Raw genomic sequence first — 144,179 nt, forward strand, 5'->3', positions numbered from 1 at the left:
CTCTAGTTCCACTCCCCTCTCCCTCAATGCCTCACTAGCAAAATCTCTAGCACACTATCCAAGTGTATTTATCAAGTACATTTTTTAAATTTACCAAATAGTTATTGAATGCTTCCCACGTGCCTGGCACTGTTCTAGGTGATGAATATATATGGCCGTGAACAAAATGTACACCTATCTCCAAGCTCATAAAACTTAGATTTTAGTGTGAAAGGAAAACAAACCGAAGAAGGAGACAAAATGTATGATTAGGTGGCTGTTGATAAGTGCTATGGAGAAAAATAAAGCAAGGAAAGGGGTTACTAAATATGTATGTGGCAGAGGTTTGGGCAGATAATGACTGTGTGGAGCCAAACAGGGAGGAGACTTGACCAGGGAGACCTGTGCTTCTTTTGGTGACATAAACAAGGAGAAAGGGTATAATAAGGTGAGTTTTCATGGTCTCAAGAAAGATGGCAATGGTGAGGCTGTGAGTATCGGGTGTGAAAAGAGGAAGAGATCGGAGTCTTGCCAGCTCATGAAGAGTTTGGGAGTTCCCTTTCCACTCCTGCAAATACTAATAAGGAGGCCAGGAAACAGTTGGCTTTTCTGATTATCTTTTTGGCTTACAGAGAGAGGTATGGAGTCTAACAAGAGGGCATTTTAACAGGAGCTTGTGGGTGAATTTAAATGATTTTTTTCTGTCATACATTTTCAGGCACTTTTTAAAATTTCTTTTTTTCACTTAAATTAAAAATTCTAATAACATCTGTAGAGTTCATTAAAATGTCTCTTTTTAAGGCTATTAGCTGCTTCTCCGTGTTCTCTCTTCACCCTAGTGTGAAATTTCTGCCTTATGATTTGTTGGAGAAAAGACTTAAAAATCTGTGAATTAAAGACCTCTTTGAAGAATGCTCCTACTGTTTTGGTGTTTCTTTCATTTTTCTTTCATGCTGTAAAACTCTTTACCCCACCCAGATAATCATATGGACTATGGTACTTATGAATGCCACATTGATATGTGTTATTAACACACAGATAGTGTTAATTCAACTATCTATGGCATGTGGGTAATCTTTGTTAAGCTCCTAATAACTATAAGTGTTTCATTAAAAGAATGGATCTTCAGAACTTCCAATCTTTTTAATTAACATCTATACTGCTTAAATCTTCCTCACAATGAGAGGGATAGAGTAGGAAGGCAGGTGGCTTAAGCCCTGTCTGAGCTCTATTATTGAAGTTTCTTGAAAGTTCTGGAACTCACTTTCCTCTTCTGAAAGGTTAAGTTGGTGACTTTTACTCTGATTGGTAAATTATTATAATCAGTTTTATAGTAATTATATTTTTATTACTCTTTACAGGCATTGTACTAGACATATGAATTACTTTTATATTGTGGTCAAAAACACATAACATAAAAGTTACCATCTTAATGATTTTTAAGTGCACAATACAGTAGTATTAATATAAACACATTGTATAACAGAACTCTGGAACTTTTTCATCCTGCAAAATTGAAACTATATATCCATTAAGCAACTCCCATTTACCTCTTGCCCCAACCCCTGGCAACCACCATTTTACTTTATGTTTCTAAGAGTTTGACTATTTTAGATTCTGCATATATGTGGAATTATGTAGTGTTTGTCTTTTGTGACTGGCTTATTTCAGTTACCATAATTTGTTCAAGGGTGATCCATGTAGAAGCATGTGACATTATTTCCTTCTTTTTGTGAGACTGAAAATATTTCATTATATGTATATGATACATTTTCTTTATTCATCTGTTGATGAACATTTAGGTTGTTTCCATCTCTTGGCTATTGTGAATAGTGCTGCCATGAACACCAATGTGCAAGTATCTCTTGGAGATCCTTTTTCAAATATTTTAGATACCCAGAAGTGATATTGCTGGATCACATATTATTTCTAACTTTTAAAATAACCTCCACAGTTTCGTATAGTAGCTACACCATTTTATATTCCCACCAACAGTGTACAAGTGTTCTAATTTCTCCACATTCTCACTACCACTTGTTATTTTTTGTTTTAGTGATGGCAGCCATTCTAACAGGTGTGAAGCAATATCTCATCGTGGTTTTAATTTGCATTTCCCTAATTATTACTGATGTTGGGTATCTTTCAACACACTTATTGACCATTTTTATATTTTATTTGGAGAAGTGCTTGCCCAATTCCTTTTTTTTTAAACTGGATTGTTTCTATTTTTGTTAAGATACAGGAGTCCTTTATATATTCTGGATAATACCCCCCCATCAGACTTATGGTTTGCAAGTATTTCCTCCCATGCTTTTTCACTCAGTTGTTTGCTTCCTTTGCTGTGCAGAAGTTGTTCCATTTGCTGTAGTCCCATTTGTCTATTTTCACTTTTGTTGTCTGTGCTGTTGGTGTCATAGCCAAGAAATCATTGCCAAATTCAGTAGCTCAAACTTTTCCTCCATGTTCTCTTCTAGAAGTCTTATAGCTTCAGTTCTCATTTTCAGATCTTTAATCCACTTTGAATTCATTTTTGTATATAGTGTAAGATAAGGGTCCAGTTTCATTTATCTGCCTGTAAACATCCAGTCATTCCAGCACCATTTGTTGAAGAGACTACCCTTTCCCCATTGTGTAGCCTTGACACTTTTATTGAGGATCATTTGATCGTGTACATGAGGATTTATTTCAGGGCTCTCTACGCTGTTCCATTGGCCTTTATGTGTCTTAATGTCATTATCATGCTGCTTTAAATATTGCAGATTTTAAATGTTTTGAAATCAGAAAGTGTGAGGCATCCAGGTTTTTCTATCTCAAGATTGTTTTGACTATTTGGGGCCTTTAGTAATCCCAGATTAATTTTTGAAATTTTTTGCAATTTCTGCAAAAAATAAAAAAAAAAACGCTGTTGAGATTTTAATAGGGATTGTATTGAATCTATAGATCACTTTGGGTAGTATAAATATTTTAACAACATGAATTCTTTCCAAGCAGGAACACAAAATATCTTGCCATTTATTTGTCTTTTTCCAACTTATCAATATTTCAGTTTTGGATGTAAATTTTTCAGTTTGGTTAAGATTATTTTTAGGTATTTTAATTTTTTGATGCTATTTTAAATGTAATTTTTTAAAAAATTTCCTTTTAGATTGTTCATTGTTAGTTTATAGAACTTTAACTGTTTTTTTTGTCTTAAATTTTAATCCTGCAACTTTGCTAAATTTATTACTTCTGACAGGTTTTGTGTGAAATGTGTGTAATACCTTTAGGGTTTTCTACATACAAGATCATGTTGTCTACAAACGAAGAACATTTTGCTTCTTCTTTTCCTATTGGGTGCTATTATTTCTTTTTCTTGCCATACTGTTCTGAATAGGATTTTGAGTATTATGTTGAGTAGAAGTGGTGAGAACAGGGATCCTTACTTTGTTCCTGCTTTTGAGAAAATGGTTTTAGCTTTTTGCCATTTTGAGTATGATGCTAGCGGTGGGCCTTTTACCTATGGCATCTATTAAGTTGAAGTAAAATATTTCTATTCTTAGTTTGTTGTTTTTATCATAAAAGAATATTAAATTTTGTCACGATTTTCTGTATTAATCTGTTAATGTAATGTATTACATTGATGAATTTTCATGTTCAAACTAAATCCCACTTAGTCATAATATATAATCCTTTCAATATATTGTTGGATTTCATTTGCTAATGTTTTGTTGAAGATTTTTATGTCAACATTCATCAGGGATATTGGCCTGCAGTAGTTTTCTTTCTCATATCTTTTTCCGACTTTGGCATCAGGGTGGTGCTGCTCTTATAGAATGAGTTTGAAAATGTTCCCTCCTTTTCAATATTTTGGAAGAGTTTAAGAAGAATTGGTGGTAGTTCTTTTTTTGTTGTTATTTAGTTTTTATTTCATAATCATAAACTTAACTCAACTCTGCAATCCAGCTAGGCATGGAAGGGAACAAGGAAAACATGGAACCCAAAGGGAACTGCAGCGAGAGCACAAACGTTCTAGGATATTGAGAGCAAATGGGGTGGAGGGGTGCTCTCCTGAGCTACAGAAGGAATGGTCTGTTGGTTAAGATAAAACACAAGTCAAACTTATTAGAGTTGTCTGCAGTCAGCAATGCTGATCTTCTTGCTGGTCTTGCCACTCCTGGACAAAAGCGCTCCATGGCCTCCACAATATTCATGCCTACTTTCACCTTGCTGAAGACCACATGCTTGCCATCCAACCACTCAGTCTTGGCAGTGCAGATGAAAAAACTGGGAACCGTTTGTGTTGGGTTCAGCATTTGCCATGGACAAGATGCCAGGACCTGTATGCTTTAGGATGAAGTTCTCATCATCAAATTTCTCCCCATAGATTGACTTGCTGCCAGTGCCATTATGATGTGTGAAGTCACCACCCTGACACATAAAACCTGGAATAATTTTGTGAAAGCAGGAACCCTTATAACCAAATCCTTTCTCTCCAGTGCTCAGAGCATGAAAGTTTCCTGCTGTCTTTGGAAACTTGTCTGCAAACAGCTCCAAGGACACGCGGTCCAAGGGCCCGCCATCCACGGCGATGTCGAAGAACACGGTGGGGTTGACGATGGCTGACAGTACAGGGCACCCGATAGCAGAGGCGTCTGCAAAGCTGGTGGTAGTTCTTTAAAAGTCTAATAGGATTCTCCAGTGATGTCATTCAGTCATGGGCATTTACTTTGTTTTTCTGGATTCTTGATGTGTGTTTTTTTGGTTTTAAATTTCAACTTTTATTTTAGACACAGGGGTACATTGGCAGGTTTGTTACATAGAAATTTTGCATGATGCTGAGATTAGGGGTCTGATTCCCGTCACCCAGATAGTGAGCATAGTACCTAATAGGTGTGTTTTTTTTTTTTAAACACACGACCCTTTCTCCCTCCAACCTATAGTAGCCTGCTTTCTCTATTATTCCTATATCATGTTTATGTATGCTCAATGATTAGCTCAATTGTAAGTGAAAACATGTGGTATTTGTGGTATTTGGTTTTCTGTTTCTGTGTTACTTTGCTTAGAATTATAGCCTCCAGCTGCATCCATGTTTGTGCAAAGGACATGATTTCATTCTTCTTCTTTTTTTTTTTTTTTTTTTTTTTTGAGATGGAGTCTTGCTCTGTCACCCAGGCTGGAGTGCAGTGATGTGATCTCAGCTCACTGCAACCTCTGCCTCCTGGGTTTAGGCGATTCTCCTGCCTCAGCCTCCTGAGTAGCTGGGATTACAGGCACGCGCCACTACGCCAGGCTAATTTTTGTATTTTTAGTAGAACCGGAGTTTTACCATGTTGCAGGCTGGTCTCGGACTCCTGACCTCGTAATCCACCCACCTTGGACTCCCAAGGTGCTAGGATTACAGACGTGAGCCACTGCGCCCAACTAATTTTTGTATTTTTAGTAGAGACAGGGTTTCACCATGTTGGTCAGGCTGGCCTTGAACTCCTGACCTCGTAATCTGCCCGCCTTGGCCTCCCAAAGTGCTGGAACTACAGGTGTGAGCCAGCATGCCCCACGTGATTTCGTTCTTTTTTATAACTGTGTAGTATTCCATGGTGTATATGTACCACATTTTCTTTATTTAATCTACCATTGACGGGCACTTTGGTAGATTCCATATATTTGCTACTGTGGATAGCACAGCAATGAACATAAGAGCATTTATGTGTCCTTTGGCAGAATAATTTATTTTGCTTTGAGTATATACCCAGTAATGAGATTACTGGGATGAATGGTAGCTCTGTTTTAAGTTCTTTGAGAAATCTTAAGACTGCTTTCTACAGTGATTTAACGAATTTACATTCCTACCAACAGTGTGTAAGTGTTCCCTTTTCTCCACAGCCTTTCCAGCATCTGTTGTTTTTCTTGACTTTTTAATAAAAGCCATTTTGACTGGTGTGAGATGGTATCTCCTTGTGGTTTTGATTTGCATCTCCGTGATGATTAGTGATGCTGAGCACTTTTTCATGTTTGTTGGCTGCCACTTTTATGTCTTCTTTTGAGAAGTGTTCATCTCCTTTGCCATTTTTGATGGGGTTGTTTCATTCTTGTTGATTTAAGTTCCTTATAGATGCTGTATATTAGGCCTTTGTCAGATCTATAGTTTATGAATATCTTCTCCCATTTTGTGGTTATCTGCTTACTCTGTTGATAGTTTCTTTTGCTGAGCAGAAATTCTTTAGTATAATTAGGTCCCACTTGTCTATTTTTGTTGCAATTGCTTTTGGGGACTTAGCCAAAAATTATTTCTCAAGGCTGATGTGGAGAAGAACAATTCCTTGGTTGTCCTCTAGGATTTTTATAGTTTGAGGTCTTACATTTAAATCCTGATCTATTTTGAGTTAATTTTTTAATATAGTGAAAGGTAGGGATCCAGCTTCAATCTTCTTCATATGGCTAGCCAGTTATCCCAGCAACATTTATTGAATAGGAAGTGCTTTCCCCATTGCTTGCTTTTGTCAGCCTTGTAAAAGATCAGATGATTGTAGGTGTGTGGCTTTATTTCTGAGTTTTCTATTCTGTTCCAATGGTCCATGTGTCTATTTTTGTACAAGTACCATGCTGTTTTGATTACTGTAGCCTTATCGTATGGCTTGAAGTTGGGTAGCATGATTCCACCAGCTTTGTTCTTTTGGCTTAGGATTGCTTTGGCCATTTGGTCTCTTTTTTTCGGTTTTATATGAATTTTAGAATCGTTTTTTCTAATTCCGTGAAGAATGACATTGGGAGTTTGATAGGTATAGCACTGAATCTGTAAATTGCTTTGGGAAGTATGGCCATTTTTACAATCTTGATTCTTCCAATTCATCAGTATGTAATGTTTTTCCATTTATCTGTGTCATCTCTGAAATTTTTCAACAATAATGTTGTGTAGTTCTCCTTGTAAAGATCTGCTTGGTTAGTTGTACTCCTAGGTATTTCATTTTCCTTGTGGCTGTTGTAAGTGGGATTGTGTTCTTGATTTCACTCTCAGCCTGAATCTTGTTTGTGTATAGAAATGCTATTAATTTTTATACATTGATTTTGTATCCTGAAACTTTACTAAAGTCATTTATTAGTTTTAGAAGCCTTTTGGCAGAGTGATTAGGATTTCCTAAGTATAGAATCATTTCATCCTCGAAGAGAGATAGTTTGACTTCTTCTTTATCTATTTAGATGCCTTTTATTTATTTAACTTGCCTAATGGCTTTGGCTAGGACTTCCAGTACTCTGTTGAACGTAAAAGGTGTCAAAATTATTCCAAGCACATTTTTTGGACCACAGTGCAATACAAATAGAAATCAATACCAAGATCTCTCAAAATTACACAACTGCAAGGAAATTAAACAACTTATCCCTGAATAACTCTTGGGTTAACATCAAAGTTAAGGAATAAATTTTAAAATTCTGAAAATAGGGACACAACTTGCCAAAATCTCTGAGATGCAGCTAGTGTTAAGAGGCAAGTTTATGGTGCTAAATTCCTTCATCAAGAAATAAGATCTCAAATTAACAGTTTAACTTCACACCTATAGAAACTAGAAAAATGAAGAACAAATCAACCCAAAGCTTCCAGAAGAAAATAAATAACAAGAATTAGAGAAGAACTGAATGAAATTGAGATGCAAAAATCCATACAAAAGATCAATGAAACCAAGAGTTGGTTCTTTGAAAGAATAAGCAAAATTGATAGACTTCTGGCAACATTAACAAAGAAAAAAAAGGAGAAGAACCAAATAAGCACAATCAGAAATGACAAAAGCGGTATTCCAACTGATCTCACAGAAATACAAAAGGTCCTTAGAGACTACTATGAACAACTCTTTGCACACAATTAGAAAATCTAGAAGAAATGTATAAATTCCTAGAATCACACAGTCTCCCAAGATTGAATCAGAAAGAGATTGAAATCCTGAAGAGGCCAATACCAACTTCTGAAACAGAATCAGTAATAAAGAACCTAGCAACCAAGAAAAGCCCTGGACCAGGTGGATTCAGAGCTGAATTCTACCAGACATTAGTACAAGAAGAGCTTGTGCTAATCCTATTGAAATTACTCCAAAAAACTAAGGAGGAGATACTCCTCCCCAACTCATTCTATGAGATCAGCATCATCCTGATACCAAAACATGGCAGAGACAAAAACATGAAAAAAAAACTTCAGGCCAATATCCTTGATGAACACTGATGCAAAAATTCTCAGCAATTTACTTGCAAACCGAATCCAGCAGCACCTTGAATTTATCATCCCACTCTGTTCTGACCTGTAATGATTCTGCTGAGAGATCCAATGATAATCTTATAGAGTCTTTCTTGTACATGATGAGCAAATATTTTCTTGCTGCTCTCAATATTCTCTTATTGTTTATAACTTTTGACAGTTTATGATATGTCTCAGTATGGGCCTTTGGGGATTTATCCTAATTGAATTCCTTTGATCCTCTTGAATTTGGATGTTCATTTACTTCTTTTGATTTAAGAAGTTTTCTTCCATTATTTCTTCAAACAAGGTCTCTACTTCATTCTCTTCTTCTTCAGTTCCCAAAGTGTGTGTTAGTCTGCTTAATTATCTCCTTTAGGTTTCTTCACTTTTCTTCATTTAGTCCTTTAGAATTTCTTCATTTTTATTTTCTCTTTTTATTTCTGACTAATTTCAAATGGCCCATTTTCAAGTTTGCTAATTCTTTCTTCTGCTTGATCAAACCTGCTGTTGATCCCTTCTAGTGAATTTCTAAATTCAGTTATAGTATTTTTTAGCTTCATAATTTCTATTTGGGTTCTTTTTTATAGTTTCTCTTTGTTTATATCTATTTTGTTCATGCATCATTTTCCTGATTTTGTTTAGTTGTCTCTCTGTGCTGTCTTGCAGCATACCGAGCTTCTTTAAGATAAATATTTCAAATTCTTTGTTAGGTAATTTATAAATCTTTAGGTCATTATTGTCAGCTTCTGGCGGTTTATATTGACTCTCATTGACTCTTATTGAGTCATGTTTCTCAGTTTGTGTGCCTTGTTATTTTTTGTTAATTTTTGCATTTGACAAGAACAGCCAACTCTCCCAGTCTATTTGTTCATTCTCATGCTCCAACTAAAGACATACCCAAGACTAGGTAATTTATAAAGGAAAGAGGCTTAACTGACTCACAGTTCAGCATGGCTGGGGAGGCCTCAGGAAATTTAAAATCATGGTGGAAGGGGAAGCAACCACATCCTTCTTCACATGGTGGCAGCAAAGAGAAATGCAGAGTGAAGGTGGAAAAAAGCCCCTTATAAAATTATCAGGTTTCATGAGAACTCTACTCACTGTCATGAGAACAGAACGGAGGTAACTGCCCCCATGATCCAATTACCTCCCACCAGATCCCTCCCATGACAGGCGGGGATTATGCGAACTACAATTCAAGATGAGATTTGGGAGGGTGCGCAGCCAAACCATGTCACCCTGTATTTATAGAATGGCTTTATACAGGGAAAGGCCTCCATCAATCAGCAAACTGGAAATTCAGAGGGCCTCCAAAAACTTTAATGAGGATAAATTTTCTTGATGCTTGTGCATGTAATTTCCTAATTAAAGAGGTTTACTGTGTTTCATTTTTTGTTTTTCGGGAGCCTGCAGTCTTTTGTTCTCTCTAGTGTCTGTCTGAAGTACTGCAGGTTCTCTGGATCTGCAAGAAGCCACTGAGTTCTCTTTTTTTGTTTGCAATCCCAGGCATCCAGGAGAGGCTTATTCCGTTAGTGCTCCAGATGAGACAGAAAGCACTTCCTCAGGCAGCCTCCCCCAAAGCCAGAATATAGCACTCATGTTCCACTCTTCTCTTTCCCTCCTAAGAAGAACCCGCAGCTGAGTGCTTTCTCTGGATTATGGTGAGTGGTGCCAGCTTCTGAGATATTATAAGTTCTATGGCACTGTCGCAAGCCACTGAGCAGTCTTGTTCTCAGCGGCCCCCACATCCAAACTATGCCCATTTCCCACGGCAGAGTTCTGAGTCAGGCAAGACAGAAATCAGTCCTTTGGGCAGCCCAACAAAGAGCCAGAACATGATATGTACATTCCACTCTTTTCTTACCCTCCTCAAACATAAGTTAAGAGTTGGGCTTTTCCTTCAGAACACAAGCTATGTCAGCTTTGAGGAGGGACTGATGTGGTTGAAATTAAACAGCTTTTCTTACCCATTTTAATGCAGCCATTCTTGGCTTGGAGCTTTCCTTGTGTACTGAGACTTTCTAACTGGCTTCTGGGGTTCTCATAAAGGTTTCGGACTTTATATATTTGTTGTCAGTGTTTTTGTGAGGAACAGAGTCTGAGGCTTCCTATTCTGTCATCTTGCTGCCATCACTCTCCTATGTGGCATCTTTTGATCCTTGATTGATAATGGAGTAGGCAGAGGATGATGATGATGATGATGATGATGATTTCATAGGTGAGAAAACTGAGAGTCCCAGAAACTAATGACTTGTCCAAAGTTACTCAGCAAAGAAGTGATTGTTTTGCTCACAAATGCATCCCAAGGACCTGAAGTGCCAGGTATCAAATAAATATTATAGGGGTGTGTGTGTGTGTGTGTGTGTGTGTGTGTGTGTGTGTGTGTATACAGACAAACAAAATCAAACCCAGAATATTTGCATTTAAAATCTGTACTCCTATCCCCCTGAGTCTTTAGAAAAATGATAGTTCCTGCATAAACAATATTCAAGCTCTAATCTTTCCATACACAAGCCATTTGTTAACTGTTTTCATTCACAATTCGGTCTTAATTTGCTTACTTAGCAATAACAGTGAATAATATATACAGGGTCTCTGACTTTACTATCCAGCAGAGTGTCACTTGGGACTATGTTACAGATTTTAATTTTTTAAATTGGTTGGCTTTAATATTCCTTAGCTTGCCCTAGGCTAGTAGGTTCTCCACCAGACAATTTTGCCAAGAAAGGGATTTGGGCAATGTCTAGAAACATTTTTGGTTGTCACAACTGGAGGTGCTATTACCATCTAGTTAGTAGAGGATAGAGATGCTGCTGTGCATCCCGCAATGCATAGAACAGTCTGCGCAACAAAGGATATCCAGCCTGAAATTTCATTTACACAGAGGTTGAGAAACCCTGCCCTAGACAAACTAAAAATGATGCAGAAGAGGTTCACCTTCTTTATCTATCTTTCAGCATCACCTTTATCTCTCCACCATCACTCTTATGTAGGCACAGATACACATGGTTCCAGGACCTTCATGCTCAGCTCTCCTCTGAGATGCCTTTATCTAACCACAACTGATTATCTGGATCTTTGTGACCCATTCCAATTATTTTTTCCTTTTTGATCCTACTCTCAGAGAGCTTTGTAAAATGACCGACTAACACCATATACTAATAACCTGTAACTTGGTTTCTAGTTTACAATGAGTCATAATGGCCAAATACCCATTGAATAAATAGGAGTAGAAAATATTAGAATAACGTGTTTTCTATAATTCCTCCTCTATTTCAGGGTATAACATTCTATTTTCACTGGCCAAATGAAAGCCATATCCCAGCCTTATCACCTAAAATAAATGCATCCCATGGGACCCTCCAGGGTAGCAGGTGCATGGATGGGTATAATTCAGACAGAAGATAAGGAAAGAAGTTTAATCTCCACAAATTGCCAAGAATGTTTCCCTTATAATTAGGAAAGTGCATTCTGAAACTCTGCATAATTTAAAATACACTTTATGGGCTAATGGAAAAGGACTGAGAACAGACATAAATCTTTCCTATTAATAATCAATGCTATCAAAATGCCATGGCAAAAACATTCCTCTGATAGAAACAAAGACAGATAGTTTTTAGGATTTTATCTAGAGAATGTCAGGCATATAAGAATGCCTTCTTATTTATTTGTTTATCAGTTTGGATGTTTCTCTCCAACTACTTCCATAAAAGACTCCATCCAGATTCAAAGTGAAATTCTACCTTTATACTAAATAATATAGAGAGTAAAACTAAATCAAAGAGATGAAGGAAAAAAGAAATAGCTGGTACTGGGCAATTAAAAGGGCTATACTCCTCCCAAAACCCTTATCAAGTGATAATCACAATTAGTTATTTATATGATCATCTCAACAGACTTGCTACTCCTTGAAAACACCTTTTATCTTTTTCATCTTTGTATTTCTTTTGCCCAGCACAGCGGCCAGCATATAGTAGGGACTCAATAAATGTTTGTTGCATCCACGAATAAGTACATGAGCTTATTAATTTTAATTGAGACCTAATCTCCAACTTTACTGGAAGCCTGAGATTGAAAACAGAAAGACAAAAACACACAAGAAATGATGTGTTGTGATGAAAGAAAAAATGACTTGGTAAATATATGGTATAGCTTATATTAAATCTGAGGGAAAATCAATCTATAATAAGCCATTATTTCATTACTTGAATGAGTTAATGAGTGAATGAACAAATACAGTAAAAAGGGAGTGAGTCTACAGCCACTGAAGTCCTTCTAAGCAATCCAAAATTTAGTGCCTACAATGAAATGCTGAGATTGATTCTGGGATTGTAAAGCTGAGGAAAAACTCCATCACTTACAATAATTTCAGGGATGGTTCTCAATCTTTAACTGCACATTTAAATTACCTGAAGACATTTTTAGATACTTTGTCCAGCTATTCTTTTCCCCAGAGCCATTAAATCAGAACCTCTGGGGTTAGGACCCATCCAAGCATGAGTAGCTTTTAAAACTTCCCAAGTGGTTCCAATTACAGTCAAGGTTGAGAACCACTGGCTTCTAGTGGAGTGGAGAAAAGTAATCAAACAAAGTTCACCGAACAAATGTCTGTAGGTTACCTAGAGTAAAGGAATGAATGGGAATTAACTTCAATTCAGCATCTACTGCATACTAAGTAAGGTGTTATTGTTTAAATTTGTTGTCTCATTTTATTCTCATGACATCACTGTGAGGTAAAGATTGTTATCCACAGTTGAAAGAAGAGGAAATTAAGTCATGGATGACAGAAACACAGTCCCTACTATGAAGGAGTTTTTAAAAACATGAAAGGAAAAGCATAGAAAAACATATAAATGTATATATATTATACACACACACACACACACACACACACATATGAAAAAAAGAGAAAATGAACTCAGGAGATCTGGGTTCATCTCTAAACACCATACTGTCACTAACTATATCATTTGGACCACTCATTTAACCTGTTGGAATTACCAGAATGAGAACAATAGGGTTAAATATAAAATTTTATAATTTCAGCAAAGGTACAGCTGACACAAAAGTAATTATAGCACGGTAATTAAAATTAAAGAGACATGACATGTGTCACAGAGGGAGGGGTAGCCAACAGTCTGGCCTTTAAGGGTATTAGAATCTGACTGATGCTGCTATAGCTTGCAGGAAGCCCTTGACTTAGCAGATCCAAAAATCTACTGGACGTTGATTTGTTTCTAAGGGACTAACACATGATAACCCAATTTCAAATCATTAACGTGTAAACCATGCTTTCAAAGCATTTCTGTACAAAGAAAGAATTATTTCTGTTAACTTTGTTTAAGCCCAAGATAGCTTTGGTGTATAAATTAGGTCTAGGGGAAGAAATGGTGATAAGGAATTTTCTTCCTGGTCCCCATGACATTAGCATTTACTTCTTTTCCCCTTCAGGTGCAGTGCAGATTATCAAGAAGTGAGCAAGTAAACACTACATTTTTTTCTCTTTGAGGTTTTTTTTACTACATTTCACCAATACTATACACTTATATTAATATTGTCTTTCTATAATACAATTACTATTTCAGCTTCTCATTAGTCAGCTTCAGCTATTTCACTCTAAAGTATTAGTTTACACTTCATTGTGTTACACCTCCAGTGATAGAACTGAGAACATGAGGAAATGGTCCTTGTCCAGGCTCTGCCTCCGATTGCCATGCTGCCTTGGACAAATAATTTAATCTTTCTGAGCGGGGGGTACACTTTTTTGCAAAAGAAAGAGAAAAATGTTACTACATGCCTTTTTCATATATTTATTTTCATGAAAAATCATACAGTAATTTACCCATCATATAGTGGAGATTGAGTACTTTATTAATACACTTTTCCTTATTCTTTCACTTGATTCTCTTGACTGGCCTTGATTTTCTCACACACTATCTCCACCACTGATTGACAGCAACAAATCACTAATCTCACTGCTAAACTTAAGCTCTCCTTTATTGCACTTCTAGGGGTTAATTTTCTCTTGACATTCTGAAGGCATTTTGCTGTTTGCCTGAGGTTCTAATGATACTTCTATGTAGAGCTTTATACTTTACCATTATTTTTAAGGCCTCTTATGAACTTGATAATGTCTCCAGGAAAGGGACAGAATATGTTGTTTTTCCCACTTAACGGAAGACAGAGGAGTGACACAACAGGTAGGTAATGGACTCACACTCATTTCTTGATTCTAAGTATTCTCTCCACTGAGTATGCTCTGAGTTCTTTGACTCTATCCTAGTTTACCAATCATTTTGAATCACTGGGCAGTTATTTCGTTCCTGAGGTTTTACTTTTCTCCTTTTAAAAGAAAGCTAAGATGGCCTTAGGTCTTTCAGGGCAGTGCGTAAAGAATAGGGCAGAGAAATTGAGAAAGTCTAAAATAACATATAGAATATCAACTGAAATTAATTACAGAGATTTTAAATTAGTCCCATAGAAGAAAAGTTTAAGTGGCTAGGTGTCTTTTAATTTAGAAAAATAAAAAAGAAGCCCAAGCAGCAACCTCATTAACTTACTTTCTCTACATCAAAGATTAGGACAAGGGACATTGATCTATTGTTCTCAGAACTAAATATTCCAGGATAGAGATGCAACCATAGAAATTTAAGCCAGACCTTCCTGACTTAGAGAATGATTAAACATGGCAACAAACTCAAAAGGGAAGCTTCTTATGTAGTCACTATTCCTGATGATGTTAAAAGCAACATTCTCATGGATGAGAAAAAAGGTGACATGAGTGATTCACAGGCATAAAATACCATCACTTTGGGGACATATCAGCATTTTGGAGTAGCAGAAGTGGGAGATGATAGTTTTTCAAGCATATTTAATATTATAATATGCATTTATAAAATTCAAAGGGCTTTATTATTTTCATAAGGTAAGCTAAAAAAGTGAAGTGTAAGAAAGTCTTACACTCAAGCCAGGAAGGTTCTTAAAGGAATCAGAGTAAGAGTTATGGGAATATTTTATGTTTATCAAATGAGGGCAGGAGTGAAGAGGTGTTGGGAACAGGCCCCCAAATCTACTGGCTCCAACACTGGCCATAAACAAAATCTCTGCAGTACTGTGACATATTCATGATGGCTATGACGCCCATGCTGGAACTTTATGGGTTTACCGGAATGAGGGCAAGGAACACCTGGCCCATCCAGGGCGGAAAACCGCTTAAAGGCATTCCTAAACCACAAACAATAGCATGAGCCATCTGTGCCTTAAGGACATGTTCCTGCTGCAAATAACTAGCCAGACCCATCCCTTTGTTTCCCGTTTTAGTTAATCTGTAATCTATAGATACAATGCTTATCACTGGCTTGCTGTCAACAAATATGTGGGTAAATCTCTGTTTGGGGCTCTCAGCTCTGAAGGCTGTGAGTCCCCTGATTTCCCACCCTACACTCTATATTTCTCCGTATGTGGGTCTTTAATTCCTCTAGTGCCACTGGGGAATTAATTCCTCTCCACAACTGAGCTGGTCTAGGCCAAAAGGTTGTTTAAAAAAAAAAAAAAAAAACCTTTGATACACAGTTACATCATGTTGCAATGACTGAGCTACTATCAGCTTGGAGGCAGAAGACCAGACAAGAGGTCCAGAGTTCCATGTCAGGGGTCCTGCTACAAGCATGAACAAACACCTGTCTCCTATCGTTCAGTTATCCAACATTTAATGAATGCTGAACATATGCCAGACCCAGAGTCAGGTATTTTTTAAAAAAGTAAGATCTCGGCGGGCCACGGTGTCTCACACCTGTAATCCCAGCACTTTGGGAGGCCGAGGTGGGCAGATCACGAGGTCAGGAAATCGAGACCATGGTGAAACCCTGTCTCTACTAAAAATACAAAAAATTAGCTGGGGGCGGTGGCGGGTGCCTGTAGTCCCAGCTACTCGGGAGGCTGAGGCAGGAGAATGGCATGAAGGTGGAGTTTGCAGTGAGCCAAGATCATGCCACTGCACTCCAGCCTGGGCGATAGAACGAGACTCCATCTCAAAAAAAAAAAAAAAAAAAAAAAAAAAAGATCTCTGACCTAAAAGAAAGAAGCAGCAGCAGCAACTTAGAATCTAATGTTAAAGGCAGACAATGTATTTATTATATGTAACAATAAGGGATGGAGAATACTAAGTGCAATAGGCTCCAGAGACCCAAGAAACAATAAGGAAAAGCGAAGCTTAACTTTTCTTCAGTATAGCAATAAAGAACGTAGGTTTGAAAGGAAGTAAAAGTAATCCCAAGAAAAACCCCAATACCGGGGGGAGGAGCCAAGATGGCCGAATAGGAACAGCTCCGGTCTACAGCTCCCAGCGTGAGCGACGCAGAAGACGGGTGATTTCTGCATTTCCATCTGAGGTACCGGGTTCATCTCACTAGGGAGTGCCAGACAGTGGGCGCAGGCCAGTGGGTGCGCGCACCGTGCGCGAGCCGAAGCAGGGCGAGGCATTGCCTCACCTGGGAAGCGCAACGGGTCAGGGAGTTCCCTTTCCGAGTCAAAGAAAGGGGTGACGGACGCACCTGGAAAACTCGGGTCACTCCCACCCGAATATTGCGCGTTTCAGACCGGCTTAAAAAACGGCGCACCACGAGACTATATCCCACACCTGGCTCGGAGGGTCCTACGCCCTCGGAATCTCGCTGATTGCTAGCACAGCAGTCTGAGATCAAACTGCAAGGCGGCAGCGAGGCTGGGGGAGGGGCGCCCGCCATTGCCCAGGCTTGCTTAGGTAAACAAAGCAGCCAGGAAGCTCGAACTGGGTGGAGCCCACCACAGCTCAAGGAGGCCTGCCTGCCTCTGTAGGCTCCACCTCTGGGGGCAGGGCACAGACAAACAAAAAGACAGCAGTAACCTCTGCAGACTTAAATGTCCCTGTCTGACAGCTTTGAAGAGAGCAGTGGTTCTCCCAGCACGCAGCTGGAGATCTGAGAACGGGCAGACTGCCTCCTCAAGTGGGTCCCTAACCCCTGACCCCCGAGCAGCCTAACTGGGAGGCACCCCCCAGCAGGGGCACACTGACACCTCACACGGCAGGGTATTCCAACAGACCTGCAGCTGAGGGTCCTGTCTGTTAGAAGGAAAACTAACAAACAGAAAGGACATCCACACCGAAAACCCATCTGTACATCACCATCATCAAAGACCAAAAGTAGATAAAACCACAAAGATGGGGAGAAAACAGAACAGAAAAACAGGAAACTCTAAAATGCAGAGCGCCTCTCCTCCTCCAAAGGAACGCAGTTCCTCACCAGCAACGGAACAAAGCTGGATGGAGAATGATTTTGACGAGCTGAGAGAAGAAGGCTTCAGATGATCAAATTACTCTGAGCTATGGGAGGACATTCAAACCAAAGGCAAAGAAGTTGAAAACTTTGAAAAAAATTTAGAAGAATGTATAACTAGAATAACCAATACAGAGAAGTGCTTAAAGGAGCTGATGGAGCTGAAAACCAAGGCTCGAGAACTACGTGAAGAATGCAGAAGCCTCAGGAGCCGATGCGATCAACTGGAAGAAAGGGTATCAGCAATGGAAGATGAAATGAATGAAACGAAGTGAGAAGGGAAGTCTAGAGAAAAAAGAATAAAAAGAAATGAGCAAAGCCTCCAAGAAATATGGGACTATGTGAAAAGACCAAATCTACGTCTGATTGGTGTACCTGAAAGTGATGCGGAGAATGAAACCAAGTTGGAAAACACTCTGCAGGATATTATCCAGGAGAACTTCCCCAATCTAGCAAGGCAGGCCAACGTTCAGATTCAGGAAATACAGAGAACGCCACAAAGATACTCCTCGAGAAGAGCAACTCCAAGACACATAATTGTCAGATTCACCAAAGTTGAAATGAAGGAAAAAATGTTAAGGGCAGCCAGACAGAAAGGTCGGGTTACCCTCAAAGGGAAGCCCATCAGACTAACAGCGGATCTCTCGGCAGAAACCCTACAAGCCAGAAGAGAGTGGGGGCCAATATTCAACATTCTTAAAGAAAAGAATTTTCAACCCAGAATTTCATATCCAGCCAAACTAAGCTTCATAAGTGAAGGAGAAATAAAATACTTTACAGACAAGCAAATGCTGACCGATTTTGTCACCACCAGGCCTGCCCTAAAAGAGCTCCTGAAGGAAGCGCTAAATATGGAAAGGAACAACCGGTACCAGCCGCTGCAAAATCATGCCAAAATGTAAAGACCATCAAGACTAGGAAGAAACTGCATCAACCAACGAGCAAAATCACCAGCTAACATCATAATGACAGGATCAAATTCACACATAACAATATTAACTTTAAATGTAAATGGACTAAATTCTCCAATTAAAAGACACAGACTGGCAAGTTGGATAAAGAGTCAAGACCCATCAGTGTGCTGTATTCAGGAAACCCATCTCACGTGCAGAGACACACATAGGCTCAAAATAAAAGGATGGAGGAAGATCTACCAAGCAAATGGAAAACAAAAAAAGGCAGGGGTTGCAATCCTAGTCTCTGATAAAACAGACTTTAAACCAACAAAGATCAAAAGAGACAAAGAAGGCCATTACATAATGGTAAAGGGATCAATTCAACAAGAGGAGCTAACTATCCTAAATATTTATGCACCCAATACAGGAGCACCCAGATTCATAAAGCAAGTCCTGAGTGACCTACAAAGAGACTTAGACTCCCACACATTAATAATGGGAGACTTTAACACCCCACTGTCAACATTAGACAGATCAACGAGACAGAAAGTCAACAAGGATACCCAGGAATTGAACTCAGCTCTGCACCAAGCGGACCTAATAGACATCTACAGAACCCTCCACCCCAAATCAACAGAATATACATTTTTTTCAGCACCACACCACACCTATTCCAAAATTGACCACATAGTTGGAAGTAAAGCTCTCCTCAGCAAATGTAAAAGAACAGAAATTATAACAAACTATCTCTCAGACCACAGTGCAATCAAACTGGAACTGAGGATTAAGAATCTCACTCAAAGCCGCTCAACTACATGGAAACTGAACAACCTGCTCCTGAATGACTGCTGGGTACATAACGAAATGAAGGCAGAAATAAAGATGTTCTTTGAAACCAACGAGAACAAAGACACAACATACCAGAATCTCTGGGACGCATTCAAAGCAGTGTGCAGAGGGAAATTTATAGCACTAAATGCCCACAAGAGAAAGCAGGAAATATCCAAAATTGACACCCTAACATCACAATTAAAAGAACTAGAAAAGCAAGAGCAAACACATTCAAAAGCTAGCAGAAGGCAAGAAATAACTAAAATCAGAGCAGAACTGAAGGAAATAGAGACACAAAAAACCCTTCAAAAAATTAATGAATCCAGGAGCTGGTTTTTTGAAAGGATCAACAAAATTGATAGACCGCTAGCAAGACTAATAAAGAAAAAAAGAGAGAAGAATCAAATAGACGCAATAAAAAATGATAAAGGGGATATCACCACCGATCCCACAGAAATACAAACTACCATCAGAGAATACTACAAACACCTCTATGCAAATAAACTAGAAAATCTAGAAGAAATGGATACATTCCTCGACACATACACTCTCCCAAGACTAAACCAGGAAGAAGTTGAATCTCTGAATAGACCAATAACAGGAGCTGAAATTGTGGCAATAATCAATAGTTTACCAACCAAAAAGAGTCCAGGACCAGATGGATTCACAGCCGAATTCTACCAGAGGTACAAGGAGGAACTGGTACCATTCCTTCTGAAACTATTCCAATCAATAGAAAAAGAGGGAATCCTCCCTAACTCATTTTATGAGGCCAGCATCATTCTGATACCAAAGCCTGGCAGAGACACAACCAAAAGAGAGAATTTTAGACCAATATCCTTGATGAACATTGATGCAAAAATCCTCAATAAAATACTGGCAAAACGAATCCAGCAGCACATCAAAAAGCTTATCCACCGTGATCAAGTGGGCTTCATCCCTGGGATGCAAGGCTGGTTCAACATACGCAAATCAATAAATGTAATCCAGCATATAAACAGAGCCAAAGACAAAAACCACATGATTATCTCAATAGATGCAGAAAAAGCCTTTGACAAAATTCAACAACCCTTCATGCTAAAAACTCTCAATAAATTAGGTATTGATGGGACATATTTCAAAATAATAAGAGCTATCTATGACAAACCCACAGCCAATATCATACTGAATGGGCAAAAACTGGAAGCATTCCCTTTGAAAACTGGCACAAGACAGGGATGCCCTCTCTCACCACTCCTATTCAACATAGTGTTGGAAGTTCTGGCCAGGGCAATCAGGCAGGAGAAGGAAATAAAGGGTATTCAATTAGGAAAAGAGGAAGTCAAATTGTCCCTGTTTGCAGACGACATGATTGTTTATCTAGAAAACCCCATCGTCTCAGCCCAAAATCTCCTTATGGTGATAAGCAACTTCAGCAAAGTCTCAGGATACAAAATCAATGTACAAAAATCACAAGCATTCTTATACACCAACAACAGACAAACAGAGAGCCAAATCATGAGTGAACTCCCATTCACAATTGCTTCAAAGAGAATAAAATACCTAGGAATCCAACTTACAAGGGATGTGAAGCACCTCTTCAAGGAGAACTACAAACCACTGCTCAAGGAAATAAAAGAGGATACAAACAAATGGAAGAACATTCCTTGCTCATGGGTAGGAAGAATCAATATCGTGAAAATGGCCATACTGCCCAAGGTAATTTACAGATTCAATGCCATCCCCATCAAGCTACCAATGACTTTCTTCACAGAATTGGAAAAAACTACTTCAAAGTTCATATGGAACCAAAAGAGAGCCCGCATCGCCAAGTCAATCCTAAGCCAAAAGAACAAAGCTGGAGGCATCACACTACCTGACTTCAAACTATACTACAAGGCTACAGTAACCAAAACAGCATGGTACTGGTACCAAAACAGAAATATAGATCAATGGAACAGAACAGAGCCCTCAGAAATAACGCCGCTTACCTACAACTATCTGATCTTTGACAAACCTGAGAAAAACAAGCAATGGGGAAAGGATTCCCTATTTAATAAATGGTGCTGGGAAAACTGGCTAGCCATATGTAGAAAGCTGAAACTGGATCCCTTCCTTACACCTTATACAAAAATCAATTCAAGATGGATTAAAGATTTAAACGTTAGACCTAAAACCATAAAAACCCTAGAAGAAAACCTAGGCATTACCATTCAGGACATAGGCGTGGGCAAGGACTTCATGTCCAAAACACCAAAAGCAATGGCAACAAAAGCCAAAATTGACAAATGGGATCTAATTAAACTAAAGAGCTTCTGCACAGCAAAAGAAACTACCATCAGAGTGAATAGGCAACCTACAACATGGGAGAAAATTTTCACAACCTACTCATCTGACAAAGGGCTAATATCCAGAATCTACAGTGAACTCAAACAAATTTACAAGAAAAAAACAAACAACCCCATCAAAAAGTGGGCGAAGGACATGAACAGGCACTTCTCAAAAGAAGACATTTACGCAGCCAAAAAACACATGAAAAAATGCTCATCATCACTGGCCATCAGAGAAATGCAAATCAAAACCACTATGAGATATCATCTCACACCAGTTAGAATGGCAATCATTAAAAAGTCAGGAAACAACAGGTGCTGGAGAGGATGTGAAGAAATAGGAACACTTTTACACTGTTGGTGGGACTGTAAACTAGTTCAACCATTGTGGAAGTCAGTGTGGCGATTCCTCAGGGATCTAGAACTAGAAATACCATTTGACCCAGCCATCCCATTACTGGGTATATACCCAAATGACTATAAATCATGCTGCTATAAAGACACATGCACACGTATGTTTATTGCGGCATTATTCACAATAGCAAAGACTTGGAACCAACCCAAATGTCCAACAATGATAGACTGGATTAAGAAAATGTGGCACATATACACCATGGAATACTATGCAGCCATAAAAAATGATGAGTTCATATCCTTTGTAGGGACATGGATGAAATTGGAAACCATCATTCTCAGTAAACTATCGCAAGAACAAAAAACCAAACACCGCATATTCTCACTCATAGGTGGGAATTGAACAATGAGATCACATGGACACAGGAAGGGGAATATCATACTCTGGGGACTGTGGTGGGGAGGGGGGAGGGGGGAGGGATAGCATTGGGAGATATACCTAATGCTAGATGACGAGTTGGTGGGTGCAGCGCACCAGCATGGCACATGTATACATATGTAGCTAACCTGCACAATGTGCACATGTACCCTAAAACTTAAAGTATAATAAAAAAAAAAAAAAAAAAAAAAAGAAAAACCCCAATACCAAAACTTAATTCCTTCCCTCCTGTGATATAGTACCACCAACCTCAAACACATTTATAACGAGATATACAAAAATCCACACACTACGTATTAAATAGAGCTATTATGTATTTCCCAAACGTGGAATCATGGAAACAGTTCCTTAAATCCAGGCTCTGCATATAGAAAGTAAATTTTGGCCACTAGAAATTGCTCTGGATATGCATTTTAAAAATTTCAAAATGACCCTGTTTCTTCCTCTGCAAAAAAAAAAAAAAAAAACAGATGCATGGAAACCTTCAAATTTCAAATTTATTTCCTATTGGAGTTATTCACATGCAAAAATAATCTTAAATGGTGTTTATGGCATAGGCTTTTTTCTTCTTCTTCATTGGCCCAAGTTCCAGAAACAGCTGAATAGATGTTTCTGTCAGCATTCAACAACCAAATAACTCACCTTTGGGGTGAAATCAACTATGAAAATTTAAAACCCTAAGGATAATTTTTCAGCAAGTGAAACAAGTTAGGGAGACAATGACTTCAAAAATCTCAGGTATAAGATCTCTCTTGGTAAAGAAACTACTGATCAAGCCAGATTAAGTCACTGTTTACTCCATATGCACAGTGTATATGTGATAAAAAGACATGATTCCTGCCCTCAAGTGGCTTGCTTCCTAATAATTAATTTAAGCAACAATATCAACTAATGAAGACAAATTCAGTTATGTCTTACTTTTTTATTATATATGCTTTTGAAAACTGGATGCAAATGAATGGCTTTTATTTCTAGTCATTTCTAAGTGGAAAGCAGAGTCAAGATATTATCTGTGTGTTGTGCCTAAATTGAGGATGTTTAAGGTACTATCTGTATGTTACAATTTGAAGGATAATCAAGATACCTCCTGCTTTTTGTACATAAGGTGAAGGAGATTGTGATGGTTAATTTTATGTGTCTTCTTGACTGGGCCACAGGATGCCCAGATATTTGATCAAACATTATTCTGGGTGTTTCTGGAAGGGTGTTTTGGATGAGAGTATCATTTTAATTGGTAGAACAAAGCAGTTTTCCTTCTATAATGTGAGTAGGCCCAATCCAATTAGTTGAAGACCTCAACAGAGCAAAAAGACTGACCTTCCACTGAGTAAGAGAATTCTCCAACAGACAGCCTTTGGATTTCATCTGCAATATTGGCTCTTCCTCCCTGATGGCTTTTGAGCTGGAACACTGGCTCTCCCTGGGTCCCCAGCCTGCCAAACCACCATGCAAATTGGACTTGCTACCCTCTAAAGTTGCATGAGCTAACTTGGTATTTTATATATATTATGTACTATATATATATCCTATTGGTTCTGTTTTACTCTCTTCTTTCTCCTGATGGCCCACCCCCACCCCACCATGCTTACTCATGGGCCATTTAGAGCTTGTCCTCCTGCACCACCTAACATGGAATCCTCACAATTAGTCAATCTTTGGGGTCAAACAACAAGGTCAAGATAGGTCTAATACAGTCTCAAGCACAATACACATATGGAAAAAGAACTCAACAAGCAATGAAAAGAACTGGGTTCTAGTGCCTGCTCTACTGTAATTCAGAAAGGAATAACCTTGGGAAATCTATAAACCAACTACTATGGGTTTAAGTTTTCATCTTAAAATAAGAGTATTTGAATAAATAATATATAATTTCTCTTCTGATTTTTAATTTCTATGTCAATGAGTACAGGTGTGGATTGCTGACTCACCAACTGGTGGACTATTTACTTGAGCCATTTCTCACTGGCTTGATTAGCAGATAGCAACCTTGTTCCCATTTCCCTGTCTTGACCAAAGTGAGCCCTGGTTAGAATGTAATTTCAGAGATGCCATGTCTTCATTTATGGTTTATTTCAATTGACTGAGTCACCTTAAGCTTTAAGTTCTGTCACCTTAGCTTTCAGTTAATGGTAATAAACCACTTAAAAGGTTGGCTCTTTTCCAGACTCAATGTATTCAGAATGCAAGCAACTTTGCAACCACCCCCATCTCCAACAATCCCTCTTCATACTTTACCATTTTTTCATTTTACATTCTATGGAGAAAAGAGAAAAATGTTCCCCTTGACTATTAAGGATATTTTAGAATGAGACATTGTACTGGTACTTAGGATTTGCTATGAAAGAGCTTTCTAGGATAGGGGAGATTTGAATTGTAATTTAAAGGAAACAAATTCGATGACTTAATGGGAAAAAAAGTACTCTATGCATTTGATGAAAATAAAAGGTCCATGGGCAAGAAATGAACAGAATCAAGGTATGAAAAAAATAAATGAATAAATAAATTAAATAAGTGAAAACAAAGTAAAGAAGAAAGGTAGAACAAGATGGCAAATAAATGGGATGTCAGCACCCCTTCCCCTGCTGTTTACCCCTCACCAGTGGCAGATATTGCCAATTGCTTGGGATGGTTTTCCTGTTGAGCCCAAATACTTCCTCTCAATCCAGAACCCAAAGCACCCACTAGCAGTCTACTGCAGATGGCACAGTCAGGGAAACCTATATGTCATCCTAGATATAATGGAAAGTGGCACAAATACAAATCAAATATCTATCACTCACTAGGTAGGCAGTGAGATAGATGCTGTGGAGGATTAAAAAAAGAAAAAAGGAAACTCCTTGCCCTATCTCCAAAATGCCTGTAATTTAAAAAGCAAGAACCGATAAAGAATTACTGCTTATAATAGGCAGAACGGGAAAGGTGCTTCATAAGAACAAAAAAGTAAGTAATACAGGTTCGGCTGGGTGCAGTGGCTCACGCCTGTAATCCCAGCACTTTGGGAGGCCAAAACGGGCGGATCATGAGGTCAGGAGATCGAGACCATCCTGGCTAACATGGTGAAACCCCATCTCTACTAAAAATACAAAAAATTAGCCAGGTGTGGTGGCAGGCGCCTGTAGTCCCAGCTACTCGGGAGGCTGAAGCAGGAGAATGGAGTGAACTCAGGAGGCGGAGCTTACAGTGAGTCGAGACCGCACCCCTGCACTCCAACCTGGGCAACAGAGCAAGACTCTGTCCACCCCCTCCCAAAAAAAAGTAATACAGGTTCAAGGAGCCACAGATATTGAAGCCATCCTGACAGGCTGACAAGAATTGCATACTGGGTTCTGGACAGAAATAAAGTTATAATTAAGCATTAATCAAGCTGCACTTTAGCCCACTTCCTTGTTGCTAAAAGTCAGATAGCACTACATACTGACCATTTGCATCCCCATTGTTCCTGTAGATAGAATTTCTGACATGAGGGTCATAAGACAGGATCTCTGGTATTCAAATCATAAGACGTTTAAGGATCACATGTTTTTCAGACCCTGAATTTCAGCAACCAGTTTGAAGACCCCCACAAAGAAATGGGATTAGCATAAGTATACAGTTTTTTCATCTCCCCGTCCCATGACTTCACCCTGCACTCTTCAAATGATCAACAACCCACACTTTGCCCCACTTCAAAACCCTTAATAACCCTAGCACCAAACCACTTGAGGAAATGGATTTACAGTTTCATCCCATCTGCTCATTCAGTGACCCTATGACTAAAATGCTTCTTCTGCTGAAACCCAGTGTCTTAACTTATTGGCGTGCTATATGCGCCTTGGGAAATGATCCTATTACAGTTACAATATCATTTGTTTGTGAGAAACTAGACAGGCTTCTGCAAGGAATCAGCATCTGTGATAGACTTCGGATACCAGAGAGAACTTCAAAGATTAAGATGGCTGGAGAGAACATGAGAAAGGCATGACTGGCCTGGAAGGAGAAGGTACTGATGAGCTCTGTCAGGAGCTTCCAAATGACCCAGCAAGATGCAGAGAGATATGGTGTGAGTGCTACAGAGAAGGATCCATGAAGCTATCTAGGGGCCCATCATGAGTCACCTCATTAGCATAAATTCAGGTATGGTTGAAAAAGGTGTATTATAAATAACAAAGATGCTCTTCTTATCCCTACCACTAAGGAAATTACAAGAGTTTTAGGAGCTCTATGTCACAATCCAGGGGCAGAGATGAAATATATATTTCTTACTATGTCACAAACTGTTAAAACAAAATACCATGCACTGGGTGGATTAAACAAAAGATGTTTATTTCTCACAGTACTGGAGGCTGGAAAGACTAAGATCAGGGTGTTGAACACTCACCAATGTCTGCTGAGGATACTCTTCCTGGCTTGCAGGTAATGGCCTTCCCACTGTTTACTCATATAATGGCGAGAGGAAGCTCTGGTGTCTCTTTCAGTTGTTATAAGGGCACTAATCTTATTGTGGGGGCTCTACCCTCATGACCTCACATAAACCTTATTTCATCCCAAAAACCCAGCCTCCTAATACCATCACACTGGGGGTTAGGGCTTCAGCATATAGGTTTCGGAGGAGCACATTCAGTTCACAATATGTAGGAAGACAGTCCATGTGGAAATGTCCTCCCCTTGTAGGAAGAGAGGAAAGGTGAGGCAGACAAAAGCAGCCTGTGTATCCAGGCATATGCCACCAGCCAGACCCCAAACTATATTAGGCACCAAGAGACCCAAGGAAAAATACACACTGTCTTTAATAGTAGTGGATTATTAGTATACAGCAAAAGTACTTGGCAGGGAAAGAGCAAGATACATGGGTTAATGAAGCTTTGCAGAGTTCTGAGATGCCCATGGGTGTGTAACCCTTCTCCTCCTGCTGTTGAGTCCAAAGCTCATACCATCTGCCAGAGCACAGCCACTAAGTTGAAAGACAATGTGTCTGGGCAAGGAAAGTGACTTTATTTGGGAGAGCCAGCAACTGAAAAGATGGTGGATTAGTGTCCTAAAGAACTATATTAAGCTAATATGAATTTGGGGCTGCTTTTAGGTTAGGGGAAGGGGAAAGAGGAAAGGAGATGAGGTTAAAAAGTTACTTGATGACCACAGACATCTGGGAGGCAGCAAGGATAAACTGTCTTTGGTCAGGTTAAAATCCTCTTATACATTTTTAATGTAACATTGTTAATTTTGTCTATACCCTCCTTATCTTCTTGGCGGTTAGTTTTGGGGATGGATTATTATTATCCTTGCTTTAAGGTTAAACTATAAACTAAATTCCTCCCATAGTTAGCTTGGCCTATGTGCAGAGATAAGGAAAAGTGGCTAACCTAAAAGATGTCATCGTGGAGGAGTGCTTAGGAGCATAATGGAGATTGATGTGATCAGCCTCCTTTTCACTGCTGCATTCCCACCCCCATCACTAAGTGAGTATCACTGCAAGTCTGGAACCCAGCTCCTGCTTTTTTTTCAGGTGGTGTGATTCTGTTGTCTTCCTATCTCCCCATGGACTGGAAGATACAACTGTCTTTCTAATCCCAAAAGATCGCTTCCCCTGGAGAGAAAAATTCCTCCAATGCCAGGACCAGATTTTACCAGTACCTGTAACCCCACACTAAGATTACTGCCTGGAATACAACAAATCCTCAATATGTTTCCTGGGAGTGATTCAGCTAGAAGAATCACCTTAACTATAAAGTCATTTCCATGATTATTCAATCATGTATTTATTGAATACTTACTATGAGCCAGCCTCTTTTCTAGGCACTGAAAATACACAAAGATGAATGAGGAATGATCTACAAAGCTCACAGTCTCGTGGGTCTAAGTTATGCAAAGAAGGTTATATAAAGTTAAATGAGTTGCTGTTATGGCTGGCTTCATATAAAAATCCAAGCAGAAACTTTCCAATTCATCGGTTCATCCAGCTAGGCATTCATTAACAATTCAGCCAGTAGGTATTGACTGCCACCTGACTGGGAGCTCACACAGATGAAGAAAATATGTTGCTTTTACTGGAGAAGTTCACCACCATAATCACAGGGAAGTACAGTGTACAATATGGTAGGTACTAATAAATGTTTTCATAAATATCAGTGGGCATCGAGAGTAGGAACCAGGCTATAACAGGAGTCAACAAGAGACTTGGAGAGACATAAACACAGATTTCTAAACAAAACATAATTTTCAAAAGAAGCACTTAGCCTTTTCTTTTTCAAGGTATAGAATTCTTAACTTTAGGAATTAAAAAGAAAAAAAAAGTGGTGCTACTTCTGGTTGAAGCGTATGGGAGTTTTGGGGGAATGACAAGCCAGAATCTCCCACTTGGCATCCCCTGGGTCCCTATGTATTTCCAAGATCCCTGTGCTCAATGTGGGGCTTCACGATGTGAAAATCACTACTGTCCAGGAACAAACATTAGAGGAGATGCTTCCTGGGTTCTTTCCCAAGTCCTATAGCTAACTTGCTAGGTAAAAACCCAAACATTGCTTGACCAACCTATGCTTTAGTGTACTCAACAGGAAGAGGAGGAGGCAGATAGACCCATGCTGGCTTAACTCCCAGCAATCCTGGGAGGATAAATTAGGCACCACCTGCTAAGTTCCTTGAGCATCCAAGAAAAAAAGAAGGGAGTGGTGGGGGTGGGGAGCTACTTAAGACCTTATGAATAGGGAGGCTTTGGCAATTCCCAAGTAGAGGCATGCTGAGTGAAACACGCTGTCCCAATTACCAGAGACATGCTGAGTGAAACACGCTGTCCCAATTACCAGAGGCAATGGTTCTCCTCTGGAATACAGGTTTACATTCTGAGATGTTATTTAAACATTTTGGTTCAAGGCAGAGCATTTTCAGATAAGAAGGATGATTTCAGAGTCAAGAATATAGTGATTTATTTGAAGGCAGAAAGAAAGAGTTGGAAAAAATGCCTTTTAAAAGATCAATTTATCCCCAGGAATGTACACTCAGTCCTTTCCCAAGCTGAGGAAGGCAATTTAATTGTTCATAACTTTATTGACTTGACGAGGCAAACCAGCTTTGCCAAAGACAATACTTTCATGGGCCAGAGGAGATTAGCATCACTAGGAGTGAGCTCTGCCTTTTGACCCCAGACCTTTCTTTTCGCTTGGGTGACATCCTGCCCCATGTAATAAGGCTCTCCTGCTTCTCTCTGCTTGGCACATATTCCACCCAGCAATATCATCCTCCCTCCTGACTTGGGACTTATGGTATTATTTTGGCAGTGTGACATTTAAAATCACTAAAAATAAAAATTAATAACTAAAATTATACAACTGTCTCTGGGCACAGTTTATTGGTTCACACCAAGATGTATTTTCTTGGAAACTTTAATTTTAACTTTTAATTCTCTGAAAGGGATCTTCAGAAAAATTTGGAAGTCTACAGAATTATCAAAAGATGTATCTTATCAAAAGATGTATCTCTTCAAACAAAGATCACTGAATATACTGATAGTTCTTGACCCTCCATCTCTATTCTCTCAGCTCCATTTTCCTAGCTCAGGGGTCCATATGGCACTAATCAGGCACTCCACTTGCTTTGTAAATAAAGCTTTATTGCAACACAGCTATTCTTATTTGTCTATATGTTGGCTGTGGCTGCTTTCAACACTACAATGGCAGAGATGAGTAGTTGCAACAGAGACCACCAACAGAGACTGCCTGGTCCTCAAAACCTAAAATATTTACTATCTGGCAATTTGCTAAATCCTTTATCTGAATACCTCCTGATGTCTCAATGTAGATGCCTTGTAGCCATCGTAAACTCCACGTATTCTCAATTTAAGTCACTACCTTTCTTTCAGATATGTGCTGTCCTAGAGTTCACTATATAAGATGTCATTACCATCAGCCCAGTTGTGCACATCAAAATATTGGTTCATTCTTGCTCCCTTTCCTTTCCCTCACCTTCAATAAAATCAACCACTAAGTCTTGACCAAGCCAGTCTCCAACGTGAAGCTTTCAGGTCACTTTCCTAACAGCCTGCCTGGTTGCTGTCAGTCACTTGAAAACCTTGGGCAGGCTCTCTCTCACTCCTGAGATTTCTAGAGCTCCATTTCCTGGCTTAGACCAATCTACTCTCTGTAGAACACTCTGAATCATGCTTCAGGGTCCAGAAAAAGAGGCGCTCCTTTGAGAATGCCTTGTCTCACATCTGGACTATATCTTTGATCCTCCTATTTGTGACTGTATTTTCCTCTGCTACAGCACTTATCATTACTTACTGTTAACACTTGTTAATTGCCTGTCTTCTCAGCAACATCTAAATCCCTTGAAGGCAGATACCTTATCTATCTGGTTTATCATCAGAGTTCTTGGAAAGTAAAAAGTGCTGAGTACTTATTTGTTAAATGGGTGAATGGATTCATCTTTCCTCAGGAAAGAGATGCCTGAAAGAGGCAAGGGAACACAAAGAAACAGTCACAAAGAAAACTCAGATCTCACTTCCCTCCCATCACTTTGCCTACAGAGAGTAGAACTGTACAAAGTGAGGCTGTTGTGAACATGTGTATATTCTGGCAAGGAAGCATGTTTTCCTGGTTGTGAGAAAAAGAATACTGGAGAGGTAAGCATGGAAAAGTGATGGCATTGCATTGGCCAGGGACTTGAGCAATATTACCAATGATTGATGGCACTATTATTACATTATACTTTACAGATTTCAGACTAGATCCCAATCTACAAGCCAAAAGAGGCCTTTACAATATAAGGCCAGTTAGTCTCTTCTTCCAGTTAGTCTCTTGCTCAAGTAACTCAAATTAAAAGCAATGCTCTATCTCTACTGAGACACAAAAACCCTTCAAAAAAATCAATGAATCCTGGAGCTGTTTTTTTTTTTGAAAAGATTAACAAAATAGACATTTAGCTAGACTAATAAAAAAAGAGGGAAGAATCAAATAGACACAATAAAAAATGATAAAGGGGATATCACCACTAATCCCATGGAAATGCAAACTACCATCAGAGAATACTATAAACACCTCTACGTAAATAACCTAGAAAATCTAGAAGAAATAGATGAATTCCTGGACACATACACCCTCCCAAGACTAAACCAGGAAGAAGTCAAATCCCTGAATAGACCAATAACAGGTTCTGAAACTGAGGCAGTAATTAATAGCCCACCAACCAAAAAAAGTCCAGGACCAGACGGATTCACAGCTGAATTCTACCAAAGGTACAAAGAGAAGCTGGTACCATTCCTTCTGAAACTATTCCAAACAGAAAAAGAGGAACTCCTCCCTAACTTATTTATGAGTCCAGCATTATCCTGATACCAAAACCTGGCAGAGATACAACACGAAAAAAGAAAATTTCCGGCCAATATCCCTGATGAACATCAATGTGAAAATCCTCAGGAGAATACTGGCAAACTAAATCCAGCAGCACATCAAAAAGCTTATCCACCATGGTCAAGTCGGCTTCTTCCCTGGGATGCAAGTCTGGTTCAACATATGCAAATCAATAAACATAATCCATCACATAAACAGAACCAAAGACAAAAACCACATGATTGTCTCAATAGATGCAGAAAAGGCCTTTGATAAAATTCAACATCCCTTCATGCTAAAAACTCTCAATAAACCAGGTATTGATGGAACACATCTCAAAAAGAATAACAGCTATTTATGACCAACCTACAGCCAATATCATACTGAATGGACAAAAGCTGGAAGCATTCCCTTTGAAAACTGGCACAAGACAAGGATGCCCTCTCTCACCACTCCTATTCAACATAGTATTGGAAGTTCTGGCCAGGGCAATCAGGCAAGAGAAAGAAATAAAGGGTATTCAGATAAGAAGAGAGGAAGTCAAATTGTCTCTGTTTGCAAATGACATGATTGTATATTTAGAAAACCCCATCATCTCAGCCCCAAAACTCCTTAAGCTGGCAAGCAACTTCAGCAAAGTCTCAGGATACAGAATCATTGTGCAAAAATCACAAGCATTCCTATACACCAATAATAGACAAGCAGAGAGCCCAATCATGAGTGAACTCTCATTCACAAGTACTACAAAGAGAATAAAATACCTAGGAATACAACTTACAAGTGACATAAAGGATCTCTTCAAGGAGAACTATAAACTACTGCTCAAGAAAATAAGAGAGGACACAAGCAAATGGAAAAACACTCCATGCTCATGGATAGGAAGAATCAATATTGTAAAAATGGCCATACTGCCCAAAGTAATTTATAGATTCAGTGCTATTCCCATCAAGCTACCATTGACTCTCTTCACAGCACTAGAAAAAACTACTTTAAATTTCATACAGAACCAAAAAAGCCTGTATAGCCAAGACAATCCTAAGCAAAAAGAACAAAACTGGAGGCATCACGCTGCCTGACTTCGAACTATGCTACTTTATTTATACTACTTTGATTTTCGTAACCAAAAGAGCATGGTACTGGCACCAAAACAGAGATATAGACCAATGGAGCAGAACAGAGCCCTCAGAAATAACACCACACATCTGCAACCATCTGATCTTTGACAAACCTGACAAAAACCAGCAATGGGGAAAGGATTCCCTATTTAATAAATGGTGCTGGAAAAACTGGCTAGCCATATGCAGAAAGCTGAAACTGGATCCCTTCCTTACACCTTATACAAAAATTAACTCAATATTGATTAAAGCCTTAAATGTAAAACCCTAAACCATAAAAACCCTAGAAGAAAACCTAGCCAATACCATTCAGACATAGGCATGGGCAAAGATTTCAAGACTAAAACACAAAAAGCAATTGCAACAAAAGCCAAAATTGACAAATGGCATCTAATTAAACTAAAGAGCTTCTGCACAGCAAAAGAAACTTATCATCAGAGTGAACAGGCAACCTAGAGATTGGGAGAAAATTTTTGTAATCTATCCATCTGACAAAGGTCTAACATCCAGAATCTACAAAAAACTTAATTTTATAAGAAAAAAACAAACCCCATCAAAAACTGAGCAAAGGATATGAACAGACACCGCTCAAAAGAAGATATTTATATAGACAACAAACATATGAAAAAAAGCTCATCACTGGTCATTAGAGAAATGCAAATCAAAGCCACAGTGAGATAACATTTCATGCCAGTTAGAATGTTGATCATTAAAGAGTCAAGAAACAACAAATGTTGGTGAGGCTGTGGAGAAATAGGAAAGCTTTTACACTGTTGGTGGGAGTGTAAATTAGTTCAACCATGGTGGAAGACAGTGTGGAGATTTCTCAAGGATCTAGAACCAGAAACACCATTTGACCCAGCAATCCCATTACTGGGTATATACCCAAAGGAATATAAATCATTCTACTATAAAGACATATGCACACATATGTTTATTGCAGCACTATTTACAATAGCAAAGACTTGGAACCAACCCAAATGCCCATCAATATAGACTGGATTAAAAAAAATATGGCACATATACACCATGGAATACTATGCAGCCATAAAAAAAGAAAAGAATGAGTTCATGTCCTTTGCAGAAACATGGTTGAATCTGGAAACCACTATGTTCAGCAAACTAACACAGAAACAGAAAACCAAACACCACATGTTCTCACTCATAAGAGGGAGTTGAACAATGAGAACACATGGACACGGGGAGGGGAACATCACATATCGGGGCCTGTCAGGGATGGGGGCCAAGGGGAGGGAGAGCATTAGGACAAATACCTAATGCATGTGGGACTTAAAACCTAGATGATGGGTTGATAGGTACAGAAAACCACCATGGCACATGTATACATATGTAACAAACCTGCACATTCTGCACATGTATCTCAGAACTTAAAGTAAAATAATAAAAAAAGAAAAAAAAAGCAAAGCTATATCTCAAATTGAACTTATAGGACAGGAATGGGGTGTTAGGGGCAAGGTGTGGGCCTTGGAAGTGCATCTGCTAGTTCCACTTACAGTCTCCATGATGCTTCTGAGTGTTCACGGCTTCTTATAGGATATACTGCCAGAGGTATGCATGGAAATTAAAGCAGTTTCCCAAGGCCTATGAAGAGGAGTATTTCTGAACTTTTCAAGTAAATACCCTAAGTGTACTTTGGTTTGCATTTACAGCTAGTCTTTTGGTTTGAGACAGACTGAATGAAGAGGAAAAACTAAGAAAAAATTAAACTGAACAAGATAGTGATGGCTCAAATATAATGCAAATTATCATTTGAAATAATGCAGAGGTATGTACAAACATGTTGTTTAAAGTTATGGAGATTACTTCTAGAACTAAAAATACCAACAGCTCCATGTAGCTGCCTTGTTTCACAGAGAAGCTGCAGAAGCCAATGGTAGAACAAACCCAAAATTCTCCCTCCAGGTTCTCAGCTCCTGATAAGGTATAAACAAAATTAAGACAGGAGCTTTTAGATTAGAGTACGTATATATCTCTGAAGAGTAGGCAGCTCTGAGATAGAACCAAGGATGACAAAAGGTGATCTCAGTCTACAAAACACTTTCTTCACAAACATGAAGAAGTCCTAAGATCCAGAGTTTGTGAGGGCATATAGACCCAAGTGCAGGTGAGCTGACACACTAGAGGGGAGCTTTCGGGGAAAAGGGGGAATTCAGGATAGCAAAGATTTACACTTAATGTGAATATCATGGAAGCTCCTCTAGACAGTATCATCCTAGTGAAAAAGATCTTTGAGTTTCTGCAGATTAGACTTTTTTTCCCACTCACTTCTTACATTTGGAAGTACTTGCCTTGTTGAAAAAAATAGCTCTTTTGAGATTATTGGAATGAGGCTCACCAATGATAAGCCGTGAGCCTTGATATCCTAGATGAAACAAGAATATCTTCAGGAGAATCTTATAAATATATGGACCTTCCTTCATACCCTGGATGTCGATGGCATCGCATTTGTACTGGTGAGAGCTTATCTAAGCCAAGTGGCAGGTGAACCACACTTCCCGCACTGGCTGCTCAACATAACCTACTTTCTAAACCGGGTGGAGTCCACTCAATTTTTAGCTAGCTCTATGTCTTGAATAAATTCCCCTTGGAGTGCCAGCTCCTTGTTGGCTTTGCAATGTTCTCCTACCTCATCATCATGGCCCAGGATAACACAGCACACATCTTTGATTCCCTGATTATTCTGGAAAATGTTGTTAGTGACCTGACTCAGCCTCAAATCCGGTGGGTCCTGGGAGAAATTGGGGCAAACTCTGGAGGGTCTTAGACATCATCATCATCTCTCAGGGCATCTCTCCCCAGACAAAGAGCTTAGGCAAGGGGTATGCAGCATATTTGCACTTGAATACAGCAGAAGTAAAAGGGCACTCAAACAAGATGGCAGTCTCTGACTATAAAGGAGAGGCTTCAACCACCAAAGTAACAAGGAAGCATTCCTTTAATCTATTCAAGATCAGCATATGTCAAACTGAGGCTCATACCCTATGAGTAGGTCATGAAACCAATTTGCAGGGTTACAGCCAGGATTTTGTTATCATTTATTCCTTTGGTTTTGTATTTTAAGAATGTTTCTGTTAACAAATGCTTATATTTAAATTAACTTAATTATGTTTTCACTTTTTAACAGAAATCTAAAATTAAGTATTACTTTACAATTTTTTCACTTATATATCGTGTGTATGTGTCTGTCTATCTACCCACTGGGTTGTAATACGAAGTATACTTTTATTTTATATGTGGGTCCTGGTGTTTGTGAAACACTGTATTTGTGTGGTTATGGTACTGCCTTATTTACTCACTGGGACCACGCTACAGAAAGACTCAGGCTGATATGCTCATGATCACCTGTACCAAGTTCCTGGTCAGTTCAAATGAAAGCTAATCCTAAAACTCCACTGCCATGATCAAAATGACAAAGAAAAAGGTAACAGCTAAAAGAAGATGCTGAATTGTCCCAATATCAAGGAGTAGAAAAAAGCAGAGGACCAGAGCATAGAAAGGGAAGCCTCAGAAAATCAGCCCTCTTGAGTTGCGCCAACTCTCCAGTGGCTGCAAGAAATTCATGGGGAGAATCCTGGCATACATACAGGAGGAATTGTGGAAAGTCTTACCAGGTCCTCAAGAGGATTTCTTAGTGCCCAAGTGATCACTGTAGAACTGATGAGAATATAATTTCTAGTCAATTATTCACATTCTGAAGTTTGGATCTAAGCAGAGAATAAGTAAGTAATGTGTAGTGTCAGGCACTCCCAGAACTTTAAAAATATGACCTAGGAGGGTGAAATTATAGAGGATAAATATGCCATGATTGAGGCTGGTCAACTGTAGAAATGGAAGTATCAGTAAGTGGCTACTGGGAAGATATGGCCTGATGCTGTCCCCATGCTGTGAGCCTCCCTCAAACTCTGGATTATAGAAAATGGGTGTTTGAGGATTTGAAATAAATCGAGGCTGTCTTCCGGAAACCTTCTATCATACAGGCTTTTATAATAGAATCTTCTCTGGGAAGTCCTGTCAAGATTTTTGTCCAGAAAGTTTATTAAGACTTCATAGCAGGTTTTATATCCTCACAGATATGATTTTACCCACAAATAAATACATCTCCATTCATTTAGGATAATCTGGCTCACAAGTGGCCAATGGTGAAAATTAAATGCCTAAGAAATGATCCGCAATGGCAATTATAACTGGAAAGAAAACCAGACCTTCCAGTTATCCACGCAATTCAGTGCCTGTGCAATCTGACTGGCAAGCTAGATAAACCACCAGAAGCTTTTTGGATGAGCTGATCTTGGTGCAGGAGATTAAGTTGTGGGATTTGCTAGTTTAGTTTGCTCAGAGGAGGGGTTGAGAAGAGTGACTTGAATGTTGGCCTTGAGTCTCTCTCAATAAGGAATTAACCAACCAGATTCTAGCTTGTGAAGTCTGAGGACCAGAAACATGACTGTCTCTGTCCATATGCCCATCATTTGCCATTTTCTGGCTCTGCCATCATCATTCTCTTTCTCTCTCTTCACACCACTTCTACACTAATAGAATTGTTTACAAGAAAAGGCTTCCAAAGCTGTAAATCTTTTGTACATGATTTAAAGAAGATTTCCAACAGACATCTATGATTTCATTACAAAGAACCCAATGGCATTAGGTTGAAACAAGTGTACAAAATTATATGCACACTAAGTTGTCATTGCATATTCTTCTCCCAAGAAAAATCATATCTATTTTCTACTCAAAACTATTTCATAATTTTGCTATTTAAATAATGACTTTGCAGCCAGGCATGGTGGCCCAAGCCTGTAATCCCAACACTTTGGGAGGTCAAGGTGGGAGAATCACTCGAGCCCAGGAGGTCAAGACTAGGCTGGGCAACACAGCAAGACCCCATCTCTACAAAATATTAAAATTATAAAAAGCAAACAACAAATAATGACTTTGTAACTTTTTGTAAAAAAAAGTTTTCTCTAGGAAATATGGCTGAAGGTAGGATGGAGGACTGTTATTATTTATTATAAGTCTTTCTGTACTATTTGGCATTTTATCACGTACATTTATTACTCTAACAAAATAAAATAAAAATTTCTTATTTTATCTTAATTCAACTAAGTGTAACTCTCACTTAACTAATTTTTTTCCTCAGCACTAAAGAGGCATATAAAAATATAAAAAGCTATTCATTTGAAAACTTGAACAAAACTAATATCCAGAGAATGGTCAGCAATGACAATTTACATCCATCACTAAATTACTGTATCATGGTTTTTGCATTGATTACCCTTAGGAAATGCGAGTGGACATTCCCTATTACATTTTGGTGATTCATATTTCTCATATAACCTTTTTTGAAAACTAGCTACACTTCACCAGCCCCTGACTTTCATAACCTCATTTCAAGATTTGTCCCGTGACTCCCTCCCAAATTCAGAGCCCCAGAGTCAATGTCAGTATTTTGCCTTACCATCTCATGTGTGCCACCTAGTGGTCAGAATGAGACCAGCTGACTGAAAGGTCAAAAGATGGTTATGATGTAAACTGTGGTTGCTGCCACCCAGGTGTCTTTAGTGTCTAGAAATCCGGCACTTGGTGACAATGGGGGCTTCTTGTGTGATACCAATGGCACAAAAGTGTGAATTTTAGACTAAGAGTATTGGAAAATTAACTCAGAAAAAAAGCCAATGTGCTTTAAATAATCAGCGATTGACTAGTGCCAGGAGAGCCAATAACTAGTTACTTATTTTAACAAAAATGCATTATTGAAAAAAAATCCAAATACTAAAGGTCACAATTATTAAAATTACGTAATTCGCCATAAAATTTTACTACTCAAACATAGCCACACGATTATGCTCCAAGGTAAAGCTGTGGGCATACTCTCTATAATACAGACACCTGAGGCTGGGGAAGCATAAAAAGAATTACAAAGCCAAAGTTCTTCTAAACAGTTTTTCAGAAACATTTTTAGTGATTTTTAGTCCTTACCCAGTACCAATCCATTTCAAAGTGAGTTTCCATTCATTCATTCAGCAACTATACTTTGACAGGCATTCTTCCAGGAGCTAAGATAAAGCAAGAAACAAGGCAACTAAGAGTTTTCCCTCATGAACATGATATGTTAGTGCAGAAAGACAGTTAAAAAATAAGTAGATCATAAAAATCACGAAATGACTTTAGATGGTGATAAGTGCTATTAAGACAGTATAGCTGAGTGCAATAGGATACAGAATGATGGTGGGAGTTGAGGGGATTCTTCCTTTGATCTGTGACTAGAACGTTGAAAAGGAGCCACCGTATGTCGAGACAGGGCACAGAATTCCCGGCAAAGGGGACAGCACACATGACTGCCTTAAAGTTACACTGAATGTTTTCTGATTGAAGAATTGCTAGGGGGCCATTACTTGGTTCAAAATTATCAAAAGAGAGGAGGTAAATGGTAAGAGATGAGAGTAAGGATGTAGGCAGGAACCATCATATTTAGAGCATCAAAGGCATGCTAAGGAATGCTACTTTAAATGTGAAACAAAACCAGGAAGTCAAAGGACAATTTGAGAAGGAACAATAATATAGCTTAATATATGTTTTTTGAAAAATTATTTTTGCCATCATTTAATGATCAGACTGAGGGAGCCAAAATCAGAGACCAGCACAAGTAAGAATCTTATTAAAGTTGTACAGATGAGAGATAGTTATGGCTGGAAGTGAGGCAACAGCAGAGGAGGGATTGAGAAGAGTGACATTCTGGGTGTATTTTTAAGATAGAGTCAATATGCCTTGCTGATAGGATGCAATCAGGAGAAGAAAAGAAGGCAATGTTGACATCAAGGATTTGAGCCACTAAAAGAGACCTCTGGGGATGACTATATTATTTAAGTGGGGGGGGAGGGGAAAGGAAGAGGGTACCAAGAGTCCTGTTTGACGTGCAAAGATTGAAGGACTCCTAGCCTTCCAGAGGAGATCAGATGCCACCGCATTTTTTTCACAGATTTTAGTTTCATAGTTGTGTGATCATTACATCTTGAGGTAATTACTATAATCAACAACTTCTAAAAACCTAGGATATTTCTCAGCAGCTAACTGCTGAATTTGTGTCATGACCAAAAACTGAATGTTAAAAACCAAGCTTAAACTTCCTTATATTACTGTTACCCTACTGCTTTACCTGGGAATCCTAATCACATGGAAGTGTAGAAGCATGCATTTATCTCAACAGTATTTATCGAGGAGATGTTTGTGCTGAAATCAGAAGCAAGAGCCACAGTTTAAAAAGTTGTAAAGAGAGAATCCTTCTTTATAAGGAGAGAAATAAGTTACTGCACATGTCTTTTGGGGGGAATTGACGGAGACCAATATGACTGGACCCAAAAGAGAAAGGGAAAATGTGATGGGACAGGAGGCAGGAGAAATAGGAGAGAATGGAACATAATAAAGAGTTTTGGCTTTACCCTAAAGGCAGTGGGAAACAAGAAATGGCAAGATCAAGTCCTACTTTTAAAAGATTATTGTGCTACAATATGGAGAATGAATTAGAGGCAGGGCTAGAATCAGACCTTCTGAGCCACTGTTCCCTAAAACATGATTATGTTCCTCAATTACAACACCCCCCAACCAAACATACACACACACGCAAACACACACACACACAAATACCATTCTGTGATGCAAAGTAAAAGCAATCATATAATATTTAAAACTGTATTTAATCTTTAAGTGACCCAAATGTACATGGGTGCTGATATTTAAACAGCTTGTTTCTACTTTTTTTCCCATTCCTTTTGTATGTTTATGTGGGTGTCTGTCATTCAGTGAGACAGAGAAGTGGAGGAGGACTATGTCTAGAAAAGACTCTTAGTGATGATCTGATCTTGGGCCAGTAAATGGAAGGCATCACGTACTTCTCTTACCCCCAGTAGAAACTGATTGTTAACCACAATAAGCATTCTAACCTGCTGTGACTTAGAATCATGCGTCAGATAAGATCAATTTGTCATCTCAGATCAAATAGAAACCCCTCATTTAGAAGGTAAAAAAAAAAGATCCAATTTTAAAAATCCAGCTCTACAGAAAAGGCATTGTGAATAAATGCATATCCTTAAATTACTGTTTTAATTTAAAATTTTAATGAAAACATTTAAACAAAATTCTACATGTCTGTGTTATGCTCTACCATTTTCTTAGGCCTATAATTTAAGAATATTACCTGAGTTCATATCCAGGACAGCATTGGCAAACCAATGGAGAAATAAAGATAAATCGATATTAAATAAAAAGATGTTGTTTGGGTATATAAATATCAATCAACAACTAAAACTTAACAGTTGCACGCTTCCATCTGATGGTCTTATATCTCATAGGAGTGTCCTTTGGTTCTAGAAAGAAAACAAGAGATCACCTGAACCATCGTTGGAAGATGAGGATGAGGATGAGGGTGTTGAGTCCCAGGGTGGTAAAGCTTTTGGCTCGAGGTCACGAAGCTTATTAGTGACAGAGGTTAGGTAGAAACAAGTGCCTCCTAATTCCCAGACCATTGCTCTTACCTGTGGACTACACTGACTCCACAAACACACGTACCCTGGAACCCTAACTGGACGACAGATATGAAACGCAAGAGAAGTCAACATACTGGATTGAGTGCAGTTATTACCAGTCACACTCATAATTTTTAAAATGACAATAGTGTTTTAACAAGAGAACACCTCTGATCTTCCTATTATCCTACCAGCACCCTTAGCCAACACTTGAGTGTCTAATAGCTTACTCACAGGGTAACAAGATTTTTCTTTTTATCTCCCTATCAATTTGAAAGAGGGTCGAAGAAATGTAACACAATAATGGACGAGAATAAGACTTCATTTAAGAAAATTCAATATTCATTTATCCAAACCTACAAAGAGACAAATTAGGGGAAATTATTCAAATAATGCAGACTTTCTTATAGGTTCGCTTTAAATAGCTTGCTCCATTAGAACTTTCTAAATATTTATAGTTCATTAAGCAATTGACATGAAGATTGGGGGTGGAGGAAGACAGCCTTAAAATTAGAGCATTACAATATTCATCTAACTGATGGAGAAGAATTTTTTCAAAAAAAACTTAAAATACATTGCAAAATAATGCAAAATATAATCTTAAGCATCAAAATAATCTCATATGAATTGAAAATGCTGTTTCTCAGGAGAGAATGATGGACATTTTATTGTCTGATTCTTGCATTATTTCCATCTCTAATTCAGTGAGTTAAAGGTAAACATATGCATTGAAGGAGCTCTGGGATATGTGTTCCAGGAACTTACTGAAACGGCCTTGTATTTCACTTTCGGAAGACTTTATGCTTTTGTCCTGACTGCTTCAAAATTAGAAAATAATGTTATTTTAACTACATTTATATTCGACACAGGGATGTTCTGATCCGATTATTTTTTTCTTGAGATTCCCTCTAATGTGTAACATGTATTCACTCTCAGAAACCACACTGAAACACTCATACTCCTCCAGAGTATGAGACTCAAGTCACATACTTGATCTCAAAATCATACTCCTCTGCTTTTGGCTTTGTTGATCTTACAAAGCTTTGGGGCAAAAGTCACCTAAATTGATCCAGAGTATTGACCAACTAAAAGTCATCTAAACTGATCCAAAAGTCATCTAAATTGATCCACAGTTTATAAAGTTTTCCATTGAAAAGGTGAAGGTAATAAAAACTAACTTCGACTTTTTCATGATTTTTTTTTTCTGATGAGTTTTAAGTGCTTGGAAGGAATAGTATGCAGCCACTTTAAGAAATCATATTTTAAAAAGTGGATCCCTCTCCAGTAAGGAGGGACTCTGAAGTTTAGGAATATCTGTAGCCCATGGTTCAAGGTAAATAGTTCAAAAGCACTTGGAGACAAGGAAAGGAGAAGAGACTTGGAGCTCCAAATCTGAGGGATCCTAGCCTAGCCAGTAGAAACTGTAGATGTTTGGGGACAGTTAATGCTTAAAGTACATAACAAGGTATGGCAACTGTATTAGTCCATTTTCACACTGCTGTGAAGAAATACCTGAGACTGGGTAATTCACGAAGAAAAGAGGTTTAATTGACTCACAGTTCTGCATGGCTGGGGAGACCTCAGGAAACTTACAATCATAGCAGAAGATACTTCTTCACAGGGCAGCAGGAGAGAGAATGAGTGCCAACAGGGGAAATGCCAGACACATATAAAACCACCAGATCTCATGAGAACACACTATCACAAGAATAGCATCGGGAAAACTGCTCCCATGATCCAATTATTGCCACCTGGTCTCACCCTTGACATGTGGAGATTATGGGGATTACCATTTGAGGTGAGATTTGGGTGGAGACACTGAGCCAAACTATAACAGCAACCAAATATAACACATGATCTGGGACTAAATCCTAGATAGGAGGAAAAAAGAGAAAGATAAGAGGAAAAAAGAGAAAGACAGAAGGAGAGGAGAAAGGTGAGAAATGTAAGAAAGAAGAAAAGGGAAGGAGAGAGGGAGAAAGAAAGAGGAGGGAAGGAATAAAGAGAAAATTGCTATAAATGGTATTTGGAACAATTGGTGCAATTTGAATGTAGAATGTATATTAGATTATAGCACCGTATCGATGTCAAATTCTTTGAATTTGACAACTATATCATGGAAAATAATGTTTATGTTCTTCAGAGATACATGTTGACTCATTCACAAGCGAAAGGTCATGATGTCTATAACTTACTTTCAAATAGTTAGACAACAGTAATAAAAGAATAATAATGAAATAAATATAAATGAATGTGATGAAGAAAACATAGTAAAACTGTAAACAATTGATGATTCTGGGTGGAAAGTATCCAGGGGTTCATTGCATTATTCTTGCAACTCTTCATAATCTTGAATTTGTTCAAAATAAAAAGTTAATTGAAAAAGCCTATAGCACAGAGGCACTAAGGAGTTCAGTAGCCCTTGTATTTTTAAATATGCACTGGGGCCAGAAGAAAAACCACAATACATACATACATAGATTTCTCTCTCTCCTTAAAGAGATAGTTTTTTTCTACAAAGACAGAAAAAAATAACGGTTATATAAATGCATTCAAACATAGGTCACATAGATATTGGCTAAAAATATTGAGTATTACAAGTAAAACTGTCTCAGTTCAAACTGTGGCTCTTTTTAGTTGCATAATCTCGGACAAATTATTTAACTACTCCATGCCTCAGTTTCCCCATCTGTAAAAGACAGATGAGAAACTGTCAGCGTTGTTATAAAGGTTGAATGGAATAATCCCCAGTAAGTGCTTAGAATCCACCTGGCTCATGGTAAGCATTCAATAAATGTGCAGTACTCCTACTTTAAAATGTAAAGTAGACTATGGCTAAATCCAGCTGTGGCTAAAAAAGATAAGAATAAAAGTAGAAAATCAATTCCAAGGTAAAGAAGACTAGAAGTCCCATCAAGTTGCATTAACAAAGATGTTAGACACATGCATTAAATTTGAATCTGGCAGTCGGCATTTTGAACTCCAAAGTAAAAAGAGGATGTAGACAAGTACATAAAATTAATTATCAGAAAATGGGGATTCATCCCTATTTCTCAAAGGAGGTAAAAGTTTTCCTAGTAGTAAATCTTATAAGAATTAATTTAGGAAGCAATGAATATTCTAAAGAAAAATAGTCTGTCAAGATTGCTACAAGAGATGTAGTTACAAATTTGATGTGGCTTTTAAAATAATACCATTCTCTGATAGAAACTAAGTGAACGCCATTAAAAGAAAACTCAGTTAAGATATAATTTTAAGAGCAGCTAAGGTAAAAATTGTTCAACTGTGTATTGTCCTAAGAACACCCAACTTGATCCAAGAATAGAAGCTATAGTATCTAGAGCAGTAGGTGAACAGCAGATCCTTTGAATGGTCCTTCATAAAATATTACGTCTCTTAGCAGGGCTTTGCTAAGGATCAAATAGCAGAGCAATAAAGATTTTACTCTGTCCAAGGCTGGGAATAGAGATGTTCTATGTTGCTTCTTGAAGGCCAAATCCTTTTGTTTAGAAGCAGCGCTGGGACATGCCTGACCCTAAGAGTAAGTATCTCCTTAAATGTTGTGCCCTAGGTGCCTCTGTTGCTTTGTCCTAATCCCAATCCTGTTTAGATGAAGCAAATAATAGAGAATATGTTAGTCCCACCACATTTTATATACATGACAGTTGTTAGAAAGGGACAAAATAATGTCTTCCATTGCTCCTCACCAAAAAAATACATAAATAAATAAAATAACACAAGTTCCATTCAGAGAGCTGGTGGGGAAGACTGTGGATGAAGAATATCACCTTGATCCAGTTCAATGATTGCATTGCAGTAATGCTTAGAGTAATTTCTGGGTCAAAGGTTCAATTGCTTTCTAACTACAGACCATTGTTACTCCTCTTAATAAAAGCTCAGAAAATCCAGTATTTCACTTGCGAAGAAGTTGCATCTCCATAAATGATATGGATGTCTACGTACAAACAGTATGTAGAAAAACACCTTTTAAACTTCAATACTTTTAATCTTGAGGTTACAGTTTGCCTGAGCTATTTACAAAATCAGTGCTTAAACAAAAAATAGAAATGCTTCCACCCCATAACCACGATATTCCCCAATCCAAAGCCTGAAATAGAGGCATTTTGTGGCCACCCTAATGACCACCTTGGCCTACCTATTCTAGGAGGCAACATAGACTCTATAAGCCTTATGCTCAGGGTCAGGGGAGAGAAGTGCAGGCTACTCAGACCTTTCCCCAGTTTCCCAGGGGCTTCTTCCCAAGACTCACAGACCTTCCAGTATTAAAGAAATAATTCTGATACTGTTGAACGGTAAGTAAGGCTTTATTCAAGACTATTTCACTAGGGGTATTGCAATAGGGAGAGAGATTAAACTTGATTCTCAATACAGCAAAGGCAGCTGAGAATTTATAGGCAGAGAGTCAGGATGTCATTGGGTGGGAAATAACTATGAGGAGACATCAAAGGATGGGGGATTCTTGCAAAACTGACCTCACCGGATTCTTGCTAAAGCCCCCAAAGATTTTTCCAATCAATGGTGGGAGATAAGGGACTTGACCAGATATTAAGCATGACTATATATCAAATGCACAAGATTCTCCCTAAACTGAATTAGCAGGATTCTTGCTACCACTGGGTGAGGCAGGACCGAAGCCCAGGTTGAGGCTTGTTGAGAATGAGGCTTAGAAGAGCCTAACTGAAGTTTGGACAAGGGGAAAATCTCTGTCAACAGATATGCTGAAGCAGCAGGCCGAAGCAAATTCTAGTTCTTGGTTTTGCGGTCCTAAAGGAAAAAGAGGAAATCAAGAGCCATTACAGAAAGAAATTAAGTTTTTACAACTTTGGAAGACCATGCATTTTTCCCAAAATAAAGCATTCTAATCCCTCAGCGTGTTCAATAAAGATGATATCTTTCATATCTTATATTTATTCCTGATTCCATTAAGACAGATTTCAATGGCACCAAGAAACGTATAATGGTTTACTGACCTCATGTTTGTCCTGGATGGCAATCAGAAACTATCAATTTAGAATTCCATTTTCAGCAGATTAGCTTTTTAGCTAGAAAGTATGTGTGTATGTATGTGTGTGTGTGTGTGCACGTGCATGTGTGTTTATGTGTTTGTTTGCTTTCATTTATTCAGATCATTTCTAAATATTGCCATATGGTAATTGAGTTGTAACGTTGCAGCCTCTTTAAAAGGAAGACAGAGTATGAAACGGGTCTCCAAACAATTCAGCCCAGCCAACCTGGGCCATAAAGGGGAGGGAAGAGGAGGGAAATATTCTATTTACCATCTTTCCTCTTGGAAAAATGTCGTTTCTGGGGAGGTCAGAATTCCACACTCCAGTGCCAGTCAGAATTAGAACAATCTATTCAAATGTCCTTTATGCGCCCAGAACAACTGTCAAAGCTCTGTAGAAATTGAGTGGATCAGCAAGTATTTGGAATAAAACAGCTGTGCCTGGTGGTTGCTTTACTTGGTTAACACCGTTAATGGCTCAAACACAGAAAACAGGAGAGCCTGGGAAACACCTTCCTGTCCTCATTGGCAAGGCTCCTTCAGCCCTCACCCTTGAAGCGGCTCTTTTCTCTCATGGGCTTGGCAGGGACATGAGTGTGTGTGTGTCTGTATCTGAGTGTGTTGGAGGCGCATGTTCTCCTGGAGTGGGGTAGGGGGCAGGTGGGGAACTGTGCAGGTTTTTCTGCCCTTTCTCAGTTTTTATATTATTTCCCTATTCCTTCTCCACCCTGAAAACTCAGAGAAGCATATATGATGCCTTTTGTTTAGCAGAAAACACAGCCAGTAGAAGATAATGCATATTTTTAAATCTTGCTTTCTTTCTGATACATTCTTTTTATCTCACAGTGGAGCCACCAAGTTCTCCAAAGACTGATAGACTTCAAAAGTTACCATCAGCTTAAAACAAAAAACAAAACAAAACACAGAGCAGTCTTGGTGCTTTTGAAATAGCAACCACAAGCAAGCAGCAAAGTCAATAATCCGAAAAACAACAGCTGGGGGCAAAGGAGGGGCAAAGAGGCTGGGGTAAGCCAGGACTTATGTTCAGGGAAGATTTCTGAAAGGCCCCTTTGTATATACACCAAGGATTCTGGGTGATAAAATGCTGTCTGCAATAAAAGGCATTCTCCCATGGCTTCTGCGTGCTAATGACCTCCTGATCCACATTCTCTAGGCTCAGAAGGGGGTGTGGAAATGTCTCTCCAAAACCAGCTGATCCTTCTCAGTTGCTACTGACAAATATTTTAGCTAGAAGACCAGATTAAATAGTAATTGTTAACTGGCACTGAAAGCCTTAATGTTACTTCCAGAAACAAACAGGAAAGCAGTGGTAAGACTGTTCCTTGCCTAACAAGGCAGCCAACTCCACCTCGCTGAAAACTGGGATCTCCAGAAGGACCCCTAGGACCTGGCAGCAGCCTTTAACTATTTCCTTCCCACAGCCCTTGGAAGAGGCTTCACTGATTTGAAGAGTATTTGGTAAACATGCCTCTAGTTTGTCATTCCTACAAGGGCACCGAGGACCCAGAAAACACTTATCCCCCAAGGGAAGTCATTTGGATAGGTGTCTGTCAATTTATATGGGAATACTCCACCAAAGGACATAAAAAGGCTATGAATTAATCTAGAGTGATAGAAGCAGGGATCTTTTCTTTCTCTCACCAAATATATTTTTAGCAAAAATCACCATCTCCCCACTCACAAATATATTAACCTTGTCATCTGTGGCCTCTTGCTTTCTCTTTGAAGTTAAACACGTTTAGGGAAGTGTATTTATTTGTCCCCAATTCTCTTTTTATATATTTGTTTCCCCTTCCTGCCTATTTGCCTCCCCAGCTTTCTTAGACAATGTCTTCAGAGGGTAAGAACATTGACTTTGCAGTACGCTCAAGTCAGGGGCTATGTACTTGCCAGGACCTGGCTAAGATCACTCATGAAAAAGAGTCCTACTGGATCTATTGTTTTGCTTTAGTAAATGAAAAACATGAAATGATTATAGATTTAAAGAGGTACTAACATCAGTCTAAAAAGAGGAGCATACCTTATATTCAGGATAAATAAAACTGAACGAACCATTACCCCAAATCCTGCTCCTCTACCCACAGGCTTCTCATCTCTGCAAATGGAACCATCACCTGCCCAGCTGCCCAAGTCATCGACTTGCTAGTCCTCCTCATTTTATCTTTCTCACTCACCTTCTATTCAGTAGAATAGATTCTACCTCCTAAAAGTCACAGTCGTGTTACTTCTGTGTCATCCCACATGGGTGAATTTATGCTTGCATAACAGTGCTACCATGTGTCATTGATAACTGTTCAAGTTATTGAGTATTTACTACGTGTTCAATGCTACATGGAAAGCTACAAGAAGTGGATAGTGCCTTTATCTTGTCAAATGCAATTTGTTTGCTAGGGCTACCATAACAAAGTGCCAAGCTGGGCAACTTAAATAACAGCAGCTTATTTTCTCACAATTCTGGAGGCTGGAAGTCCAAGATCAAGGTGTCAGTTGGGGTGGTTCCTCTGAGGCCAATCCCCTTGGCTTGTAGATGGCCTCTTCCTTGGGTCTTCACATGGTCATCCCTCTGAGTGTGTCTGTATCCTAATTTTCTTTTATAAGGGCACCAGTCATATTGAATCTACCATAATGACCTCATTTAAGCAGAATTACTCCTTAAAAACTCCATGTCAAATAAAGTCACATTCTGAAGTACTAGGGGTTGGAACTTTAATATATGAATTTTGGAAGGAGAGACACAAATCAGCTGGTATTAAGGCTCTTCATGTTTGTTACTTATTTTTTGTTCTCAGAAGTCTTCAAGAAAATTTCTGTGGACCAGGACAGGTGTTAGTATTGACATGAGAAAAATGAAACCCAGAAAGACTGACTGATGTCCCAACTCACTAAGTTGTTGCTAGTCCAGGCCCAGCCCTGACTTTCTCAAACAATGCCATCTCTCTCCCATTGTAGAGTAAATTTCTGCTGCCATGATTACACTATACTCTACAAAATTGCCTACGTTATCCTTTACTTTTCAAGTGCCTTCTATGTACCCCATTATTTTTCTTATTAATTCTAATTCTTGGGTGGTCCTCAGTCTTTTTCAGTTAATTTTCTTTTTTCCATTTAATGTACATGAACTCTTCCCACTTTCCCTCCTATCAAATTTCGAGTAGAGCATAAAATCAGCATCATTTTATCTGTTGTTCGGCTTCTGTGGTGTTATTGTTGGGGACAGCAGCCTATCATCATAGTGTGTTATCCACTGAGAAAGTCTACACCCTACATGCATAATAAACTTTAATCTAGCCCCCACATTAATCCTCCCAGCTCCAGGAGGAGGAAGAGGTGACATGCGTTATGATTTCCATTTCCTGATTGGAGAAACAAACACAGAAATTTTAGCTAATTTGTCTAAGGCAATGTTTCCAGCCAAGGTGTCTGTCAGTTTATTCTTGGTATTTTACAATGGCCTAGATTTCTTTATTCTATTTCCCATTTTGTACAGGAATCTGGGGGTGAAAATAGCAGGGTTCTGGAGTAAAAGGAGACTGGCATGAGATGGACAGGCAACTGGAAAATAGCTGCCAAAAAACTCACCTAATAACTAAGATCAGTATAAATTATTGTGTGCTCACTTGAGTCAGACATTGTGCTGAACTCTTTATTTTCTTATCTGCCAGCCCCTCTAATACTAAAGTATACATTGTTATAGTACCAGAATATAAGCTCCCTGTAGGCTAGGACCATCTGGTTTTATTTACCGCTTTAGAGACTCCTCTGTTCCAGGTGATTATCAACAGCTTTACCTCGAACCTATTGTACAAAATGGGGAGTGGAATAAAGACAAATGGGCCATTGTTAAATACCAAGAATAAAATTACAATGCCCCTGAATAGACTGACACTTTGGCTGGGGAATATATCCTTGTAAAAATTACCTTAGATAAATCCCTTGTACTTCACGGTGTCTGACACATTATAAATGCTCAATAAATATTTGTCAACAGTATGAACAAGTGAATGAATGCCTACTTTGTGCAGCTGCAATAGTAGTAAGACATTGCCCTGGCTAAGAAACAGTACATTGTTACAGGAGGTATAGATGATTATGGTCCATAGGTACATGGGCAAGTCAACATTTAATTTAATATGTTCTAATTTCCATCCTAATTCTTTCTCATATGAGTAAATAGCAAGATTAGAATGAAATTCAAAAAAAAGTCAGAAATGTAATTATTAGAGAAAGGTGATTATGACTGAATGTTACACTGGAAAGAAGCAACTTACTCATTAAGTCTGCTTTCTGCTCAGCCAAGAAATATTCTTTTCCAAAGTAAGAACTAATCACTGATCCTTGCACAATTAGTTCTGCACCAGGAGAATGGGGACAGTTCAAGAGCCTCAGAAACATTTGCAAAACTTTCCAGTTTAATCTATTAACACCTCAGAAAGGAACATATCATAGCAGAGTTACAAAAGTCTGGAAGTGAGGTCTCCTTTTGGGATGTGGTAGCTAGCGGATTGCTGTTTGGCAATTTAAACACAGTGAGGAGGAATAATTTAAAATATCCTGTGTGCATTGAGGAATAAACATCTCAAGATGGAGTAACTGTGTTGGAAACAAAGTCAAATGCCAAGCCAGTGTCTCTCTGTTTACTTTTCTCAACAAGATTATCTAATTCAAGGTAATATATAAAATATTTAATAATTCGTACAGCATAGGCACTGAGCTATCAAAACCGACTCTACCCATGTACAAAACAACAAAATAGTCAACACATTGACTGACTATCCAACCTGCTCCCAGCAACTCTTCTTAATTTGATTTCTGGGCTTATCTCTTATCTCCCTAGGTGACTTGGTGACATCGGACAGCCTCTCCTACTGTGGTGAGTGAAAGCCCTGGGAGTCAGAGAATTTGGGTTTTGGTCTTAGCTCTACGCGTTTTATGACCTTAGGGAAATTGTTTCATTGTTCTGTGCTCAACTTGCTTCTTTGGGAAAACAAGGAGATTAGGAGATTGGGCTGACATTTTTCAATGTGAGTGCTATGGACATTGGCAGGCAAGGAACAGTTGTTTATGATGTAAGTCTGTCCAGCACATGACAGGGTATTTAGTACCCATGGCCTCGGGACACTAAATGCCACTAGCACTCCCCAGTGATTGTGATAACCCGAAATGTTCCATGAATTTCTACTGTTGCAAAACAAATGGACTAGACAGTCTCTAAGGCCCTTTCCACTGTTAACCTTTTAATATTTCTTGCATATCCAGTAAACAGTTCTATATAAGTAATGTCTGTTTTGCACTGGGTGTTTTCTAATTCTCTACAATGACAAGCTTACTGTAATATTCCAGGTCAAACATTTCTGAACAGCTCCCTGACTTAGAAAGCCAGGAAAACTTGCCATCTAGGTAGATGGAAAAAGAATCAGCAACCCCATTAGGCCAGCAGTCCAGCAAATTAGCAATTCTCAACTTTTCAGAAGTGCATCGGCAGGATCCAGTTATGAGAAACAGACACCTGATTTAGTATTTTAAGTAGAATGAGAGTCAATATGGGGAACTAGGTCCTTTCAAAATTTTAGAGAGTTTGGAGGAACAGGTTCTAGGCTGAGCCTCCAGAAATGACTCCTAGAAAACTATTCAATGATTCATCAAGGGAGTTGTTATCCCCACCTCTAACAGGAAGGTAGGGAATAAGAAGGCTGCTTCTGGAACTGTGGTCTTCATGAACATACTCTTGCAATGGTGATCTAATATTACAATACCATGGCCTTCATTGCCACTGCCACCATACTGCCTCTTACCACCCATGATGCTCTTGAGTGGTCCCTGGAAAGGTAATATTGAAAATCCAATGTTATACCAGCAGAAAACAACCAAAACAGCAGAAATATGGTCTGTGCCTCACTTCGGCTTTATAAACCTAAAGCATATACTTGGGAGAACTAAATTTATATCCATTACAATAACTATACAGAGAGTTTCTAACCATCAAGTTTCTACAGTGCAGGAAGGGACAAGAGAAGAAGCTTGATATTAGGTATCAAGATACCACACCTACCGTGGAAGGCATGAAGCTGTCATAATCTGAAGAAAGCCATGACTCTCCACAGAAAAAAAAAAAAGTACATGCTAAATATATATAAGTTTGCATATGTTTTCATGGTATGTACAGATGTCCCAAAATCCACAGTGGACCCTAAGAACACTTACACTAGAGCAGAGTTTCTGAACCTTGATATAATTGACATTGGAGGTTATCTAATTCTTTGCTGTGGGAAGCAATTCTATGCATTGCAAGATGTTTAGCCACATCCTTACCCTCTTCCCAATACATGCCAGAAGTACCCTCCCACTTCAGTTTTTACAGCCAAAAATGTTTTGCAAACATGGCCAAGTGTCCCATTGAGGGGCGGCGGGTAAAAAAAGACCAAAACAACCAAATAAAAAGTCCTTAAGTCTGGCCGGGCTCTGTGGCTCAAGCCTGTAATCCCAGTACTTTGGGAGGCCAAGGCGGGTGGATCACCCAAGGTCAGGAGTTCAAGACCAGCCTGGCCAATATGGTGAAACCCCATCTCTACTAAAAATACAAAAAAAAATTAGCCAGGCGTGGTGATGTGCAACTGTAATCCCAGCTACTCAGGAGGCTGTGGCAGGAGAATCACTTGAACCTGGGAGGTGGAGGTTGCAGTGAGCCGAAATTGCGCCACTGCACTCCAGCCTAGGTGACAGAGCAAGACTCGGGGCGGGGGGTGGGGGTGGGGGGTGGCCAGGGGAAGCAAGCCCTTTAGTTTTATTTATCTGTAAAGGATCAATATGAACATAAAACTTTGTGAAGAGAAAGACTTGATCGACAGAGTCATGCATACAAACATCATGAACTACAATAGGTAAAACTGTTGAAGAAATATGTACATAACAAGAGCATGGACAAGAGCAGCTTCAAAAATGGATTCAGAAACGGGATTTAATATTGTAATTAAACCAACAGAACCTGGAATTTAGACTCAGAAGACCTGTGTAGTGGTTAATTTTATGTATCAACTTAACTGGGCCGTAGGATACCCAGATATTTAGCCAAACAGAATTGTGGGTTTGTCTGTCAGGATGTTTCTGAATGAGATTACCTTATGAATCAGTAGACTCAATAAAGCAGATTGCTCTTTCTAATGTGAATGGGCCTCATCCAATCAACTAAAGACCAAAAGAGAACAAAACGGTTTTGTCAGAGGAAATTCCCACTGCCTGGCTATTGTGCTAGGACATTGGTTTTTTCTGGACTTTAGAACTTGGACTAAAACATGGGCTTTTCCTGGATCTCAAGCCTGCTGGAACTTACATCATCAGCTCTCCTGGTTCTTAGGCCTTTGGATTCAGACAAGAACTAAACATTGGCTCTCCTGGGTCTTCAGCTTGCCAATTGCAGATCCTGACCCTTGTCAGTCTCTACAACCATGTGACCCAATTTCTTTTTTGTTTGTTTGTTTTTTGTTTTTAAGTTCCGGGATACATGTGCAGAACATGTAGGTTTTTTACAAAGGCATACGTGTACCTTTGTGGTTTGCTGCACCTATTAACCCATCCTCTAAGTTCTTTCCCCTTGTCCCTCCACCCTCTAACATGCCTGGGTGTGTGTTGTTCCCCTCCCTGTGTCCATGTGTTCTCATTGTTCATATCCCACTTATGAGTGAGAACATTCAGTGTTTGATTTTCTGTTCCTGTGTTACTTTGCTGAGGATGATGGCTTCCAGCTTCATCCATGTCCCTGCAAAAAACATGATCTCATTCCTTTTTATGGCTGCATAGTATTTCACGGTGTATATGTACCACATTTTCTTTATCCAGTCTATCATTAATGGGCACTTGGATTGGTTCCATGTCTTTGCTATTGTAAATAGTGCTACAATAGACATACATGTGCATGTGTCTTTATAAAGATTTATATTCCTTTGGGTATGTACCCAGTAATGGAATTGCTGGGTCAAATGGTATTTCTGGTTCTAGATCTTTGAGGAATCGCCATACTGTTTTTCACAATCATTGAACTAGTTTACATTCCCACCAATGGGGTAAAAGCGTTCCTATTTCTCCACAGCCTTGCCAACATCTATTAGTTTCTTGACTTTTTAAAAATTGCCATTCTGACTGGCGTGACATGGTATCTTATTGTGGTTTTTCTTTGCATTTCTCTAATAATCCATTATATTGAGCTTTTTTTCACATGCTTTTTGGCCGGGTTGTTTTTCTCTTGTAAATTTAAGTTCCTTGTAGACTCTGGATAGTAGACCTTTGTCAGATGGGTAGATTGCAAAATTTTCTCATTCTGTAGGTTGCCTGTTCATTCTAATGATAGTGTCTTTTGCTGTACAGAAGCTCTTTAGTTTAGTTAGATCCCATTTATCAACTTTTGCGTTTGTTGCAATTGCTTTTGGTGGTTTTATCATGAAATCTTTGCCCATGCCTCTGTCCTGAATTGTATTGTCTAGGTTTTCTTCTAGGGTTTTTATGGTTTGGGGTTTTACATTTAAGTCTTTAATCCATCTTGAGTTAATAATATTTGTATAAGGTATAAGGAAGGGGTCCAACTTCAGTTTTGTGCATATGGCTAGCCAGTTTTCCCAGCACCATTTATTAAATAGGAGATCCTTTCCCCATTGCTCATTGTTGTCAGGTTTGCCGAAGATCAGATGGTTGTAGATGTGTGGCGCTGTTTCTGAGGTCTCTGTCCTGTTCCATTGGTCTATATGTCTTTTTTGGTACCAGTATCATGCTGGGCATGCTGCTTTGCTTGCTGTAGCCTTGTAGTATAGTTTGAAGTCAGGGAGAGTGATGCCTCCAGCTTTGTTTTTTGTTTGTTTTGTCTTTTGCTTAAAATTGTCTTGGCTATACAGTGTCTTCTGTGATTCCATATGAAATTTAAAGTAGTTTTTGCTAATTCTGTGAAGAATATCAGTGGTAGTTTGATGGGAATAGCAGCGAATCTTTACACTATTTTGGGCAATATGGCCATTTTCACGATATTGATTCTTCCTATCCATGAGGATGCAATTTTTTTCCATTTGTTTGTGTTCTCTCTTATTTCCTTGAGCAGTGGTTTGTAGTCCTTCTTGAAGAGGTCCTCCAGTCCCTTGATAACTGTATTCCTAGGTATTTTATTCTTTGTAGCAATTGTGAATGGGAGTTTATTCATGATTTGGCTCTCTGCTTGTCTATTGTCAGTGTAAAGGAATGCTTGTGATTTTTGCACATTGATTCTGTATCCTGAAACTTTGCTGAAGTTGCTTATCAGCTTAAGAAGTTTTGGGGCTGAGATGTCGGGGTTTTCTAAATACAAAGTCATGTCATCTGCAAATAGAGATAATTTGACTTCCTCTCTTCCTATTTGAATACCTTTTTTTCTTTCTCTTGCCTAATTGTCCTGGCCAGAACCTCCAGGTTGAACCACTATGTTGAATAGGAGTGGTGAAAGAGGGCATCCTTGTCTTGTACTGGTTTTCAAAGGGAATGCTTCCAGCTTTTGCCCATTGTGGGTTTGTCATAAATAGCTCTTGTTATTTTGAGATATGTTCCATCAATACCTAGTTTACTGAGAGTTTTTAACATGAAAAGATTCTGAATTTTATCAAAGGCCTTTATGGCATCTATTGAGATAATCGTGTCGTTTTTGTCTTTGGTTCTGTTTATGTGATGTATTACGTTTACTGATTTGCTATGTTGAACCAGCCTTGCATCCAGGAATGAAGCCGACTTGATCATGGGAGATAAGTTTTTCGACGTGCTGCTGGATTTGGTTTGCCAGTATTTTATTGAGGATTTTCACATCAATGTCCATCAGGGATATTGGCCCAAAATTTTTTTTTTGTCTCTGCCCATTTTTGGTATTAGGATGATGATGGTTTCATAAAATGAGTTAGAAAGGAGTCCCTTATTTTCAATTGTTTCGAATAGTTTCAGGAGGAATGGTACTAGCCCCTCTTTGTATTTCTGGTAGAATTTGGCTGTGAATCTGTCTGGTCCTGGGCTTTTTTTGGTTGGTAGGCTATTAATTACTGCCTCAATTTCAGAACTTGTTATTGGTCTCTTCAGGGATTCGTCTTCTTCCTGGTTTAGTCTTGGGAGGGTGTGTGCGTCCAGGGATTTATTCATTTCTTCTAGATTTTCTAGTTTATTTGCATAGAAGTATTTATAGTGTTCTCTGATGATAGTTTGTATTTCTGTGGGGTCAGTTGTGATATCCCCTTTATCATTTTTTATTGTTTCTATTTGATTCTTTTATTAGTCTAGCTAGTGGTCCGTTTTGTTAATTTTTTTCAATAAACTAGCTCTTGGATTCATTGATTTTTTTGGAGAGTTTTTTGTGTCTCTATCTCCTTCAATTCTGTTCTTAACTGAGTTATTTCTAATCTTCTGCCAGCTTTTGCATTAGTTTGCTCTTGCCTTTCTAGCTCTTTTAATTGTGATGTTAGGGTGTCAGTTTAAGATCTCTCTAGTTTCTGATGTGGGTATTTTAGTGCTGTAAATTTCCCTCTTAACACTGCTTTAGCTCTGTCCCAGAGATTCTGGTACATTGTCTCTTTGTTCTCATTGGTTTCAAATAACTTATTGATTTCTGCCTTAATTTCATTATTTACCATGGAATCATTCAGGAGCAAGTTGTTCAATTTCCATGTAATTGTGTGGTTTGAGTTAGTTTCTTAATCCTGAGTTCTAATTTGATTGCACTGTGGTCTGAGAGACTGTTATGATTTCAGTTTTTTGCATTTGCTGAGGAGTGTTTTACTTCCAATTATGTGGTTGATTTTAGAATAAGTGCCATGTGGCACTGAGAAGAATGTATATTTTGGTGATTTGGGGTACAGAGTTCTGTAGCTGTCTACCAAGTCTACCTGATCCAAAGCTGAGTTCAAGTCCTGAATATCCTTGTTAATTTTTTGTCTCATCGATCTAATATTGACATTGGGGTGTTAAAGTCTCCCACTATTATTGTGTGGGAGTCTAAGTCTCTGTGTATGTCTCTAAGAACTTGTTTTATGAATCCGCGTGCTCCTATACTGGGTGCATATATATTTAGGATAGTTAGTTCTTGTTGAATTGATCCCTTTACCATTATGTAAGCCCTTCTTTGTCTTTTTTGATCTTTGTTCGTTTAAATTCCATTTTGTCAGAGACTAGGATTGCAACCCTGTTTTTTTTGTTTTGTTTTGTTTTTGTTTTTGTTTTTCGCTTTCTGCTGAGAGGTCCACTGTTCGTCTGATGGGCTTCCCATTGTAGGTGACTTGGCCTTTCTTTCTGACTGCCCTTAACATTTTTTCCTTCATTTCGACCTTGGAGAATCTGATGATTATGTGTCTTGTGGTTGATCCTCTCGTGAAGTATCTTAGTGGTGTTTTCTGTATTTCCTGAATTTGAATGTTGGCCTGTCTTGCTAGGTTGAGGAAGTTCTCCTGAAGTGCGTTTTCCAGCTTCTTTTCATTCTCCTCATCTCCTTCAGGTACTCCAATCAATTACAGGTTTGGTCTTTTTATGAAGTCCCGTATTTCTTGGAGGCTTTGTTCATTTCTTTTATTCTTTTTCCTCTAATCTTGTCTGTATGCCTTAATTCAGCAAGGTAGTCTTCAAATTCTAATATCCTTTCTTCTGCTTGGTGGATTTGGCTATTGATACTTGTGTATACTTCACAAAGTTCTCGTGCTGTGTTTTTCAGCTCCATCAGGTCATTTCTGTTCCTCTCTAAACTGGTTATTCTAGTTAGCAGCTCCTCTAACCTTTATCAAGGTCTTAGGTTCTTTGCATTGGGTTAGAACATGCTCCTTTAGCTCAGCAGGGTTTTTTATTACCCACCTTCTGAAGCCTACTTCTGTCAATTCATTCATCTCATCCTCCGTCCAGTTCTGTGTCCTTGCTGGAGAGGCTTTGCAATCATTTGGAGGGGAAGAGGCACTCTGGCCCTTTGGGTTTTCAGCGTTTTTTCATTGACTCGTTCTCATCTTGAGTTTGTCTCATTTCAATCATTGAAGCTGCTGACCCTTGGATGGAGTTTTGTGGGGACTTTTTTTGTTGTTGATGCTATTGTTGTCACTTTGTTTGCTTTTCTTTCAATGCGTCAGGTCCCTCTTCTGTAAGGCTGCCATGGTTTGCAGGGGGTTCCCTCCTGTGCCTGGAGATGTCACTTCAGGAGGCTGGAGAACAAGAAAGATGGGTGCCTGCTTCTTCTTTTGGGATCTCTGAATTTGAAGGGCACCAAACTGATGCCAGTAGGATCGCTCCTGTATAGGGTGTCTCACAACCCCCGTTGGAGGGTCTCACCCAGTTGGGTGGCACAGAAAAGAGGACCCATTTAACAAAGCGCTTTGATGACAACTTGGTGGAGGGGGTGTGCTTTGCTGGGGAGAAACCCACTCATCTGGGCTGCCTGGATTCCTCAGAACTACCAGGAAGAAAGGGTAAGTCTGCTGGTCCGCAGAGACTGCGGCCACCCCTCTCACTAGGGGCTCAGGCTCTGGAAGATCTGGGTTGGGTCCCTGAGCCTCTGGCTGAAGTTGTTGGAGTTCCTGCCGGGAAACCCCACCCAGTGAGAAAGGATGGATCAGGGTCAGGCCTGAAGAGGTGTTCTGCCTGCAGTCTGCCACAGCCCGGTGTGTTTGAATGGTGGGGAACACCTCTAGGGGCCAAGCCGTCCAGCCTCCCTGGCTCCAGCAGGGAAAAAGCACAGCCTGGAGCTATGGAGATGGATGCCACCCTTCCCCCACCCAGGGAGCTGTGTTAGGCAGTTAAGAGTCCCAGAGCTGGCTGCTGTCCCTCCCTCAAGGAGCTCAAAAGGCTTAGACAGCAGGCAGCCACAGCTGTGGTGCTGGTCACCCCTCCCCCCAGGAGCTCAGCAGGCTTAAGCAGGAAGCTGAAAGGCTGTTGAGAATCTGCTCAGCTCCAGGGTTGAAACCCTAGGCCCTGGTGATATGGGTTCGTGAGTGGGATCTTCTGATTCATGGGTTGCACAGTTCCATGGAAAAAGCACCATTTCCCAGGCTGGGTAGCACATTCACTCACCGCCTCCCTTGGCTGGGGAGTGGGGGCTTCCCTGCCCCGTGTGGCTCTCAGGTGGGCTGTCACACCACACTGCTCTTCCTTCCTCTCCATGGATCATGCCAGCCACCTCGCCAATTTCTTGTACTAAATCTCTTTCTATACATATACTTTCTACTGGTCCTGTTTCTCTGGAGAACCCTAATACAGTTCGATTTAAGTGTTAGTTCTATTGCCCAATCTGTGAACTTGGACAAGTCAGTTTAACTCTCTGAGCCTCTGTTTTCCCACCTATAAAATGGAGATTATGGAAACACTTATGTCACAAGATTACTGTTTGATTGAGGCAAGGTAGACTGAGTAACTCTCTTTACCTGTATTTTACAAGAACTATGTGTCTTTTAAGGCATTTCCTCCTTCCTACCACAGCCACCCTCAGTCACTGGGAACAAGTATCTACAGATGTACCTGTGCCCCTATCTCAAAAAATGGAACCAGGTGCACTCTACTCCACTTGGTGAAGGTTCTTCCTTCTGATCCATTTGAAAATCATATGAAGGTTGTTTCCGTATCATTGGCATGATTCTTTTTTTTTTTTTTTTTTTTTTTTTTTTTTTTTTTTTTTGAGACGGAGTCTCGCTCTGTCGCCCAGGCTGGAGTGCAGTGGCCCGAACTCAGCTCACTGCAAGCTCCGCCTCCTGGGTTCACGCCATTCTCCTGCCTCAGCCTCCCGAGTAGCTGGGACTACAGGCGCCCGCCATCACGCCCGGCTAATTTTTTCTATTTGTAGTAGAGACGGGGTTTCACCGTGTTAGCTAGGATGGTCTCGATCTCCTGACCTCGTGATCCGCCTGCCTCGGCCTCCCAAAGTGCTGGGATTACAGGCGTGAGCCACCGCGCCCGGCCCGGCATGATTCTTAAGGATGAATTTAGAAGAGTTAAATATTCAAACTTTAGCAAGTTTTTATCTTTTGGAATTTTTGTTTTGTTTTTTGAATTTGAAACATTAAAGAAAACAATTATTGGGGATCAAAAAAATGTTATTTCCCTGCCAAACCATATGCATTAAAATTGTTTCTATCAATGGAAACAGTCCAAGAATTTGAAAAACAAATGCCAGCGAAAACACACAAAATTAAGTTGGCAATTTCTTCTTTTTGATTTTTTTTAAAAAAGAAACCATAAACTAGAAGACATAGAGTTTTCTTTTTAAAATGAAATTCTCATCTTCCAGCAGGAGCCATTCTTTTCACAAATCAATGCTTACTGCTAAAAAGAGAAAGCTTAATGGATGAACGTTGTGGTAAAAGCGAAGGCCCCTCCGAACACATTTTAAAAGGAAATTACAATTCAGTAAATTCTCCTTCCCCTCTTGTTCTGTTTGTATTTCCATTCTGTGCTGTTGCTAATTTGAAAAGCCAGATTTTCACTCCACCCCTCATTCTGTTCAACTTTGCAACCTGGATAAGTCTTTCTCACACAAAAGACTTTATGTTGTGGGACAAGAGGTTCTGGATCCTGGATTTAAAGTCTAATTTGGAGCCTTCCTGTGTCAAATTCATTCACCTCTGCAAACACATTGTAATAAAATAGTGACGGTCTGATTAATCTACAACCGTTCAAATGTATCTGGAGAAGCAAGTGCTTTTCCCTTAGGCTCAGATTGGCATAAGGGCACAAATATTGTCCTAAAGCAGTAATAAAGATCCTTTCCTATTAAAACGAACAAGTCAACAAAAATGTCCCTGTGTCTCAATGAAAATATCCCTCTAGAAGATGTTTATCAAAAGTTATTCACAGAATTATACGGTCATCCCTCTGTATCTGCAGGGGATTTGTTCCAGGACCCACTGCCCTCATAGCAAAATCTGTAGATGTTCAAGCCTCTGATTTAAATCGTACAGTATTTGCATATAACCTATGCACATCCTCCTGTATACTTTAAACCATCTCAAGATTACTTATAATACCTAATACAATGTAAATACTATGTAAATTGTTGTAATACTATATTTATTGTTATATATACTTATGCGTATACATATGTAATATATATATTGTTTTATATTTTCAATCCATTGTTAGTTGAATCTGTGGATATGGAACCCAAAGATATGTAAGGTCATCCGTACTAACTACTATAATCAATTTCACTAATGTGAAATCATAAAATTTACTAAGATTGTTTAAAACAGTATGCTCAACCTGTGTTATCCATGGCATTATTACTTAATAAATGTGCAAATAATAATAGGTGCTGGTATTAATTACCTTTGAAAAATGCTAATCCCCTCTTAAAGTGTCATATATTACATAGTATATTAAACGAACTGAGAAATTCTTCAGTAAAGAAATTTAATCTTATTCTCCAAGATTGTTCTAGACTTACTTGACTACAGACCTCTTTTTTTCATAAAAGTATGTCTTAACAGATGTGAGATTAGAAATCTTTGCAGAGCAGTTTGAAAAATGTTGGTTGAGTATCTCAACCTACCATATCATTCACCTCACCCTGGCACACATATGTGCATGCACACACACACATACACATATCAGTATCATAATTGCTCCTTTTAGAGGCACTCACTTTTCTCTAATACAGCTCTCCAAAACTAGCTTCCTCTCACCATCAAAACATGTTTATCTTCTGTATACATTCCTAGGATCCTGCTTTCTGCTAACAGGCAACTTATCTGACCAGCTATTTGAAAACTTGAAGGTAAAAATGAGAGCTCTGGAATGAGAATACCTAGATTTAAATTAGAGTTTCATAATTTATGAACAGTATGATCTTGGGCAAGTTACTTGACCTCACTAAGCCTTAACTTTCTGCTCTATACATTAAGCATGATAATGGTGCTTATTTCATTAAGTCACTGTGATGTTTAAATGAGATGATTCCTACAGAAATGTGTCTGACACAAAGTGTTCAAAAACATTTTAAAGAAACAAATATATACATGAATTATAACAATTAATCTCATGTGGGGCATTTTTCCTTCTGCTTTAGAAATGTTTCCTTTAGATAAGGTTGTTGTGTAAATCCTTCAAGGGAAGCCTGTGAGCCTTGATAACAAGACCACACCAGACAAACTATTTGGTCCCAACTGCCCAGCTCCATCTCATGCCTCCCTCCCTCTGGCTGTCTGTGCCAGTCTCAATGAACCTCTTTCAGTTCTTGAAACAGGGCTATACTTTGTCTTTTGCACATGCTGTTCCCTCTGCCTGAAACACTCTTCCTCACTGCTGCCTTGCTTTGACGTAATCAGGCTTTTGGCTGAAATGATATTTCCTCTAAGAAGTTTTCTTGATACCACCTCCCCACTGGACTAGTATAGTTACCCCATGTGCTTCTCCTCTAATAATATTCATCACACTTGATTGTAACATTATCTGCCTCCTCAGCTTTAGGGACTGACTCTGTGTTTTTCTCTCTCTCTTCTCCTCTCCCCACAGCCCCCGCCACAATTTATCACAGAACAGAACATACTGGTGGTTTTATGAATACCTAGCTGGTACAGGAATCTTTACTCAACCCTCCAATCCCACCCTCCATTTTGCACATACCACGAATGTATGTCTTCCACATATAAGTCTTACGCAACCCTAACAGGGGAAGCCCTTATGATGTCTGAGGAAAACTTTTTTCATGTGCCAGGTAAAAGGGAGCTTAGAATCTGATATATTACAAATTAACTTAAAGAAAATAAGGAAGCATGACTTTAATACAAAGTAAATTCTGCCACAAAGGTAATAGGATTTCCATTTTGAGGATGCAGCTTAGAGAAGTAAAGCAACTTCCCATAATCGCACAACTAGTAAATGACAGAGCTGGAATCTAAATCTTGGACTTTCTAACTCTTAAGCAAGCTCCCTTCAATTTTCACAACACCATCCTGTCTGCTTTAGATACCATGCCAATCAAAAATAGGATACCCAGAAAAATGTTCTGAATATAGACATCTCAAGACATATGGGGTGCAGCAGTGCCAGCAGACCAATGCCAAGCAGCATCCATAGATAAGAGAGATTAGCACTGCATGCAAGCAGAAGTCTCCTCCAGGATGAATTCTTAGCAGGCATAGGAATTCTGTGTTCCATAGTGCCCTTTCAGCATGACAACTTGGAAGGATGGGAAAAGCCCAGACTTTGAATCAATCTTCAATTTTAATCATTGCTCTGCTACTTTAACGTTGTGTGATTGTGGCCTGGTCACTTGCCCTTTCTGAACCTCAATATTTTAATCTATAAAGTAGGCATAATTCTACCTATTTGTCAAGGATAATGTGAGAATCCAGTAACAACCTGTGTAAAACTGCCTAACACAGCTCTGGAGCCCATCGGATACTCCCTCTGTTCCCTTCTCTTTGACCAGTGGTTTCTGATAAGAGAAAGCTATCTTCTTGAGCAAACACTACCTTTCCTTATGGATAATCTCCCTGTTCACTGATGCCACCATAAGGACTAGCTCTGGGTGTTGGTATCTTGGCCCTGGGAAGAGGTGGGGAGGTTGACAGAGGAAGTCAGTGGATCCCTTTTCCAAGTTGGCTTTGGACCCATGGACCAGAGATAACAAGGAGTTCTGTGCAAAGAGAACACATTGGAAGCCCGTGTGCTCTGATGTGGGATAAAGCTGGGTCATGCTATTTGAAGTGGCCTCCAGATTGTGAAACTCAACCCTGCTCATCCTCCCCACAAACATCCTGGTGGCTGTGTGGTCGTGGACAGCTATCATTACAGCATTTATCCATCTCTGGCCTCAGTCCTCCCAAGGCCATCTGAAAACCAAACTCCTAGCAAGGATCAAATGGAAAGGACAATAAGTTTGAACCCAGAAGATGGAAATGGGAGGCTTGGTAGAAACCCAAAAAAAGGAACAACCAGGAGCTACTCTCATTTAATGCTCTTTCTACTGAAGGAGTATCTTTGTCACTGCAGTTCTCCAGGGCAATCTAATAAAGTCTCTGTAAAAGAATCTGGCTCTACGCATAGGCTGCCTATTGATTTCATCAGTAGTTCTTTAAAGGGTTCAATTAAGGGTAAGAAGGAAAGCAAAGCAAAGTTGTGTCTAAAGAGTGGGGAAACCCAGACCCAAAAAATGTGAAGCTGGAATTTTTCAGCCCTTCTAAAATGTGATAAGGATCAGAGTGTAAGAGAGGCAATCAATTATGTCATTAGGACAGGTCACAAAAGGGAGAAAGAGAAGAAACACAGAAAATTATTGACAAGTGCATGAAGACAGAGCCTAACAAAGATGGTGCTTTCTCAGTCCTCCAGGAAAATAATACATCTTTTCTCCTCAATATTCATATCTTCCTCATTTTAAAAAAATTATAGCCAGCCAATTCCTATTGACTGTCATTATTCTTTTATTTAATCAAAATGTGTGCTTGGATATTAGTTTTAGACCCTGTGCTAGACAGGTGGAAAAAAAGGTGAACAAAAATAAACACAGTCTTGCTCTCAGAAGATTCAAAATTTAATTGGAAAGATAGACATTAATCAAATAATCATTTCCATTAATGTTTGATTACAAACTGATACATAAGTGTTCAGGAGGAAGAGAACTTGGTGATATGAGAGGGAAATTGACCTACACTAGATAGGGGCACCATTGAAAGCTTCCCTAAGTAAGTTACTCATGAGTTGATGTCAAAAATATGAATAAAAAAGCAAAAGTGTACCAAAATAGGAATGAATAAGGAAGATACTGGGTGATGCACCAAATTACAGGAAGACCGGAGGGAGGAATAAACTCAGAAAATGTCAGTAATCAAGAGAAGCTGGCAGCAGAAACTCTCCTGGACTTGCTCCCAAGCACATAGCCACTCCTGCTCCACGATGTGGCTGCTGAGGCCAGTAATTAAGTCCCATTGTCCCTTTGACTTTTTGTCACTAAGTCAAGATACAAAGCCTGGAGTGGAAACTCCCAGCTGTACAAACCTAGGTCAGGTGCCCAAGAGATAGGCTTCCCTCCTTTTGAGTCACATAATAGGAGTTCCCAAAACCAGGAAGAGGAGTGGAACACTGGATGACAAAAAGAAAAAGAAAAAGAAAACCTCTATCATGGGGGAGAGGGGGAGAAAGCCATGGCAGAGAGTGAGAACTGCATGCACAGTAGCCCTTGCCTAAGTGTAGAGACACTAAGAGAGATAGAGATAGAAGAGGCTGAAATCCAGGCAGAGTCATACTGATTCAGTTCTTGCAAAGCTCATAAGATTTGGGTCTTTACCTTGAGGCAATAAGAAATCATTGATGACTTTATCAGCAGAAGAAAAGCATATTCAACTGCATTTTGGAAAGATAATTCAGAATACAGGAGAGAGAACAGACAGTGGGGGCACAAGAGCAAATGGGGAGCAGTCCACATTTGTAGATACCGTGATGTGTAGATAGTAGACACCGTGATGTGTATCCCAGGTCCCCACTTCAGGACTGAGGCACATCTCCCCAGCTACAGAACTGTTGGTTGCTGACAACTCACAGTTAAATCCCTTTTTGAGACTAGCCCTTGGCGTAAGGAAGCTGCCACAGGGAGGCTATGTCCCTCCCTGGAGACAGCTGGCATCAGATGACTAATCAGCATTGCTACAAAGGCTTTATTTGAGGTGGCTCTAAAGGGCTATCTGAGCTCCAGAGCTCCCTGTGGGATCAGCTGAGGTCTCATGGCAACTGCATCACTGTTTCAGTTCTCCTCCTGCCCAATCCTGCTACCCTCACTCCTCATCATTAGTGACTCCTGAAACAGTCCTCAGTAATCTTTCTGCATACAAATCTCCATCTCAATGTTTTTTTTCTCAGGAATCTCGATCCGAGACAGCATGACAATCAGAAGACTATAGGAGCCTAGCAATGAAAACAGGGTAGCCTCGACTATGGTAGAAGTGGATACTGGGGAGAGAAGTGTGCTGATTAAACTTTTCAAGGCCCAAGGACCTGAGAATCATATGAGAGAAGAGACCATTTGCAGAGTTAAGGAAAGAAACTCACCCCTTCCTAGATTAGACGCTTCTAACTTCCCTAGTGGTTGAATGGAAGAGAACAGTCATTCCTTCACACACTGGCCCAAACACAATTTCAAACCTTATCCCCATTCTAATAACCACTAATGCTCCTGCTGCAGTCGGCATCTGCCATAGTGTATGATGTGTTGGGAGCTGGCTGCCTCCAGAGCTGAGACTCTTAAGACTGGAGCAGCTGTTACAGGTCTGGCTCTCCTGCCTGATTCTTTGTAGCCATATCACTAAATTTCCAACAGTCAGTTCATTTTATGACCTTTTTCCCCCTTCTTTTTGTAATGCTGCTACCGCCCAGTGCAGAGGCTGCCAAGAGGGTTGATTCCAAACACAGGGCTTTTAAAAGGTGACAGATGAGATGATGTCATGGCATGGAAGGTAAAAAGCCCCCTTCTTCCTCCAGAGTGGTTTAACCAATAAAATTAATTTGCCTGTTTACAATTTAAAATAAAGACAAGATGGTTTAATTTTTCAATAAAAAGTTTTGGCAGGAAGGAAGGGAGTTATTAGCATGCTGATCAGGTTGAGGGGGAAACCAAATGTAGACAGATCATCCTGAAGCCACACTGAAGGGCCTCACCTCTCTCCTTCTGTCTGCTGGTTGCAGAGGGAGCTGCCATGATGCAGCTCTAGCTAAGGGACAAATGGGCAGGCAGCATAAGAGCTGGCAGGAGCTGGTAGAAGCTGTGGGCATTGCACAGTTGGCCCGCTTGAGCCATTAAGAGAAGTGACCAGTTCAGAACCATTCTCAAAAGACATTCCAGGGCTTAGCAATGACAATCCCCCGTCAGCCTCCCTCTCTGTAGCTGAGGCCCAGCTCTCTTTGCCATTTGTGGCAACCACCAAACAGATGAACTTTGCAAAGCCTCATGAATTCCTGGCAGCTCTTCTGCAGTGCTTCCGTCTCTTGCTCTTTCTCCCCAACTGGCTACAGATGGATCGGCATTTCCTCCATAGCTAGGATGGCAGAACCAAGTCCCAAAGGGGCAATTTCATTATCTCACCCTCTGCTTCCACCTTCCAGCCTCCCCATGACCCACCATTCAAAAGAATGACTATAGCTCTCCACTGGAGGATGACGTTGACATTGAATCTGTATTCAAAGTTGGAGAAACTTAAAAAATTCCAAAGATTTCTAAGGACTTTTGAAAGACTCTGCTTACTCCTAATAGCCCATGTTTTACCAGGGTATAATTAATACTTGCAAGATTATAAGATTCTGTTTTACAAAGTGCTCTTGCATACATTATCACATGTGATACACATATGATTATCCCATTTTCTAGGTAAGCAAACTGATGATCATGGGGAAGGTGAGGAGGGTAACAATATTTTTTTGAGACTAATTTATGCATTAGAAGCTATGTGGAAGCTCTACCCCATAACTCAGCTAAATCTTCACAATCAGCCCTGAAAGGTAGGAAATTATATCCCATTTACAAATGAGGAGATGGAGACAGAATTTACATGATCACCCAAAATCACGTAACTGGCCTTGGATTTGTAGTCAAGCCAGGTTACCTTCAAATACTTTCCCTGCACTGGCTGCAGGTTTACTTTATTTTCCTGGCAGATGGATAAATCTGTCTGGTCCATTCATTCCTCAGCTGCCCTTCCAAGCTAGAATGTCTAGCAAACTCTCTCCCCAGTGAACCTATTTTTGTGCACCTGTTAAAAAACGCAAAATGCCTTCAATACACCTCGAAAGACAAGTTACACCACAGTTCTCATCTTCATTCAGCATCCAAACAGGGAATAAATCCAATACTGCCATCACCATCATTGCCATCTCCATTACCCTAACATTATCATTATCATTATCATCATTATCTTCATCAAATCCTGTCTTTGGAGCTCCCTCAAGCACTTCGCCTTCCTTAGGGGGCATTTTTTAGAGGACAAAACAGACACAGCCCTTGCTTTTGACTTGCATTTTGCAGTAATGTTCAGTGAGAATTTAGTCTCTAGAGCTAGTGGAATTAATGAACAGTTACGATCAGTGACTAAAGAAAATTCAATGGTTGAACCAAAGTAATAGGAATCTGTTTACAAGACAACCATCATAAATAGCATAAAATGAATATGCTTCTCAAAAAAGGAATTAACATTTAACTACTGTACATTTTCTGTCTATTAACTAAACATCTCTACAAATGGCTTGTGGAATGGACAATTTATTCCCACCCTTTGGGTTTTCAACACTAATGGTGGAAGTGAGAAGAGGAAAATGCTTGATGTATCAGCAAAATAACCATTCCATCAAGGTTCAGAAGCGTTCTGTAAGGATGGGATAACAACAGAGAGCTGGATGTATCCCTTTCTCCACAGTCCCCCTCACCACCCCTACATTCACTTTGCAGAACAGAAGGACTTCCAGGAAATGTGGACAAGTGCCTGGCATTCCCAACAAGGCCAGCTGTTTCCCAACACCTAGTAGAGTTCCTGCTGCACCACACACATATAATACGTATGTGTTAAGTTAATTAATGACCAAACTCACCTCTTCTAATTGCTCTGATAAAAAGTCTCTTTGCCATTATTTCTCATTGTATATTGCAACTTTCACTTTTTTCCACCCAAAATAGAAGCAACTCTGATATATGTTATAGAGTCAATAGTAATCACTTTCCCATGTTCAATCTTATCATATCATTAGCATTCTGAAAATAGAGGCAGTTACTTCGTATTTGTTCCACCTCTTCAAACCCCCAAAGCACTTTTTTCTTTCTCTCCAATGCTGCTTGTTATCAGTTTTCTTTTCCCCAACTCACTGTGAGTTGGAAGACAGGGATCCTACCTGGTAGCATCCTCAGCTACTTGCTCAGGAGCATGTTCGTAGTGAGTGCTTAATGAAAGCTTTTTATTTCTGAATGGAATCAAACGTTGTTTTTTCTCTGGAAACCTAGACTATTTCTCTCTTTGGGGCATTTGAGATGGTCCTTCCCAGAAACAGAGAGATGGCCTCAATGACTGTGGACTGATCCTTCCCTCCAGAGGTTCCCAAGATTCTGCTCACCCCATCATTAGTGAGTCAAGGGTGAGGGAAAGCCAACTCTGCAATCCATTCGTCTGGGTTTTAAGAATATAAGTGATAACCCTGCAAGCTAAATTAATGGAGCCTATGCCTCAGTGATGACTTATATGCATCATGGGGCCGAAATACAGAAACAAGGCCATTCACGAGACTCTGTGGTTTAGTGGGGAAGAGTGAGGTCTGGAAAGCGGGGCGGGGGAGCTGATTAGCACCATTTCATTAACTTACAGAAAACCATTAGCGTTCAACTTATGGACAAAAAGTTCCCTCTTGGCTCAACTAATTCATTTTCCAGGTCAGGCTTTCCTGTGTGTGTCTGAGTGCACGTGCGCTGGGATGTGTGGGAGTCATTCTTTTTTCTGCTGCATGGTTGATGTGTGCATGTGTCTGGGACTCATTACATGACTGAAAATGTAAGCAGCTGGAAATTCATGGGACAAAAAGGCAGAGCTCATTACCAGGAACATTAGAGACATGGCCTATGGGGAGGTAAATTGTTTAATGTTAAATTCATAGAATTATTTGGCCTTTGACCCTGATGACCACCCTCTTAGACATAATTGTCTCTACTTTGGGCTTTTTACCACCCCAATGCTTGTTGGTTCTCTTCTTGTCATTCAGCTCCCTTCTTATTCAAATCATAGATCTCAAACCATCTGAAGAATATGAATGTATCCCAAATTTCTATAACACTCTTCTTGTCTAACTGCCTAATTTTATTGGATGAGCTCATTCACCCCCATTATATTCCAAGATTAGATGCAATTCCCAAATTATATCTCCAGTCCCGACCTTCTTCTAGGCTCCAGACTGATTATGTAAGCTCTCAAGTTCATTTCTTCTCTTGTTTCTATGTCAGCTGATGGCACCAGCATACACTCAAGTTTCTCAAGATGGGGCCTCAGATCTGTCTTCCATTCTTCCTGCCTCCATCTTCACTCTCAATCTGTGGTCAAGTGAAACTGATTTTCTACTATGAATTATGTTTTTGTCTAAAAAATGCTCATCATATTCCAGGTCCTGCCTTAAGAGCTTTGCAACTCTGTGAGGAAGGTACTACAACTGTGTGCATTTTAGAGAGAAAGAAATGGAGATATTGAGGGGTTAAGGAACTTGCTAAAGGTCACATAGTTTAAAAATGACAGAGCTGGGAAAACCCAGGTGGCTGGGTTCAGCATCCCCATTCTTGAATCCTGTTCTCTGCTGCCCGTATATATCCAATTCCACTGCCTGGTCAAGTCATTGTCTTTCAATTAATAGCCATCTCTTTATTTTCCTCCTGCACAGCAGATTTTTCTTTCTAAATCACCAACCTCTTTTCTATTATCTCTAATCTAATCTGACTTAAGTAGATCTGATCTCTACTAATTAAAATCCAAACCTTCCAGAACCTCTGAGGCCCTTCAGAATACATCCCTGACTCAACCCCAACCTCATGTCCTGCTACTCTTTATCCAAACACCCTGCCTCTGCCCCCTCCCTCCTCTGGCCTTCCCTTAATCTAATAATAATTACGCTAGCATCAAAGTATTGAGTGTCTAGGATGTATCAGTCTTAGTAATAGGCACTTTATATATTCTCACTCATTATCATAGCAACCCTACAACGTAAGTATTTGTCATATCCTCTTTTTGCCAATGAGGAAACTTGCACTCTGAAAAATTAAAACTAATCTAAGGCCTCTTTGGAAGCGAGTGGTTGAGTCAGGATTTGAATATAAGTTCTGAATACTTTTACACTGTTGGTGGGAGAGTAAATTAGTTCAACCATTGTGGAAGACAGTATGGAGATTCCTCAAGAATCTAGAACTAGAAATACCACTTGACCCAGCAATCTTATTACTGGGTATATACGCAAAGGAATATAAATCATTCTACTATAAAGGCACATGCACATGTTTGTTTATTGCAGCACTATGTACAATAGCAAAAACACAGAACCAACCCAAATGCCCATCAATGATAGGCTGGAAAAGGAAAATGTGGCACATATACAACGTGCAATACTATGCAGCCATAAAAAGGAATAAGATCATGTCCTTTGCAGGGACTTGGATGAAGCTGGAAGTCATTCTCCTCAGCAAACTAACACAGGAACAAAAAAACCAAACACCGCATGTCCTCACTCACAAGTGGGAGTTGAAGATTGAGAACACGTGGATACAGAGAGGGGAACAACACACACCAGGGCCTGTTGGGGGTGGGGGTGAGGTAAAGGAACTTAGAGGATGAGTCAATAGGTGCAGCAAGCCACCATGGCACATGTATACCTATGTAACAAACCTGCATCTTCTGCACGTGTTTCCCATTTTTTAAAGAAGAAAAAATAGGTTCCAAATTCACACGCTTTTTCCTATTCAATCAATAAATAGATGTAAAAGTATACCAATAAATCTTAGAGTTATTTTCTGGGTTGCAAACGTGCCGTTTGACAATATTGCTGTGCGTGTACCTGGGAAATGCTCCTCAGCATTCCTTAGGATATTTACAAAAGGTGGTGGTAGGAGTGAGGGGTGGAGAGAGGACTATTGAGTTGCAGCTGACTTGATCAGGGAGAGCCAGTGCACTTGGCCACCTGGCTGCACTCAACTCAAACAATCAGGAACTCCAATCCCAAAGAAGCATTAGGTAATCATCATCAGAAAACAAACAAACAAGAGAGTAGCCCATCATATAGCCTGAGCCTTGTAGCTTAAATGAAGGGATGGAAGGTTCATCAGACTCAAAACTTGGCAGCCAGAAACAAGTAAAAATGGTTTTGTTAGAAGTTCCCCTGAAATTCTCTTTTGGCTCCTGCTGTGCAAAGGAAGGAGAACACCTGGCTCCCACAAATTGTGCAAACTATCCCCACATCATAAAGTGAAGGGAAGTAAGACAGCAAGCCTCATAAAGTGTATGTTGGGCCGCTGAGCCTCCCGCTGCCACCCTGATCGATCAGCCAAGTTATCCACATCACCAACACTAGAGGGCACTCTGCCTTCTAGCAGACAAATGTGTGTGCCTGGGCCCTGAGGTTGGGGATTATGTTGTCCACACACAAGATCTCTACTCAGTCCCAATGCAGATCACCCCGATTTATATTTTCTAGTGGGGTACAAGGTGTTATAGCAGACGGGACTTCTTGCTAAGTACAAGAAATAAATGTTTTTCTCCCCAACTGTCATGTCAACTTTTTGCCTGAATCTCAATTCCCTATAAGGGGATGAACACAAACGAATGCACGTGGTGAAAACTCACCTCAGGCCTCCATATTTTGATCCTGAAATGGAGAGTCCTATTTTTCCCAGTCTTGAGGTCTATCCTCAGAGAAAACCTCCCTGGCCACTTATTGCCCTGGCCATAGTCCTCTAACCAGGACTGCTAATTAGAAAAAGTGACTAGAGGTTAAAAAAAAAAAGTTTCATTTCATTGAGGCTGTTATAACACAATATCATAAACTGAGTGGCTTATAAACAAAGAAATGTAATCCTCACAGATCTGGAAGCCGGGAAATCCAATATTAAGGAAGAGTCATGTATGATGAGGACCTGCTCTCTGACTCAAAGAAGGTGACTTATTGCTGCATCCTCACATGGTAGAAGAGGAAAGTGGTCTCTCTGAGTTTTGTTTTATGAAGACTCCAATGACCTCTCAAAGGTCTCACCTCCAGATACCATCACTTTGGAGAGTTAAGATTTCAACATTTGAATTTGGAAGGAACATAAACATTCAAACAATAGCAGAAGAGAATGAATGAACTTAACAGGATGCTAGCTATATGTTACACAGGTTACTTTGGTCGGGGTGATGGTTTTGAACATATATCTTCTTAATCTTTACAGTAGGTCAAAGAGGTCAACGGCACAGTTCCATTTTACAGATGATAAAACTGAGGTTCAGAGAGATTAAAGAACATGTCTGGGTACAGCATAGATATGAATAACAATGAGAATTCAAATAGAAAAATAATTCCAAAGGCCATGCTTTAGGCTAGAGGTTAGCAAACTATGGCCAATGGGTCAAATGCAGCTTACCACCTGATTTTGTATTAATGTTTTGCTACAACACTGCCATGCCAATTTGTTTATGTAATTGTCTATGCCTATTTTTATACCACAACAGTAGAGTTGCATAGTTGTGACAGAGACTCTACGGCCCCCAAAGCCTAAAATATTTACCCTGTGGCCTTTTACAGAAAGTTCGCCAAACTCTGCTTTAGGCATATGTGATTTGAGGCACAAAGAAAAGCCCTAACTTTAAATTTTTTCATAATAGTGCCTAAAATTTTACTTCTACTTCTTTGAGATCAGTATCACCCTAGGACACTATCAGATTTGAGGCATTGAAGCAGAATTATACATCTGCATCATAATTTCTGAATACCTTAAATAGTAATAGGGTTTAGAGCTTGGAAGGAATTGAGGGTTCTGGGAGATTAATTTCAAAACTTCTCATCTGTACAACTGGCAAAGAAGAGGTTCTAAATTTAAAGGACTGTATCACTAAGTACCGTGACATGTTTGGGCTCAAGCAACTTTGCTGTAGGACTGAACTTAACTGAGCGAAACACAGTGGGGCACTCCTGCCCATTTCGTAAGAGTGTCATGAATCCTGGGTTTTCCAGCAGCACTGAGAATTCAGAGGAGCTCTGGGTTCCTGGATCAATGCTATTCCAGGGTCTCCAGATCCACCAGCACTGAAAACGTGGTGGAGAACTAGTAGATTTCTTGCTCCACTCACATCTAAAGGGAGTTTCTCAGAGAAGTTGGAACAGATTCATAGCTAGAAACAGCATCTCTGTGGAATTTCCTGGAACTGAGGCTGAGCACTTCCTGCATAGCTAGTGAAGCAGCAAGAAGACAAGAGGATAATCTAAGAGTACGCTTTAGGAATTATCGGAAATACTTTGAATAGGGAAACTATGAAAACCTACACTTCTAGCTCTTTAAGATTTAGCAACTGAGGCTCAGTGCCATTGAAACTAGGTTTTTTAATTTTAATCAAACCATATTTGTACTCACAAGCTGGCAAAGCTAAAAAGCTTTAGCTTCTGTATCAGTCAACTGGAACAATGAGACTTACACCACCACCACCCCCTCCAGGAGTTAGAAAGTAAATTATTTTCAAGGCACTTAGCATTTTTCTCTGTCAGGTGGCTCTGACAGGTAGGTTAAGCATCTTTTCACTCACTATGCATCTGTAATAATAGGGACCTATAATTCTCCGTTACTCTACCATAGAAACAGCTCCAACATGTGTAAGCCAAGCTGTCCTCCGTCCTGCATCTTGTCTCTTTCTTATAGTAGTGCAACAGTTACAGCTTTTGTAGCTAATTAGATTTTAATTTTAATCCCAGCCATTATCTTTAATGGTTATGTCATGTCAGCTTGAACAATTTATTTAGCTCCTCCAAATGACTATTTCTTAATCTAAAAGATGGGCAATAAAATATCTACGTCACAATGAGATGGGGTATGTAAATTGTGTTGTATGTTGTCTTCTGGTTGCTCAATAATATGTCTTCTGCTCAAAATACCAGAATGAATCATTTTTCTTCTGATGGTGAAGGAGACATGCATCATCCGCCTCTTTCTTCAGGCATATCTGCCTTCTGACTACCTCTAACCCATTTCAGTTCTCAGGCCTGGGTCAGTGACTGGGAGGGTTCTGTGTCATCTCCCTACTGTTTCTATCTCCTTACCTGTCTGTCTCTTTCACTTCCAGGGTTTCTTCTTTTTTTTTTTTTTTTTTTTCCAGAATTTTAGGAGGGAGGATTTACTCATAAACCAGCAAGTGCACTGTCTACAAAATGACATCATGATAGATTTCATCAGTCTTAGATTTACACGAGGCAAAAAATGAAATAAAATCATCAATGTCAGGCATCAACAGTAGCCCATAGGTGATACCAAGACTCAGGATAGTCAGAAGACATGGCCCCTGTGTTCTCCCCTTTCACATGTGGTTAGTTCCTAGGTTATGCTAATGGTGGTGTAATGATGAGGATGGTGTGGCAACCATTTGTGAAGTTTCTGTTATATATCACATATTGTATTTGCCCTTTACAGAGGGAGTCTTAATCCTCTACAACTCTATATAATGGCTATGATGCTCATTTCATAAGAGGGCCCTGGGGTTGACTTGCCCAACAGCTCATAAGTAGCTGAGCCAGGATCCAAATTCAGTTCTGACTCTAAAATCCATGCTCTCTCCTCTCTGTAATACTGCCTCTTAGAGGCAGGCTTACCACATCTTTCTTCTGCTTCATTTGCCCTCCCTTCCTTCTTTATTTCTTCACTCTTATTTCTTTCCTTAAAAAACTAAAACGTTTTAAAACCTCATTTTTTCCGTTTCCCTTTCTTCCTAAGAAACACATTTGAGAAATCATCTTTAATAATATCAAATCATTTTTATTGGCGCTCTGCAAAAATGATAGTGGTGTCACACCAGGCACTCTGAAAGGCTGGTATATTATAGAGGGAAACTGCTCAAACTGCAGCTTCATGCTGTGGTGCTGTTCACAACTACTTCTTCATCTGCTACCCTGGGGCTATGAATGACAACCCGTCAAAGTTCTTAGGAAGTTAAAGCTAGGAGGGAAAAAGAGGTCTAGATTCACATTCACTTATTTAACCAATGTATATTAAACTTGAACTATCCTTGAGACTCTGTACTAGGCACCGGGGATACAACGGTAATGAAGCCTTGATATCTGCCCTCATGGCACATATAATCTAGTGTGAAAATACAAACAAGGGCCTGGGCGTGGTGGCTCATGCCTGTAATCTCAGCACTTTGGGAGGCCAAGGTGGGCGGATCACAAGGCCAAGAGATCAAGACCATCCTGGCCAACATGGTGAAATTCCGTCTCTACTAAAAATATAAAAATTAGCTGGGCATGGTGACATGTACCTGTAGTCCCAGCTACTTGGGAGGCTGAGACAGGAGAATTCCTTGAACCCTGGAGGCAAACGTTGCAGTGAGCCGAGATCACGTGCCACTGCACTCCAGCCTGGCAATAGAGCAAGACTCCATCTCAAAAAAAAAAAAAAAAAAAAAGAAAAGAAAAGAAAATACAAACCAGTTAGTTAACTGGTAATTAATTAAAATATAGTGGATTGAGGGTCAAGATAGATTCATGGAGGGTGCTATGAGAGAAAAGGAAACATCTCATACATAGAATTTGGGTCAATGTCACAATCTCTTAGGATGACATTTAAACTGAGATATGAAGGATAAGTTCACATTAGTCAGGTATACTGGATAGCTTCCTTCTAATTGCCTCATGTTCTTGTCATTTGCTGAATAACAAACTAAATCCAGAAATTGGGAGATGGAATAGGGCTCTCCACTCATGAAAATAAGCTGATAAACCAGCTTACCAAGCTGAGCTCATCATAGCCTGATGCTATTGATTGTAAGAATCTGGGGGTTCAAGGAGGCTGGAGAACACACATAGTCTCCACATACGAGGAACTGAGTTAAACTGTCTTCCAGCTTAGTCATAGAATTTCCAGTATCTCCAATACCATCATGGGCTGAAAGTCCCAGGCCACCATTATAAATCTTGGTTTTAGTCTGGTGCATAAGAAACAGAATGGACGGTAACATAAACATGATACGTGGGGAAGAGTGATGACATAGAGAAACAACAAATCAAAGCCCACATAATGTTCAATTTAAATGAATCCAAAATACAGAATTCAAAAGGAATATGAAGTTAGATAATATTAAAGGGAGAAGTCTCTCTGCCCCCCAAAAATGAACTACATAATCATGAATTTACTGTGGAAATTTATATTTTAAAGACATTTGACAAAGAATTATAATAAATATGCTTAAGATGCTCAAAGAGATAAATGAAGAAATAAAAACTTTTAACATTTACAAATTTAAGAAGTACAAGTGGATATAAAAGAAAATCAGTCAGAAATCTTAGAAATAACGCATGTACTCAATGATACTTAAAAAGTCAACAAATGCAATAAATTACAGATTGACATGGTCAAAGAATTCATGAAATAGAAAATAGCACTAAGAAATTCATCCAGAGACAGTACAAAGATATAAGGAAATAAAGTGTAAAAGAGTAATTAAAAGACAGGAAGGAGAGTTTGGGAGACTCTAACATGTATCCACCAGAGTCCTAGCAGGAAAGAAAGAATTATTTTTACACACACACAGTTTTATACATATACATACATACATAAATATATATATATATGAGAGAATTTTCCAAAATTGAAGAATCCTAAGTTCTCAGATTTAAAGTACACTTTAAGTGACAAGAAGAATAAAATAAATCTTTATCTGAGCCCATTATAGTAAAATACAGATCATCAAGAGTAAAAAGAAAACCTTAGAAGTTATTGGAGAGGTTTTAGTTGACCCTAGCATAAAAGCAGCTTCCTGAATCCTAAACTCTATACATTTGACCAAAATGTCTTGAGCTCAACAAGAAGCTCAAACAAAACCAACATAAACCACCTCTTCAAAATTACTAGAAGATAGATAACACCACAAACCTGTAAGTAGGGGAAAAAAACCACCAAATTCCAATGAAGCTCTCATGGCCACTGAAACCTTGTAGGTTTAGAGGGTGACGAGTTGCCTTTGGGATCTCCAAGAGAGGGGTGTATAAGACTTAACATAAAACCCAGGTAAAAGTAACTACCAGAAAGAGAACATGCGAAGTCTAGGACTTGGTGGTTTATACTACTGGAAACAGAGAAGAAGCACGTAAGTGAGTGAAATGAGAAGTTCTACTGATATCTCTAAAAAGCATTTTGGGCAAAGAAGATAGAAAAAGACAGCTACCTGCTCAAAGATGTGGCATTAAAGCAACATAAGAAAATGGGAAGAAAAAAGTTAAGGGTCCTGCAGAAAAAAAGGGAAATACAAGTTACATGAACTCCTACTCTAATATCTTCACCAACAAAATGATTATTCATTAAAGAAACTGCCTTAAGTATTCTAGCACAAGAAAGTCATCTTCAGTAATGAGCCCTGTCAGTGAATTGCCTCGGAATATAAAAAAAACAAGAACTCAGACAAAGTCTATATAGAGCAACTGTAAAAAAAAAACAAAAAGAAAGAATTCTAATGCATATGTTTCAGTTGATGATAAACTCCCTCAAGAAAAGCAATGATGAGATAAAAGTGGAATCCAATATTGAAAATGTAATTTCCTCAATCATTTGTAGATATTAAAATATCTAAAGTCAGTAAATTTAAAAATGAAGAATAAAAGCAAAACTGGAAAAATACAATAAATAGTATTGAACTTCAGAAAGAAATTAAAGAAAAAATCTCAAAAATGAAGAAAAAAATTACAAAGTGTCTAAGAAAAATAAAATCAAGAGTCATTGAATAAAGACGAAAGAACAAAGAATGAACATGAGAAAATGGAGTAAAAAGAGAGAGAAAATGGTTGAAAAGGAAAGCAAAGAAAATTCAACAAATGTATAATTGAAGTCACTGAAAGGACATTCTTCTCTCTATATATAAATGTGTATATATATTATATATACATATATTACATATATATGTGTATGTATATTATATACATATATAATATATATATATAGTGTGTGTGTGTGTGTGTGTGTGTGTGTGTGTGTGTGTGTGTGTAATATCAGAAACTTTTCCAGAAATAAGAGAAAAAGAAAATCTACATACAAAAAGGGTTCACCTTGTATCTGGAAAAACTGACCTGGAATGATCAACTCTGAGATGGAGTCTAATAAAACTGAAGACTTAACTAATTATGATAAAGGTAACAAATTGCACAGGTATCAAATTTCTCAAGCAGAAACCTACAAAGGAAAACAAGAGTTAATAGTAATTTCAACAAACTCAAGGAGAGAAAGCAGGAGCCAAGGATTGTATATGAAACTAAGCTCTCCTGCAAGCAGCAAACCTACAGAAAGACAACTACAAATGTGCAAGAATTCAGGAAATGCTCTTCTTAGAAATGCTCTTCTTAGAAGCATTTCCTAAAGAATCTACTAGAACACAAGCTCCATGCAATCAAGACATGACTAGGAAAATTTAGACAAGGGACTAATAATGAGAGGTTAATACATTTAATCAAAGATTCAAGACTAAAATAAGGGTGGGGCATGGATGAGAGAATAGTATGTAAACATTCTATGTTTTGATAAAGTGTAAAAATGCAACTGAATATGAGAAAGAGAAAATTAAAATGGAATCATTGATCATTTAATAGGAAGTAGGAGTCAAATGGTATCATTTAAAACCAACATACAAGATAGTGAAAAGTTAACTAGGAAAAAAAGGGCACCATAAAATGTATAGACACAAAACTAATCATTACATTAAAAATACAAACTTTTCTAAATACTAAAAGACATTTACTAAAAGAACAGAGTGCTATACAAAGACTCTGTTGCATAAAGAAATATGACAGTGTTGAGACCAAGCATATTAGTCACATCAACAAATGTAACTAGGCTTAATTTGACTTTTCTTTTCTTTTTTTCAGACCAGGTCTCACACTACCTCCCAGGCTGGAGTGCACTGGCACCATCACTACTCACTGCAGCCTTGACCTCCCAGGCTCAAGCAATCCTCCCACCTCAGCCTCCTAAGTAGCTGGGATTACACATCATCATGCCTGGCTAATTTTATTTTTGTTTTTGTAGACACAGGATTTCACTATGTTGCCCAGGCTGGTCTCAAATTCCTGGACTCAAGCTATCCTCTCGCCTCAGCCTACCAAAGTGCTGGGATTACAAGTGTGAGCCACTGCACCTGGCCTCAGTTTACCAATAAAAGAAAATGATTTCAAATTGACTCAAAAGTAAAGCCCAACTCTGTGCCATACAAGAGAACATCTAAAATAATGTAACTCTAAGAGGTTTAAAATAAATCAATAGAAAAAGAGATTCAAAGGTAACAAATAAAAAAGAGAGCAGAGTGGCAAACCTAATATCAAAGTAGAATTCAATTAAAAAAGCATAAATGAGACAAAGCATATTTTATAACTAAAAGCCAAAATTTACAATTTTATATATATACATATATATAATCACAGACATATATATATATGTATGTATATCTCACAACAACTACCTATATAAAGCAAAACTACAGGAGATGCAAAAGAGGTAGAAAAAAATGCAAAATCATCGGAGACTTTAACATGTTCTCAGTACATGTTTGAGTTTACAATATTTAGGTAGTTCTAGCAGGGTGAAAGAATGCAATCAATAGTGTAGATCTTAATAATACATATATAACAACTCACCCTGATAATAAAGAATATAACTTCTCAAGAACAGGAAGCATTCATAATAATTGATCATACATTCTTTTGCAAAGACAATGTTGGTAACTTCCATAAAGTAGAAAAATTACAAAAATACTCTCTGATCACAATGCAATATAACTAGAAATTTAAATTGACACCAAAAACCAAAATATGCTTTCACCAGAAAAAGGAAATTTCAAATGAACACTTTTTGAGTAAGTGGAAAAATACAAACAGGAATTATAGAATTTCTATAAAAATAATGCTAATAAAAATACTATATATCAGAATCAATGAGATATATTTATAAAGGATGATTAGAGTAAAATTCTTAGCTTTGAAAACTTATATCAATAACATCTAAAAATGTAAATAAATTAAATACCCAGCTGAGAAATTAGGAAAGGACAACAAAGAAAACTAAAGGAAAACACAGGAAAGAAATAATAAAGATAAAAATGAAAGTTATTGATGAGGTAGAGAGAAAAAAGCAAATTCATAAATAAAAATTCTAGTTTTTTTAATGTAAAAACAAAATAGACAAATTGCTAGCCAATTTAATGAAGAAAAGGAAAGAAAATACAGAAATATAGAATGAGAAATGACAAGGGATAAATATTAACACAGAGGAAGATTTTAAATCATGAAATTAATTTGCATATACGTATGTAAAAAATTAGAGAGCTAGATGAAATGCATAATTTTCTATTAATATTTAATTTACCAAATTTACTTGAGTAGAAATAGAAAGATTAAATGATCCATTTCTGAGGAAGAAATGGCAAAAACAATGAAGGATCCATCCAACAAAAAAGCACAAGTCCAGGTGGTTTCACAAGGGAAATGTTACTAAAACTTTAGCAGTCACCAGATAAGCCTGAAGGTACGTCAATTGTCTCAGAGAATAGAAAATGGAAGAGAACTTTCAGATCCCTTTAATAAGGCAATTATAATATTTATATCTAAACCTGATAAAAATAGCACCAAAAAAAGATAATTACAGACTAATAGAACATAGGATTATTGGTGGACAAATCCTAAATAAAATATCTTCAAGTAAACTTCAACAGCACATTATGAACACACCATGACCAAGCAGAATTTATGTTAGAAATGCAGGAATTGTGCATTATTAAGAAATTGATTAAAAGAATTCAACAGATTAATAGGTTTAAAAAGAAAAATTTTATAATTATCTTCAAATATGTTGAAAAGACATTTAACAGAGTCAAACACCAATCTTAATGAAAATAGTTAAGATTATAGGAATGGATATCATTTTCTAATCTTGATAAAATATATACAGATACGTCAGTCCTAAAGCTAACATCTTACTTAATGGAGAAACATTAGAGATGTTCTAACAAGAGTGAGGAACAAGGCTAGCATGATCCTTACCCCTATTACATTTGACAATATATATTGGGGATATTAGCCCATAAAATTAGAGAAGAGCAAAAAGTTAAAATCATAAGAATTGGAAAAGAAGTAAAACTATTGCTATTTGCAGATAAAATTATGATATGCCTCAAAACCCTTAGAGAATATAATAAACTAATTTAACAAATTTTTTTAAATCAGTAAACTAATATGCTATAAAATTAACATCTAAAAATTAATAGCCTCCATATGCACAAATAATCATCAAGCAGGTGTTACATAATGGAAAAGAAATCCTATTTATAACAGCAAATGTATAAAATGAAATAAACTTAGTAAGAAATATAGAAAACCTATATGAAGAAAACTTTTTTTTTAAAAAAGGCAAAAAGTACATTTGAACAAATGGGAAGATATTATTTATTTGGGTATAGGAAAACTGCTTTGGACTGCGTGTTTGTGTGGTGTCCCCCTCAAATTGTATGTTGACACCCTAATTACCAATGTGGAGGAGAGGCCTTTGGGAGGTGGTTAGGCTTAGAGGAGGTCAGGACTCCTCTGATGAGTAGGTCCTTACAAAAAGAGAAAGAGACTTAAGATCTCCCTCCATCCTTGCATGAGGAAAAGGCTGTGTGAGAAAATAACTAAGAAGCATGCCCTCCCTAAGAACCTGACCATGCTGGCACCCATATCTTGAACTTCCAGCCTCCAAAACATGAGGAATAAATGGTTGTTTAAGCCATTCTATGTCAGTTTGTTATAGCAGCCCAAACTAAGACAGTATCTCAGTTGAGCAATCCCAGCTGATGGTACATGGAATAGAAGCAACCCTTCCCACAAAGCCATGCCCAAATTGCAGATTTGTACTCAGATCTTGATTTCTAAATACCATTCCCCACCAGGAGAAATGGCTGATTTCTGGGCTGGGGCAAACAAAGTAAAGATGAGCCTAAAATATATTGTTATGCCAGAAAGTAAACGAACACTAAAAAATATAAAAGCAGAACTATGTTATAAGGATACATGAGTCACTTGGAAAAAGCTCCAACTGGCCAAATGTGGGGGATTTGATCATTGAAATAAATAAGGATAGCAATACATTACAACCTATTAATAAAATTGAACTCATTAATCCACACTGTAAATAAACAAGCAAGCAAATAAACAAATACATTAAGAGAAAACTCATTCCTATAATAGAATTCTGACTTATAAAAATATATGGAAAAAGTATGAATTTTGAAAACCACCTTTTTGTAATCATCATAGTAAGAACTGATCCTGGCTAGAATCATCATAGATGTTAAATCTGAGGAACAGAAGAGTTTGATGGGAAGAGAGCACATCCCAAAGTATCTGCCCACATTAAATTACTAAGTACCAAAGGAAAAATAATAACTATATGGTGGAGAAACTGAACAATGCCTAAATCAAATGATCAAAATTGACATCATCTATAAAGGAGAAACAGACATGATGTCACTTCATAATATCTTGACAATAACATAATATCATTTATCTAGTAGTGCTTTCAAAAGTTATAACCCTGATTCTAAACGTGAGGAAATGTTGGAAAAATCACATTTAGATACATATTATTAAATAAACAGCCTGTATTTTTTAATGCCAATGGTAGGAAAGACAATGAAAAGCCAAGAAACTGTCTCAGATTAAAGACTAAAAGTCATAACTAAAAGCAACACCTGATCCTAAACCGGATCGTACAAGAGAAAAACCAAAATTGCTTCCTATAAAAAAAGTAATGGGATAATCAACAAAAGTGGAATAGGATTGTAGATCAAAGTAATCGAAGTTAAATTTCCTGATTGTAATGGCAAAGGTCACTTCTGATGAGTAGAATGTAAGACCGGATCCCTATTCTCAAAGACTCTCTATTCTAATTGAGAAATGGAAACTACCACATGTAACAATCAAAGAATAATACAAAAATTGGTGGCAAATTATGACAACAGAAAGTGATCAACTGAACCAGTGATTTAAGAAGTCTTCACAGAAGATATGACATATTAACGCTACCTGGAAGGAGGGATTGGTTTGAGGTAAGCAGCGAAGAAAGGACAGGCTATCCTTTGTAGATGTGCTACCAGTGTAAGCTAAGGCCGGGAAGTGAGAATAAAAATACAGCTCAAAGTGTGAGAGAGATTTGGGGTAGAGAGTCAGTGATGGGGAACGAGGGAAAGTCATTCTATATGTAAATGGGAAGCACCACAAACTTCAAATACACCTCAGTTTGGTTAGAAGAAATTAGGTTGTACAAACATGTGGGTTAATTTTTTTTTAACTTGGGAAGCTTTAAATATTTTGCACAAATGTTTTTTTCCTAAGAGTAAGTCCTGTCTTACAAAGGAGACCTCTATCTACTGCTGTCCATAAAACCTTCCGTGATGATGGAAACATTCTAAATCTACACAATCTAATATAGTGGCCTCATGTAGCTAGTGTGGCTGAGGAATTGAACTGAACGTATAACTACACTTAAATTTAACTAACAAATTTAAATAGCAACAGGTGGCCACTGGCCACCATAACTGGACACCACAGTTCTGTACCAAAGCACTCTCACAGCAGGTATGAGTGATATAGACATATAGATATGTGCCCTCCCTTCCCATTTGACCTCTCACATGTAGACATACCTGTACCAAAGCACTCTCACAGCAAGTATGAGTGATATAGACATAGAGATGTATGCCCTCCTTTCCCATCTGACCTCTCACATGTAGACATACCTTCAGCACTCTCCTCTAACCTTTATTTTTGTAAAGGTAGCAGAATATTACATAAGGTATGACAGTATCAGAAACCTTAGAAAATAATTAGGTCAGGGTTTCTCATTTCTGAAACGTAAAGGTCACTCTGAGGGATCACGAAGGTTGAAGCACTCTTGAAAACTAAGCAAATATTTGGAATTCCAGCTTTTTTCCTTCTTTTCTTAAGCTCACCCTTTTGCTTGCTGTAATGAAGTCTGCAGCTCAAGTGTTCGAAAGCTTGAAGCAGTCTTCACAACGACCTCCCACTAAGGCTCCTACAGGAAGGACATGGACGCGTCATAAGGCTGGGAGCTCTTTTCACTGTGATCTCAGCTCCTTGAACCCCATGGGAGAGAAGCAAATTAAGCTACCAGTCTAAAAATTCAGCTCCCAACATTTTGGCACATTTAGGCTTTTCCTTGGGTATAAAAATCCTTCAGGCCCTTATGCTCAAGAATGTATATTTTCTCTCCTAAAAATAAGTGAGCAGCAGGTGCCATACCAAACAAGTCTTAAATGATTTAAGCTGCAGTTGGGAAGGTTCCATAATGTAATTAATTCCAGTTACTGCTCATTTGGAGCTGGGGGAGGCTTTTGATCTAGCTGCATGAATTTCAGATCGTTTCTATTGGACAGTTATAATTTTGTTATCAGTCTTTCCAAGTTGAACTTCTAGTCCATTTAGAGTAATGAGCATGCACAAGCACACACACGTCCCTATCAAAGGTCAACATCCGTCAATGCTGCTAAGAATAGGCAATATGCAATATTTAAGGGTTACTTCTAATTCCTTTCTAGAATTCCTTATGACATTTTATGCCTTGGCTCTATTTTATCACTGCTAGGAAAATGCCATAAATAATTGGCTTGGGATGGGCAAGGGAATGTGCTCAGCCTCTCTTCTGATTATAAAATAATGTGGAGTGTTTTGTAAAAGAGGCATAGAAAACTTCTTCCTGTGTGTTTCGATAAATTCAATTCCAAATAGTTTATTCTCTTGTTCCCATAAAAACTTGCCAGATATTTCCATGTTGTTTTGGCAAATCAGCATTATTACACCTAAAAATATTTAAATCTCCATAAAGGGTGACCAAAAAGGGGTAGAAAATCACAGGTCAAACAAAATTTTTAGTTGTTTTTGAAAGCATGCCCATGTTAGTCTTGACTATGTATGTACAGAGCTATGTCTATAAAATTATGCAAACAACATGTAAGAGGGCATGAAATAGGAGGCTTTTCATGAGAAGGTGAGAAAGGTCAGTTGCTGCAACCTAGAGAAGGCTGAAGATGTAGCCTCATAGTCTTGGATGACACCTGCAGTTCTCATGGACAGTGAGCATGTTACATTGAAAGAAGAGGCCCAATGGGGACACTCTGTTAATGAGCACACGCTCCCATGTGAACTTGCAAGGAGTAAGAAAGGGGACAGAGACCAATGGAGTCTCATAGAGGTAAGACAACATGAAATGCTTGTTTCTTTGTGCCACAAATCCTAGGCACGTGGTATTAAGCCAGTTTATTTCCAGATTCAAGTCTATTCCCATATAGTCTCCTCTCAAAATGTTTTTCTCTGTGCCCCAACATCTAAAGTGATTAGCTCTCTGATGAGTTTGTATGGATATTTCAGTTCCAAAAGCAAAGCAAAAGAATCTTATGATTTGGAATCAAATGAACATTTTAAATCTCACGAGTTATATTATATGCAAACAAAAAAGTATAGAGTTTTATCATTCCCCTCCTCTAAAGCAGTAGTGGTACTCAATGCTGGAAAACACAAGGTGATTTTTTTCTGCAGACACTCCTTTCTCTCAAGGCCGTGAAAAATTAATGCCATAGAGAATTGAACAAAGAATATATAAACAAACCAAAATATGATCAACATCATTTGAAATCAGGAAATGAGAGTCAATGTTCAGTTATAGTGGATTGCATTATTTCCTCCAATTCTTCACTTCCCCAAGATCTACATCCTTTGCCAGTTGACTTTCCAGTTGCTACCACTAAAGGGACAGAGTGTATTTCCCCTACCCCTGACTTTGGATTGGGACACGTGAGAAGCTTTGGCCAATACAATGAAGCAGAAATGACCATGTGCAAGTTCCAAGTCTACACCTTAAGAAGCCTGTGTACTTCCACTTGTCCTTTTATTCCTCCAGCATTGGCATGAGCAGAACATTCTCCAGCTTGCTCACAGGTCCTAAGTGGGTGCTGAGCCATGTGAGCAGAGCTGCGCCAGTCACCACAGAGTGAAGCAGAGCATCTCCAGCCCATCTGGAGATCTGTGGTCATTAAAGCCACTCAGCTGAACCCAGACCAGATCTGTGAAAACCCAGGAGAACTGCTGATATGTGAATGATTCCAAGGGATTGTTGTTTCAAGCTCTGCCTTTTGCAGAGATCTGTTCTGCAGCATTCTTGTTGTAATAGCACTCTAGTATCAGCCTCCACAAGATTCTTATAGCAAATACTACTTTGGGCTACTGCATACAAATAGGGAATAGGTTTCTGTCAACCTCAGAAATCCCTACGCCTCTCTTTCTACCCCCTACCATCTCCCAGTGAGGCCATTCCCCTTCCTCCAGATCAAACATGAGAATCTCGCCTTCTCTTTACCCATACTGCAACTCAAACTTAACTCCCTGATGAGTTAGATTTTCCCATACATGTATTTGACACTTTGCTTACTTTCTCTAAGCCTTAGTTTCTTATTTGGTAAGTGGGGCTAACTATAATAAGTTTTCATTATTGTTATATTAAGTGAGATAATGCATGTAAACTACCTAGTTATAATAGGAACATAGAACTCAAAAACCAATAACCACCATATTCTGACCCTTGAAAATCACTCTCTTTTTAATGAGTGGCTGAAACCCAGAGAAAATATTTTTGAGATAAGATCATTTACAGATAGTTAAGGCAAAAATAATTACCAACTAATCCCAACTTTTAAATAAATACTTAACATGTGACTTGAAAAAATTCCTTTGAAAATATGGGGGGTTTTTTTGTTTGTTTTTTTGTTTTTGCTATCTCTTCTAAGTAATTCTGAAGTTTAGAGAATTCTTAAATTACCCACAAAAGGTTCTCATCTCTTTGGAGATGTTTTAGTCTGATTAGCCTGAAAATTTGAGATTCAAATGATCCATTAACATTTTAGGCATTCACTGAACCAATATTCAGGGGTCAACTACAATACACCACTCCAAGCTAGTTGGTGCATGAGATTAAGGGGGCATAAGATAATTCCTTCTCCCTGGCAAATTATGAAATAAAAATGATGGGAAGTTGGTGCATTGGCATAGTAACCACCACCCAGCGTGGCATGTGCTGAGTTAATTATGAGTGAAGCTGACATTAACTAGAGTAGAAAACGAGGTAGAAAATAGGTGGAATACTTGAACTGGCATAATTTAAGGAGAGATTAACAAAAGCACTGTGTGCACAGAGGAGAGCAGAGCATATGGAGATGGCAAAGAGAATGCAGTACTGCAGGGGTAGTAACAGTGGAGCACTATCACCACCTTATGCCTGAAGGGGTAAGCAAAGAAAGCATTTACCAAATCCAGGAGTGAGAGGGCTGTGTGGAGAGGACCATCTGACAGGAACTGTGATTTGATGGAGGAATCCAGCCAGGCAAAGGGCAAGGGAGCTTGTTGATGTAATCCATACTTGTCAGCCTCCTAGGACAGAAAGCAAGGTCGAGAGACGATCCCTCGAGCATATACTATGTCTAAGTAAGAGCAAGCATAGTACTCTATCTAACATGCTAGGTTACAGGAACCAACACCCAAAAGGATACTTTCTTAGCGTATTGATAGAGACATACTTGTGAATACAGTGGTAGCCATTGTCAGTGAAAAGTTACTCCACCTGGACTCTGCCAGGCATTTGGAATTTGAATCATGTTAGAACAGCCCCTGGGAAACTCTCCTACCAATCCAGAGGGCATTAGAAAAGATGAGCCTTAGATGAGATTATAGTAGGCTGGAACTTAAACTATAAATGAGGAATTCTGGGCTCTTTCCATATCTTTCCTCCAGGGGAGGAACACAGGTAAATGGCCCTCCGAATTATCTCCACTTTAGTCCTGCTTGTTTATGGTCAGAAAAGGTTCTGCCAAAACACTCCATAAAAGAAAGAGAACGGAGATGATAAGAGATTATTTTTTTAGCTAGGCTGCTATGTAACATTTTAAACATCATCAAACTGGACTATTTTCATGCTAGTTAAAATAATTGGCACAGGATATTTTTCATGACCCTATTGTACTAAATCTTTACTCTTAGACTCTCCTGGTGAAAATTAAAGTTCACTATTTCCAGTGGGACCCTATACTTCCTGTCAACATAATTGTGGATGATGGTACCACTTATAATAGAAATAGCAATCATCTTCCATACTATAAAATACTGGTTTGGGTTCAACAGAGCTCTGAAGAGAAAGTGATATTTTGGCATTTTCAGTTTCTTGCTTGTAAAATGCACTAGCCTGCATACATACATAGTTGCTTTCCAATTCAAAATGAGGCTTTTCTTTTGGATCTCTGTAAGTCTTCCCTCCTTCCTGCAATCTCCAAATGATTTTTTCGCCATTATTTTCTTAGCATCATCCGTGGATGAGAATGCAAACAAAATTTCAAGTTCTCCTTGGCATCTCTGATTCTCTGAGGGTTCTATTTATACTATCATAATAGGGATTGATTGTACTATAGGATAAACAACCTTCAGCTTATGTAGGAATGTTTTCAATATCACATCTTCCATTCGCACATGTTCTCAATAAGTAACTCATCAACCAAGTCTTACTTTCTGTGATCTTTAATGCTCGCCTTAGGGCCTCTTCTTTTTCTTAATATTGCAAGATAGTAGCAAATAATTCCATAGTTGAGATTTCAAAGGCACAATATTATAGACTTCTTATCTCTATTACCCATAATGAAAAACCATATTGCAGCCATAGTTTTCCAAAGGACTGTCTCATAATTAAATAGTATGCTTTTTGGAAATCCAGCTACTGCTTTTTTCTTCTTTTCATCTAAATCTTCTGCTTAAAAATCTTGATGGCATCTAGTCTCTTTCAGGATAAATGCCAACCTCCTTGGTACTATATTTATGCATTCCACAAATATTTATTGAGCATCCTATCACAGGCACTGTTATAGATGTGAAAAGTATTTGAAATATCAACCACACTGAGGTGCTTGGCTCTCTCCCACATTCTACCCTTTCTAGACCCTGATTTTGCCTGTGTTGCAGCCCAGAGCACACTTCTAATCAGCCCTCCCCCATTTTCCTGAAAATTCCTACTTCTCTTCTTGACTTTTCCTAAGCAACACCTTCTGTGAGAATCTTCAACTCCCTTCACTGTAGTTTTTTCATGACGTTGGCTGAGATTGTGGGCATTCCTGTCTCTCCCCCAATCTGAGTTCCATGTGAGAAAAGTTGGAATTCTGTTGCTCCTAGGGACCTAGCATGGTGTACACGGCTGAAGATTTGCTAAATGAATACAAACCTAACCAGTAGAGAACAAAGTTACTGGTTGAAACCCTGAGAAGAAATTTTCTCACCCACAATTAAGAATTACTCAGCTGGAACTAAAAGCCATCATTGAGACCACCAGTTATTCAGAAACTTTTCAGCACCAGGTGGGAGGCTGATCCGCTAGGGGATTGCAAACCCTGGCATGCACATTACTTGTTCCACATCTGCCCCATCCCCAACACAGCACAGCAGAGTTGCTATGTCTTTTGGGAAGCCGCTCGGCAGAGCAGCACATCCTCAAAGACAGGAGATAAGCCTCAGGAGCTCAGGGAGATCCGCCTGCCCTGAGTACATACCTGATTGTCAGAAATAGGGTAATTGTCTAATCACATTGTAATTTTCTCCAAGGAAAGATGTTACATGTAACCTCTTTATTTCCCCTTTCCCCAACCCTTTGCCTTGCACAGAACTGAATGCAACATATGCTTAAAAATACTCTTTCGGCCAGGTGTGGTGGCTCATGCCTGCAATCCCAGCACTTTGGGAGGCCAAGGAGGGCGGATCACGAGGTCAGGAGTTTGAGACCGGCCTGGCCAATATGGTGAAACCCCACCTCTACTAAAAATACAAAAATTAGCTGGGCGTGCTGGCACGCACCTGTAATCCCAGCTACTTGGGAGGCTGAGGCAGGAGAATCGCTTGCACCCGGGAGGCGGAGTTTGCAATGAGCCAAGATCGGGACCACTGCACTCCAGCATGGTGACAGAGTGAGACTCCGACTCAAAAAAAAAAAGTACTCTTTCAAGGAAGAATATATTTCTGGAAAAAAAGAAAAGGAGGATGAGACTGCATTAGTTAGTGAACCCCAGCTGCTCTAACAAGTATATCCCAAGTAAGTGTCTCCTCACAGCAGAGTTTTCTCTCTCACTGTGTGATAGCCCATTGCAAATGTAGCTCCCAGACATTGCTTTGCTCTGGGTGATGGTTTAGAGACCCAGGCTTCCATCTTGTGGCACCACCAACAGAGGGTAGAGCATCTTCTTCATCTATCCAGTTGGGAGGGAAAGAAAACCTGAAGGCAGCACACTTGCTGCTTAAAAACCTTGCCCCAGAATGGCACACATAATTTCTGTTCCAATTCCGTGGGTTAGTACTAGTCACATGGCCACACCCAGAAGCAAGCAGCTAGGAAGTGCAGGCCTAGCTGAGCAGCCTCTTTCTAGTAACAACTCTGCCCTGGAAAAGGGAACCCCAATTTTGGTGTTCAGCTCCTCTTTACTGACACAGAAATTGTTTAGGAAGTGGTAATAAAGAGATATACTTCTATAAAATTAATCCAATTTCTCCAAAAATGAAGCTGTGATCATAAAATACAAACTTCTGACTCATCCGTCATTTCTATATATCCCACTTCTTTTGCTAGGATTACTACCTAATTTCTAAGAATCTCCATAAAGAGTCAGAGCTTTGAGTTCAGAGGTCTTTCTCTCTTCTTGAAGAATGTTCTGCATAAGATACGGCATTTCTCAGATTGTGCTCTGCAAAACATTTCTCTCTTCTGTGGCAACTTTTCCTAGCAATTAAATTTGGGAAACTCACCATGTTATACTTCGCTCTTGAAGTGTAACAATGCATGTTAGCATATATTACAAATACAAAACAAACACACCTCAAACTTACTTAACCACTAAGTTTATGTTATGAAAGATATCTGTGAATCAAAATGCTATAGAAGACAGAAAACATAATAATAAGAATTAGCATATATTGAAACCTCTTATGTGTTAGATACCATGCTATCTAGTTAAATACCACCACCCTGTGAGGTAGGAATCATTTCTCCCTTTAAGAGAAAAAAATTAGGCTCAAAGAGGTTAAGTGTAAAAGTTCCACTGTTAAAATGTAATTTATTTGGGTCACTGAGAAAAATGACTGAGAGACGTGTATTTCAGTTCTTTTACAGATGTCATCTATGAAAATGACAAAAATGATGTCGTCAGCATCCCCAGCTTAATGCCAGATGCATGGTAGGAGTTCATCCAGAGCTTTGCAAGACCAGTCCAGCAAAACTTGCAAGAAACACTCTATTTGCTTTCTAATCAGGCTTTACTGACATGTGTATTCAGTAGTGAGAATGAAAGAAAAACAGAGGGTGGTCCAGGACTCTGAATATAGAATTTCCCACAGAAGTTTCTCCCTCTGGGACCAATAAGTTCCAGTTCCCAAGAAGTGCTGGGACTGTATGGGGACTAAATTTTTACCAAAAGCCTTGCTAGTTAAAGGTAACACCTCATGAAGCCATATAGGCCCACTCTTAAAGAGCTTAGCTATTCACTTAAGGAACTCCAAGAGCGGACATTGTGTTCCCATTTACCACCCGTCTCCTGGAAATGCCTGAATTTCTGGAAATCATGATTGTGTCATTTCCATCATTGCATTCCTTTTGGGAAAGAAACAGTTTAAAGGATTCAAAAAGCTATTTGATCAGGAATCAAATCTTATAACAAATTAAATTATATTAACAATTATTACTACTTCTATATATATATCTGTTATCATCTGCCAGATTGTTATGGTAAGAATTCTTTATTCATTATCTCATTTCATCCTTACTTCCTTTTAAAATGGGCATTTATCATTACCGTTTTACAAATAAGAAAATTGGGAGAGAGGTCAGAAAACCTGCACAAAGTCACAGAAATAGTGGTAGAACTTTAGCTCTATGATTCCACAATCTAGATGGATGGGAGTCAAAGATCCACGGTTGTACCAATTCCCTATACTGCCTCCTCTTTAGGTTTCATATTTTTCATCCCCAAATCACTCTATAAGGTTTCTACTTAATTCTTCTGTGATCTACAAAACACGCACTTTTAAAGTTATTTACTTCCTTCTAGGAGCAAGCTGTGATTTCAGTAACTGCCACTAATTAGATAGTAGCAGCTTTCTGCATTATAACATGAAATCTCAGATACTAACAATTATGACATGGAATCTCAATTATTAACCACCCACATGTAGAAAAGTATGTGGTTCAGTAAAGCAAATGATGTCATTATTATTTCTCCAAAAGTTTAACTCAGTCAAAGTGATACGTATCATAGAAACAGGTAGATTTACTCTGAGTCTAATGAAGCTTATGTTTCCAAGGCCATGGGAAGGGTCTTAGCATTTCTGTATTAATAATTTTGGTATTATTTTTTTCAAAGAGGGTTCTCCAATTGTATAAGCTTAAGGATCCACAAAACTCAAAGGTATCACTGTAGTTGTAAAGAGTATGGGCTGTATGGTTGGTCTGCCTTGGGAGCAAATCCTGGCTGTACAACTTAATACCTGTGTGACCTTAAGCGCGTTACTTAGCCTCTCTGTGCCTCCATTCTCTTTTTTTAAAAACATGGGGTTATGACAGAGGATCGATCATAGGATTATTGTGTGAATAAAATGATTTATTGCAGCAAAGCAATTAGCAAAAAGCCCATAAAGTGATCAAAGGTAAACTACTATTTCTTACTTTAATAGCATATGTGGATACTGACAGCCTATTTGAGCAAAATTTAATGAGCTTCAATACTTACACACAACTGCTATTTTGCCAGCTAGAGTGCCACTATTATCTATTACCAATCACCATTTAAAGAACTGTTTTAACTCATATCTATTAATAGTATGAAAACATATCTTGAGTGAAAGTTCCTGGAATAAACTTATCATTGATATACTTCATTGTATCAAATAATTTAAATCGAGTTGCTGGCCCTAAGAGTTACTTTGGGGTTCCCAGCTTTCCTAATAAGTCTCTTCAACTCTGAGTTATTGATCACCAAAACTAAAAATTCACCTATCTTTGTGGTCTAAATGTACATACTAGCCATGATATTTTGGTATATTTTCCTGTTTAATTGGCAGCCTACTAAGCTAACTCTTGCTCATAACTTTCTAAGCACAAATAACTATAATGGTAAACACACTGGTTTAGTATTTTACAACAATTTCATCTAATCTTAATCATAATGCTATACTGCAGTTCAAGCAAGTGTCATTATTCCATTTTGCACAAAGAGCTGAACTTCAAGATAGTTGTATGGCTTGTCCAAGGTAACCCAGTAAGTAAATAGGGAAATAGAAGAAACCAGAATTTCTAAGACTCGAGATTTACATGGAATACATTTTTCAAAGTTCTAATCCCTTAGTAGTATAATACATTTTCTTTTTTCCTTTTTTTCCCTAAACCCGGATTCTCACTAAAGACACATATAAATGGGGTAATACTTTTTTTCTACAAAATACATTAAACAAATGATAATAGTGCAGAAGGTGTGTCAATAAATGCACGTAATACTCTTCTAGTGGTTGCTGCTAATAACTTCAGGCAGTGTCACCTCTGGAGAAGCCCTCATTTAACAAGCACCACTGTCAAGTCCAGTCTTATGCATGGATAAATGTAATGGGGATTGTCTTGTGAACATTATTTGAGGGATTGAGAAAAACTTCCCATCCAAGAGAGATCCTTCTCTAGACTTACTGCCTTGCCAGAGAATCTGCCATTATTCCTTTTCAATTAAAACAGTGCTTACCCAAGGAAGCTTAGTTTTCACATGCAAAATTCCCTGGAATAGTCAGCTGTTTAAAGGCTGCCAAAGACAATTAAGAATAATGTCACAGAGGTGCAAATTGGAAGCATAATTAAGAATATGATGTGGCAACAAAGCAACATTATCAGATTTGGAGTTGGAAGATCTAAAATTTAATCCTACTTTGATTTTTCTACTTTAGTATGCTACCTTCTCAGCTTAATGAACTGATTTTTTTTGAAAGCACTACTTAGTGCACTCTCATTCCAACTAGTATTCCTGGAGTTTTTTAACCTTCAGAATTTTCATTTATTCCTAACCAGTTAATCAATTCTATTAGTGATCTTGAAGAAGGAGTGAATAGCACATTAATGAAATTTTCAGTTGATATTTTTAGGAGGATGTAGAAACACCACTGAGGATACATAAATAAGGCAGACTGACAAAGATATATGGAGGTCTAAGTTAGGAAGGAAGTGCAAGATATTTCCCTAGGACCAATAATCTAAAATACTAGCAATCAGATAAAGTGAAATAAACTTGGTCATAAAATCAAGATACACAGGCTGGGAAAATGAAAGCATATTTGCTATCAACAATAAATAAACAAGTCACAAAACTATTCCATGCCTGGAAGAGTTTAATATTATATAAAGCTACCCCATGAAACAGGAGCCTGGAAAGAGCCACCAGTAACACAAAGAATGACTTTCAGCCTAAGAGCCAAGAACTGGATATCAGAGAGCTTGGGATGGTAGAAATAGAAGTGATACTTGTAATTATCATTGTAATAATAGTAAAGCCTTCTGTCTGCATAGCACTTTAAAATTTTAAAAGCTCTTTCACATATATAGTTTCATTTGATCCTCAAAAGGACTCAGTGAGGTGAACAAGAAAGGAATCATAATTCCCATTAGAAGAGAAAATTAGAAGTTCAACAGGAAAGTAGTTTCTACAAAGCTATTCAATTCATGAATACAGGACCATCATACAATTTCAGAATTCAATGATTCGTTAGCGATATCTAATCTAATTCCCTCTTTTACATATTAGGAAACTGAGGCTTAGAGAGAGAAAGTGACTTTCTCCAGAGAATTTAATTAGTGATAAAGCAAGCACTCGAACCCAAAGCCTAGTCCGTCAATCTTTTCAACAAACTGTTGCCTTCTAGATGTTCTTGAAAGGAGAGGATGATTAAAATAGGCCAGGTTATGAAATCTGGTAGGAAGAGTCCAGAGCTGTTTTTAGAGTTAGATGAGAAAGATTTTCACTAAGGTATTTGCAATAATAATGACACTTGCAATGGAATAAATGAACGTAGTGAACACTCGGAATCAGAAAGATATAGATCAAATAGGCAGAGGGGCAAAAGTGACACCAGCAATATGGGCATTGATTTATGAAGAGAGACTGGGAGATTAAAAGTGCTAAATATGCATGACTTGACTAATAACTAAGGAAAGACAAGGAAGTCTATAAATATCTGAAGGGTACAAATGCTGTAGAGGATGCAAAAATATTTTAAAAGCAAGAGGGGAAAGCCAATACCAGTAGGATTAATGAAACCCAATGAAGAAAGGGAAAAATAAAAGTTGAACATAAGGAAATAATTAAAATGAGATTTCTTTTCTATATCTGTCTTCTAAGTCCAGAGGTGGAGTCTGGCATTTGGGACATTTAAACTCTGATTGGACCAAAATCCGTAAGCCAATAACATGGAAGCCATGTCCCAAGGAGACACAGGGGCTGAGCACATGCCCTCAAAGGTGGTTTTTATTTCTTATTTTTATAATCCTGGAACCATACAACATTGGATTATCATTCATTTTGAAGACTGAGGCTGTGGAGCTTTGTGTAGTAAAAGTAGTGTGAACTCCTCTGTTCAAGGCAGAGCACTAGAGATGAGCTTACAAACTCCACTAAATGGAGCAAATCAGAATTGACTTTACAAAACTGCCTCGCAAATAAACGAGACATAGCATAATAGCATAGCAGAATAGATGTGTATTGACCTGGCTTCACCCACCTGCCTGTTTCCACATGAAGAATTACGCAGGACTATCTCTTGCACCAGCAAAAGACATATAAGAAGCATGCTGGCGGATGCAAAGGTTGGATCCTATGCTTTTCTCCTTGTTGCTGGTATTTTACATACGTGGCCTAGGTTGTTAGCCTGGGTTCCAGGTTTATAGCTTTGCCATGCCTCTCAGTATCTGAGATGCCTTTCTGGGCTGGGCCTACCTTGTCTTATTCTCAACACCCATGCCCTTTTGAATTATGTTTCCTTGGTCAGCTATTGCCCTGCCCTGCATCCTAGTCCCCATGAGGTTTGATATTGAGATGTAGCTGATGTAATAATTGTGGTAATAAAAATAACAGCCCTAAGAAAAGACAAGATACCTGCTAAGTGATGAGGAAAAAAATGGTTAAGTCTACTGAAGCCTCTGCATGCCCTCAGCTTCAAAGGCACCTCTCTGCCTTGCCTAGAGCTCAGACTCTGGCTGTCCTACACACTATTCCCTTCCCAGGGATGGTGTCTACAGCTCATCACCACTATCTATGAACACCATATCTGGCATAGAGTGTTCAATAAATATTGATTAAATGAATAAATGAACCCCTTCTGTGAAACTCCATTAATTTATTCATTCAATAAATAAATGTGTTAAATGAACCCCAGCATGCTTGATTGGCCAAGGCTTAATTATCCTAATCTTTGCATCTCCACATCTTAGGGATTTATTTTTTGGCCCCATATCTTTACCCACCAGAGGGAGTCTGGCTGAACCTGAACCTGGAATATTGACATAAACCTGTTTTGAAATATCATTACTTTCCAGAAATTGTAGTGGTTGGGCCCTGCTTACCCTATGAGAATAATGTAGACTTTGGCACTAGCCATCCTGAAACTCCAGTTTATCCCATGACTCTACACCATTTGGGTATATGGCCACCTCCAAGGTTCTCAGTGGGTTAACACTCCAGAGCCAGGTCCCTCCAATTTCTTCCTCCCCAAATACGGCTGGAATGCCACCTTATCTCCCACCAGAACCCATTCCATTTACAAAAACAAATCACTTTTTCATTTTAAATCTTTTTTCTCTGTCTCTTCCTTTGGAGACCCATTTGTTCTTTCAAAAACAAAAGGATAACTGAGATTCTCAGTAGGAATTCTGGTTGCCATCACATCTTAGATCACTCATTAAAAATTTGCAGTATGGAAAACCACTGAAGATCATTACAGCTGTAGTCAGAAGCCAATGTGCCAGGATAATGAAAAACAATTCTGCAGTTTCCCCATGCTCTGTTAGTTGTAGTTGTCATAAATGAGTTGTGGAGACTTGGAGTGAATGATCCATATCTTATTGAACTGTCCTTTTTTTATCACTGACAATTGAAGGTGACTGAGAAGCAGGGCCAGTGTCAGACTGTATCTAATTGGAAACCTTCTCTCATTAATGTCCGATGTTGACTTGGATTGCTTGATGAAATCAGGACCACAACGGAATGGATTTTATTATACAAAATGAACTGGTTGAGCTCTCTTCCACTTCAGTGCTTTTTCAACCTTACCCCACCCCTAACTCTGTGGCAGAAGGAGCCAGCAGAGCAGGAATTTTGAGTAAAGCAGGTCTGTGAACAAACAAAGCGAAAACAGTAATGCAGTGAAGGAAATTGAAACCATATGGACTTTCATGCCACATATGTTAGGACAGTTCTTGGGCACTGCTGTGGAACCAGAAGACCAGGGGGACCTCTGAGAAGTCACTTTGACTCCACATCTTTAGGCAAAACTGCCCTTAACCTAGCCTGGGCAGCTCAGAACACATGTTGCACGTAGAGGAGATGGTATGGAGAACAGCGTCCACACCTCACTCCATCCTTTCCCGCTCACTGGCTGCCTTCATGAAATGCGCTCTTGGAAGCTCTTTTTAAAAGTTTGGGTCTTTAGCTAAGGTATTATATCCAAGAGAAAAAAGAGTGTTTGGATGAAGAAATGGCGATTTTACTTTAGCTATTTTCCCTTCTCCCTGACCCTTACCACTTCTGGAGGAAATTAGAGAAATAAGGGCTGGATGAAGAGAGATGTAAAATCCCAGAAGACTACTGAGTAGAATATTCCAGGCTCATTGAAGAAAAATCTCCAGACCTTCCTACCAAGACAAAAAAAAGCAGACTTGTTTTGTTAAGGAAAACATGGCCAGTGCTCGCAGTGTGATTTTTATTAAGTCTATTTTAGTGCCATACAGGTTAAGTTTTGCAATCTGATTTTCGGGAAAACCGCAGTTTACTTTTTTTCTTATCTCTGGCTGCTTAAGAATAAACTAATGCTGACAATAACTACCTACTTTCTGAATGATTCGTTGAGCATTTCACAAATGTAAAAATGCTTTCACAATGCTTAACAAAAACTAAGAAATACAAAAAATGTCATGTGGAAGACATCACAAACCAAGACCCATAGATATATTCACTTTCTCTAAAACCTTCTAGTCTGACAAATATGGCTTTTTAAAATATACATTTTATTGGTTCAGAGATATGCACAGTCATCTTCAGTTTCAGAAGATGAAGCAATGGCTAATTTAAGCTATTTTTATGCCTAATCAATGCTCATATCTTTTATGGTCTTTGACTCTCCTGACCCTGAGATGCTATGATCCAGCAGAATTTAAGAGAGAGACAGAGAGCCTGTTCTTGACACTACTGTTATATTAGTTTTTGCTCTGCCCCTTCTATCCACTTTTTATATTCTCTTCCTATCTTTTTACCCTTCTCCACTTAATGCCCGTCACTAAGATACCCCCTTCTATGGCAACAGATAAACACCATCTTTTCTATTGTAAGCCTTTCGATTGTTTCCTTAGATCCATTCTCAAATCACATTTCTTTGTGTTTCTTTGTAAGAATTAAACTTCCAAACAATTTCATTCTAGTGAATTTTATAATAGTAAACTATTAATGGCAATATCATCTTTAATATGTTGCTCACCCTAGGAACATTTGGAAGTAAATAGGACTACTAATTCATTGTACCTATATAAAATTTTGTTCTTAAGCAACACTTCAAACTTTGTGTCATGACATTGATTATATCTCATCCATCACCCTCCTGGGTTTCAGCAAATCAGAGATTCTTAGAGCTGGAATAAGTCTTAAAAGGCTAAGTTGTATTTATCATTTTTCAAATTAGAAAATGGAAGCCTAGAGAATTGAAATGATGCCCAGGTCACTTAGAGAGTCAATGAATGAAGTGGGTCTAGGGCTCAAATCCTGACTCCTAATTCAGTGTTCTTTCCACCACAGCACATAACCAATTCCATCTCGTACTGTCTCAGATCCCAAGTGCTTCACTCAATGCTACTAAGAGACTCTTTCAGTCATAGAATTCCCTGGCTAAATAGGAAAAGATGGTAGAAAGGGCAATGTGATGTTACGACAAAATCTACCTCCAGAATGCCTAGTGGTATTGATAAGTGGTATATGCTACCTGAACAGTGATCCAAAGGACACCTAATGCAGGAATAATTTGTAAAATATTTTATGCTATGAAAATATATCTAAACATTTTACCCATGCTCATACATTTTTGCATGACTACAACCTCCACTAGCAAATCTGCCAAGGGTGTCTTTGTAGAAAAGGGATTCAAACAGAGCTGGAAAGTTGTTGATGAGTAGTTGATAAAAATGAAAATAAATTATATAGTAAGCAAAGTAAGCAGGATCCCATCATAGAATCAAAAATTATATTAATAGATGAGAAGAATTTCCTATCAACTGGAAGTGATGGGGGCCTCAGGAGAATGCCCTTTGAAAGGATCTACTCACATACTGTGCTTTGTTGATATCAAACATCTGGCTGGAGAGAAAACCATTCAGTCAATCAACCAGATGTTTAGTCTACCCCCTGCCAAACATCTGGGCGATTGATGGGATCATTTCCTTTTCATTAGGGAGCTTGGCCACAGCAACCCAGAGGTGCAATCACAGCATGAGAACACAGCATGAGAATGTCGGACAGCTTGACCCACCAGGATCCCCAGAGTGGGACATTTTTCAGGTCTGTGTGGGTCAATTCAACATCACTTTAGTTTGAGATTTGTTGGCTGTTTGTTGCTCCGAGACACTTTGATGCCCGCATATTTTTAAATCCCCACTGCATAAAGAACCCATGGAGGTTCTGAGATGAAAAAGAACACCTTATTGACATTCAAAAATAGGAGACCATTGGCTGAAAGCTACACTGGTTTCCTCCCAAATTGTCATTAAGTGACCTTCCTTTGCTGTTTCTACTGCTGTAGGGGAAGAGGTGGCGACATTTTGTTGGCACTGGCCTTGGGACTCATAATGAGTATAGAACTTGGCTCCATTATAAAACATAATCCACCTGACAAAAGGAAATTATTTAATGGGCACTCTCTTAATTATAACAATTTGGAAGAGGGAGAAGTTGAGGACAACAGCAGAAAGCATAACAATGTCACTTAATGAGAATTTTGTCTTTAGACTCCCTTCTGGTAGACCAGCATCCTCAAGGATTGAAGAGAAAAATCAACATTTACCAATAGTTTCTTGAATTCTAGTCAAAGACAAGAGGGAATAGGGGGAAATAAGAGAGTAGGAGAAAGGAAAAAAAATGGGGAAAATAAAGGGCTGTATTGTCTTTATATGATGACTATGACATTTGTGATTTATCTTCTGGAATTTTTTTCTAGGGGTAGAAGAGGCCTCTGGAGTAAGGGTATAGGCAGTCAGCCATGGGTCATGACTTACCCAAAACATTGCAAGCTCTGATTCTAGGGGTCTTCCAAAAGATGATCTGCAATTTTACTGATAGCCTTGTAGGGAGGCTGACCCTCTGAAGAACACAGTGTTCCTATCTGAGTTTATCATCCTTGCTTACAACCGTAACAATGCTAATGCCTCACAGGTGTTCAGAACCCTGTCGTTTTCACAGTGCTTTCATACAGATGACTTCTTTTGATCCTTGCACTTCACTAGGTGTAGTTTAAAGAAAATGGAAAGAAGAACATAATCAAACCTGGACTCTATGCCTATTACTTTCCAGACACCTTGCTAAGTACTTTCTCATGGCATCTTATTGGGACTATACAAATAAGGGCACATGTATTTGTACCTCCTTTTTAAATGAGGAAAATATTGGTCTCAGAGAGGCTAATTTACCTGAAGTCACCCAGCCAGTGAGTGGAATTATAAAACTGGATTGGAATTTGAATCCAAGTCTCTTCCTAAAGCCATGCTTTATTAGACCATGTTGCTACCACAATCAATGCTGTAAATTTACCCAAGACAAAAAAAAAGCAAAAGACCTTCACTATAGCACTCATATTCCAGAATATAATGTAGTGACATAAAATCATCATATGTATATATGTGTACTTTTTTTTAATATACACAAGACATCTATATTTGGAATCCTCTTGGAGGCCATCCATGCTAACATTAGACCGTCTTTGGAGTGTCTGAATAAAACACAGCCAGTTTGATAAAATTTATTTAGTCACTCATTGAAAATCTCTAGAGCCACCATGTACTTAGTAATGTGTACTATACTAAGAAAAAAATATATGAGATGATCCCTGCCTTCCAAAAACACATAATTTTTCTGAAGAAATTAATAAATATCCTGTATACAGTAGAATAGTATTTAATACTTGAATTTTACACATTGGTATAAGAAACTACTATAAACAGAATAAGATGGAATATAACTGTTAAATTTTCTTACAGATAATAATTACTGTAGAGATCTGCTGGATAAGATCAAACAGTACTGAAGTGGGACCTGAGGAGGATACTTATTTTTTTAAGCTCTATCCTATTTGGGGATCTCTCTGGAATGAAATTGGAGAAGGTCAGTAACAGGTCACATTCCGGGACCTAGAGCTAATCAATGTAGAGCAACTCTGTCAGAGTGGCATTGTTACCTTCATTTTATAGAAGGGGAAACTAAGGCAAACATAGAATCCAAACCAAGGTCTCTCTGATTCCAAAGATGAAACTCTGTTTCATAAACTCAGAGAGGCATGGAATTTTTAGATATTAAAGAAAAAAAATATGTATTTTGGGGGAAGGTTTCAGAAAATCTACGAAGTGGGACTAAGAGAGCCATGTTTGTTACACAACAGAATTAGATGAATTTAAATAAAGGTATTTACTTTGTGAAGATAATGTGGATAGTTAGGCCAAATGAAGATTTTTGGAAGGAAAGCAAGAGTTTTCTATAGGAATTAGGAAACTATTGTCAATTCTTTACCAAGATCTTATTTGATGATGCTGACAACAGTCTATATAATGGATTGGAATAAGGAAATACAGGAGTAGAAGAAATCGTTTTCTGTTCTAACGCCATTGTGATGAAAAACTCATCTTAATAATGATGGAAATCCATTCAGATCAGATCTTTGGCTACATGCAATGCATAGTTCAGTCCAGATGGGTACTGACCAAATCTGTGGAGAGACGTTTGAAGTAACCTTACCACTGAGAGGATATGGGTGACATTTTGAGGACTACCTGCAGATACTAAAATCTGCAGATACTCCAGGGGAATATTTTGCTTCAGCGCCTTTCCCCAGGGTCATTTAAAATGTAGAGTCTTTCTTAGCTTAAATTTATTCATTTACAAAAATCTGAACATTTAGATTTATTTTTTGTTTGATTTTTTAATCTAAATCTGAAGTGAAAATTTGAATCTCCTGTTAAGGTAGACATCTTCTCAGCACCAATTCACACATACAATGACTCCAGGGAAAGTTTCTGAAGCAAAACTTCCCCCTGGAATATCTGCAGATTTTGGTATCTTCAGGAGGTCCTAAAACCAATTCTTCGCAGATACCTCAACAAGGTACTTTCAGGCTTAGACTTCAAACCTCTTCTCTTTGTATCTGCATTCATCTCCTAGGTAATCTCATTCATTACTGTTGTCCTAAATACAATCTCCACACTGATGACCACTGAATTCACACCTCTGGAACTAACCTCTACCTTGAACTCCAAACAAATATGTGTAACTATTGGCTCAACATCTTCACTTGGATGTCTAAAGTTATCTCAAACTTAACATGTCTGAAATAATACTTTTAATACCCCCCCAATATGCTCCCAGAACTTCATAATCTCAATAAATGCCAGCTCCATTTTACCAGATGTTCTGGCCAACACTCCTAGAATCATTTATGACTCCACTCTCCCAAACCCCATGTCCAATCTATCAGCAAATCCTAATAGATCTACCTTCAAAACAGATCCAAGCCCACTTCTGCTTGAAGGTCTTTACATTCACTGCTCCCTCAGCCTGGAGTCATCTTCCCCTGTGTGTCTGCAGGGCTTATTTTCTCACTTCTTTCAGGTCTTTACTCCGAAGTCACCTCCTCAGGAAGACATTTCCTGACCACCTTATGTTAGGAGGTCCATCCCCCAACGATCACCCAACAGCCTTTTCTAACCTTCTTTCTAGTACTTATATCCACCTAATTCAGCAGCCACTGATGTCATCCTACTTATATCTCCTTGACCATACCCATGGCCTTCCCTGGAGTTCACCACAGACACCTTCCTTACAGCCTATGGCTTTATTTGTCTCTATGATAGATGGTGTTATTGATTTCCTCTGGCCATGGAAACATATTCAGTCTGTGGACAAGGCTGGCCAGAAATGCTGAGAAGTTAGCACTCTAGGAAGCAAAGAAGTTTGCTAAAAAATACCCCAGCTTTTCACAAGAGGAAGTCTCTGACTAGTTTTCTGCACTGACCTTCAGCAGGTCCTCAGGGGCATTCAGCCCCAGTTGCCCCACAGGAACCCCTTTACTGAATTTTCTCCTTTCTGCAGCTCACACCTCTACTCCCTCACTGTGCTTCATGGGGTTATCTCCTAAATAAACTACTTGCAGCCACATCCTTTTCCTAAGGTCTGCTTTTGGGGGAACCCAAAATGAAACATTTTACATGTTTATTTGTTTATCATCTATATCCCTCACCACAGGGAAAACTCCACAATAGTCAAGTTGTTTCATTCCCAGTTCTACCTCAGCTTCTATGTTCTTAGCACATAAGAAGCACTCAATAATTATTTTGTTGAATGAACTTGACTGCATTTGCATTTGATTTCTTGCCATTCGGCTATAGCATCATGGGTTGGAAGGTCTGTGCTATTGACTTGACAGAGAAGACAGAATGGAAGAAGGAAAGCAAGATTGTGAAAGTTGGGGGAAAAAAAGCAGGAAAAAATGCATATTCTTTCTCACATGTCTTTCAAGGTCACAGGAGCAAGCTTCTGATAAACAGTGCCCAAATCAGAAGTGGGAGTGGTAATTGGGTGGGTCATGAACTCGGCTTCATCACAAGGCTCTCACACTCACTGGAGCAGTGGGCTCCATCACTGGAGCACAACAGGAGGACCAGGTAGGGAAGGAGTTGTGGACAAGACCTTATCCCCTTCCAGTGCTTTCTCTCTCCGGTCACCGGCCTTTCATCTGCATCTGAAACACAAGGGCTTCTTTGAATGGCAGCCCTGCTCTGCTGGTCACCAGCTGAGAGGAAAGGTGAGGAGTTCGTGGATGTATTTGTTCTTGACTTCAATGAGCACCTCTTTATTTGGGGAAAATCCATCATTTCAAACACATAAGAAGGACCCCACCAAGTAACAAAGAGAAATGTTCATTAGGGTGTTCCAGAGGCAGAAATCTTCACCAGGAAAACAACAGATGACCCCATTACAACAGGCTCCTTGAGGTCTACAGGCCCCATGAACGCAAGTTCAATTTCAAACACACAATCGAATGAAAATGGCAGCAATTCTTTTTCCTGGAGATTCCAGAGCAGCCTCTCCAGTGAAAGCCATGAAGTTCTGGGTAGAGGAATGGAGTATTAGAGCTGAGTTTGGCTACCAGCACTGGATGACACTGACAGATGGTACAACCCTGGACAACTCCCTTCACATAACCTAATCTCACCTTCGAAATTCAGAACTTGAGGCAAACATGCTCTATCTAACAAAGTTGTCAGAATTAGATAAAATCATGAGAGAAACATTCTGGCACATCTTAGCACTCAATACACATTTGCTAAAATGCTGAAATGCTCCTCAGTGCTGCTCCAAACTTCACCACATTAAGTGGAGTGACTGCTTCCCCTCTGCGTGCTCCATCTTCCCCACAGACTAAAGTGTTTCCCATTTCCAAGGGAACAGGTGATGAGAAAGCAGATTGAGCGGCTGATCAGATACTAAGTAGAGATGAATGTGAGCATAAGGCGGGAGGGGGAGTGTTGTGTCAAGTCCATGCCTGTACATTGTCAGTCTGGGAAGGTGCACTCCTGGGGCATAGAGATAGGCCTTCTCTTTTTTCCTTCCTCATAATTCTACTTCACATCAGGGTCTTACAGGGCCTCCATAAATATTATTTGCAGATGATATCAGTGATGCTCTGCCTCCCACTCCTCCCCCTTGGTTGTCTGACCTCATCTGAAAGAAAGCAGTCTTAGCAGTCCTAGCTTCCCTGTTCTCATGATGGTCAGGGAGGAAGGGGAGGAAGGGGACGAACTATAGGGAATGGTGGGGCAGAGCTATTGGTGGCCTTCCACCTCCATGCATCTGTGAGTCCCTGTGGAAAAGAAGTCCTCCATATTCAAAGGAGGAACAGCCACAGCTCAAGGCAGGAGTGTGAGAACCCAAAGGCTGCTCAGAGGATTTCCCACTGGGGCTGGATCTCTTGAGGATAGCAGGAAGAGGATGGACTGCAGGACCATCAAGCCTATGTTATGCCTACTTAGTCAGCCCAAGACTTTTCCTGAATGTGTTAGAACTCCTAAAATTACTGTCCTTTTAGGGCCTTAAGAAGCAAGGAGAAGAAGAGAATAAGAAGGGAACTGTGTTTATCGGTTAACTAGTATGTGCAAACTGACTTGTACCAGCTTTCTATACATTGCTCATTTAGTCCTTTTAACAACTCTGAAGTTAGTGATACATGTTACCCATATTTTATTTGGAATTCATATGGGTTAAAAAAAAAAGTGCCCAAAGTTATACAGTAAATGTGCCCTTTTTCACCTCACCCCACTGCTCAAGCAATGCAGGTTGTCAAAGATCCTTCCTATTGCTGTGAGGCATGTGCCACCAGAGCAGGTCATTTTGTGTGCAGGCATTTTGTGCAGGCATTTTGGCCTTTGCTTGCACAGGCCCTTTGAATGCCATTGCTTGATAATCAGAGACATCATTATGGCAGCATGAATGCATGTGCATGTGTTAGTGTGGAGAACCTGTCTCAACTCACATTGGGGACATGATCATTGAGAACAAGAGACGGAGAAGAGCTCAGTCCTGGGATAAGGGGCAACTGCTGTTGCAGAAAAGACAACTGTAAAGACACCATCAAAATATTATAAACTACAATTACCCTCCTGGGAGAATCTACAAAATGTATATTTTGTACAAGGCAACTCACCCTGTAGACTGTGGGAGGAAAAAAACCATGCCTACAGTACCCTAAGGAAGTTCCCTTGCTCGCATAAAACAGCACTAGGATAGACCAAAAGAAAAGGCCTAACATCTTTGATGAAGAATAATTCAGTCTGAAGGAGAATGACAGTCTTTATATCTGCACCTCTGTATCCCACCCCACATTTTCCAGCCTTACTCCAGGTATCTACTCCTCTACCCTAGGTGCATCGGGGCACCTAGAAAGTCACCGCTGCCAATTTCAATGCTGCTATGCACTACCCTCTGCAGTGGCAAGAAAACAGAACTTGGAGTGGTAGAGCTTCAGCACAAATCTTGACAACATGGACGTTCACAAGGAATGAAGGCTTAAGCTAGTACCTTACCTCGCTGAATTTTAGTTGCCTCACCTGAGAAAAGAGGAGGTTTCTAGGAGAATTAAGTTAGACAACGTAAGTACGCCAATACACCTACCTGCTCAAGGAATGGTATCAACTATTGTACTATTGGCAATTGCTATTTCTCTGCTGATTCTGAAGTTTCCTAAAAGTTTAAGTGCTGCACTGTCTGAAGGAGATGAAGAGAGGTAATAAAGATGGCAAGGCCTCTCCATGCTCTTTCATTCTCTGATAATTTCTGGTTCCAAAGAATCCAGAGCTCCATAACCCACTTTAGTCCAAAGAATCAGGCCAGAGAGACAGGAATGAAATGATGCACACTTAGAAACTGCCTGGGGCCAGTGTGCAAGCCCTCCCTTCTCTGCTGCAGAGACCCGGGCTTTACTCAGCTCCACAGGATGCCTCCATTTGCTGCTAACTCATGGCTTTGCTGTCAGGTGAAGCTAAGGCACATCCAAAATGAGAATGTTACTTACCACCTACTTGGCTTTCATCCAAATGTCTAGGCTTGTCTAGGGCATAAATCCAGGAAGCAGCCCTGGAGAGATCTCGGGTACTTTAAGATGACACTAAAGCCTGTGGCACGGACAGAGTAGAGGAGGCAGGAGAAGATGAAGCAGTGATGATGGTTGCTGTCTCCTCGACAGATTAAGGTGAGAGAAAGTGCCAGACTGGAATTCAGAAAATGAGTTAGTTCACCAGCCTTTCCATTTACTGGATGATTCAAAGTTCTTGAGCCTCAATTTTTTCATCTACAACATGGGTTGACGAAGCTACATCTCTATAATTCCTTCTACTTCTAAAAATCTGTCTTAGGAAAAAAATGAGATTTTTAAAAACAAAAGAATAAGCCAGTTTATAAATAATTATGTAGACCCCACAGGATTCTCTGTGCTGTATTAGAGTGTTTAATTTAAAACAAATATTACCTTGGTCCTCACTTTATGATTTTGACCTGACATTAAGGGCTGATTAGATAGCCTATGGCAATATACAGTGATGATAAATTAGAATGTATCCTGCACTAGGAATCGAAAGACCTGACTCAGAATCCTGGATCGATCCCTTCCCTGAGCTGTGCACCCTCTGGCAAATCACCTAACCTCTCTAAGCATCATATCCCTTTTTGCCTACTGTACAGAGATTTGGTAGTCATAAAATCAATCATCAAAGTGAATGCATTTTGTATTCTGTAAAGCTGTAAACTCACACAAGATTTCATAATCACCATTACCATTATTTCCATTGTGGCCTACTTACCACAGCACTCTACAATGTTTTTACCAAGTTTGGATGATAAAATACCCCCAATATCCTCCCATTTGAACTAAGCTCTGACATAGTAGGCAAAGCTCTGTCTATCTCAGCCTTGTCTAGACATGGCATATAGACAAGACATAATGATGGGGAAAGAGTGGCAGCCACTATCTAGGGACTAGGAGGCTGCTGAGATGGCAGAGGAATCAGCAGAGCTCCCAGTTGATTTGCTCCATCTTTGGAGGTGTTCTGTGGTTCAGGTCTCTCAAAAGGTTCTGGTCTTCATAATATTTACACAAAGAAATCAAAGTAATTTGGTTAATGGGCACTAAAAGTACTGTTGCAAAAGTGGTGGAGTCACCAAACAGCAAAATAAAAAAATTTGCCCTATATTTTCCTATTGTGAGCCAAGATGCTAAGATGAAATTCAGAAGCTGAAGAAGTCTTCATGGAATGCTGAAGGTCAGTAGCCCTGTAGTGACAATCTTACGAGGCTGTGTAAGTCACCTGGAGGGTGGCTCAGGGACCTTTGCTACGGTACACAAGGCAGGCATATTCTCCCTGGTAACTGGATTCCATTAGCTAATCTTGCTCCCTTAACAATGGGACTGGATGTTGGGCATGCCTAGTCAATCAAGTAGCTCATAAGTGTGGTTGTGGTGCCGGATAGCTCACCCAGGTCAAAAGCATGATCCGAAACCAAGTCTACACATACACTAAATCCAGAAGCCAGGAAGCTGGTATAAGCCATGTCCCTAAAGCCAAGAGGGAAATTCAACAACTAGCTGAGTACAATGCACAAGCAGAATTTAAGAGCCAAGAAGATAATCCAGGAGTTTAGTTGCTAAAACAATAGTATGTTCAAAGCCAGTTGAGGCCAATGGCTGGTTGAAAAGTTTGGGTCATGATGGGCAGTGAAGCTTTCCTAGGAAGACCAGCCAAGAGAGTAGGAGGAGTCATTTCAAAGTTGCCGTGTGTTTAGCTGTCCCAAGCTGTCATTTAGCCTTTACATTAGATTCATGAGTGAAGACAATACTAGAGTAAAGACACCAGCAAGGAATGTTATAACACAACCAGCTCCATTTTCTTCTCTTCTACCACCTAAACCTACTACTCCTAGACTGGAAGGAAATGTGTGAAAACGTTTTCAGATGGGATGGATATGATTTTACTTTGTCCCTTCTAAAATGTTACCTTTTGGATATATGTTATTTTTATAGCCAATAAAATATAGAGTATACTATAAAAACAGAAAAAGAGTAACATTTACCATTCCTTATCTTAGTCATTAAGGTCTGCTGCCACTGCTAAATACACTACGGTAGATATTTCTAGAAAGTGTTATGGGCAGTACTGATGTACCCAATTCCAGTGTCACACATCTCTTTTAACAAAAAAATACAGTCCCTTATTTCCCAATAGTGGTGACTCAGGCTACTGTGGATGGCTAGCCAGACTGCTATTCTTAAATAAGCAGGATGTTTGGCTTTCCTCAAATTATACCCACGGGCAGTCATCTCCTTTTATTACATGTACACCTTCTTTTGGGTCACTGGAGTATCTCTGACATTGTAGACTGAGGCAGGGGGAAAAAAGAAATAAAGGGCATAATATCAGCACACACACAATCCAATGAGGCATCCACAGTATAAATATCTCCACTGAGAGAATGCATCTCTAACTGACTAAAGCAAAGATTGGGAGAAAGTGGAGAAGAACCTGAAAAAGCCATTCTTCTGTTTGGCAGCTTTGATTAACTCTACCCATATAATCAATTCCGCTAGAACACTTGTTTTCAAAACAGGAATGTGTTCCAATGTGAAAACTGAACCTAGTTAAACACAGCAAAGGAATATACAAAACACACACACACAGGCACACATGCACATCTCAATAGCAGTCAGCTACCTCAGTTCACTGCATCTGTTATGAGCCACACCCATTGACATCTGGTATTACAATTTCCCATCTGATTTCAGCTGACCCTCCTTCCAGCTTTTCAGTTATTCACAAGCATCCACCTTCTGAGGCCCACTGTCATAGGCAAACCTATCATTTTCAAGACAAAGTGCCCTATTTATTTTTTTATTTGTCTATGTCTCTACTGTTTAACTGTGTATAAAACTGTGCTACAATTTTTATTCATTATTCTCTGTTTTTTATGTGTCACTGATAAAGCTCTTAATTGTTTTACTTCTAACCCCATTTTTCTGCACAAGCCCTATGGTTTTTCTTGTGTGATTTTGATCAGCACACCGATTTTTAGAACACCTAATGTGACACACGTTAAAGAGCTGACTATACAAAGTTCTGCTCTCGGCATAGTGAAAAAAATCAGGTATAACCCAGGCAGTGTGTCCATGCAATAACTCCTTTCCAGAATTTTAGGGGAAATTTATGCTTTTCTAAATCTGAAACCTCAAGGAAAATTAGTTTAGAGATTGGGAAAATGGGAGAAAGCATAATCCTCCTGTGAGAATTAAACTTTAACAATTAATATGAAGACATTACTGGCTCTATAAGCCTCATGGTAACCACAAAGCAAAAACCTTTAATAGATATGCTAAAAATAAAAAGCAGTGAATTAAAACACACTACTAGAGAAAATCACTCAGCCACAAAGGAATGCAGTAAGAAGGGAAGAGAAGAGTTAAACAACTAGTAAACAAGAAACAAAATGGCAATAGTAAGGCCTTACCTATCAATAATAACATTGAATGTAAATGGACTACATTCTTCAATTAAAAGACATAGAGTAGCTGAATTAAAAAACAAGACTCAACTATATGCTGCCTTCACCTATAAAGACATACATAGATTAAAAGTGAAGAAATGGAAAAAGTTATTCCACAAAAATGGACATCAGAAAAGATCAGGAGTAGCTATACTTACATAAAATAGACGTTAAGTCAGAACGATACAAAGACAAAGAAGGTAACCGTATAGTAATAAACGGGTCAATTCCACAAGAAGATGTAACAATAATAAATATATATATGCACCCAATACCAGAGCACTCAAATATATAAAACAAATATTAATAGGTCTAAAGAGAGAAATATGATGGAAAACATTAATAGTAGAGAACTTCAACATTGTACTTTTGGCAATAGACAGATCATCCAGGTAAAAAAATCAAGAAAGAAACATTGTAGTTAAACCATACTCTACATCAAATGGAACTAACAAACATTTACAGAAAATTTCATTCAACTGCCGCAGAATACACATTTCTCTCATTAGTACACAGAACATTCTCCACATAGGCCATATGTTAGGTCACAAAACAAGTCTCACAAATTCAAAAAAGTAGAAATTATATCAAACTTTTTTATTAAAATGGAATAAAACCAGAGATTAATAACAGGAGGAAAATTAAACAATGTGCTTCTGAACAAACAATGGGTCAGTGAAGAAATTAGGAAGAAAATCTAAAAATTTGTTAAAACAAGTAAAAATGAAAACACAACATACCAGAACCTATGGGATAAATACAAGCAGTACTAAGATGGAAGTTTATAGCAATAAACACTTACATAAAATAAATAAACACCCCAAATAAACAACCTAATGATACACCTCAAGGAACTAGGAAAGCAAGAGCAAACCAATTCCAAAATTAGAACAAGAAATAATAAAAAGCAGAGCAGAAATGAACTCAATTGAGATGAAAAAAAATTGGAACAACAAAACAAAAAGTTGGTTTAGCTAGACTAAGAAAATCTTTAGCTAGACTAAGAAAAGAAGAAACCCAAATAAATAGACACAAAAAAGGAAACATTAAAACTGACACCATAAAAATACAAAGAATCATTAGGGACTATTAGGAACAACTATACATCAACAAATTAGAAAACCTAGAAGAAATGAACAAATTCCTGGACACACCCAATCTACCAAGATTGAACCATGAAGAAATAGGAAACTTGAACAGACCAATAACGAGTAATGGGATTAAAGAAGTTAGACATTATTGGCTCTAATGAACCCACTAACTTCAGGTGGAAAACAAAACCAGGAAATTCTCACACATGATATCAAAAGCCAATGTCAGCATTTGTAGGAACTAGAAGAGAAATGCACAGGAGAGAAGAGGTCAAGATCTAATCTGTTGCTCTTGCATATAGCTATTGACCATGTTGTTGGGATGTATGTGCAGCCGATCTAGCTGCTAATGGTGAGTCATGCTCACATTAAAATAAATATTAACAAGTTTATACGAAGAGTATTATATGAATCCTATGAGTGGTTTTTAGAGAAATAAATTTTCAAAGAAAAATAAGTTCTTAATCGTCAATTCTGATACCTGATTCTCTGTAACACTATTTACCTTGCTGAGAGATACAAACATTGTATTATTAGAATACTGCTCAGTGATGTTGCTGGTGTTTTCCAGTGTTCAAATATTCATTATAGGCTTCATTTTTTGGTAAATGCTACTAAAATATTACTTTTTTTTTTTTTTTTGTCTGAGACGGAGCCTCCACTGTCACCCAGGCTGGAGTTCAGTGGCGTGATCTCCGCTCACTGCAACCTCTGCCTCCCGGGTTCAAGGGATTATGCAGTCTCAGCCTCCCGAGTAGCTGGGATTACAGGTGCCCGCCACCACGCCCAGCTAATTTTTTGTATTTTTAGTAGAGACAGGGTTTCACTATGTTGGCCATGCTTGTCTTGAACTACTGACCTCATGATCTGCCTGCCTCAGCCTCCCAAAGTGCTGGGATTACAGGCATGAGCCACCGCACCCAGCCAATATTACTTATTTTTTAAGCTGTCCATTAAATATCTTTAACAATAAGTAAAGAGTATAAAGAATGTTGGATATATTTTTTAAATAACTTATGATTTGGGGCATCCCTGAAAATGCCAAAGAATTGCAATTTCTCATTTCCAAAGATTAGTATCTTTCTGGGGCCAGGCACGGTGGCTGACATCTGTAATCCCAGCACCTTGGGAGGCCGAGGTGGGTGGATCACTCTGAGGACAGAAGTTTGAGACCAGCTTGGCCAACATGGCAAAACCCCATCTTTACTAAAAATACACACACACAAGAAAATTAGCTGGGCATGGTGGCAGGCATCTGTAATCCCAGCTACTTGGGAGGCTGAGGCAGCAGAATCACTTGAACCAGGAAGGCGGAGGCTGCAGTGAGCCAAGATCATGCCATTGTGCTCCAACCTGGGCAACAAGGGAGAAACTCCGTGTCAAATACATATATATATTTATTTCTGGAATTTGGAAATGCTAAATACAGGCATGGTCCTTGGCCAAAATACAGCTCAACTTCTAAGGAACCTAAATGGCATGTTCCTCAAAGATATATTATAGGCTTGCAGTTTGGGATCCAAAGTCCCTGGAACAATATACTATATCCCACAACTGTTCTCATTTCTCTCTTGACCAGTTAGAGTTAGAATTCAGAACCAGCTTATTAACATTTTTTTAAACTCAGGCTTCAGACTTAGACACCATTACAATATGCACATGTGTGCACATATAAACACACATGCAGAAGAGACCACAGTTATAAAAATCTCCTTGGTCTTTTAAAAAAGCAGCCTCCCTTGGCCCAGAAGTCCCAGTCACTATTCCAATGATGGATAGAGGTTTCCATTTCTCACTCAGTCAGCCAGCTCTTTGTCTGCACCCCTTAATTTCAGAAGAAGCAGGAATTCCTCAGCAAGGCCCTTTCGAGGTTCACAAAGGCACAGCTGCCATAAATCAAACATTGGTGACATTGGTGAAGTCAAGGAATAATGCTGCAAGTAACATTTTCCTCGACCTTGCTGAGACAAAGTCAAGTCTTGAGTTTAATGAAATGAAATCTCTTTATTGTGAACATGAATAAGCCTGCCAGAGTAGTTCTCTTTTGAAGTGACTTAACTGGTCTGTGAGGAGATTTAAGCCCAGTCTCCCAAATCCAAAGGCAGAAGCAGCCTTCATCACCCACCTGGAGGTATAGCCAAGGGAAGGCTGTTTTCTAAGCCCAGAGCTCTGTGCAAAGCTAACTAAAGCTGGGACATCTTGAAGGCATTGAAAGAAAATGAAGCAAACAAATGAACAGTGAATCCAAGAAGAACCAAACTCACCTGTCTCCTGGCCAGTATTTTCTCTCCACAAGCAAAGTAAAAACCCATCATTAGTAATAGACTAAGAAAAGGATGGCAAGGTCTGCACTCTGGATTCAAAAATTGACTTCTTTTAAACCTGCAGATGAATTAAGTTATGAGTGGATGAAAAGATGTTACAGTTATTCATACAGTGCAATTATCTGGAGATATTTTTCAAAATACTCTGGTAGAGTCAGAAAGCCCACTGAATTTAATTTGAATTCTAAAACTTTTATTAAAGATACAAGTGTGTTTTTGTTTTTAAACCAAGAGATAATTTTGTCCCTGTGTTATTAAGGATTAATGTAACTCAAAGGCAGACGTGGCTTCCATAAAATGAATTTTATTTTTTTCCTCCCTTTCTTCTAGCTATCTGGAAAACAGTAAAACAATTAGGGAAAGAACAAAGAACTTCTCTATGTCTTTCGTTACCCTTGGGGAAGAAAGGACTCCCATATTCTCACTGCTCAATCCTTCTAAGGTTTACTGGGCAGGTCCTAACGGTTTTACTGGGCTTGTAAAATAAACATTTCTGAAGTTGAAATAGTTCACCTTGAGAAAACTTGTTCCAAGTTTTTATCCCCTCTTTTGGGTATGGTCCTGACCTATGAACCTGATACAATGAGTTCCAGGTGTTGAACTCTGTGTGGGAAGGAGGTCCTGTCTGCCCTTAACTTTTCATAAAGAGTCCCTGCCCAGATAAATGATTCTCATTGACTTTTACAGATGATTTTTCTCTGGGCTCTCTTTCAACACCTAACTTATACTTAACTTCTTTATCTTCATACACACCCACGAGAGAGAGAGAGAGAGAGAGAGAGAGCGATATTCAATAATACAGATAATTTCACACTTTATAATTTTTTTTTTTTTTGAGATGGAGTCTCGCTCTGTCGCCCAGGCTGGAGTGCAGTGGTGCGATCTCGCCTCACTGCAAGCTCCACCTCCTGGGTTCATACCTTTCTCCTGCCTCAGCCTCCTGAGTAGCTGGGACTACAGGCTCCTGCCACCACGCTTGGCCAATTTTTTTGTATTTTTTTTTTTTTTTGGTAGAGACGGGGTTTCACCGTGTTAGCCAGGATGATCTCAACCTCCTGACCTCGTGATCCGCCCACCTTGGCCTCCCAAAGTGCTGGGATTACAGGCATGAGCCACCGCGCCCGGCCCACGCTTTATAATTTTTATACAAAACATTCCATAATTACAAACGATATTTATATAATACTTCTAAATTGATAGAGCCATTACAAAGATTTATGGTAGAAAACAAGTGATGGACTCCAACAATTCAGGATTGTCCCCAAACTCTATTGCCTGCCACAGGACATAATCCATGTTTAAAACAAACAAAAAAAAACACCAAAAAATGGCTGACTTACACGAGAACCTATGGATAAAAGCACGATTATGTGAGATAAAGAGTAGGACGGATAAAGAGTCTGAGTTGCAGTCGCAATGCTCTACAAGCACCTGTATGAATTTAGGAAATAAATCAATCTCTCTGGCGCCACTGTTTCAACTGCAAATGGTAGATTGCAGTGAATGTATCCTAAAGTTCCTTTGTAACTCCGATATTTTATAACTGCATTTATTTCTTAACAAGTTAGCATGTCTTAAATTGGGAGGCTTTCCAACAAATGCACCTTAAAATTGCTGTTGACCAGGTGGCCATCATATAGTTGTCATTGACTAAAAACTTGGTTAAACAACAACTTGGTGTGTAGTAGCCTGGTTGTTATGCTTGAGAATAAGAAAAGACAGCTGTAAGCTTTCAACATTTTAGTTACAAATTATTTGAAGACCATTAGAAGAAGGAATAGGAGAGTTGGTTGTAACTTCTATTGGCAATTTCTGGTAAGATCAAGAGAGCACCAGAAACAAATCGTATAAAATGGGTTTAGAAAAACATCCTGGAGACAATAGCGGTACACTCATAAGAAACATTGTGACACAAAATACTTGATGACAGCCAGCCACATTCTGGAGGATAACGCAATCATTGACAGCCTGTTGCAAAGTAATTCAAAAGAGCCTACCTCTAAACGTGAAGAAATCTTAGAAATTCACAAACCAATTTATATTTTTCTTTTTTTCAGATAATATAAGTGATAAATGATAAAACATATGTGTTAATCTAAAAGACCTCTTGCATTAAACATAATATTATGTATTATGTTTAATACATATTACTGTACATAATATGTAAAGTATAACATACCTGTTGGTCTTGATAGGTATCATGTAATATTTATAAGTAATGAGAAAGCATTGTCATAGTTGCATCAACAACTTTTTTTCATCTGCATATGTAAATTAAAAGTGCATCTTAAATCTGTGACATCTCAGAAGAGGTAAAATATAGCATGCATAAGCTAGATATTGGAGGATCTTTATAGCAACTTCTGTTTGTTGCCCAGCATCAACCATGAAGAAGTCATCAACTTTTCTTGGAATTCCTAGAATCTTTTTGTACCAAAGTGTTATGGGGCAATATTGATTGTACTAAAGACTTCCAAAGATATATGGAGAAGGAATATTACATCATTAGTTGTATACTGTGTTCCCAGGCAAAAATAAAATCCCCATTGGACCAATTCTTCTCGCCTTTCTCAGGCCTCCTCTTCTTCCACTGAATTTGACTCATCTTCTTTCTTCTACCCATGTTTTAAAACTCGTTTCCTTCTTCTGGTTGTTGGGGACCTGTGTATCATTAGGGTTTGCGTGTACTCCTAGAGTACGCTTACCAATGCTTCCTTTTGACATCTTCAATCTTTCCCTAGGAAGGAATTTTTATACTACTGCTAAAAAGATAAAAATTTCTTCATGTTGCCTGTGATTTATTTTCCCTCCCAATTGGCAATATTTGCTGCAGAAAAAGAAAAAGATGAAAACCTCACTCAGCAATTTAAGGCATAGATCTGTGTTTGGAAACTTGTAATTCTCTACTCATGGACCTTACTGCAATTTCCCAAATCATAAAATTGTGAACTACTGCAAGAGAAAATACACCTAGACCAAAGGAAAGAATGACACATCTGATGTCTACTGTAATAAAAAGTAATATTTAACAATAAAACACCCAACTGTGTGATTTATTAAATGGAGGCCCTTCTGGAAATTTTTAACTCTAGAGCAAAGGACTTGACTGTACATTTTGCTTTAGGGTTTGGACTTAGTTCACAAAAATTGAATATGGCTGCTAAGCCCTTTGAAAGGTTTTTGTTTGTCTATTTATTTTTTCTCTTGCATTAAGCCTGTGGGACTGGACACAGAGAGTGAAAGTAGGTTGTTTGCTTGGCCAGCATCCATATTCCCTTCCTGCAGCAATAGTACCTTGATTTCCTTTTGTGGATTTCACCTTTTCCCTCACATTCTGCCAATGTTGTTTTGAAAGAAATTGACAAAGGTAAATTCTGATTGACCTGAGTCAATTTGCATAGCTAGCCCCTTGGCCACAGGGATTATTAGATTAGCACATATCCCAGTCAGACTCAATGAGACCTTTGCTGCACCTTCTGGAAGAAAAGAAACCCTCTCTTTTCCTCTGGCCTTAGCAGATTGAGGGAGTAAAAACCTCACCTCTCACATTGCTTTAGCCACTTCAATGCTATAAGCGGGAGCCAGACTGTGGATAAAGGCCACCCCCAGATGATGGTGAGCTGATAGATGTCTGTTGTCTACATTGTTTGCACCCTGAATCAAGCCACTCCTAAAGCTAGCCTTCCCCAGACTTTTCAGTTACATAATCCAAGAAGTTTATTTTTTGCTTAAATCACTTTGTGTTTCTTTCGCTTGTAATATAAAAAGTCCCAAACAACATAGTGTACGTTTATAGCATCTAAAATAAGAATTCATTCCATATCTATTTTCTCACTCATTTTTAAAGCATTTACAGAGTACCTATTATGTGCCAGGCATTAGAAATAGAATAATGAATACTCTCCAGACCCTGACCCTCCAATAGGACAAGCTAGAGGTATAAGCATATGATACAACGTAATATGGATGAGGTGGAAGGCACTATCAGAAGACACAGGATGAAGCGACTAATTCAGCCTATGAGTGCCAACAAAAAAGGTTAGCAGATGAGGAAGGGACATCCTAAGAGAAGTAAATAGCCTGTGCAAAGGTCCAGGAACTGGCATGGCTCTTCTGGGAAACCACTGAGAGTCTGTTGTGTTTTGCACATGGGTTCCTGAGCTAAGGGCAGAGGGATGTGACTGGAAAGGTAAAATCCTTTATCAATTTTAAAGGACTTTGTACATCTGGTCATCAGTGACTTATGCACAAAGGGATGTCACTGTCAAGACCTGAACCAATAAAAAGATGCAGACATCTTCAAGTGGCAACATGAGTGTGTTTTCCTTGTCTAATCACCTGAAGCTGCCTGACTCAACCCAGAGTTGCTCTCCTAACTAGGCCTCACTCTCCTCCCCCACTCTGCTACAAAGAAGAATTGTAAGGCTGATGCTGACAGCCTCCTGTGCTATTGTGCATTTCAGATATTCATCTGTGCTCTGGAAAATGGCTTGAAATTCTCCATGGAGAGTGCAGACAGAAAGGTCAACAATTATGCAAAATGAATAATAGGCTTGGAGCAATCAGGCCACACAGCTGTTGCAATGAATTCTCTGAAACCCGCCTGCCAGGTGTCTGTGTCCCTGCCCAATGGCCCTGGCCAGGCATCCAAAGCCAAGCCCTTAGTTAACTAGTATTCCTAGACAGCTAGGGGAGATTCTGAATGAAAGCAGAGAAAATCAGAAAAGCCACAGCTCTGTGTACAGGAGAAAAAAAAAAAAAGTCTTCTTGAGGCTCCACTAAAGGCATCAGTGAACAGTCTGTTCTCAGAGGTAAGAGGTTAAACAAGGAGCCAAGAGTTAAAAACTCCAACCTGGGGCCAGCCACACTTCAATGCATAGCCATGAAAATGCCTGAAGTGACCTTCTGTTCTGGGAGAACATCATATAGCCTCCACTTTTTCTGGAGAGGGAATATCAATCCAGCAGGAAAACATTGCTGAGAATCTCCTATGTAAAAGGTGCTAGGGAATGCAGAGACGAATCACACCTTAGGGTCCAGGAAAGAACAGGCAATCAGCCAATGTGTGCCAAATGTAGGTTAGCGAAGGCAACTGCTTTGATAAAAGAGGAAGGGAGTTTCCACATACGGAAAGCATGGCATCTGTTCAAATAAATGGCTGTTCCACAGGTAGGTGGCATCCTCACTGATAAGGAAACTGAGGACCAGAAAAGTGATCCAAGGTAGGGAGAAGAGAGATTGGAAGTAAGTCCAGCCCAATTCCAACATGACACCATCTCCCATTTTTCCAAGGATGGCAGAAAGCAAGAAAACTCTTTCGTAGGTAAACCTCAGCTTTTGAACTAGGATTTATAGAGTTTTACCAAAGCCAGGGTACAAGAAAAGGCACATCTTTCTATAATGTCACTGTCTTAGTCAGCTCAGGCTGCCATAATGAAATGCCATGAACAAAGTGGCTTATTTTTCACAGTTCTGGAGACTGGGAAGACTAAGATCAAGGCACTGGCCAACTGGGTTATTGGTGAGGGCTCTCTTCCTGGTTTGCAGACAGCCACCTTCTCATTCTGCTTCACATGTCTTTCTTTAGTGCATGCACTCAGGGAGAGGGGGAGAGGGAGAGAGAGAAAGCTCTCTTTCTTCTTCTTCTTATAAGGCCACCAATCTTATTGGATTAGGACTCTACTTTTATGACCTCCTTTAACCTTAATTATCTCCAAAAAGTCTTACCTCCAAATACAGTTACGTTGGGGATTAAGACTTTAACATATGAATTTGGTGGGGGAGAGGGACACAATTCAATCCATAGAAGTCACTTTTACTTGAAAAATTGGGAGGTGGGGAAATTGTTTTTTAAACCAAAAGAAACTCAATTCTCTATGGCTTATAATATAAATTGCTAAAATGTTTTAAGAGGAAAAAGTGGGTCTTCTGGTTATACCATGAGAGTTTTGAGGGCTTACCTTTAAGAATGCTGTGACAATTTTTGAGAGGTCTCAATAGAGGGGAATAGAGGGAGAAACACCTGGAAAGATAGGATGGAGCGAGTAGCTGGAGGGTCTTGAATCCCAGATGGCATGAATCCCTGAATGCTGATGAGGCTGACCATTTTCTGTTAGTCACTCCAGTCTCATTCTCCACCTTCTCCCCTGTTCTGAGCTCAGGACTCTTGCAGGCTTCCTGCTCTCTAACTTCCCCTTGGGTTCCCAGCAGGGGAAAAGTGGGCAGGGGAGAATGAGGTCAGAGAATTTACCCCATCCCTCATTGCTGGGCCCCTGCAGATCATCTCCTTTACTGAAGGCTGTTTCTATACAGCTACTCTCTCTGGGTTACAGTCTTCCGGTCATTATTTCTTCCTTTTGTCCCCTCAATCCCAGAAGTAGTAATGGCTTCACAGTGCTCCTATACCTAGGGTGCTGCATCACTTCCTAGCAGTCTTCAAAAATCCTATCCATACTCTTGCAAACAGTCCATTCAGGGATAGCTTCATAGGAGTATGACTCACACAGTCTCACAGAGTTCCAAGCTTAGAAGTGCCTACACTTGCTTTCATACTTGAGATTATTAATAATTTTTCAACAAAGGCCCCCATTTTATTTTTATTACTTTTATTTTTTGAGATGGGGCTCCACTCTGTTGCCCAGGCTGGAGTGCAGTGGCACGACTGCAGCTCACTGCAGCCTCAACCTTCCCAGGCTCAGGCGATCCTCCCACCTCAGCCTCCCAAGTAGCTGGGACTACAGATGTGCACCACCACACCTAGGTAATTTTTGTAGAAATGGAGGCTTGCCAGTCTTGCCTAGGCTGGTCTCAAACTTCTAGGCTCAAGCGATCTGCCTGCATTGGCCTCCCAAAGTGCTAGGATTATAGGTGAGAGCCACTGTGCCCGGCCTGGCCCCCAGTTTTTATTTTGCACTGGGCCCCACAAACTAGATAGCTGCTCCTGAACCCTTTATTAAACCCTCTGCAAGCACTGCATTCAAGTATGCCATCTGTTTTGTGCCAGGACCCTGGCCCCTAACCCTCCTACACAGAGAGGAGGACACCCCTGGGCTAGCTGATTTGCTCAGTAGGAGGCAAGACTTTTCCCCCAAAACAAAGGAGGCCTTGGGAAAAGACACAGGTGTTCTAACTGGGCTAGTTTACTCCTGAAGCTGAAACTGAAATCAAGACCATGGGGCTGGGCACAGTAGCTCATGCCTATCATCCCAGCACTTTGGGGGGCTGAGGAAGGTGGATCACTTGAGCCCAAGAGTTCAGGACCAGGCTGGGCAACATGGCGAAATCCCATCTCTTAAAAAAAACTATGAAAATTCGCTGGGCATGGTGGCGCTTACCTGCAGTCCCAGCTACTCTAGAGGCTGAGGTGGGAGGGTCATTTGAACCTGGGAGATCGAGGCTGCAGTGAGTTTTGATCACGTCACTGTACTCCAGCCTGGGCAACAAAGCAAGACCCTGTCTCAGAAAATAAAAATAAAAATATCATGGAAGGCAGCAAGCTGAGGCTGAGGCCTGCTGGGTTCAGGACTGTGGAGATGATAAAGGTTCAGGTCCTGGCAACACAGCATTTTAGCTCATAACACTTGGACCTCACTCACCGTTTCTGAAACCTCGGCTTTGCCATCTGGATAATACTGGACCTAACTCGATGAACAGTTGTCCACCAAAAAAGCTGTAGGTGTATTAATCTGTGGTACATGATAGAATGTGCAATAAATATTTGTTAAATACATAGTTTGAGTTTATATTTAAACTCAAAACAGACTGTGAACTAGGAAGAAGGAATATGGAAGAAAAACAATAATCCAACCATCAATTCTTTTTTTCCCAGTGATACGTGGAAATCAAGGATTCTCTCTGCTGGAGAGTCAGATGGAAGCTGAAGGTCCAGAGCGCTACGGTAGGCACTCCAGATTCCAAAACCCATGCCTCTGAGCAAGCTATCCCAGGGACAGTAGGGTCATTTGTAAAAAAAACACAGCAGGGTAATGACTCCAAAAAGTAAGATACTCCTTTCCTATTCCCCACTTGGTGAGAACTGAGTGGCACCATGACCAAATTGCTCAGCTGCATCTGGATCATAAGTAATGACATATTAATTAATTGTGGACCAGTTCTGCACTGATCCTGCCCACCCTTCCCCAATGGCATAAGAGCACTTTGGCCTCTGTAAGTCACTGGGTCATGCTTTCTCAGCACTTAATAATACACTTATTGGGTACCTACTGTGTACTGGCACTGTGTTAGGGACTTTCATTGTATTGCCTAGACTGAGGGTCTGCAAAACTTTTCTTAAAGAGCTGATAGTAAATATTTTAGGCTTTGCAAGCCGGATGGTCTCTACAGTCAAACTCATATTTATTAACAAATATTTATTGCACATCCTGACAACTCTGGCACTGTAGTCTAAAAGCACCCACAGTCAACATCTAAATGAATAGGCATCTCCATGTTCCTAAAAAACCTTATATACAAAAACAGGTGGCTACTGTAATTTACCAACCCCTAGTCTAGAGCAGTAGGCTCTCCAACTTGCGACTATGTCGGAATGCACTGGGGGGCTTGTTGAAGCACAGACTGCTGGGTCGGACCCTCAGAGTTTCTGATTCAGGAGGTCTGGTGTCAGGCAGAAATTTTGCATTTCTAACAGCTTCTCAGGTGATGCTGCTGCTGCTGCAGCTACTGCTCCCACACTTTGAGAACCACTGGCCTAGAAAGTGTAGCCCTTTTTTTTTTTTTAGGTTTTTGGGATGCATGTGCCGGACATGCAGGTTTGTTACATAGGTATATGTGTGCCATGGTGGTTTGCTGCACCTAATGACCTATTGCCTAGGTATTAAGCCCAGCATGAACTATTTTTCCTAATGCTCTCCTTCCTCCCACCCTACCCTCCAACAGGCTTCAGTGTGTGTTGTTCCCCTGTGTCCATGCATTCTCGCTGTTCAGCTCTCACTTATGAGTGAGAACATGAGGTGTTTGGTTTTCTCTTTCTGCATTAGTTTGCTAAAGATAATGGCTTCCAGCTCCATCCATGTCCCTGCAAAGACATCATTTCTTTCCTCTTTATAGCTACATAGCATCTATAGTGTAAATGTACCATATATTCTTTATCCAGTCTATCATTAATAGGCATTTTGGTTGATTCCATGTCTTTGCTATTGCGAATAGTGCTAAAATGATCACGCATGTGCATGTATCTTTATAATAGAATGATTTAAATTCCTTTGGGTATATACTTTGACCCAGTAATGGGATTGCTGGGTCAAATGGTATTTATGGTTCTAGATCATTGAGGAATCGCCACACTGTCTTCCACAATGGTTGAACTAATTTACATTCCCACCAACAGTGTGAAAGCATTCCTATTTCTCCACAGCCTTACCAGCATCTATTGTTTCTTGACTTTTTAAAAATTGCCATTCTGACCAGCATAACACGATATCTCATTGTGGTCTTGATTTGCATTTATCTAATGATCAGTGATGTTGAGTTTTTCATATGTTTGTTGGCTGCATAAACGTCTTCTTTTGAGAAGTGTCTGTACATGTCCTTTGCCCACTTTGTGATGGAGTTGTTTGCTTTTCTCTTGTAAATTTGTTTAAGTCCCTTGTAGATTTTGGATATAAGCCTTTTATCAGATGGATAGATTGCAAAAATTTTATCCCATTCTGTAGGCTGTCTGTTTACTCTGGTAATAAGTTTCTTTTGCTGTGGAGAAGCTCTTTAGTTTAATTAGCTCCCATTTGCCAATTTTTGCTTTTGTTGCAATTGCTTTTGGTGTTTCTGGCTTGAAATCTTTGCCCATGCCTATGTCCTGAATGGTATTGCCTAGATTTTTTTCCAGGGTTTTTATAGTTTTGGGATTTACATTAAGTCTTTAATCCATCTTGAGTTAAACTTTGTATAAGGTATAAGGAAGGGGTCCAGTTTCAATTTTCTGCATATGGCTAGCCAGTTTTCCAGCACTATTTATTAATAGGGAATCCTTGACAGGCACAGTGGCTCATGCCTGGAATCTCAGCACTTTGGGAGGCCAAGGCAGACAGATTGAGGTCAGGAGTTCAAGAACAGCCTAGACAACATGACGAAGCCCCGTCTCTATTAAAGATATGAAAATTAGCCAGGCATGGTGGTGCACACCTGTAATCCCAGCTACTCAGGAGGCTAAGGCATGAGAATTGCTTGAATCCAGGAGGCAGAGGTTGCAGCTGACATCATATCACTGCATTCTAGCCTGGGCAACAGAGCAAGATCTCAACTCAAAAAAAAAAATAGGGAATCCTTTCCCCATTGCTTGTTTTTCTCAAGTTTGTCAAAGGTCAGATGGTTGTAGATGTATGCTCTTATTTCTGAGATCTCTATTTTGTTTCATTGGTCTATGTGTCTGTTTTTGTATGAGTACCATGCTGTTTTGGTTACTGTAGCCTTGTGGTATACTTTGCAGTCAGGTATCAAAATGCCTTCAGCTTTGTTCTTTTTGCTTAGGATTGTCTTGGTTACACAGGCTCTTTTTTGGTTCTGTATGAACTTTATAGTAGTTTTTTCTAATTGTGTGAAGAATGTCACAATTTTAATGGGAATAGCAGTGAAACTATAAATTACTTTGGGTAGTATGGCCATTTTCACAATATTGATTCTTCCTATCCACAGCATGAAATGTTTTTCCATTTGTTTGTGTTGTTTCTTATATTCTTGAGGAGTGGTTTATAGTTCTCCTTGAAGAAGTCCTTCACTTCCCTTGTTAGCTGTATTCCTAGGTATTTTATTCTCTTTGCAGCAATTGTGAATGGGAATTCACTCATGATTTGGCTCTCTGCTTGTCTGTTGTTGGTGTAAAGGAAAACTTGTGATTTTTGCACACTGATTTTGTATCCTGAGACTTTGCTGAAGTTGCTTATCAGCTTAAGGAGCTTTGGGGCCGAGATGATGGGGTTTTCTAGAAATAGGATCATGTCATCTGCAGAGACAGTTTGACCTCCTCTCTTCTTATTTGAATACCCCTTATTTCTTTCTCTTGCCTGATTGCCCTGGCCAGAACTTCCAATACTATGTTGAATAGAAGTAGGGAGAGAGGGCAACCTTGTCTTGTGCTGGTTTTCATGGGGAATGCTTCCAGTTTTTGCCCATTCAGTATGATATTGGCTGCGGCTTTGACATAAATGGCTCTTATTGAGATATGTTCCACCAATACCTAGTTTATTGACAGATTTTAACATGAAGGGATGTTGAATTTTATTGAAGGCCTTTTCTGCACTATTGAGATACTCATGTGGTTTCTGTCTTTAGTTCTGTTTCTGTGATTAATTATGTTTATTGATTTGCATATATTGAACCAGCCTTGCATCTCAGGGATGAAGCCAACTTGATCATGGTGCATAAGCTTTTTGATGTGCTTCTGGATTCAGTTTGCAGTATTTTATTGAGGATTTTCACATGGATGTTCATCAGAGATATTGGCCTGGAGTTTTCTTTTTTTGTTGTATCTCTGCCAGGTTTTGGTATCAGGATGATGCTAGCCTCATAAAATGAGTTAGGGAGAAGTCCCTCCTTTTCAATTTTTGTTTGGAATAGTTTCAGAAGAAATGGTACCAGCTCCTCTTTGTACCTCTGGTAGAATTCAGCTGTAAATCCATCTCACCTTAGGCTTTTAAGGCCACAGCTCTGAAGCTGAGTAGCCTATTTGAATCCTGCCTCTTTCACCTGTTAGCTAAGTCACCTTGGGTAGTTTATTTTTCTTTATATTTCTGAGCCTCATCTGTAGAATTAGATGAATAACACCAATTTCATAGGATGTTCTCAGTTAAATGAGTGAATGCATGTGAAGTCCTTAGACCAGGGCCTGGCACAAGATCAGTCCTCAAAAACTATTAGCTCTTGCTAAATGTTAACTGATATCACCTCATTTTATTCTCCCAACAACCCTGGCCAGTTTATAGATGAGGTAACCAGGGCACAGGGGGTTAAATGCATTGTCAACAGCACAGAGCTGGTAAAGGGCACACCCAGGGCCCTCTGTACTGTCCTCCCTCCCTAGCACCTGAGTCAAACAGACCTTCCTCATTGCCTCCATGAGACCCAGAAGAATAAAAGCCCACATGGAAGATGGGCCTTGTGAGCTAGGAAGCATTCTGATCTGTGTCCCCAGGGTCTGCTCCTGGAACTCGAGTGCAGTTATGCTCTTCAGACTCTGACACCCTCTCCTGTGCTTCCTCAGGCCACACTGGGACCAAAGAACAAAGGAGCCCTCCATCCATCCTTTGCACCCCATTTTCTGTCAGAAGCCACTGGCCTACATGGAACCACCCTGGGCTAGATTAGGTCTTATAACATTTACTGGCAATGAGTTAGATGTTTTACATATATTATCTCATTTAATCCTCAAAATAATTTTATATGGCACATACTCTCATTATGATCATTTAACAAATGAGGAAACTGAGGCACAATGGAAGTTGGCCTAAGCCACGCAGCTAGTGAGCCAGCATGCCAATGCAGAAACACAGATCAGAATGCTTCCAACATTTTTGTTCTTTTTACTTATGTAATCTTGTCTCCTTATATAGTTGAGAAGTAAAAAGACTAAGGAAAGAGAGCATTAGTTATTGTTTAGAGCAAAGAACTTGAAATGTCCAAAATGAAGCTTTCTCTCATAGGCAATTTTGGCTAATTTATCTGAAAAAATATGAATAAGTTTAAGTGAATCCATACCTTTCAGGTAAAGACGTGTTTGTAAATGTACTCTTACCAATTTGAAACAGGAAAAAAACTGTGTGAGTTTTGCTCACACATAGGTGGCTTTTATGAGAAGTGGGGGGAGACTTTTATGAGAAGAAAAGTGGAGCTGGAGTGGCTTTGACCCCTTATCGTTAAGAATGAAAAGGAAGAATAATCAAATGTGCGCTGAAAATATAACAGCAAATAAGCTCCGAGGTGACATTTGGGCTATGTAGTTTTCTTCTGGCTGTGTGACAATAAGTGCCTGTTCAGCTGGCTTTTCCCAAAGCCAGAGAAAGGTCTCTTAGCTAAAATGTCACAATGCATCTTATTTTCTATTTTCAGTGTGTGTTCTGAGGGGAGACTGACACTCTGTCTTGCCCTCACTCACCGCTTAGAAAATAACAACAGTACAGCACAAAGAAAGTTAGGAAGGAAGGGGCCACTGTGGAGCTGGCTCGAGCTCTCTGACTTTCATTCCACAGAGGGTGCAAGCTTTGGGTGGAGAAGAGGTGGAAGAGATGAGAGGAGGTTCTGACATAACCTCCAAATGTACACTCCTAAGAAGTCACAACAAAAACATTTAACCTATTTTGCACAATTATGTGATGCTCTGGCAGGTGGTTGTTGGACTTACCTTTAGAGATCAGAAAATTTTTATTGGCCAATTTAGTGGTTATTACTAAAGGTCTTCGGTCCAAAGAACAGCTGTCATTTGGTGATCTGGAGGTCTGAGCTCTGCCTCAAAGGAAGGCATGACCCTCCTTCTTTCTAAAACTCCCTGCTCCATTTTGGCTTTCAAGGCCACACATCATCTGTCCCCTGCCTACAATGTCAGCCTCATTCTCACCGCTCATTCTCTATTCTGTTGGTATTCTGCTGCTAGTTTTGTTGTTTCATTATTACCAACAGAGGTCTACACCCATGTGGTCCCTTCTTCCTGGGAGATCCTCTAAACATCCTACACCTTCTTTCCTATAACTTCATCTCCGTAACTCCTACTTTTCCATGACCCTTGTGAATCTGGGCCATGTTGTCCAATCTCAGAAGTATATTTGTGTTCAGAGGAGCATAGTCCAGAACCAAAATGTATTTTCAAAATTACTCAATCTTTTCACCGACACACGAAACCCTGATTCTACTGTCTTCTTCCAATAGAATTATTACAAGGGCCAATCAACTGATCAACCCATGTGCCAGCTGCCATTTTTTATTCCATACTTCCTGCTGTCACAGGAACAATGTTTCTAAACCGTCAGTTTCTTCTGTCCATCTCCATTTTGAATCTTTTCACTCAACTACTCTAGACAAATTACGACCCCAAAACATGCCATCTCATTTTGTGTTGGTCATTTTCTTGATCTGTATTGCCCATCTACCCTTTTAGCCTGTCCAAACCGTAATAATCTTTCATAACTTAGTTCAAATGCCCACTCTTTGATAAGCATTTCAACAGCAGACCCTGTCACTTTTCCCTCTGTTGTTTCTGCTGTCCTCTCTTATAGGGCTTGCAGTATAATTTACATTACTGTTACTTGTTTATAGATCTGTTTCTTCCACTAGAGGGAGAATTCCTTGAAGTCAAGGGTTTCTTCTTACTTCTTTTTGGGTCCATAGCAAAGTGATTTGTACAGTAGGTACTAATTATCTACTTACTGAATTTAAGTTCATATGTCATTTTAATATTTACATTGCATTTTCACATACATTTACTTATTAGTCATCCCAATGGATCTACGAGACATATAATATTATCCCAATTTTAAGAGGAAAAAGTGAAGCTCACAAAGTTAAATGATGAGTCTCAAGTGGCACAGCATGGAGGTGGCCGATCTAGACTTCAAGCCAGGTCTCCAACTCCCCTTGTAGTTGTGAACGTCTATGATTCCGTAATTCTGTTTCAAATTTTATGCCAGAGAGGAGAGGAAAATGATTATTTCATTATAATATTGCAGAGAAAAAAGACTGGCAAATGCTCTTCCGTTATATGCAAGCTTGTATTATGCCCCATTGGAAATGAACATTATAAACATTAGCTTCAACAATGTAACATAACAGCAGCTTCTTTTATTAGCATTGTTTAAACATTTGGGTAGTAAGCAGGAACACCTCATCAAACATATGTTCTCAGTCAAATATATATCCTCTATGCAAATTGTATGGAGTTATCTTTATTAGGTGTTATTTATTCAAAAGGCGGAAGGTGCCAACGTGCAGAAAATAATGAACAGACTGGACTGTGGAAAAATGGCTTAATTATGTAGGTCAAGAGTCCTTAACCAGACAACCACAAAAAAATCACTTTACAGAAAGCATTGGGGGAGGGGAACTGGCACAGGGATATGCATATATTATCTCCTGGCATATTAAAATAAGACTTGACTAATGTAAAACCACCTTATACAAAGTCCCCAAAAGAACAGAAATCTTTTACTGTGGGTTGAGAGTGCCAAAACTGGCACAATGAAGGACATGTCCAAGGAGGAAGAACACGGTTTTGCTAATCTGAAGGTCTTTATTTGAATCTCTCTCATGTCCGTCACTTCCTATCTGGGTGATCCGGGACTAGTTACTTCCTTCTGAGCCTCCTCGTTCTCTTTGTGAAATGGGGATGATAATAATATTGAACTTACCAAATTGTTTATTATTAAGAGTAACTGATAAAAAATCTACGTGACGCTTTTTCCTGGGGCAGCAGCCGGGCTGAGAGGAGCGTGGCTCTCTCCTCTCTCCGCCATGGCGTGTGCTCGCCCACTGATATCAGTGTGCTCCGAAAAGGGGGAGTCACCTGGCAAAAATGTCACTTTGCCTGCTGTATTCAAGGCTCCTATTCGACCAGATATCGTGAACTTTGTTCACACCAACTTGCGCAAAAACAACAGACAGCCCTACGCTGTCAGTGAATTAGCAGGTCATCAGACCAGCACTGAGTCTTGGGGTACTGGCAGAGCTGTGGCTCGAACTCCCAGAGTTCGAGGTGGTGGGACTCACCGCTCTGGCCAGGGTGCTTTTGGAAACATGTGTCGTGGAGGCCGAATGTTTGCACCAAGCAAAACCTGGCGCCGTTGGCATCGTAGAGTGAACACAACCCAAAAACGGTGTGCCATCTGTTCTTCCCTGGCTGCCTCAGCCCTACCAGCACTGGTCATGTCTACAGGTCATCGTATTGAGGAAGTTCCTGAACTTCCTTTGGTAGTCGAAGATAAAGTTGCAGGCTACAGGAAGACCAAGGAAGCTGTTCTGCTCCTTAAGAAACTTAAAGCCCGGAATGATATCAAAAAGGTCGATGCCTCTCAGCGAATGAGAGCTGGCAAAGGCAAAATGAGAAACCGTCGCCGTATCCAGCGCAGGGGCCCGCGCATCATCTGTAATGAGGATAATGGTATCAAGGCCTTCAGAAACATCCCTGCAATTACTCTGCTTAATGTAAGCAAGCTGAACATTTCGAAGCTTGCTCCTGGTGGGCACGTGGGACGTTTCTGCATTTGGCCTGGAAGTGCTTTCCGGAAGCTAGATGAATTGTATGGCACTTGGCGTAAAGCCGCTTCCCTCAAGAGTGACTACAATCTTCCCATGCACAAGATGATTAATACAGATCTTAGCAGAATCTTGAAAAGCCCAGAGATCCAAAGAGAGCCCTTCGGGCACCAAGCAAGAGGATTCATCGCAGAGTCCTAAAGAAGAACCCACTGAAAAACTCGAGAATCATGTTGAAGCTAAACCCATATGCAAAGACCATGCGCCGGAACACCATTCTTCGCCAGGCCAGGAATCACAAGCTCCGGGTGGATAAGGCAGCTGCTGCAGCAGCAGCACTAGAAGCCAAACCAGATGAGAAGGCGGCGGTTGCAGGCAAGAAGCCTGTGGTAGGTAAGAAAGGAAAGAAGGCTGCTGTTGGTGTTAAGAAGCAGAAGAAGCCTCTGGTGGGGAAAAAAGGCAGCAGCTACCAAGAAATCAGCCCCTGAAAAGAAGCCTGCAGAAAAGAAACCTACTATAGAGGAAAAGAAGCCTGCTGCATTAACTCTTAAATTTGATTATTCCATAAAGGTCAAATCATTTTGGACACCTTCTTTTGAATAAAGACCTGATTATACAGGCAGTGAGAAACAAACAAACAAAAATCTATGTGACAAGAAAACTTGGAACATAGTACACACTCAATTACTGAATATTATCATTACACTTCCTCCACTGACACATACGTCTCTTCTAAACATGAATTTTTTTGAGAAGCCGTGACTTATGGAAAATTTGGGAGGACGTATTCACCCTCTATTTCTATTCCAGATTTTACAATTCCCTTTCTCAAACACCTGTTTAATTTCATTTTCCTGGTCCCTTAAGAGCAAACATCCTAATATCTCTAGCCACTTCTTTTAGATTAGGAACAATGACATTCAAGGTAATCAGAAAGGAGGAGAGGGGAGAGATAAATTCCAAAGGACATAAAGGAAATCTGTGTATCAACAGACAGCCTTTCATTCTTTCCCTCTTCGCAATTCTTTCTGCTCAGCCTAATTTGGATCTAACTGGAGCAGTGTTTCTCAAATGGAGGTGGTGATGTTCCCCCAGCGGGTATTTGGCAATGACTGGAGATATTTTTGGTTGTCCCACTGGTAGGTAAAACTTTCATCTAGTAGACGGAGGTCAGGGATGCTGCAAACATCCTACAGTGGACAGGAAAGTGCCCCCATCAAAAAAAAGTTTTCTGATCCAAAATGTCAATAGTGTCAAGGTTAAGAGACCTAAACTGAACAAATTATGATCAAACTAGATATGCATAAAAGTAAAAGGCCCTAATCCAATTCAAGGATTATTTAGTGAGTTTTGCTCTTGGTGTTAAGCCCCTTACTAGCTCCTAGAGACAATGATCCAAGAGATTTAGAAGTAGGAGAGAAATTTGGCCATTAGGTCTCAATACTATGTGGAAACCTCTTTCTCCATTCAAGACTGATCTCTCTGGAATTAGGTTCACAAGAATTCTTTTGCAACAAGATAAAGTAGCAGTTTATGTCAGACATAGCTTGTAAAAACTGCAGGTTTTAGAGAGTAATTAAAAGAAGTCTTTATATGCAAATTACCAGCTTCTCTTAGCTAGAAGCTATCTCTGGATAGAGTTGCCTAGAGGAGGAATTTTTAACTTTGTTTTAAACATTAATTGGGAAGTTAGCTACTTCTGACTAAGAAATAAGTCCAAGAAGTTTAGTTTGAGATTGTTGTGTTGTTTTTGTGGAGGAAATTGAGAAATGCATATTGCCATATTCTAATCCTCAATGCTATAATGTGATACTTTTTCTTTTCTTTAGCTTCATTTACTTTTTTTTGGAGACCGAGTCTCACTGTCTCACCCAGGCTGGAGTGCAGTGGCTTGATCCCGGTTCACTACAACCTCTGCCTCCCAGGTTCAAGTGATTCTCCTGCCTCAGCCTCCTGAGTAGCTGAGATTACAGGCGTGTGCCACCACGCCCAGTTACATTTTTTAAAAAAAGTGAGTGAGGGGTGGGAAGTAGAAGAAAGCTAGAGAGCTGGTGGGAAGTCTCTATTCCCACAGGCAGCTCTTTGGGAAGAGAAAGAGGCTAGGAAAGACTTAATAGTGAGATGAACAGCCCAAGCTGTCTGTCTTAGGTTCCTCGGTCTCTCCTGGCTTTAGAACACAGCACCCATGTGACAGGCATGGCCAGCACCACTAAAAACTAGATCTTGGCTGGTGGAAAATCTTGGAGTTAAAGAGTAGGGCCTCACAGCCAACACTAAAACTTCAAGTTTTTTGAATGCCCATGTTTGTTCATATAGAATGGACATCAAACAGATTGGTCATAGCTGGTCATAAAGTACATTCCAGATTCGTGTTAGGAGAGTATTGGATATGGAGCCTTCAAAGACCTACAGCATCTACAAAAGACACAAAGAGGCAAACAACAGGTCCTTCTCAACCAAGCATGGCACTTTAATGAGGAGCTCAGGGGACCCACTTACAGGGGCCTCAAAGCTGTGGCAAATGGACTAGACACTATGTGCTCATGTAGATAGCTGAAAAGCCTTGAAATCAAAATGGTACATAGGGAAGAGGTGAACTAAATCCAGGATTAGGATAGATATGCATCTACCTAGTATTAGGATAGAAGAGAGACTTGGAGAGGGCCATACGGATGATTGAAACCACCTCTTTACAGATTATGACAGCGAAAGAAATGTAGCATTGCTGACTCTGTCTTTTTTCTAGCCTCACAGGCTGGCTCTCCTTGCTCATTCCTAGATATAGGCCAAGCGAACCATGGGAGGAATTTAGTTTATGGTTTAACTTTGAAGCAAGGATGATAGTAGTCCCTGCCTTAAAATGACCTCCTCCTTGTTTAGGGGACTGAAACAGCCTTTGTAAGACTAATCAAAGGCCACAAGATTAGGATTATGGGACAGACCTGAATTCTGCTAAAATGTAGATGTAATTTCTATAATCCCTTACGACTCGGGAGTCACCTGGCTAGAGGTCACATGATTTGTGACTTCCTCAATTGCTCCTATAGATAATGTCATTACTAAAGAACCTAAGATTGGTTTTTTCTAATGTTTTCTAGACTTTTTGCATTCTGATTTGCATTTTGATTTGAGAATTAACCCCCATCCTTCTGTTTTGCTGGCCCTGTGATTATTAAACTCTTTCCTGCAAAAACCTGCTGTTTTTTATGCATTAGTTTTTCTGGGCAGGAGGCAAGATGAACCCATCAGGCAATCACACTATTCTCATTGCAGGCTGACCAACTGCCCCACTAACCACTAAGGACTGGGGATGGGAAAGGGAATAAGACTCTCATAGGAGCCTACAATATTAGAGGGCTGAGTGATACCATGTCTGAAGACAGAAATTAGATGGCTGGGACCTAGAAACCAGTCAGTCAAACAATATCAGTGGGCCAGGTATCTTATTCATTCACTTAACATATATTTATTCTCAGTACTCAGGAATATAGTCACACCCATAGAGGACTTTATAGAGCCTGAAATCTATTAGGTGTTAGAGACTCCCTAGCATCCGTGAACAGGAAGAGGTTCAATAGGCAAACAGTATAAAGTGGCCAACCAGTAAACCAGTGTATAATCATGACAGGTGGAAAGTCTGTCACATTTATTGAGCAACTACAATAAGAAATCCACATAACAATCCCATAAGTATATTATTATTACACCATTGTACAGATTAAAAACACTAATCGTCAGAGATATTAAACACAAGTTTTCACAGGTGAAGATAATTAGAGAGAATTCTACTACCTTTATGTCCAAAGCCTGTTCTTCCCTTCCTCTGCACTAAACTTATCAGGGAAGCCTGGAAGCAAATGGTAGGGACTCACCCAAAGAATTTATTTGGGTATAGGATACAAGTCCCTGAGGCATGTGTAGGGAAGAATCAACCCAAGCCTTCCAAAGAACTAGGACATTAAGCAGAGAATCAAGGGTCACTCAGGAAAGAAGGGACCAGGCAGAAGTCCAGCCACTAAGCCTGGGGACAAACCCAGCAAAGGAGCCACAGTAAAGCTGAGCCACTGACCTCCTGGCCCGCATCTTACATCCCAACTGAGGGCACAGTTGTCTAGAGTGGTCAGATAAAGGATGGAACATGGCCGGGCACAATGGCTCATGCCTATAAATCCCAACACTTTGGCAGGCCAAAGTAGGCGGATTGCTTTAACTCACAAGTTTGAGACCCGCCTGAGCAACATGGCAAAACTCTGTCTCTTCAAAAATACGAAAATTAGCTGGATGCGGTGGCAGGTGCCTGTAGTCCCAGCTACTCAAAAGGCTGAGATGGGAGGCTGGATTGAGCTTGGGAGGCGGAGGTTGTAGTGAGCCAAGATCGTACCACTGTACTCCAGCTTGGGCAACAGAGCAAGACCCTATCTCTCTCTCTCTCACACACACACACACACACACATGCACACACACACACAAAATGGAACACCTGTTAAGTTTGAGTTTTAGATAAATGATTTTTTTATTTAGTATTAGTCATTTTTTATATTATTTGGGAAATATACTAGAAAATTATTTACCTGAAATTAAAATTTAACTGGGCATCTTGTATTTTTACTTGCTAAATCTGGCAGCCCTAGTGACTGTGCCATATGTGGGGATGAAGCCCCACAATCATGAAGGCAAGAGGGGTACAGGGATAAGGAACCTAGTACACAGCTATCAAAACAGCCTCCCCCACCCCACCTTTTTTTTTCTTTTAACAAAAAGTTTTCTCCCATGTAGTATTTTGTAATTATACAAAAGACGCTTGGTAAAATGAAAAATGTATTCTTAACGATTAGAAACAAAACAAAATTTGAAACAGGAAAACACTACCCCTGGTAGAATAGGAATAGCGCTTGAGCATAATAAGCATGATGAGGAACGTCCTTCTGAAAAAGTCAGCTCATACTTGGAATTGCCAGGGAGGCACTCTGTGCTGGAGCTGGTGGAATGGTAAAGATAGGAGTCTCCTCACTGTCCAAATTGTAAGCCAATGCCTTTTCCTTCTGAAACTATAACCTTCAGATGTTTGGCTATTGAGATATTACAAGTTAAGCAGATCATTGCAGGCTAGACAGCTGACAATCATTTATAATATTCTTTCTGTGAGTAAATGTCTTCCAAGCTTCCTGCAGTGATCTTACAAATGAGTTTTGGCAACACAATCTGTTGTTAATTGGGGTTTTACTACACAACCCTGCAAAATTTGGTATGTGTCCCACTGTCCAGCCTCATCACAGACCAGCCTCCTCTAGCTCAGCCTACCAGCTCATGACTCCTCTTTCAGTCCTTGAATGCCACAAGTTCCTTGCTGTGTTGGGGCATTTGCCCAGAATATCCAGCTCTGTGGAACCCTCCACCTCTGACTCCTAGAACAGCACCTTTTCTTTCAAGTAGCCTTGAACAGGATTCCTTAATAACTGTATTATCTGAGTACTATCCATCCAAGAACCCTCAAAATTACTTTCACTTTTATTAACTTATAAATTGATATTTATTATTCACTCTCCACTAGAATACAAATGCTCAAGGGAAAGGCCCATTACTGTTTTACTTTTCACACTTTTTTCAGAACCCAGCACACTGCTTAGCACAAAATAGAAAATTCATTTATAGAATATGTGTAAAATTAATAAATGAATGAATAATCTGAATGAGTTAGTAAGTAAATGAATGAAAGTTTATATCTTATCTTTCCTCTGCAAATCATGTTTTGCTCCTAGTTTATTCCTTATGATTAACACAAGCTCTTTTGTCAGCTCATGTTAGCATATCTCAATTATAAGCAGACAGGCACCAATTTATCTACTTATTTTTTTCATTCATTTGCGAGCCCTTAATATATCAGGCACTGTGCAGATTCTCGTTTTTTTGAACTGTGACAAACCAAATTCAACGCAAAGTAAAATCACAAAACATGTAACATGATGATAAACATCACAAGCTATTGTGGGTCAACAATGTATTTTATATAGATGAATTCCTCTTCCCACATGAACTTCATAAGGCCCAAGTTCACAAATCAGCCTTTTTGCCTCCAGCCCTGTGTGCTTTCTGGCTCAAATTTGAAATCCTTTTGTAATATCTGGAGTTGCCAGAAAGGGCTTCAAGGTAGAAAAGTTACAAAATGGAGGGGGGAAGTTGGGATGAGATGAACAGTGAAAGGGAAGCAGAGTTCACATAGTTGTGCTGTCACTTCCTGGAACAAACCTGATCAAACTACTCACCTTTCCCAAGCACTTCTCTGCAATCATAGTACCCGACTTTTCTCATCCTTCCTTTGTGGGATAGTTTCATGGCAACCATTGAATGTCGCAACTGTCTCCAGCCTAATTTGTGGATGTAATTTGTGCTTACGTTCTCCCAACTTTTCCAAACCTGCTAGCCCACAAGTACTGTTCCTAGAAGAACTCTAATGGCTTAGCTCTATCTAACCTGGCATCTTTTTTTTCACACTGTTCCATCGAATAAAGCTCTCATCTTTCCCAGTAACCTGCCTCTTGAAGAAAGGACTCGGGTACACAAGACTGACCTCTTACTTTGTCTGGGCCTTTGTATCCTAGAGTAGGTGATTCAGAGCAAAAATAAAAGAAAATTATCAGAAAGCAAATGAGAAGGGAAAAAAAATACATAAATGCTGTCAAGGTCACCAGTATATTTTTGTTGCAGGATCACCCTAGGTGAAATTATTTTAATTTACCAGTTTGCAGAGATAAAAAATATCCCACTGTGAAAACCACAGTATTCACAGTAGTGTGTGGCACTGATGAGCTACACCATATGATAAAGCAAATTGAGATCAGGCATTTTCAAGACCACTTCATGATGGGGGAAAAATCACATAAAGAGTTATAATATGGTTAATGGTATTGCAAGGCTGATCTCACTAATTTTACAATTCTCTTTTATGCATAGGTTATCATACTAATTAGCTGCCTCTGGAATATTTGTCCTTTTAACAGAGCAATTTTGCATTTCCCTTTGCTTTAGTTCTGTGGCCTCCAACCTGACATTCACAGGTTCCAACAAATTTCAACACAGCACATGTTCTGGATGATTTGAAACAAGTCACCTTGGAGCCGGAGAACCTTTGAGGATGGCATGGTGGAAAGAACATTGACTTGGAAATCACATGTTGGTAATAATGGCAATGTGGATGTTGGCAATTTACTTAATCTCTCTGAAAGTGTTTCATTAAAAATGAAAATGAGGAACCTAAATTTTGGGCTTATTGTGATGATGGAAATCATCTCTCTCACATGCCTAACATGTAGTTCAATAAATGGTCCATATAGAATAGTAATAAAGCACAATTCATTTTTTTCCTCCTCTTTTGATGGTTGTGTGAAAGGAAAATAAAACTTGGAACCCCAATTTACTATGTCAAAAGGAAAAAAATTAAGCTGAAAGCTGAGTTATGTAAGAAGCTGCCTTTCCTTTTGTTTCTAAGCAGATAGCTACAGATAAAAGCTACATATCTCCACTGGTAGCTACTCTATATTCACCCTATCTTACATAAAGTGCTGATTTACTGACACCAGGCAAATACATAATTGACTGTCCCCCTACCTGCTTCCTTTCTCTTGCAACATGTGAATTTGGTAATGTGACCATACCCTCCCTCTTTCTCGTCCAGCCAGCTTTTCCTCTTTAAATACTGAACTCCTCAAAAATCATCTTTGGAGAAAGGCACAGACCTGTCTCCCAGACACATCCTTGAACTTGGCAAAATAAACTTCTAAATTGGTTGAGACCAGACTCAGATACTTTTTGGTTTACAGTTCCACAATTCATGTGAGTAGATCTAGCAGGGAATAGAAAATTCAAAGCTGTTGGGAAGAATAATTTCATATCCCAGAAGCTTCAAGCATTCTTTTCCTTCCCACTCCTCTTGGACAAATCAGAGGGTTTGCAAATGGCAGCATAGTAGAAGCTGATACTTCTCTCAGAGATGTAACACAGGAAGCCAACAATATGCTGTAATCAAGAACAGAGCCTTTAGGTGAGAAAATAAAAATCACTGACCTTGGTTTCAAGTCCAAGTCATGTTTAAATGTTTTACTATGGCCTAGACACCTTATAAGAACTAGATCCAGAACTTACATTTTAATTGCATGTACATGTAGATGACATGCATCATGGAAATGGGAAAAGTTAGAATGTTGGCCTGTGGAAGTATATTGTAATCTGTCAAATATTATTATTGTTGTCGGTTTTGTTATTGTTAAAATATAGGTGGAATCTGGGAAATCTACCAACGATAACAATGATTATTGTTGCTAAAGTACTAAAAAAAGCAGAAGAAAAAAACTGCAAAAATGGGGTTCATTCATATACGACTCATGCCAATTATAGTTATAACCATCAGGAAAGCTTATCATTTATCCTTAACATTCTCCTCCAGAAATTAATACCAGCATGTAATCTGAAAATTTGACACAATAAAATAGGAGCTGGGCTAAATTCTTGACAATGGTTTCTTATGGAAATTATGGAACTTTCTGTTATTTCATGCTGAGAAACTCTACAACATCCAAAAGTTATTATTTCCATCTTTGTTTCTAGTCTCCACTAGATCTTAATTTCCTTTCTTGGAGAAGTGTTTAATTGATGTCCCTTTCCCCAAACCATTAAGGCCAAACCTTCTTGCATTAGTGTAATCATGGACAGAGCTTTAGAAACATCATAGAAATAGTATGTAATAACCCCCAAATGGAGTATTTTGAACCAAATGGGATTAGGTCACATTCCAAGCACAGTGGAACTAAAGTAGACACACAGCCTTTAGGAGTTTGCCCCTACTGCTGCTGCCTCACACACCTGAACACTTGGCAGGTCCTGAGAAAGCTCCCCTATTCCACCCCCCAGAGATTTAAACAGACTTTCAATACTAGAACATTCTCTCTGCCCTCTCTTCATCCAAATAAGTCTTACCTATCTTTCGTGTTTAATCTTAGATATTCCTCCAGAAAACCTTTCCTAATCACCCCCTCCCACCATAGCCAAGGCTGCTTTTAATGGTCCTCCTATGTGTTCCCATCACAGCTACAGGGAGAATTTGGATGACCTCTTCCAAAAATCTCTCTCTCCTTCTAGACCACCAGCTGCTGAGAATAGGGACTGAGCCTGCTTCACTGTTTTTTTTCACAGCCCCTCACACATAGCAGCCACTCAATAAATAATAGCCGAATTAATAGGTTTTGAAAATCCCATCTCGAAAGCATTCACAACAAATAAACTGATTCCTCCAGAAAACAAAGTTAATTGCTCATTATCCAGCACATTTTAATAACATCAGCTACCTAAGTAGGTAATTCAGGCTTGAATTATATACTTTGCTTTTGAGAAAAACTATCAGTCATCATCATATCACCACATTTCATTGCTGTGTAGACACCACTCTGACATTATCTTCTTATGATTTAATTTCTGATCAAAGCAGGAACAACCAAGATATGAGAACAGAGATGTGTTGGCTCTGCCGTTAACCCTGGTGGCTTTGTGGACGTTCCCCAAGCCTCAGTGTGCTTCATCACTGTCAGCTCTACCCTATGTGCTCCAGGAAAGAAGACAAATGAAGAAATGTAAACGTCCAGAGTGGAGCCCATGGGACTATACGTAGGATTGTTGAAGGAATTACTTGGGTATTTTTGCAACTAAATATGGTTGGCATTCAACATCACAACTTCTTCACATTCTCTCTTTCCGTCACTTTCCCTGAAATAGTCACATCGGCTTCTATTGTTTCCCTATGGGTTTGAGAGGCTCTGTTGAGGTTTTACAGCCTCGTTCACGAACTCCTACTAACCAAACCCATAAGGTCAGTACCTTTTGAACCCAACTTTAGCTACTCCCCAAGCAGGCCAATTAAGGAGCCCACCTGCTGTAGATTGTGTTGCCTCCCAGAATATGATCACATATGGCTTCTTTAAAGGGGGTGGAGGAATGATGAATGTCAAAAACACGTGTTTATACTCAAACCTGTTATGCACAAGAGCTTTCAACTCTTCGGTAAAAGAGTTTCAATGGGGTTATGTGTGTATCTGCTGCCTTTAAGAATGATTGTCTGTCAAATGGTTTTGCAGACTCCACAGAATCCCTCAAGGCAGTAGGGAAAAAGCAGAGGGATTGTAACCTGGAAACCAGAACAAGTTGAGGATTCATTCTCACCTCGTGACATCTGCAATTTGGGAAATGGGAAGGCTACAGAATGATCTCATTCACTTGAAGCCAGAGACTCACACCTCCTCCCCTGCCCCTGTGCCTATCATCTGTCTATTTTTAAAGGCAAGGAATCTTAAACGTGCTTCAAAAAACTAAAACTAAAGTGATGCTCACAAAAGCCAAAGTCCCTGGTTCAGTGACTGGATCTCCAGAGAGGAGGGTCAGAGCTTTATTTTTGCTTTCTGTCTCTTTCAAAGCATGCAGGAAAAATAGTTAACAGCCATTTGAGAATTGCAATTGAGTTTATCTCTGCTACTTTGGGTACCTTCCCTCAGGTTCCCAGGAGCAGGTAGTTTTGACTAGAGGCAGAGGTCACTTGGTATCTTTTAATGAACCCTCTGAGGCTGACAATTCTGAGTGCTCTCTTAGATTTTTCTTCCCACACAAAATTAATTTCAGCATTTTACATAAAATTTGTATTTTTATAAGAACCTAGGGACGGCAGCTGAGACAAAGCTTTAGTTTCTGCAATGAAATCTATAAGACAACTATAAGAATAGCTTTACCTTATTAAAAAACACCAGCATGAGGAACATTATAAGATTTAACAAGCCTTCAGTTACACATTTTTTTCCCAGTTACTTTTGAATGCAACTTGGAGTCTCTCCTTATAATGAGACCAGTATTGGCTAGGGTAGGAAAAAAGAATTCTTCTTTAAAACATTCTAAAGAGAAGTTTCAATAAATGGGTGCAGGTGGAAAGATAAAATGTCTTGTATTCCCCAACCCTTCCATTTCCCCAGATTATCAGCTTAAAGCCTCAGACTCACGATGCCATTGAGGTCAGAAAATGGGTCTCATTTCTTTAATCTATAAAGCAGCAGATGTGAAGGTGGAATAAACTAGCTGATCTTTAAGGCAGAGCTTCCCAGCTGCTGTGCCAGGCACTCCGCCAAATCTCAAACGGATCACCAGCGTGCCAAGATATTGATCGACTTTCTTGATGACTAGGCACAGTTGGACAACAACAGCCCTTAAGCCAATCATTTCCAGCTGCAAGCATCTTTGTGTGTTTATTCCAATGTGCTATAAAAGTATTTTCACTGTATGTATCTGCCATGATGTGAAGGTGTTAGAACACACTGGTTTAAAGTCTCTTCCAGTTCTGTTGTTCAATTATTCTAATCCTTATTTCCTTCAAGTAGGACTTCATTGGTGACCACTGCAGGGCTACTGAGTACTGCTGCGGAGGTGGCACTTCATGTTGTGTGTGATGGTATCCCTAGAGGTTTGCAATGCATGACATGCACAGCCCTGAACAAATGAGCGGAATGTGAAAAGAAAAGAAATATGCGGCAGAGACATAGTAGGTACTGAAGTTTTTTTAAGCAAACAAGAGATTGCCCAATGAACTAATACTTAAGACCATCACTGGGAAAGGGAAAGGTCATGGTAAGTAAAGGGACTCATTTTCCCTTGAGGTACTCACTTTTATGGAAACCTAACAGATCTCTTGTGGAAAACAAAGATGAAAACACAATAAAAGAGGAAATAAAGAGGAGATGCAAAGGCTCTCACTAAACTCTCAGAAAGGTTTTGAGTTAGGCAAGTATCCTGCCGTATGGCACAAGTGAATTGAGGAGCCTCTGTTCAGTGAAGGAAGAATGTTTGATTGCTGAGGGAAGAAATCACTGGGGTGCAAAACCGTGGGGACCCTTAGATTTTCCTCTGACCCAAGCGCCAGGGAACTTGGTTTCCTCAAGAAACAGAGGCTATCAGAAATGAAACCAACAAAAACACAGCAATCCAAATTAAAAGAGTTGAAAACACTAGGCACATTGCAAGAAACTGAGACTGTGAGAACACCTTATTCTTTGCAGAAGAAAGGTTCCACTGGTGGGGAAAAGGTGTCTCCTACCATGAAACAAGAATTGGCAGAGTGGAGTTGTGAAGCTGGGAGAAGTGACATTAAGGAGGCAAAGTAGGTGTGAAGAGTTAGAAGGTCACATATCCACCAAAGGAATTGGGGTACATTTAGCACCTTTGAAGGCTTTCAGATAGACACTGTAATCAACACACACAAAAAAGTAAAGGCAAAGAAGACATTGATCATTACAGGAAATTTTTTCACCTCTTTGTATTTGTTAATTACTTATAATCTTGCTTAATTTAAAAGTCATGTATACACCTTACAGAAAGCCTGATGAAAATGGAGAAGTATAAACGAGAAAAAACTTACCCTTAATGCTACAGACAGGGATTGTCACTGTTAATATTGCACAAATAAATTAAAATGTACTTAGCTATTTCCTATGGTTGAACATTTAGACTCTATTTTTTCATTATGATAAATCCTCAATAAACATATTTTCCCTATCTTTGATCATTAGGAAACAAATATTCTTTGTTCCTATTGCTGATTATTTCTTTAGAATAGATTCTTTTCTGAGGTAGTCTGGGTAAAAAAGTATGAACATCTTAAGAACCTTAACACATACAAATAAATGAAATGCTTTCCAGAACCCTTGTACCAATTCCCACCAACATTTGAGAGCTCATTCAGTGCCCCTGACTAGTTTTGATTATACTTTCTTATACTTTTGCCAAATTAATGTGACATCTCCTTGTAGTTTTAGTTTGTGCTTCAGGTCGAATCTTTTTTATATGTTAATTACCAGCACTAAAATTTTTCCCCCAGC

The 144,179-nt window shown here is 39.3% G+C and overlaps 2 pseudogenes; one reads left to right on the forward strand and one right to left on the reverse strand.

Annotated features, from left to right (window-relative positions):
* Nucleotides 1-3,828: 3,828 nt before the first annotated feature.
* Nucleotides 3,829-68,232, reverse strand: LOC129398685 (peptidyl-prolyl cis-trans isomerase A-like; annotated as a pseudogene).
* A 62,267-nt stretch (nucleotides 68,233-130,499) lies between these two features.
* LOC100978299 (large ribosomal subunit protein uL4-like) lies at nucleotides 130,500-131,912 on the forward strand (annotated as a pseudogene).
* The last annotated feature ends 12,267 nt before the right edge of the window (nucleotides 131,913-144,179 follow it).

The sequence above is a fragment of the Pan paniscus genome, chromosome 11 (genome assembly GCF_029289425.2).
Source record: "Pan paniscus chromosome 11, NHGRI_mPanPan1-v2.0_pri, whole genome shotgun sequence".
Classification (NCBI taxonomy): Eukaryota; Metazoa; Chordata; class Mammalia; order Primates; family Hominidae; genus Pan; species Pan paniscus.